Source organism: Hibiscus syriacus, unplaced genomic scaffold (genome assembly GCF_006381635.1).
Source record: "Hibiscus syriacus cultivar Baekdansim isolate YM2019G1 unplaced genomic scaffold, ASM638163v2 tig00111402_pilon, whole genome shotgun sequence".
Taxonomy (NCBI): Eukaryota; Viridiplantae; Streptophyta; class Magnoliopsida; order Malvales; family Malvaceae; genus Hibiscus; species Hibiscus syriacus.
Window position 1 is genome coordinate 356,624 of NW_024063082.1, and position 127,443 is coordinate 484,066.

Consider the following 127,443-nt stretch of genomic DNA (forward strand, 5'->3'; position numbering starts at 1 on the left):
ATTTTAAAAAAATATGGTACGTCGGACATCATCTTATCTGATCTGCGTTGTATCATAAATGTGTCGGGTTTAAGAGTCGGTTACGGTCAATGAAGGATTAGCACTTTTAAATCGTCATTTCAGTATCAATTAATTTGTCGGTTGTCTTAGTAACGAAAATTTAAAATTAAAATTAAAATTTAAAAGCATTCGATTCGAATTGTTTACCTTTGATCAGTTGAAATTTATCTACAAAATTAAAAATGTTATAGAAAGTAAATAAATAAATAAATATTAAATAAATCAAAAGAAATGAAAATTAAAATTTAAAAAAGGGAAAAACAAGAAGGGAAAAACAAGAAAATTATCAAAAAATTATAAAATAAATAAACAATTAAAAGCAAATCAAATGAAAGATACAATAAAAATACAAATACAAATAAAAATAATAAAGAAAATATTAAATAAACCTCAATAAATAAATAAAATAAGATAAAAAAATAATAAGAGGTAAATAATAATAATAAAAATAAAAATATACATAAGAAATGATAAAAAATATATACGAAATTGGATATAAAAATAAATGAAAACGTTAAAAAAGGACCAATTTGAAAAAAAATGAAATTAGAGAATAAAATTAAAAGGAAAATCAGGAATAAATTCGAATTAAGGGGCAAAATGAATTCTTACAAAGTAGGAGAGACAAAAGGTATTTTACCCTTTTTATCTCAGAAACGCGCGAACCCTAAGCACGGGTCGAGGCGATGGGTAATATAAAACTCCAAAAAAATTCACAAACCCTCATTTCCTCCCTTCTTAAAAAATAAACCCATCTCTCATCCTCTCAATTCTCTCAAACCTGGGCGATATCCGGCCACCACTCCGGTGACCCACCTCGCCGCCGCCATCGGCGACGGCCAAAAAAAAGCAAAATCTTACCAAACGCTCGTCTCCACTCCCCGATCCCGATTCTAGCCTCAAAACCACGAAATAGTTCCTAGATCGGAGTAGATTTGCAAAACTCTACTCGGCTCTTTACCTTCACCGACGAAACTCTTCGCCTTCTCGTCATGTTCCTCCCGGTTCCGGCGTGTTCTGGTTATTTACTGTGTTGCTCTCTTTGCATGTGGGTTTTGAAATGCTTTTCTTTTCGATATTGGTTGGTTTCGTAGTTTGCCGTGTTGTTTTGGCTTATTGTTGGTTGTGTGTGGTTCTGTGATGTTGACTCCGGTTGTTGTTTTGTAATGGCTCGATGGTGCTTCGGTTTACTGGTTTTTGCGTTAATTTTTTCTCGATGATCCCCCTCCTTGGCAGTGGCTTGGTGGGGTATTTATACCCCCCACCGGTGGTCCACGGTTTCGATTATTGTGGTAACTGACTCGTCGTTGGTTGGGGATTTCGGGATGGGTCAGTCCCGATCTCCTCGGCCAGAAATCTCGGTAACCGGTGCGTGGTCTCTTGACTGCATTTTGTAACCCCCAGACTGATGCGTGTAACTAGATCCGATCCGGGTAACCAGATCCGATCCGAGGTGTCACATTTGGGCCACCGGAGCGACCCACTGTAAAAATAGCGGAAAATTTAAAAAAAAATTAGCAGTACATGTAAACTAATAAAATCAATTGTCGTTATTTAAAAATAAAACAGATTTCCAGACTCGTATATAAATCAAAATACAATTACATGCCCCCTAATCACATGTACCATACTCTGCAACAACGCCGGAAGAACTCCCTTACTGAAGTCGATAGATGCACTGGTACAATTCTTTTAACCTGAAAAAAGAGAGTAATAGAGTGAGCTTCGAAAAGCTCAGTAATACAGAACTACCAGATGATGCTGAAGAACGTGCAGATACAGATAAACATACTTATCTTTATTATTTTTGAACATTTACAGATTTTTATACTGAGCAGAGATCCTACTGATATTTCAAATGGTAACGGACAATGAGCTTTCAGTTTAGACAAATATTTCGGATGACTAAGTTCAGGAGATCATAATATGTTATCTAGTGTGTTCCCGTAAAATCAGTAAAAAGATACAGATCTTTTAAAACATATATATATATATATATACCCCCATCCCATCACATCAGAATGTGTAGGTTCCCCATAACCATACACACAACCCAACACATCATATAAGGCCCTGAGCACAAAGCCGAGGAACCTACGGAACTTCTTCCTTCAACAATACTCCCCAATTAAAACATTTTTCCGTCATTAAACGGAGATATCAGAAATCAAAACAGAATTCAGAACAGATATCAGAACAGAATCCAGACCAGAAATCAGATCAGAATTCAGGTCATGTATCATAACAGAATTCAAGTCGGAAATTAGATAAAATAATTATATGATTATGAAACACACCAGAGTTTACAAAAATTATTTAGAGGTACTGGATAATCTTAGCAAGTAGAGAAACACGGATTTTCAGTATACCGATAGAATGTCGGAATTTAGAATCACTAGAGGAATAGTTCAATAACTAATGGAATCATTAGTTATTCAGAATATAACTTGAGCTGATAAGGAAGAAACGAAGATTCAAAACATTTACGATTTGTGTTGATCTATCGGAATATCGAACAACTCCCAGAACTGATACTTATCGACTGGTCAATTCATTACCCTTCCAGGGTATTTACTCTTTAATACCAAAAATTCTTGTCCAGAGATCATCTTCGGAATCATCATTGAATATATCTTTCAATGTCTTTATTTCATTTCTACGCTTCCACACTATCATGTAATGCTGACGTACTTGATTATTTTAATCATAAACCATCATAATTGTACACTATATAAACTCATCAGAATTTTCAGACTTATCCAAATTACTTACTAAATCCTCAGTCATTGAGGTTACCTAGTTCATTTAGCAGTCATGTTCATTCCAGTTACTTCGGGATTTTCCAGAGTATTTCAAATGTTCCTGAATTTTAGACACATGTTGTACTTCCGTTCCATTCAATTTGGTCTTTGTGGTTGATTTGTCGAACAACCGTCCAATTCTTAGTACTGAATGCGATCCAGAGTTGAGCTAAGCTGAATACTTCCAAAATTTATCATCGAGTCAAACTTGAGAAGACGAACATGCATTCCAATAATATCTATGTCATTCAGGTATTGACATAGCTTTAGGGTTGATCTACTCACTTAAATTGTGTTCCATTACTTTTAAAGGTAGTCCAACACCCATGCTTATTTGGATTCCTTAATTAATCCAAGACATTTACTTGGTATAGGCCATAAGGGTATTTTGATAATTTTGGTGTTCAGTTTTATTCCATTCATATCAAAGCTCGAAAATATCCATTCATTCCTGAGTTTGGTGATATTCTTGGTTCATTTCCATTATAGAGATATTTTGGTCATTTTACAGATTCAGTGTATTTTAATCATTTTCTTCCGTCCGATCTTACTATTAAATTCAATCTTATCATTTATTTCAGTCCTTTCGAACAATTCTGACAGCAAAATACCCCGATAAATTATTCTTCAGGTATTTACTCATTACTCGGATATTTTCGGGTTAAGTGCCTTCTCAGATTTTACAAACGAAATATCATGAATTTTTCTTTACAAAGACAGGATCTTAAAAATTGAATTCGTACTTAATCGAGATAAGTACAAATCCTCAAAGTACTTTCTCATTCAGGGTCAACTCAGACTATTTTACCTCTCAAGGGTATTTTTATAATTTCTTAACAAGATCATTTCGATATTAACTCTTAACGAAAATAATATAATATAGAGATCCTATGATTAATTGCTTCCTCGAACATTCTTTGATCTTGAAATGATTCCATAAAAGACTTCTAGTATCTAGCATAAATCCTCTTGGGGTTAAAAATCGGTTATCCATAATTTCCAAGTAAAACTAATATTTCTTATGCACATCAATAGTTTTATCAGATCAATAATTCTTTTCAGATTTATTAATCCACTTCCGGAGACAATTCTTGTCATTTTCCAACATAAAGGTAATTTTGTAATTTTATCTAATCGAAATATTCTCATAATTTATCATCTAAGTACCTTTAATGAGATAAATTATAATCTACATATCCATAGTTGATTCTTTTATCACTTAATTCCAGAACTTGTAATTTAATTCCAACTGTCCTCCAATTTCTTATAGTCATCTGAGCCATATTCAGTTACGACCGTATTCGTATCGAGTGTAGATCTTCATTAATTACACATATAAGACCAAACATTTACATTCATGCATTTACCAATACCAACATGTTCTATAAAGCATAAAGAGGTAGTAAAGTATTACCTCAATTTCTGTGCCATACTGATCGACCATATAATTTCCATTCGAATGTCCTCGATCTTTAATTCAACTTCCAATATTTTTCTCACGATCCATGCCATCAAAATTACTAACTCGTATCTAAATAATTTCCATCGCCATAAAAATAACTTATCTAAACTAAAAATTGATGATGCTACTAGAATATTTAATTACTAAAATCAGGGCTAAAACAAACTAATCTAAACTATCAAAGCTTGGTTGAAATGATACTAAAACTAGGTGGAAAAAAATTAGAATCTTACCGAAAATACATGACTGAAGCCATGATTAGCCCTTTCTTCATATTAACATTTTCAAACCCACATACTCCCTGAACCCATTTACATTTATTTATTATTTTTTTCCATTACCAGCTCTCAAACCTTATTTAAGATAGCCAAATGATAAACACTAAACCAACTAGGACAAGGAGAAAGCCGTGGAGATTCCTAGCTGCGAGACCAACACATGCATGGTCGATAAATGGCGATGGCTTCCCTCCTTGCCTCCCTTCTTTCATGCTTAATAAACCTTATCATTGTGCTCACATGCACACAAAAACTAAGAGCGTTTCATCTTCTCCAAATCACTTCCCAACACTTTGCATTAATTTCAGTTCAAAACAGCAGCACAAAGTATTGGCGGAATCAATTGTTTTCGACACCATTCCTAAACTGAGCTCCATCTTTTTCAAAACTTGGCTTATGGTGGAATTTCAAAGACGACCTGCAGAACATGAGAAGCATCGTTACGCGACCTCTGCTGTGTTCCTTGATGCCGAGGAGCTATCTGACGATTAAGAGTTGTAAGATCATTGCGATCCCAAAAAGACATCAAGCAAAGTGTCAAAGATGCACTCTTTAGGGTCACACCGAAACCTCACAACATCATTATGGTTGCTAGTCCCAGAACACACGTAACTCGAATTATCCATGAACCCTTGGGTATACCTGACCTCTATTTTGGTCACACCCGGAACCCTTTGAAACTCCAATTCAACGCCCCATAAACACCCAGCACCGAACTGAGCAACTGCTGGTCAAGAGCAAAGATGTCGTCATCTGGACCTTTAGCGATGATAGACCTTATAACTTATGGGTTGAGCTTGGTGTTAACTCTGAAGTCGAAGCTTTAAAGGATGTTCATGGGGGCCAGTGGAGTGATACAGAGCGTTTGGTTTGAGGGAAAGGAAGAGAAAGAGGAGGAAAATAGGGGACAATGATAATGCAACTTTTCTAAAACTCTTGTTGGAGTTTGAAAATGAAAGCTGGAAGCAATAGTTTCCACGCAATACCATTATCATTCATTTAATCCACTCACCTAATAATTCGTCCATTTTACCTACTCCAATAATTGTTTTAAAACCAATCCTTACACTGTTACTCTAAAACAAATCTTTCAGGTATAGTTTACCAATTTTTTTTCATATAATAATAATAATAATAATTTCGTATCAAACAAAATCTGGATAAATCATGTGAATTCTAGAATAAACTAAAACCAAAGAAGACAAAATTATACATAAAGTCCTCAATTTTTTCAAAATTCTTTGTTAACCCAACATTTTAATCAAACTACTTATGTAAATATCATACGAAATTTTAACTCCTAAATTGGGATGCGACAGCAGTTGGTGGCGTTCAGGTTTCTGGAACATTTGATCCCGATTTGATCTCGATCGTTGGATTGGGTCAGATCCAACGGTCCAGATCTAGCTGCGGTATGACATAAAATTTTAGGGTTTTATTTCTCTAACTGCTTTTGATCTTGGCCGTTCATTCGTACCCTGATCCAAGGGTCTTCGTTCGTGCGACGCCATATCCTAATGTGGAAACCCTAGACTCCTGTTGGGTTGGTTCATGCCCAATTTATGGTCTGTTTGGGACTATTGGACTGTATTTTTAGATCTGAAAAAAATAAAATTAATAAAATAAAAAGGAATAATAATAATTATAATAATAATAATAATAATAATAATAAATAATATATATATGCAAATATTTTCAAAAACCATATATAAATGTTTTCAAAACTATATAATATATATGTTTTCAAAACTTATATATTATATATATTTAAAAAAAATTCAAAACTATATAATATATGTTTTAAAATATTTTTAAAACTATATAATATATGTTTTCAAAAAACTATATATAATATAAATGTTTTCAAAATGATTTTAAAAACTATATATTATATATATTTTCTAAAATGTTTTAAAAACTATATATATATATATATATAATATGGACGAAATGAGTGTCTACAATTAACCGTTGTTATTTTTACTTAAATAAGCTCTGTTCTTTCATACATTCATAGAAGCCCTTGATATTAATTACTTGATCTTTTCATTTTATTTTGAAACGTGTTACAAATTTACCAAGTGTATCGAATTCGAATTTTAAAACTAAATGGAAAGATACATTTATTGTTATTTACTTGTTCATAAACAGAATTCACTGCAAGCTCGAGAAAGATAACAAATCATTCGAAGCGATGATCTTATTTTTCAGAGAAGAAATGGTTAATGGCAGGCATGATTTCAGGTGGTCGGGTTCGGAGGAATTTGCGAAGTCCATGTTCTGCATATTTCTCTCCTTCCTCGTAGTTTTCCAGCACTGCCTTGCTGCGGTCGGATTTGTTGATCCTGCACAAAATCATTAAAATCCTGTTTATGTATGAAAATTGATAATCATATATCCGTATTTTCGAATACTCAAAATGTCAGATATTTAATATTTTCAGATGCTAAAACATCGGTTCGTGTCCCGGCCCATTACATTAGGGCAATTATACCTGAAAAAACAGAGATTTGAATTACCTAACAGCAGGGTTTAAGAAAACATTCCTGGTAAGCTGGAAGATGCACATGCTTGTTACGAATGTCATTGCCCCTATCAGAGGATACACCTCTGGTTTCATCCAACGACCCATTAGAATTTTCTTTTTTGTAAAGGCACAATCTGCAGATGAGTATTGTTTGGAGTTGAATGGCAGTGCAATTCGAGTATTTATAGTGCTGAAACATGGCAGGCCAGGAAAGATTCAGACTGGTCTTGTCGGCTGCCAGGATAGACCTGTATCTACTTTCCGGTGGGCTACGTACGTTTAATATTTTGACATTTAAGCTTCAAATTTTTGGACTGGAAACCAGGTGCTTTCTTTCGGCCTCTGGTTTTCTTTTCTTGGAATATTTCTTATCATTTTGCCTTATGGGATTAAACTAATTTGGGTCTGTTTGATTTTTAATGATTCGGTTGAATATTCTCATTCATTTAGAACCCATCCAAATCTACACATCAACATCAATATAATTAACTTCAAATTATTAAACTATTAATATATAGTATTTTATTTTTACTATTTTAAATATAAAAAAGTTTAATAGACAATTTGATCCTTAAAATATGACCCGATTAAAAATTCTTTTTGTTTTCCTTTCTTAAAGAAGGGGTTTAACTAATTTTCCCTTCAAAAACATGTTAAGAATTCACGATTTGTTTTTATGTTGAAATTCTTTTTTAATGGAACATATATGTACATGTTTTGTTATTTTTTAGAAAAAGGAGAAATGACAATCATTAAAATAAAAAATAAAAATAAAAATTCATGAATGTAAACACGGTTAAATGCATATTAATCTATGAATTTAAACATATTTAAATATATTTTAATTTTACTTGAAGAGTTGCGAACAATGTTAAGCATGTAACTAATTTTTATTTTATAAAATCAAACGCATAGTTAATTTGCTTTCTTTTTCAGATTTGGAGCCTATCTGAACAAAACAAAACAAAAATACTAACATACAGTATTTTTGTGGAAGGACTAAAGAAGAGTATTTTGACTTGATTCACTAATTCATCTCCTGCAACAACACGAACTCCTAGATTGGGCCCATTATCAATCGGTTTTTATTTACAAATAGTATAAATTTAGCCGAACTTTTTTTTAATGAAATTTGCTAAACTATGAGAGATAAGAAGAAGAAAACAATATATTTAATTTAATTATTTTATATTTTACTTATATAATCAATCAATTTTAAAGTGATCGTCTATTTATCTAATTTTTGTTTATATAAATCAAACCGACCAAATAATATTATTATTCTATTAGATTCTAGTTTTAAAGTGGTCATCTACTTATTTTATTTTTGTTTTTATAAATCAAACCAATCAAATAACATTACTATTCTTTTCAAAGAGAATGAAACATACAATCCAATTCAAACACAATATATATATATAACACAATCACTACCCAAAAAAAAGATAGAGGGAAAAGAAACTATGATAAATATCATCCATTATCAGTGACTACAGAACACCCAGTTCCAAGCCAACTTAGAGACCTTCTACAGCCTTGTAGTGGTAACATCAATGGAGGAGTAACCAAACCTTCCCTCTCGAGGAACTCAATAGCATCCCTAGCACAGAAGAGAAAAGCACCCCGCACAGGAGTGCTGAATGATGAATCTGCCATCTGTGGGGCCGAAGCAGCACCCTGTGACTAAGGAAAACACCAATCAAAAGCCACACTCATCTCCAAGAGAATAAATCAAATGTATAAGCATGTTGATATGCAAATTTCAACAGTTTTAGACATAAATACCCGTGCTTTAGAATTCTGCATATGGAAATGAATGCACTCAATAAAGTGGCAAGTAACTTCATCAAAATCTGTCACCAACCTAGAATTGCAAGCAAAACAAAGAAATGAATATCATCATTCACCAATGCTTGTGTATTAATAGTTGTCAGTATTACAAATCCAAGCTAGTCAGTTGATTTATGGTTCTTAAGCAAGACAATCGATTAGAATGCCAAATGGCAGAAGTGAAGTTCAAAAACATTAACACAGCAAAATAAGCTCCTTGGTGCCCTAATAAATGGTACACTAAGTTGCACATGGATATCTCAGAGTGAAGGCTCATTTGGCACCCAATTTCTTGTAAGAACTGTTAAAAATCAAAGTCAAAAATTACTTAGTGGTCTAAGGTGGCTGTATGATTTTGTTAAAAAATGGCAAGGGAAATTTACCAAATTTAATCCATGTACTTTAAGGTATTTACAAAATTAGTCCTTAAGCTTCAACTATAAATACCCTAACCCAAATTTTCTCCTTTTTATCAAGAGAGAATTGTCATTGTTTTCTTCTTGTTAGATCAAAAGAAATTGTAATTCCTATTTTCTTATAGTGAAATTCTTCTACATTTGCCCGTGGTTTTTATCCTAAATTATTTAGGGGTTTTCCACGTAAAATTTGTGTCTTCTTTATCTTTATTTTTATTTTCTCAAATTATCAATTGCGATTTTACTTTATCTGATAGCCGTATTCCGCAACAATTAGTATCTATTCAAGATATTGAAATAGGATGAGCTATCCGTAATAAAAACTATAGCAACGAAATTTGATATTAAAAAGTTAAATGAGAAAAAAATTTCATTGTAGAAATTGAAGATTAAGGTCATCTTGAGAAAAGACGATTGTCTAGCAACTATTAGTGAAAAGCCGGTAGATTTCACAGATGACAACAAATGGAGCGAAATGGATAAAAATGCTATTACAAACTTTCATCTAGCATTAGCATATAAAGTATTGTCAAGCATCGAGAAGAAGAAGACAGCTAAAGAGATATGAGATTATCTCACCAAACTGTACGAGGCCACATTATTGCATAATAAAAATTTCCTTAAGAGAAAATTGTACACTCTCTGTATGCCATAATCTACTTCAATGACGGAGCACTTAAACACATTGAACATTTTATTCTATCTAAGTATAGTTACAGAAAAAGATTTACAGATATATGACTCATTGATTCGAGAGTAACATATCACATGACCTCAAGAAAAGAATGATTTCATCATTATGAACCTGTCTCATGAAGATTTTTGTATAGTTGCAATAATCATACCTTAGAGATCGTTGGCGTGTGAACCATCAAATTGAAGATATATGATGGAACAATTAAAGTTATTTGAGATGTGTGTTGTGAGTACTATAAAATTATACGCAAATAATGTGCAAGTATACACAATCGCTCAAGTAATAAAGTGATGAGTGAGTATCGTCTCCTAAGGAATTGGATGAAATTACAAAAGTCTAACCAAAGCAAAACACTATTCTATCTAAGTATAATTAGTGTTAATATATACAATGTCACGGTAATAGAAATGTGTATATTGGTGGATATGGATTGATGGTGTAACAAATGGAAATGCAGTGACATGAACAGATTTTTATTATTGAAAATGATATAATGTCAAGGCAATGAAAAATGGTAAAAACAGTAAATAAATAACAAATAAATGATAAGTAGATAATCCTCACATGACAAGCTTCCACTAGAATGAATGGTAGGGATTGAGTTAAGGATACTAAATTTATCTCTCAGACAGATTTAATCTATCTAAACTTCACTTGCTCGACAGGGTTTACCAAAAGTGTTCCCACTATCTCTAGTCAAAGGAACCTAACAGAATAAAATGTCGTGACATCTACTCTCACTCTACAATAGCTCATTGTTTATGAGGATCTTGTCTTGTGTTTCTCTCGAATACTACAAGTATGTTTAGCTTAGGTTTCTCTCGAACACCTAACATTCATCTAAGAAATGGACACTCTCTTCTTACAAGCCTAGATGATGAAATATTCATAAGCAAAGCAAGCAAATATAAAAAATAAACATAAATTCACCATTAAAATAAAGTTTAAACAACCATTAAAACAACTCACATCAAATAAGATTAGTTCATAGTGGGGTTCGAAATATCCATAGAACAAGCTATGAAAATATTTGTTCCAACAACCCAAAAAATAAATAGAAAAATAGTAGCAAAAGGGTGAAAAGAAGCCTTCGACGCACGCCACCAAAGGTCTCCTCAGCAACCACAAAACGTCTTAGCTCGCTAGCTCCTCTCAGACGCCTAGCTCGCCACTCCTTGGAGCTTTATCAATAGAGGAACATCACTCAAAAAAGAAAAAATGGAAAAATAAAATAAAATTCTTCTCTGCTCTACAGTATACTGTGTGTCTCTCACTTGTGAGGTGTAATATATAATAAAAATATCTAGGGGTAATAATAATGATGTTGGGTGCAAAATATCTCTAATACCCCTAGAATCACACTTTGTGCTTGAACCTTATCCTCTAGGTGGCAGTGGTCCCCAAGCAGACGATTACAGCCATCATCTCACATGCATAGCCAACTGTCCTCGTACAAAAATATCTTTTTGTTGTTTTTTGTGCCAGTGTAATGTCACAACATTCCTTTCCAAAGAATCCTTTTATTTGCTATTTCCTGCACACCACAAACAACTACACATTTATCTCATACAACACTCTTAAGATATAAGAATAACACTACCACCACAAATGCAACTACATGATCCTAAAATGAGCATTTAAACAAACAATAACTTAAGTGAAAAAACCTTAAAAGTAATCTTTTTAGGAAGTTAACACACACCCAAACTTAAACTATTACTTGTCCTCAAGTAATGGATAACAATTACATAAGCATAATGTCATAGCAATTTTCAACAATAGAATAATAGGACAAAATTGAATTTCAACCCTCAAAAAAATAAGCTTCAACATGCTAGACATATCAAGAGTTCAAGTACTTTTCCCTAGGTCAAGATTTTTTGTGGTAATGTGTGCGTGATTGTATCCAATCTATACTTAGCAAATTTAGACAATTTGTAATCAAGTCCTCTAGTTTTTGCCAAGGCATTTATTCATTCATTAAGCATATTTTTACTCCATTTTTTCTCTTCTTTTATTTACCAAATGCTACTACGAAGGGAGTCAGATCATCACACCTACTCTTGCATACACTAAGTGTAAGGGAGCATACTTTCCACCCCCGAGCTAGTAAAGTAGAGTTATCTCGTAACTATTTTCATTCATTCATTCGTATGCGCGTGTCTACCATTTATTAAGGAGAGTTTCAGGCAATGCCACGGCAAAAAGGAGTGTCCCTCTACAGCTATGCCTAAGCATTTATTCACAATCTCATATATAAGGGAGTTGTTTTTAATTTATCTTTTAAGCACAATACTATGTTTCAATGCCAAAACTAACTAGAGTTCCTTCATATTTTTTTTTTAAATTTCTAAGTATAGAGAACATACAAATCGTGTAAAAATAATTCATAAAGCATCAAACCCTAGAGTTAGTTATATGATTCTCAATAGTCATTTATACTCGATTTATATCCTAACAAGTTCATCATCATCGGATATCCTCAAAACATTCTATATAACTATTCTACTATTTATTGATGTCATGGTATAATACTACGCTAATGCTATCATGCATACGCTTTATCGAGAACATTACGTCTCCTAAACTTAAGGGAAACATTGTCCTCAATGCCTAAAGAGAACAAAAATAAATAAAAATTATATGCTATATAAAGTAAATGCAAATAAATGCTAGCGAGGTACCTCATGGTTTACTAGAAGCTCATCGTCTAGTGCGCTTACGTAGTGGTACTGGACTCTGAAGAATTGGAGTAATAACGCGTAATATAATGCGTCCAATCGGGTTTTGGTGTGTCGGCCACTACGTGGTGCAGGAGAAAGATCGGGCGCAGGAACATGATTGGGTGTTTTCTTAGCAGGTGATTTAAGGGTCTCGAAACATTGTAGGTCAAGAGTCAGTTCAACGATTAGAACATCGTTTCTACCACATCTCTCTGCTTAACATAGCCAAAGAAATTACAAATATCACCATGTAAAGCATATAAGTGCGTCTGAGTCACAACTTCTTCGAGAGCAAGCAACCTTACCTCGTCAGACTGCTCATGAGCAAGATCCTTAGATTTTCAATAACAATGGTAATCTAGCCCTAGTAATGCCCGAAAATCCAGGTAAAATCTCATCAAAAGCATTCTCATTTACTTTTTTCTTACAACACAAAGCAGTGATTAAATTAGAGAACACTAAAACACTTGTCTTTTTTCTTAAACACTCACGAACAATGATTCGCCCAACATCAATAGGACGGGCTAGCATGATCGAGTGTAAAAACATTAAACAAGAAAGTGATATCGTCGTATTATGTGATGTAGGCATGAGCTTGTGTTTGAGGAAATGGTTTCATAACTTGGCGCGCGGTTGTAGACGCTCACGGTTGACCGAATATCGACTGGCTTGGCGATCATTTCATGTGGTGTTTGCGAAGCATAAGTCCTCCAAGATTTCGTCATAAGTAGTGCTATCGTCATTATTTTTCGAACTTGGCATGTTGGTCCTCCATATCCTACAAATAAAAATATCTATTAATCGCGGATGGTGTAAAATGAATGTGCTAGCCTCGGACAAAAATGGAGTGTTGGTTCGGCTCGGCTCAGAGATGTTGGCGTTAAACTCTTTAACCAGTGAATCATTCACCAAACCTGAATGCCTTGCAAACTTCTTCCATTTGTGCAGAGTAACAATGTCCATCACATCCGGGCTAAACCCACCGTCGACTTAATCAGTAAAATCTTTCTCATTTCTTCATCTTCTTCTTTCATTTTCCCCATAGCCGAAAATTCTTCAAGCTCTCGAAGTTTCTTCCTTTTTTATTTTTATTGCTTCACAGATATTGGAAAAAATGGTGCACACTAGACCAACCGCAGTCGAAGCTTTCACTTTGTAATAGTTCGAGCATGATGAAGCCAAGGCACGGTTTCAAAATTTCAAGAACAAAAAACTCTTCTTTGAGTTGGTTTTATTTTTACCGATGAAGTCGACGGTAGCTTTGGCCCAGACGTGATGGACATTGTTACTCCGCACAAATGCAAGATGTTTGCAAGGTATTCGGATCCGGTGAATGCTTCACTGGTTAAAGAGTTTTACGCCAAAATCTCCAAGCCGAACCAACACTCCATTTTTGTCCGAGGCAAAAACATCTGTTTTATACCATCCACGATTAATAGATATTTTCATTTGCAAGATGTCGATGATCAACATGCCAAGTTCGAAAAATGATGACGATAGCACCACTTATGACGAGATCTTGATAAACTTATGCTTCGCAAACACCGCATGGAATGGTCGTTAAGTCAATCGAAATTCGGTCAACCGTGAGCGTCTATAACCGCACGCCAAGTTATGGAACCATTTCCTCAAACACAAGCTCAAGCCTACATCACACAATACGACGATATCGTTTTCTCGTTTAATGTTTTTACACTCGATCATGGTAGCCCATCCTTTTGATGTTGGTCGAATCATTGTTCATAAGTGTTTAGGTAAAAAGGCAAGTACTTTAGTGTTCCTTAATTTAATCATTGCTTTGTGTCATAAGAAAAAGGCAAATGAAAATGCTTTTGATGAGATTTTACTTAGAATTTCGGGCATCACTAGGGCTAGATTACCACTATTATTGGGAATTGAAAATCCAAAATATAAGGACTCTACTAATAAGCAATCTGCAAGTATTGAACAATCAAATGACAATGCAAGGTTTCTTGCTCTCGAGGAAGTTATGATGCAGACCTAGACGCACTTTCATGGTAACATTCGTAATTTCTTTGGTTATGTGAAGCAGAAAGATGTGGTAGAAACAATGTTCCAAGAGATCATTCCCCACGTTCAATATAATTTCTCAGGCTTTCTAGATGAAATTTTGTCGACATTCAATGCCGATGCATCTCTCAAGTCAGAGCAAGATGACGCTGATCCTCTAATTACTGAACCGACTCCTAATCTGCAACATTCTGAGACTCCCGAATCACCTACTACACCTGTTGAAGAAACACTCAATCCCGTTCCTGTGTCCGATCCATCTCTTGCACCACATAGTGGTCGACGCACCTAAACCTCGGCTGGTTACATCAATATAACGCATTACTACTCTAGTTTTTCAGAGTCTAGCCCAGCACCGCTGCGTAAGCGCATCAGACGAGGAACTGCCAGTAGCTCCAAGACAACACCACCACACAAACCATGAGGTACCTCACTTGCATTTATTTACATTTATTTTGCATTTCATTGCATGGCACATAGTTTTTATTTATTTTTGTTTTCTTTAAGCATTGAAGACGATGTTTCCCTTAAGTTTAGGGGAGGCACTGTTCTTGGTAAAGCATATGAATGATAATATTAACGTAATATTATACCATGACATAAGTAAATAGTGGAACAGTTAAATAGAATGTTTTGAGGATACCCGATGATGATGAACTTATTAGGCTAGAAATTAAATGTAAATGACTATTGAGAATGATAGAACTCACTCTAGAACTTGATGTTTTGTAACTTATTTTTACATTATTTGTATATTCTCTATACTTAGGAAATTTAGAAAATTTTTATGAAGGAACTCTAGTTAATTTTGGCATTGAAATATAGTATTATGCTTAAATGAAAAATAAAAAACAACTCCCTTATACTTGAGACTGTGAATAAATGTTTAAGCATAGCTGTAAAGGAACACTCCTCTTTGTCGTTCCATTGCCTAGAACTTTCTTTAATAAATGGCAACCATGTGTATATAAGTAAATGAAAATAGTCACGAGATAACTCTACTTAACTAGATCGGGATTGTAAGATATTCTTTCTTTCACCTAAAGTGTGAGAGAATAGGTGTGATTAACTAAATCCCTTCGTAACATTATTTGGAAAAAAAAGTTCAGTAAAAAAAGAAGTGAAAATATGCTTAATAAATAAGTAAATGTCTTGATAAAAACTAAGGGACTTGAGTAAAAATTGTCTAAATTTGCTAAGTATAGATTGGATACAATCACGCACACACACTACCACAAATAATCTTTACCTAGGAAAAAATTCTTGGATTCTTAATATGTCTAGCATGTTAAAGCCTATTTTCTTAGGGTTAAAATTTAATTTTATCCTACTGCCCTATTGTTGAAAATTGTCATGACATTTTGCTTATGTAATTACTATCTATTGCTTGAGGACAAACAATAACTTAAGTTTGAGAGGTGTTAATTTCCTAAAAAGGCTACTTTTAAGGGTTTTTTTTACTTAAGTTATTTTTTGTTTAAAAATTCATTTTAGGATTATGTAGTTATATATAGTTGCATTTGTGGTGATATTATTATTTTATCTCTTAAGGGTGTTGTATGAGAAAGGTGTAATTGTTTGTGGTATGCAGAGAATAGCAAGCAAAATGATTCTTTAAGAAGTAATGTTGTGGCATCACAGGTTGCTGAAGCAGATTGAAATGACTTAACATTTTTAGCGTAGAAAACAACAAAAAGATACAATTGTACGAAGATAATTGGCTCTACACGTGAAATGATGGTTGTAATCGCCTGCTAAAGAACCACTTCCACCTGGAAGATAAGGTTCACACACAAGGTGTGATTCTAGGGGTATTTTGCACCCAACAATCACCCAATAACCTCATCATTATTCCTAGCTATTTTTATTATATATGGCACCTCATAAGGGAGAAGAAAAAATGCATTATCATACGGACAGTGCAGAGAAAAATTCAAGCTTTATTTTATTTTTCTCTTTTTTTTCCTTGAGTGTTCCTCCATTGATAAAGTTCCAAGGAGTGGCGAGCTAGGCGTCCTAAAGGAGCTAACGAGCTAAGGTGTTTCGTAATGGCTTAGGAAACCTCTGATGGCGCGCGTTGAAGGCTTCTTCTCACTTCCCTTTGCTGCTATTTTTCTATATAGTTTTGGGTTATTGAAACGAATATTTTCATGGCTTGTTCTATGATGTTTCGAACCTCACCATGAACTAACCTTATTTGGTGGTGATTGTTTTAATGGTTGTTTAAACTTTATTATAATGGTAGATTTATATTTATCTTGGGTATTTTCTTGATTTGCTTATGAATACTTCACCATCTAAGCTTGTAAGAGGTATGTGAGTGTCCATTTCTTAGATAAAGGTTAAGTGTTCGAGAGAAACCTAAGCTAAATATACTTGTAGTATTCAAGAGGAACACAAGACAAGATCCTTATAAGTAATGGACTATAATGTTTTCATTAGGTTTTGAACCAGCCTAGGAATACTATATCCTAATCCCTTAATACTCGAGAAAGACTATGATAGGATTTTAACGACTAAAAAGGGTATTTTTATCAATAGTGTAGGCTGCCACAACGTATAGTGAAAGCAAATGTCATGTCATCATATTCTGTTAAGTTACTTTGACTAGAGATAACAGAAACACTTTCGATAAACCCTGTCGAGCAAGTAAAGTTAGATAGTTTAAATCTGCATGAGAGATGCATCCTTAAATCAATCCCTATCATTCATTCCAATGGAAGCTTGTCATGTGAAGATTATCGACTTATCATTTATTTGCTATTTATTTATTATTTTTACTATTTTTCATTGCCTTGACATTTCATCATTTTTCAATATTAAACATCTGCTCTTGCCACTATATTTCCATTTCCTACACCATTAGACTATCAATCCATATCTACCAGCATACAAATTTTCCATTACCGTGACATTTTATATATCAACACTAACTATACATAGATAAAATAGTGTTTTGCTTTGGTTAAACTTTTGTAATTTCACTTAATTCTTGTAGAGACGATACTCACTCATCACTTTATTACTTGAGCGATTGTGTATACTTGCACATTATTTACGTATAATTTTATAGTGCTTACAACACGCGAACAGAAGCCAATTGGTAATAAATAGGTCTTCAAAATCAAGTGAAATAGTAACGATGAAGTGGAGAGATATCGTGCAAAACTGGTGCTCAAATTATATGCTAAAAAAGAATGTATTGATTTCAATGAAATATTTTCTCTTGTGGCTTAACTAACAACATTTCGAGTAGTCTTCACAATATGTGCTACATTAAACATACATCTAGAACATCTAGATGTTAAAACATATTTTCTTCATGGAAATCTTTAAAAAGAGATTTATATGCTCTAGCCTAAAGGTTTTGAAGAATAAGAAAAGAAGAATTTAGTTTACAGGTTGAATAAATCTCTACACGATCTAAAGCATACATCAATGTGTTGATATAAGAGATTTAATTACTTTATTACGTGTCTTAGATACAATATACTTAATGTAGAACCCTATGCTTAATTCAAGAGGTTTAATAATAACAATTTTGTTATATTATTGTTGTATGTGGATGACATGTTGATTGCATGACCCACCAAAGGTAATATTAAAGAATTTAAGGCACAACTGAATAAAGAATTTAAAATGAAAGACTTGTAATAAACAAATAAAATTATAAGAATGCAAATTTACCAAAACAGAAGTAATATTAAGATTTGACTTTCACAAAAAAAAAGAGGAAAGAAATGTCTCGAGTGTCGTATACATTGACAGTGAGAAGTTTAATGTTCGTTATATGCACAAAACCAAACATTGCACAAGCAGTGAGAGTGATTAATCAATATATAGCGAATTTAGGCAAAGAGCATTGGAACACTACAAAGAGGTACAAAATAGAAAGAATAGTGTAAAGATATAATTATTACAATCAAATCTTTAAGTGAAAAATTATTGAAAATCAAAGTTAAAATTAACTAGTGGTCTAAGGTGACTGCATAATTTTGTTGAAAATGACAAGGGAAAATTAACAAATTTAGTCCATATACTTTATGATATTTACAAAATTAATCCTTAAAGTTCAACTATAAATACCCTAACTCATTTAGTTTTAAAACTATCCCAAATCATTTTAGTTTTCTCTAAACACTAGAAAATTTAGAAAATTTTCTTGAAAGTTATTTTCTCATTTTTATTAAGAGAGAATTGTTATTGTTTTTTCCTTGTTAGATCGAAAGAAATTATAATTCCTATTCTCATAATAAAATTCTTCTACTTTTACACGTAGTTTTTACCCTATATTATTTAAGAATTTTCCACATAAAATTTGTGTATTTTTTATCTTTATTTTTATTTTTTCAAATTATCAGTTACGATTTTATTTTATCTGATAGTCGTATTCCACAACAAGGACACCAAATCAAAGTAGGCAAAGGAATAAAACACAAGCCCTGAAGCAATAAAATGTCTGCATAAAACTACAATTTTATACAAATTTCAACTCTTGATTGGTTCATTGGAGTTGAAATAAAGGTAACTTGAAAAGCATATGAAGGATTCTATATGAACAATGTCACATTACATGGATCAGATGCCATTGACATTCTTAATAAGATCATATTCAAGCAAGAGCATATGTTATCAACAAATTATTGAATGTGATAACAATAAATAGGAGATTCCAACTGTACAAATCTATTGGAAATCAGAATTTTTATTCATGGAACCATACCTTACAGAGAAGGCACTTAATTGCTTCTTGCCTTGATAACTTTGCAAGTGTCCATTAACTCGAACATAAGTCCCATCTCTTATGCACAAAGGAATTAAAAATGTAACAAAACATAATAATGTCGGAGCATATAATGGCATTCCAAACCAGAAACAAAAAATAATTAATTGAGTTAAATGAAGGAGAGAACTTACTCTAGAGCATCCATTTCTCGTGTCAATCTTTTCAGTTACCCTGGTTCGAACAAAAAATCGTTTACATAACAGTTTCACATTTCAAACCAAAATTGCTTCTCAAACTTCAATGCTGTTGTTTAATGCAGTGATGAAACAAAAAAACACCAATGTTACCAGTACTATAAACGAAAATTAATAAAATAACAATCGGGAGATATTCATAACTCAAATGAAATCTTCCGCATTACCATCTTATACATTCGATTCGCCCAGTTCCGTCATCCAGTTGGAAACGAATATCGGAGGACCTTGTGGTTTTGTTAAACGCCATACCAACCGCCGTAACCTGAACCAGCAAAGCACCCAAAAATAAACTATAGGTATCAATATTTTAACACTACGAGTCTTTTCATGCGAATCAAACAAATAAAAAAGGGAAGCACTGAAAGGATTTGAGAAAAGGTACATTGGCAACATGAACACCGTCAATTATGAAATTGGATTTCTCATCGCCAGAGTGAGATGCTTCACTTATCATCTTCACCGTCGCTGGTACCAACCCCTGTGTATCACGGCTCGGCTAAACACCAAACAGAAAGAAGAAGAAGAAAATAGATGAGATTAGATCGATCAACTACAAACAAATATTCAAAATTTCAAAACTCCTCTACAATATTTATTTTATTTCCCTGGGGGCCGCGAAACAGTAATGCCAAGATTTTCGCGGTTCCCAAAAAGAACATAGAAAAGGATGAATATATAGAGATGAAAAAGAGATGACTTACTCTTGCAGGAGACGGAGTTGAGCTGGCAAACTGAGAGGGCGTGAATCCATCGAGCTGGCTACTAGAGAACATGTTTGGAAGTTGGAACCCTAAATGCAGAGTATAAAGAGAGAGGAAGAGACGAAAATGAAATTGAAGTTAATTCAAGGGTCAGTAAGAAGCGGCAGTAAATAGAGTGAGAGGGCTAAAGAGCTTGATTTGCCACTTTAAAACTTTCCCGCCAATTAGTTAAGATTTTCCTGCCTGATATTTCATTTTATGAAAGAAAAGAATTCAAATAAGTGGGCCTTAGATAAATACGAGGCCGTTTTACGATGTATAACTATTGTTACCGTTGATAGCGTAGTAAAGAAGGCTGCTTTCTCGGCCCAATATGCGATTCCATGTTTGGATTTTGTAAAATTCCGAGCTCAATAAGATTGTGGCAATATTTGTAATTATTTAGAATTTGAGTCCAAAAGAGTAAATTCAGGAGTATCAACTAGCAATTATCCACGTGTACTCATAGTGTGTTGTGATATAAGATTAATTTTTTTTGGAGAAACATTAAAATGAGATAAAAAAAAATTCAAAATTTATAGGACTCATAAAACAATTTTGATTTATGTTCTTAAAATTTATGTTTTGCATATTGAGTTAGGTCGAAATTGTGACAATAATATATTATATTGATGAAATTATTTTTGTAATAGTTGAAATAATAATTGTTTGTGAATTGAGTTTAGATTAATATCAATTGAAGACTTAGTATAAATACATTTTTAATATAACATAAAAATTATTATAAAAAATAACTTAAAATTATGAATATAATACAAATTTAATCAAACTTTAAAGGAGACACTTTTTTAAGTCTAAATATATACTGTAAAGGCGTAAAATAAAAAACAATAAAAAAACATGTATAATACGAACTAAAAAATATATAGTCAAAAAGAATTATATATATGTAATAGAATTCATCGAGTGACATCGGTATTTAAAATGAGTTTTTTTAGGTTCTAAATTCAAACAATTACATTTAAAATGTGTATAAGTTGCCAATGATAAAAAAAATTATGAAAATATACTATATTCTAATTATTCTAATTAATGTGTGTGTGCGCGCGTGTAAAACCAGGAAATTAATGACATGGAATGAGTACATTGAATCCGAAATAGTTGAATTTTGAAATGAATTATTGATAAACAGGAAAATAAGAAGGGAATATTGATTGGATGACAGGTTCCACTAATAATATAAAAGAAAGTGGGCAATGATATGATAGTGCTCACCTTTTGTGTTTAAGGCAGCCAACAATAGATTCCGTGCCTCCATCTCTCATTACAGTACCCGCACTCACTTTCCCGTCTCCACCATTTATCAGAATCAAGAATCCCATCTACGACAGACAGCCAAAAGGGATTGCATTTCACAGACAAAACGGTCCTCTTTTTTACAAGGGAAGCTATGGTAACATGTGATATCTACACTTTGTTTTATGCTTCCATATAAAATACAATTTGGTTAAAAATAGAAGAGTGTTTTATGATTCAATTTTTTATACAAATCAAAAATAAAATAATAAATTAGAACCGGGTTGGAGGATTAGAGCTCCATCACTTATATAGTGTCTTTGTCACTCATCGTGTTCGTATGCTGCACTTTCAATTCAATTCATTAAGAATCGTTGTCGATCGCTATCACAATATAAACATATAATGTATATTAGGAAGACCTAGTTTAGTTTTGATTAATGTATATCAAAAGTCATTTACACTATATTTAACTAATTATTTTGGTTATTGCTTTTTTAAAAATTATAAAATGGTCATTAGTTTCTTCGGATGATTATAAAATTTTCATTAAATCTATTAAATTTCATTAAAAATATTATAAGATGATCATTAAATTTGTCCAACTCTTATAATTATAAAATGATAATTTAATGAATTTACTGTATATTAAAAAATTCAATGATTAAAACAATAATTTTAATATAATTTAATAATCTCTTTCATTCCGCCGTTTTAATGGCGAGTTTAACATTTTGATCGAGACATGTTTCATGATTTGATGATTTGTGCTACCTTGGTAGTGTGTAAGTACTTTTTTTTTCTTTTTAGATCAACTTGATTATAGTTTATTTTAAATTCTTCTTTTTAAAAAGTAGTTTTAACTTAATTATAATAATATATAAGTATTAATAGATAGATTTTTAAATATATTTTATTAAAACAAAAATAACGAAACAATTCATCAAATCAAATTTAGGCCTCGAATGATTTTTAATGACATAATCTATAGAAAAAGTGATATTATCATTCAATTTATATATAACTAATAAAATGAATTATTGGGTCACATCGGATCAGAACTAAAGACATTAATTCTTTTAGAATTGATCCAATTCAATGATTCATAGATTAGGGCCGAGTGTTCGATCAAGTTGAGTAAAAAAATATTGAGTTATTCGAGTTGATAAGTCCTATTATATAATTCAAATTTGATTTGAATTTTTTTTAGCAAGTCGAGTTGAAGTGTTCGAGTTTATGTTTAAATTTGATTGTAAATATTTATAATATTATAATACTATTTGATTCAAAATTAAATAATTATGTATAACTATATGCAATACATATATATTTATTCATATTTTTCATATGCGATACATGTATCATGCAGAGTCGAGGGATTTGTCTCAAATTTAAAAATCATCTATTAATAACTAAAGAATCTAAATTATTCAAATTATTATTTTATAACTTGACTCAAATCTAAATTTTTTAAAACCAAAATAAATTAAAAGATTTAATTTTTCGTGTATAGATGACTTTTATTTATCCTCTTGTCCGCTCTTTGTGAGTACTAAATATGAGTGCGAATATGTGTGCAAGTATACACAATCGAATAAGTAATAAAGTGATAAGTAGAGTATCGTCTCCACAGGGAATTGGGAAAATCAAATAGATTTGTCAAGGTACTTTACTTTGTCACCTAAGTAAAGTTAATGATGGTACGTACAAAAGATAATGTTGTGGCAAAATGAAATGACTGATGTGGAAATGAGATAATGGCAGTATGGTAGAAAATGGATATGTCGTGGCAAATTGAATTGTGAAACATGCAAGCAGATGAAAATGTCAAGGCAAAATAAAATGTAAGTACTGATTTAATTTATATAGGACTTTAGCTTTCTCACACGACAAGCTGCTATGGGAATGAGAGGTAGGAGTCACTAAGAAAGTCTAAATCTATTTCTCTGAATGATATTTCCTCTATGATTACCCTACCCGACAGAGTCTACTGAAGTGCCCTATGCTATTTCTAGTAAGGGACTCAACAACTTAAAGATGCATTGGCAAGTTCGATTGGCGTAAACCCTGCAGTGATCCTATTGGTTCAAATAACAAGATATGTCTCGGCAATACCTTTTTACGGCAACATTAACATCTAACCTATTGGTTATGCTCTACTCCTTTTAGTCGAATGAAATCCTATCCTTATCTCTAAGGTGGATTAGGCCTAGTTACTACCTAAAACCCGTTGTTTATGTAGTTCCTCCCTAGCTTCTCTCGAAGACTAAAGATATTTTGCCTAGGCATTCTCTCGAACTCTAACCATCTTCTAAAGAAAGGCTACTCTCGTAGCTCCTACAACCTTAAAGCATTAAGTTTCATAAACAAAACAGATTAAAGTATATAAAAACAACCATTCATTGAAATAAAATTTAAACATCCATGTGAACTCCCACCAAATAGGATTAGTTCATGGTGGGGTTCGAAATAAACAAGCCCAAAGTAAGTTTCATTCGTTCCTTACAACCCAATAACAAAATACGAAAGCAAAGAACTAAGGGGAGGAGAGAAAGCCTTTGACGTGCACTGCCCAATGCTTCTATCGGCCACCAAGAACTGCTCCTAGCAGACTAGATCCTCTCGAACGCTCAGACCGCCACTCCCTCAGACTTGTCAATGAGAAATGCCACGGCAAGTAAGATTGACGGAAAAAGATGAGACATTTTTCTAATTTTTTAGGATCAAATCAGTGTGGAAGTAAAAGTTCTTAACATTGTGGCTTCATCCTCTATTTATAGGGGAAAATTAAACCTTGAACTAAGAGTTGACTTTCCCAAACTATGGTTAACTTGCTTGGGAGTCGTGCAAGACAGACGATGATACAACCTGGGTAGCTGGTATGAGTGACCGACATAATCCCTTTGCAGGTACCCAAGGATAGACAAGATCTACAGGGTCAGGCGGCGTGGTCAGCAGGATCGATGGTTGCAATGCCGGTCCCTCCAGGCGAATCTTCGAGGAGGATTTCTCGGGCAGAGCTCTTGGCTAGTCGAATACAGTTGGCTTCAAAAATATCTTCTCGCACTTTAAGCACTTTTGAAATGCCTAATGAACGTGGCAAATTCATTTTGCTCAGCAATCTCCTTATGTCACGGCATTTTCTTTCCTTTTTTCCTTGCTCTCACTACCTGCACATCATCAAACAAGTACCTTTCCCATAAAGCAGCACCCCAGTAAAAATAAAATGCCACGGTAAACTGAAATCCAACACATGCAACTAAATGCTTCTAAATGCATCTATATGGTCCTAAATGAGCCCTTAAACATTCAATAACCTAAGTTAAAAGGCCCCCAAAATATGGTCTTTTACGGAGTTATCACCCCCCCCAAACATAAGCCATTGCTTGTCCTCAAGTAATGGATAATAATAAGCAAAACAGAAATACCATGACAAGTTCAGAAGCAGAATAGTCTTATGGGATAAAATTTAAGCCCTCAGCACATATGGCTTAAACATGCTAGACTAGGTCGAGAAATCTAGTACTGTCCCCTAAGGCAAGATTCTTTGTGTGGGTGTGTGCATGTTTGTATTCAATCCATGCTTAACAAATTTTAAAAAAATTTATAAGCAAGCTTTCTTAATTTACCATGATATTCACAAAATTTACTCCCATCTTGCTTTTTTTTCTTTAATTCTGCTACAAGGGGAGTCAACCTATCACTCTACCATCCCACACTCTAGGTGAAAGGGAGCATACCTTCCACCCCCGAGTTAGTCAGGTAAAGTCATCCCGTGACTACTTTCATTCACTCATATGCCATGGCATAGCGGAGTGTCCCTCTACAGATATACCGAGGCATTTATTCATAACTTCATCCATTTCATTCATCAATTTTTTTAGTGGGTTTTTCATCATTCAAAATTTTATGCCACAAATTTAGAATTCTCTTATAAAAAATTTCTAAGTTTCTCAAGCATGGAAAACATACAATCGTGTATTCAAGGGTTTCAAAGAAGCAAGTCCTAGAGTTAGTTCTATCATCCTCAACCAGTCATGTACATTATATCCTAGCCATCAAGAATTCATCATCATTGGGCATTCTTAACTAATTCCAGAAAACTATTTAGGCAATTACTAATGTTATGGCATATGTATTTTACTACTACTATCATGCAGTGATGCGAGAACCCTACTTCCCCCAAACTTGAGAGAAACATTGTCTTCAATGCTTACTAAGACTAAGGAAAATGAAGCTACATTCTATGAATGCAATGCAAATGCAAGGTACCTTGACTTAAGTGGGTGGTGGTGTAGCTGTTGCGCGGCGAGTGCGCTTTCTCAACTTGGTGGGGCTGAAATGCTCTGAGTCAGATGCAGGTACGACTAAAGGAGTGCTAGATCCTTCTGGAACGGCTGAGAGCGGGGGCTCCGGATGCTGAGATGCCTTCCTAAGGCGATGTCGGCTCCTACGCAAAGGAGCTTGACGTGGCATCTCGTATTGTGACTCCTCGGTTGACTCATTGGGCTGTGGTACTTCAGGGTGCTCTTCTTCCATCGGTGCAGCAGGTTGCGGTACATCAGGGTGTTCTGCCGCCAAAGGTTCAACAAGTTGTGATGGCTCCGGGATATTAGCGAGTTGGAGGTTGGCTTCTTGATCTGCATCGGGTGCTACAACATGGACGAGGTCATGGTCATCAGTCTCTTCAGCGTCAGCAGGCTCTTCAGGCTCAACAGGCTGGGGACTCTCTGCACCATGCGATTGAGGGGCATCAGTATGGGCAGAATGAGGTGCTTTTGCAGATGCCTCGACATCCTCATTTGGTGGCACGAGTATGTCCGAGAAGACATGAATGGTAAAGTTCATGTGCGGGAGGAATTCCATCAAGGAACTGGTAAGAAATTCATCTCGGTATTTGGGATAGGCGAAATATATCATCAGTTTGTAAGATAGCTGCCCGACATGATCTTGAGTGCGTTGGACTGCCTGCTCCAGGGCATCTAAATTTGCATTGGCATGTGGAGATGGTGAAACGCGAGAGGTGGATGCCTCTTTTCCTTCCCCTTTGCTTCCTTCAATCCCAATAACAAAGGGATTTTTGCTTTGGTGATCCCAACAATACCTAGTAAAATCTCATCAAACATTTCTTCGGGGACCTTCTTTTTACGGCATAATGTGGTGATGAGATTTGGAAATACCAAGGCACTTGCAGGGCGCTTCAGGCATAAATGAGTCTGTTCCACTATAATCTTCCCTACATCAATGGCTCGCCCAAAGATGATAGAATGAAGCAGAATCATTCGCTGGCAAGAGACGATTGTGTTGTGGGAAGTGGGTAAGAGTTTGTGCTTCATGAAATGATTCCACAACTTCACTTGGGGAAGGAGCCTCTCTCGGTCCACGGTCTTGCGGCTCATTTGCTACCCATTCCATTGTATGTCTGGAATACAGAGATCTTCCAGTATACCTTGGTAAGTTTTGTTGTCAGCATCTTGAGCAAAACAAACATGTTGGTCTTCAGCAACCTGCAGTTTAAAATAACAATTAATTGCAGAATGAGTAAAACAAATAGAAATGCAGCGAACCGTCACGGCATGTTGGTTCAGCTCGGATATGTTGGAGTAAAACTCCTTCACTAGAGTGGCGTTGACAGCTACGGGATGCTTGACAAATTTCTTCCACTTATGCGTGGTGACAACGTTGAGAACCTCACTCCCTAAGGCCACATATTCCTCCTCAGAGAAGATAAATCCCAACTCGAAAAAGACTCGGCGGTTTTTGAGCGTTTAGAACTATTCGTAGGCAGAATCATCCACAAACCGTGGTCGCGAAGGTGGCGCAGGGGGACGGGAACGGACCATGATGAGAACGCACAAAGGAACTAAGAAGGAAAACTTGGGTTCCAGCTATGGAGGTTCGATCAACAAGAAGAGAGGAATAAGATGAAAGAAAGTTAAAAGAAAAAGATAAAGTAAAAGTAAAATGAAGATACAAACAAAATGAGGATTTTGTGGGGAAATGTTAAATAAAATTGTGGGGCCTAGGCAGGTAAGAAACAAAATGAAAGTAAAAAGAAAACTAATCCCAAGTCAAAAATCAAAAAGTTAAAAATTTTCCTCCTTTCACTGTTTGCATTTGCCGCCTAAAGTTTTCCCAACTTCCTCTATACGCCTCACGTGCATTGTGCGTGGGAAGGCCCTTGCAAAAAATAAAATTAAAAAAAATTAATTAAAAATCATAAAGACTAAAATAATAGCAATATAAAAATTATTTATGCACATGATTAAATTTAAAATGTCATGGCATCCTTAAGATGTCGGACCGGTGTCGACGTCATGCAAGAGCAGTGCCGACTTGTCACACGCATGTGGGATTCCTTGGTAAGCCTTCAGGCGCTGGCCATTGACCTTAAAAATGGATCCATCGTCCATGTTCTTGATATCAACATCGTCATATGGATAAATATGGTGAACTTCAAAAGGTCCCGACCAACATGACTTTAGTTTGCCAGGGAAAAGTTTGAGCCTTGAGTTAAACAACAATACTTTCTGGTCTTCATGAAAATGCCATGGCAAAAGATTTTTGTCATGCCACTTCTTGGTTCGTTCCTTGTAGAGCTTGGCATTTTCATATGCTTGTGCTCGAAACTCCTCTATTTCATTCAAGTCAAGCAATCGTTTATCTCCAGCAAGTTGTGCGTCAAAATTTAATTTCTTGATTGCCCAGTATGCCTTGTGTTCTAACTCAACTGGGAGGTGGCAGACTTTTCCATATACCATCTTAAAAGGCGACATTCCCAGAGGCGTTTTGAATGACGTCCTATAAGCAAATAATGCTTCATCGAGTTTGGGGGACCAGTCTTTCCTTCGAGGGTTCACCACCTTCTCAAGGATTTGCTTGACTTCTCGATTGGACACTTTAGCTTGCCCATTCGTCTGCGGGTGATATGCCGTGGCAATATTATGTCTCACTCCATATTTCTGCAATGCCTTGGCAATTAATCTATTATCGAAGTGGGTGACCTCATCGCTAATGATGGCTATTGGTACTCCAAATCGCGTGAATATGTTCTTGTGAAGGAACTTGAGCACCGTCTTCGAGTCATTCCTCAGCGTAGCAATTGCTTCAACCCACTTTGAGACGTAATCCACCACAAGTAAAATATATAAATCCCAAAAAAAAGACGGGAATGGTCCTATAAAATCAATGCCCCAAACATCGAAAAGTTCTATCTCTAGAATATTTTATAGCGGCATTTCATGTCGTCTGGAAAGGTTTCCAGTGCGCTAGCATCTGTCGCACGCTTTACAAAATTCATGGGCATCTTTAAATAACAATGGCCAATAGAAGCCCAATTGGATGACCTTTACAGCAGTCCTCGAACCTCCAAAATGACCTCCACAGGTTGTTGTGTGGCAATGGTATAAGATATTGCGTTGCTCCTCTTCGGGGACACACGATCTAATCATTTGATTGACACATTGCTTGAACAAGTACGGATCGTCACAAAAATAAAACTTGGCATCATGCAGAAACCTCTTTTTGCCCTGGCTGTTTAGTTCATAAGGAAAAACACCACTAACAAGAAATTTAACGAGGTCAGCATACCACGAAATTGCCGTGGCATACAAAATTTTCTCGTCAGGGAATTCTTCTTTAATATCAAAAATGTCATGGCATTCTGAAATGTTCTCTAGCCTAGATAAGTGGTCTGCAACCTGATTTTCAGTACCTTTCCTATCAACTACCTCTAAGTCGAATTCTTGCAATTGTAATATCCATCTAATCAGTCTAGGCTTGGAATCTTTCTTGATCACTAAATATTTTATCACTGAATGATCAGTATGAACTATAACTTTAGTGCCTATCAAGTATGGCCTAAACTTGTCAAATGCAAATACCACGCCAAGTAATTCTTTCTTTGTGGTCGTGTAATTTAACTGTGCATCATTTAAGGTACGACTAGCATAATAAATTACATGAAAAAATTTACCTTTACGTTGTCCAAGCACAGCTCCCATGGCAAAATCACTTGTGTCGCACATTAATTCGAACAGTACCGTCCAATCTGGGGGAACTACGATTATTGCAGAGATAAGTCTTTGCTTCAACTCTTTGAATACGCCATGGCATTTTTGATCGAATACAAATGGTTGGTTCTTTTGCAGCATGGTGTACAAGGGATTGGATATTATGGAGAAGTCCTTGATGAATCTTCGATAAAATCCAGCATGTCCAAGGAAACTCCGAATGCCCTTGACAGAGTTTGGTGGGGGGAACTTCTCGATCACCTCGATCTTGGCCTTGTCCACTTCAATGCCCTTTTCTGAAATTTTATGTCCTAGAACAATGCATTCGATCACCATGAAATGACATTTTTCCCAGTTTAGTATGAGATCGGCTTCGTTGCACCGCTTCAGTACTTTTGCCAAATTGTCGAGGCATTTTTTAAAGTTGTCACCAGAAATAGAAAAATCATCCATGAAAATTTCAAGATAATCCTCAAGCATGTCGGAGAATATGGCTTGCATGCAGCGCTGAAAAGTTGTCGGGGCATTACAGAGTCCAAAAGACATTCTACGGAAAGCATAAGTGCCATAGGGACACGTGAACGTGGTCTTCTCTTGGTCCTCTGGTACGATGGCAATATGATTATACCCCGAGTAACCATCCAAGAAACAATAAAATGTCTTGCCTGTAAGTCGATCCAGCATTTGATCGATGAAAGGCAAAGGGAAGCGATCTTTCTTGGTGGCCTTGTTAAGCTTGCGGTAGTCCATGCAAATTCGCCATCCGGTGACCGTGCGAGTAGGTATCAATTCGTTGTCTTCACTTGTCACCACGGTCATGCCTCCCTTATTGGGCACACAATAAACGAGACTTACCCATGAACTATCCGAAATGGGGTAAATTACTCCAGCATCAAGCCATTTGAGAATCTCCTTCATCACAACTTGCTTCATGATTGGGTTCAATCTTCGTTGTGGCTCTATGGATTTGCCATGACATTCTTCCAGCAGGATTTTGTGCATGTAGATTGTTGGACTTATTCCCTTGAGATCTGCCATCGTCCATCCTAACGCTTTCTTATACTGTGACAAAACACTTAACAAACTCGATTCTTGGTTAGGAGTAAGGGTAGAGGAAATAATCACAGACAAAGTTTCATCACTACCCATATAAGCATATTTAAGATGTTGTGGCAAATTCTTAAGTTCTAGGGTAGAAGTATGTTGTAATGAGGGCTTGGGAGGAACAAACTCTTCAAAGTTAAAAGGTTCAAAATGCGTACCTGGGCTAGCTTTAAGGAAGCTAGCTTGCTGTTCCTCGGAGGAGAAATTATTAGGCTCTCCTACCTTTAAGTCTTCCAGTAGCCCTTTATCAGATCCTAACTGAATGAAATTGTTATGGCAAAATTGATCTGCTTCTTTTGTTATTACTGTATCCACTTCTAAAATGCTCTGGCATTCCTCAGAGTCATCCATGTACTTAAGTGATCGGAAGACATTCACAGTGACTTGTTGATCGGCCACTCGTATGGTCAGCACGCCCCTCTCGCAGTCGATGAGAATACGACTGGTATCTAGGAAGGGTCTCCCCAAGATGATGGGTACTGTGGCATCAACCTCGTAGTCCAGAATCAGAAAATCGATAGGAAAAACGAACTTGTCAACCCGTACGATGACATCTTCAATTCGCCTCTCTGGTCGAACGTGCGAACGATCAACTAATTACAAGATGACCGAGGTGGTTCTCCTATTTCCTATCCCAAGCTTGACGAATGTTAACTTAGGCATCAAGTTCACACTTGAGCCAAGGTCACATAATGCCTTCCCAACAAATTTGTCTCCTATTGAACATGGGATGATGAAGCTACCCGGATCATGTCTCTTTGGTGGCAGCTTACTTAAGGAAGAACAAAACTCTTTTGCTGTGGCAATTGTTTTATACTGCTCAACCTTTCTTTTCTTGGTAACAATCTCCTTGAGAAATTTGGCATAAGTGGGTATTTGTTCCATAGCTTCTAGAAAAGGGACATTGATTTGTAGTTGACTCAAAATGTCAACGAACTTCTTAAATTGGATATTTTCATTATGCTTCTTCAGTCATTGCGGAAAAGGAGATGGGGGTCTGGCTTCCTGTACTGACGGGGTGCGAACAGAAGTTGCCTTGGCATTTTTATTTTCCCCCTCAGTTTCTTTACTTGACAACTCCTCAGCCGTTTCCTCTTCCACTGGTGCTTCTTCTTGCACTTCGTGATTAGCTTGATCGGTCACAGGGGATGAATCATCCTCTGGTTTCCCCTCAAACTTGTTTTCAACATTAATTTGTGCACCGCTTCGGAGAGTCAACATACTGCAGTTCTCTTTGCCATGAGGTTTAGCGACTTCAGTGTCACTCGGTAACTGTCCTGGTTTGCGTTCTTGTCTACGGCAATCAGACCAACTTGACTCTCCAATGCCCTTAACGACGAACTATGGCTTTGAAGCAGGGCTCCTTGATTTTTTATGAAGGTTGTATGGTCTTGCAACATTGTCTTTGTTGTTGTAATAAACTCTTGCATTGTGGATTCCAAAGAACGGGTGTTTGATGAATATGGTACTCCCTTGTTAGAATTATGCCATGGCATATTCGATTGATAACTCTGTGAGTCATTGTAATTCTGCTGCCGACTGGTTGATGGGTATTGTTGGATCCTTGATTTCCCCATGAAAAGTTTGGATGTTGACGCCATCCAGGATTATATGTGTTTGAATAAGGTTTGTTGTTACCTCGATTGAAGTTGCCTACAAAGTTTATGGATTCTTGATTGGTCGGGCAGTCACTCTCATTATGAATGTCGTGGCGTAATAAACATGCTGAATGAGCTATCTTGACTTCTCTCACCTTACTTGGCCTTTGTAAATTTTTTAGCATGTTGGTGATAGCAGCAAGTTGGGCGGACAGGATATCTTTAGATTCTAGCTCGAAAGCTCCATGAGATTTTCGCCCAACTCCAAGCTTGTGGATGGAAACTGATAATCATTAGTGGCAATCTTATCCAGGATGTCAAATACCTCTGCTGGTGATTTTTCAAGTAACGTCGCATTTGCCAAGGCATCTAACATCATCCTCGTGGGTGCGTTTACTCCATTATAGAACATCACCACCTGGGTCCAATCTTGAAAACCATGATTCGAGCACTTGCGAAGCAATGCCTTATATCGTTCCCAGCATTTATACATCGACTCGTCATTAGCTTGACGGTGTTCATATTTGGAGGATTATACCGCAGCAAAAAATTCTTGCACAAATCAGTCCACGACTCTATTGAACCCGTTGGAACGCCACTCAACCACGCCCTTGCTCGGTCACGTAGGGAATAAGAAAACAACTTTAATTTCACAACATCTTCATGCACCCCTTGTTTGCGGAAAGAATCACATACCTCCAAGAAGTTTCGAATATGTTGTATGGCATCTTCATTTGGCATGCCCCCAAACTATCCTATAGAGTTTAACATATTAAACATGACGGGTTTAAGCTCGAAATGGGCTGCCTGAATATCTGGAGCCACAATTCCAGGATTTAAATCTTCTAAGATCGGGTTTAAGTGATCACGAGGTCTGGCTGCATTCCCAGCATTTAAATTTGCCCCGGTATTCTGATCTTCCTCATGACCAATGCCTTGATTTCCGAGTTGATACATGTTTATATGTTGAGTACGTCTTCTTTGTCTAAAAAGCCTCTCGATTTCAGGGTCAATTGGTTCTAATGGCTCATCAGGGTTGCTTCTGGTCATGTACCTAGAAAAAAATGAAGAAAAATTAAAGAAAATAACAAGTAAAACTAACTAAAAAGAAAGTATGAACAAGTAAAATAAAAATGCTATGACAAATCAAATTAACTTCCAGTTGCCAAATCTCCTGCAACGGTGCCAAAACCTTGTACGCTCTTTGTGAGTACTAAATATGGGTGTGGATATGTGTGCAAGTATACACAATCAAACAAGTAATAAAGTGATAAATAGGGTATCGTCTTCACATGGAATTGGGGAAATCAAATAGGTTTGTCAAGGCACTTTACTTTGTCACCTATGTAAAGTTAGTGATGGTACGTACAAATGATAATGTTGTGGCAAAATGAAATGACTGATGTGGAAATGGGATAATGGCAGTATGGTAGAAAATGGATATGTTGTGGCAAATTGAATTGTGAAACATGCAAGCAGATGAAAATGTCAAGGAAAATAAAATGTAAATACTGATTTAATTTATATAGTTATATAAGACTTTAGCTTTCTCACACGACAAGCTGCTATGGGAATGAGAGGTAGGAGTCACAAAGAAAGTCTAAATCTATTTCTCTTAATGGTATTTCCTCTATGCTTACCCTGCCCGACAGAGTCTACTGAAGTTCCCTATGCTATCTCTAGTAAGGGACTCAACAAATTAAAGATGCCTTGGCAAGTCCGATTGGCGTAAACCCCTGCAGTGATCCTATTGGTTCAGATAACAGGATATGTCTCGGCAATACCTTTTTGCGGCAGTATTAACATCTAACCTATTGGTTATGCTCTACTCCTTTTAGTCGAATGAAATCATATCCTTATCTCTAAGGTGGATTATGCCTAGTTACTACCTAGAACCCATTGTTTATATAGTTCTTCCCTAGTTTCTCTCGAAGACTAAAGATATTTTGCCTAGGCATTCTCTCGAACTCTAAGCATCTTCTAAAAAAAGGCTACTCTCGTAGCTCCTACAACCTTAAAGCATTAAGTTTTATAAACAGAACAGATTAAAGCATATAAAAACAACCATTCATTGAAATAAAATTTAAACATCCAAGCGAACTCCCACCAAATAGGATAAGTTCATGGTGGGGTTCGAAATAAACAAACACAAAGCAAGTTTCATTCGTTCCTTACAACCCAATAATAAAATATGAAAGCAAAAAACTAAGGGGAGGAGAGAAAGCCTTTGACGTGCATTGCCCAATGCTTCCCTCGGCCACCAAGAACTACTCCCAGCGGACTGGCTCCTCTCGGACGCTCAAACTGCCACTCCCTCAGACTTGTCGAGGAGAAATGCCACGGCAAGTGAGATTGACGGAGAAAGATGAGACCTTCTCTTTCTAACTTTTTAGGCTCAAATCAGTGTGGAACTAAAAGTTCTTAACATTGTGGCTTTATCCTCTATTTATAGGGGAAAATTAACCCTTGAACTAAGAACCAGTGTGGAACTAAAAGTTCTTAACATTGTGGCTTCATCCTCTATTTATAGGGGAAAATTAACCCTTGAACTAAGAGTTGACTTTCCCAAACCATGGTTAACTTGCTTGGGAGTCGGGCAAGACATTTATGATACATCCTGGGTAGCTGGTATGAGTGACCGACATAATCCCTTTGCAGGTGCCCAAGGACAGACAAGATCTGCAAGGTCAGGCGGCGTGGTCAACATGATCGGCGGTTGCAATGCCAGTCCCTCTAGGCGGATCTTCGAGGAGGATTCTCGGGCAGAGCTCTCGGCTAGTCGGATACAGCTAGCTTCAAAAATATCTTATCGCACTTTAAGCACTTTCGAAATGTCGGATGAACGTGGCAAATTCATTTTGCTCATCAATCTCCTTATGTCACGGCATTTTCTTTCCTCTTTTCCTTGCTCTCAATTCCTGCACATCATCCGACAAGTACCTTTCCCATAAAGCAACACCGCAGTAAAAATAAAATGTCACGGCAAACCGAAATCCACCACATGCAACTAAATGTTTCTAATCAATAACCTAAGTTAAAAGGTCCAAAATATGGTCTTTTACGGAGTTATCACCTCTCATAGACAATACAAAGGGATGGAGGCCCCAGCGAATCTCCTAGCAACGTCCTTGGATTAGGGGTCCAGTCTCCAAACTTTGAGTTGTGTCCTTATTCAATGGAATGCTCATTGATCATTTTTAACATTAGCTCCTTTTTGTTAGTGGCATTGGGCACGTGGAAGCGATAAGAATCACCAAATATGCTCCGACCACTTACAGCGTGTACTAGCTAGCTAAGCCAGTTCCACTGTTATTCATTACTCTCCCAATGCCAATTGTTGCGGGAAGTTAAAACCTAGGCATGCAACAGTACTGCTATGTTCACTGCACTGAAACGGATGTCAAATCTTTTCCAAGTAATCAATGCCTCTCTTTTATTTTAGGGTTCATGGTAGGATGATTTATTGTATTTTATTATTGTTGTTAATGTGGTGTTTGTATTTTTTTAATCATATAATGTGTTTATATATTTTGATTTTATGATCTATTTTATCTCCTAAAACTAACGACGTTAAATAATGACGTGATAGGAACACATATTACTCTCGTACGTTGTCATGTAATATATATACTTTTTAATGATATCAACAACTAATCTTCACATGCAACAGACATTTTACGATAATTATCAATAATTTCATGATTGAAACCTAAGTATTCAATGCTTTGCGTTATGGGATTTGCGATCGTTTTGCAAACACATCAATTACTCTGGAGAGTTTGTTTAAATAAACAATTCGTTGACCTAATGGCATATAACCTACATAACACTTAAACGAGAGTAAGCAAGACTCCGATAATTACATGACTTTAATTATTTCAAAAGTTGACTCGAACAAAAATCTTTCATTTTGAAAGATAAAATGTGTTCACAAGGCTCAAACATCAAATTTTATAAATGAATAATCATTTTTTTTTATTATTCGAATCAATGGTCGATCTTATCCATATGGGAAAAGAAGTCTAAAAAGCATTGGTCGTAATATATTTGGAGGTTGTATGTTTATACATTTTCAGAAACTATTCCTCTCTGCATATATTCTCCATCTCTCCCTTATTGCATTACAATTTTCTTTTTGTTGGTTTATTTTTTTCTATCAAAAGTTTCTTTCATTCAGTGGCTCAAATGGGTGGAAGGGTCTTCTAAAGAATATGTCAACAAGTTGGTGGACCCATTGGAACAAATATTGTGGACCATTTCTGGTGACAAAAAGTGTTTTGAACCGAGCATTAGTGGAGGTTTGTGAGTGGGGGAATATGTGCTCAACAGATTGGATTGAACATCACATTGCCTGTATATATATGGTCCGCCGGCCAATCTCAAATCAGATTCACCTCATCATGACCACGTACGTACAAGCATGTGCATACAAATTCAATTTGATATTTCCCAAGTTACACCAACACTAAAATTGGTTAAAAATGGGTGCTCCAATTTGGTAATAAAACTACTGTAAAATTAAAAATACTAGTAATAATTGATAAAAATATATCGTATTAATTAAAATATATTTATTACATCATGCTAAAAATCGTGATATGTGTTATCACTTTTGACATTTGGGAAATATATATATATATATTGATTTTATTATCATTCACTCGAAAATAAAATATAAAAATTATTTTTTTAATAATCTAGAGTGAATATAACATAATATTTGTTTAAAATATTTTCTAATTTGTTAACAATGTATACATATTGTAGATGCAACTATTCGAATTCAGATTATCTAAAAAAATAATATTATCTTTTATTACTAAAATCACTTAATAAATTTGTATAAAGAATATATTTAAACAACAGTAATAATTTATAGTTAATCCAAACTTCAAACATTACGGAGAATGAGGAACGTGCTTTCATCTATCTAGATGCTACTATATGTTTTAATCCTTCCCTCGCTTGATTAAGTATTTTTGTCTTGTTAAAGAAAAAATGAAGACTCAATCACTATTAGTCAAGTTTTATAGAAGTAAAACAACGATACTAAGAGAATTCATTATCATATATAAAATTTGATTTGATTCAATTTTAAATATAATTATATAAAGTTTTTTAATTTTTTAATTTATGTTTTCTCTTAGTAATTTTGTGTCGTGTTATTCTTTTCTTCTGATTTTTGTTTAGCCGACGGAGGTATCAATCTTAACGTTGGTTGTCGATCACCGGTGATTATTAGTTTTTTTTTCATATTATGCCCTTTATTTTTTTTCAATTTTAAATAAGAATATCTATCGTTGTGACATGTTTTTTCTATACTCTTGTGATGCACATTTTCTCTGCTTTTGTGACACAATCCTAATGACCTTTGGTATGTTTTTCGTATACCTTTGCGATCATTTTGGTGCTCGCACAAAAGACATTTGTTTTGTGATTGGTTTGTCGGTGATCACGTATAGTTAGATCTCCTATTTGGTAAAAAGTTGTTTGTCGATAAAATCAGAATTGTGTAATGAAGTATGTCAGATAGTTTGGTTCACTTATCGCTCCTTTATTATTTTGTAAAGCGTCTCGTTCGACAAATACAATGAGTTTTTATAAAGGCTACTAGATTATTTTGATGTTGGTCGTCATTCTCAAGAGAATGTTTCGTTTTTTTTTATATTTGAGTTTAATATTTTTATTTTTCTATAAATTTTTTAATGACTAATATCTTTATTTTTCTTTCTATACTTGAATGCGTTGTAATTTCGATTCATTTCTTTATTTTTATTAATGAAATTCAGTTTTGATAGTTCAAAAAATATAATTTTATTTTTTATAATTATTGAATATCGAATATATTATCCAGACAAATAATAATAATATTTCACTGTATAATAACTTAACCAGTCCACTACCCTTGAAAAAGGTTCTCCCTATTCCCCGCGCTGATTCCGTTTTCCATGATTACACTTCATTGCTTCCTTTGAATTCCTATACCTATTATTCCACTTGATCGTCCACATGACACATATATAAAATTTTGTTATTTTATATTTCAAAAGCGATATAAAGTAGGTAAAATGCAATTTTTTATTCTGATAAAATACTTCACAACGATTTTAGTGGTTTACAACCTCTATAATAAAATTTTTTATTCTGATAAAATACTTCACAACGATTTTATATTTCGGGTTCTAACATTATGAATATCGAGAATATAAACGTTTAATGTAAAATAATTGAGAATTATCTTTAGATATATATTATCTTATACTTATCATATATTAATATAAACAAATTAATTAAAAACGAGAAGCTAAAAATGAACGATATAAAAAATATAAATTAATTCCACAAAAATACCAATCTAATTATAATAATGGCAGTGGTGATAGTATAGTTAGTCATTGAAATTTTTGAGTTATTTTTCTAATTTTAATCCCTGTATGATGTTTAAATTTGTAGTTTACTATGTTTTCCTTTTTATGCTTTTAATCTACGTTTCTATAATGCCGTTAATTAATTTAAATAGTTTATAGTATTAATTTATTGAATTTGATTCGATTGTTATGTTATTATATATGCTATATAGAAATATGTAAATTTGAATATACTTAAATGTTTAATATTTTTTATTTATGAATAAGAAAAAAATGTCGTATTAAGACTGAAAAAGACTAAAAATAAAGACCGGCGAGACTAGCGTGTGAAGTGAATTGAAAGGAGCAGCGCGTGGGCGGATCAAAGCGGCCATGAAGAAACAGGCTAGGCGGGTCCCATGGTAGCTACACTTTTTGGCACTACAAATGGATGGCAGCCATCAACGGCTTCTTCCTCCTCCGCCATTTCACGTATATATAAACACATCAACGCTGGAACAGAACTCCATTCATTTACGTTAATAACACCAAACCCATAACCCAGAAAAAAGGTAAACGTTTCTGTTTCTTACTCTACCGTCATTTTCTTCCAAAACTTCCTTTATTAGTGCTGCTTCTTAGCATTGGTTACCTGCCCCTCCTTCTTCGTTCTCCGAGTATACGAGTACTTAAGCGTCTCGCGTGGTCCCTTTTAATATTGGTTTTTGTTGTATACATGCTCTAACAGCTGCAAGTTCCTTCTCTGGATAATCACCACACGTCTACTGTTGGAAGATGCCGGGCGGTAACGGCATAAGCCTCGAGGAGATCAAAAACGAATCCGTCGATCTGGTATTTTTTTTCATCCTTTTGCATCGATCGTATTAATTTTTATACATGCAAGTTTATATTGTATTTTAAGTATCGGCTTGTGTTTGTGTGTTTTTCTGCACAAGTGTTTTATTTGCTGTTAAATCACAAAAATGGCGCGATTGTATATGAATATAAGTTTAGCGCGTTCTCTGTTCTGTAATTGAATGGAACGAGTGTGTCCCGTTTCACTAAAACAGTGAAGGTTTTCGTTTTTTTGGGGGGAGGGTTACTGATGAAACTCACCAAGCGTGATTGAAACGATTTTTTTTTATGAATATAAACACCAAACAAAGAGGAAAATCATTTTCTGATGCTTTTTCTTATATATGATTCCAATGATTCATGATTAGATGGTGAAGTAGTTATGTTTTTTACTTTTGCCCAAGCATTTTCGTGTATTCCAAATAAATTAAGAGACGATTTGCTGCTAATTGAGCTTAATAGTATTTCCATTTTGTTTTTAATTAATATGATATCTGTTTCTAGCAAGATCTACTACCAAATTTCTCCTTACCTGCTTACTTGAGCTTAATACTTTGGATTGAGCTAACATCTTGGAATGAGTGTAGGAGTCACTATTTTTCGCCATAATTCTTGCGTTAGTTTTTTAACGTTAATTATTACTATTGTCAAGCAAACGGAAGTTTCCTATAGTTATAGCCTTGTAGGACTTCAAAGAAAATGTTGTTATTAGGATTTTGTAAATAGAAAATAATTATAAAAAAATTGTTTCTCCCCCTCCCCCATTTTACTGCTGATATATGAGTTTCGTTCACGTTTTGATAATTGATGGATGAGAGGATCATGTGAAATAAATAGTCGATAAGGCTCGCGAGGTCAGTGACAAACATCGCTGACAAAAATGGGTTTTTGTTTTGATGGTGAAGAAAAGGAGAATCATAATATGGCTTTATTGCAAACCACTAAACTCTCTGTTTAAAGAATTCGACTTTATTAATTCGAATCGATTTGCGTCGCACGCTTAAATTTGGTAGGTGAATCTCTAGCAAATATTTTCTACATACACAAAGACTTAGACTTAAGACCTTACTCAAGCGATATTAAACTGTTTACCACTTGAACTAATCCTGTTAATTTTAATAATTATTTATGTACTTCATTCTATTTCTTTTATAAATATAATATATTTTAAAAATAATTTTATTGATAAAAACTACAGTCTTAAAAAGGTTGTTATATTTTGAAGTAACTGTCTGGTTCTATACAAAAGCATTCTCACTCATAAAAAAGCTACTAATTATTTAAAAGCTTTGAAGGAATATTACATTTTTATATTGTTATTTAGAATCATTTTTTTCACCCATATAGCGAATATATGATAATTTAATATAAATTGCTTTGATGGAATAATTTATTAAAAAATAATAGTTAGAAACTCGAGCTTTGCAATGTAAAACAAATTCCTCATATTTGCTTTAGGCCTATGGATGTTTGGGCCTTTGAAGTTGAAGAATTTAGGTTGTACGTTTAAATTTTTTTCCTTAGGTTTGGACACACTATGTCTATATATATGTCATCATGGGTCACATTCTTAGATATCATCATATAACGGGAAGGGACAGGAATTAGGGACGACATTTGACTTTTAAGAAATAGCCTGTTTTGTTTGTTTTTGAAATGTGCTGATTGGGTTTACATCATTTCCTGCTATGGCGGTGTTTCTACTTCCCAGGGAGCTCTTGAATTGAAACCAACCAAACCATTACATAGATACAGTTAAATGAGATTTTATTTGCCCCCATTTACATTCTTTTGTTTGTTTTGACTTTGAGGCTGTTATCAGGTGATGGGTTCTATTATAGAATTTTAGCTTCTACTCTTAGTTTTCGTACCCGCAAAATTTTCATCAGAATTTCGGTTTTTTTATTGGTTGTCACTTGCCTGGCCACATATGTTCTTTGTTATGCGACATTTGATTTCTACTTAAATGCATACACACACAAAACAACCATTCTCCTTGGGTGCACTTTTGATTGAAGAACTGATATTTAAGTACTTAAGTTGGCTAAGGAAGTGATAATTGTTTATAGGAACGGATTCCTGTTGAGGAAGTTTTCGAGCAACTGAAATGTACAAGAGCAGGCTTGACGACCGAGGAAGGCAACCAACGCCTTCAAGTTTTTGGCCCAAACAAACTAGAAGAGAAAAAGGTCCATACATTATCATAACCCCTTACAAGTTTCTAAATTTCAAGATTGTATTCAGTTGTATAATCTGGTATATAATATGGTGCCAACAGGAGAGCAAATTTCTCAAGTTCTTGGGTTTTATGTGGAATCCATTGTCATGGGTCATGGAAGCTGCTGCTATAATGGCTATTGCCTTGGCAAATGGTGATGGAAGGCCTCCGGACTGGCAGGACTTCGTTGGTATCATTGTCTTATTGGTGATCAACTCCACCATCAGTTTTATTGAAGAAAATAATGCTGGTAACGCTGCAGCTGCTCTCATGGCTAATCTTGCTCCCAAAACTAAGGTGAGAATCAACATTCAGCCACTCAATGGTTCGTTGAGAATCATATGTCTGTTTTATTTTAATCATGATTTCAGCTTGTTATTCTTGTATCATATTGTAGGTTCTTAGAGATGGTCGATGGAGTGAGCAAGAAGCATCAATTTTGGTTCCTGGGGATATTATCACTATTAAACTTGGAGACATAGTTCCAGCTGATGCTCGCCTTCTTGAGGGTGATCCTTTGAAGATTGATCAATCTGCTCTCACTGGGGAGTCTCTTCCCGTCACGAAGAATCCATCAGATGAAGTGTTCTCTGGATCAACCTGTAAACAGGGTGAAATAGAAGCAGTTGTTATTGCAACTGGTGTTCACACCTTCTTTGGTAAAGCTGCCCACCTAGTGGACAGCACCAATCAAGTTGGTCATTTCCAGCAAGTGCTTACCGCCATTGGTAATTTCTGCATTTGCTCTATTGCTGTTGGAATAGTCATTGAGATAATAGTCATGTACCCAATACAGCACCGCAAGTATAGGGATGGAATTGACAATTTACTGGTTCTCTTGATTGGTGGAATCCCAATTGCTATGCCAACTGTGTTGTCTGTCACCATGGCTATTGGTTCACATAGGCTTTCTCAGCAAGGAGCTATCACAAAGAGAATGACCGCCATTGAGGAAATGGCAGGCATGGATGTTCTCTGCAGTGATAAGACTGGGACTCTGACTCTAAACAAACTTACAGTTGATAGAACACTAATTGAAGTGTTTACAAAGGGAGTCGAAAAAGAGCATGTTCTCCTCTATGCAGCAAGGGCTTCAAGGACCGAAAATCAGGATGCTATTGATGCTGCAATTGTAGGAATGCTTGCTGATCCAAAGGAGGTATTATTTTTTTCAAGTCTCTTTTTCTGTTGTTACCATTAGGTCCTTGAATTCTCTGTCATTTTTATACTGATTGGCCAGGCGCGAGCTGGTATCCGTGAGATTCATTTCCTACCGTTCAACCCTGTAGACAAAAGAACCGCTCTGACCTACATTGATTCTGATGGTAACTGGCATCGTGCTAGCAAAGGTGCTCCAGAACAGGTACTAATATTTTTCTCCCATTTTGGAATATCAATTTTTGTAGTTTTAGGTAGATAACCTCACTTATTTGCATTCATTGTTTTTGGAAATAGATCTTAAATCTCTGTAATTGCAAAGAAGATGTCAGGAGAAAGGTTCATTCAGTCATTGATAAATTTGCTGAACGTGGCCTTCGATCTTTAGCTGTTGCAAGGCAGGTCAGGAAAACAAACTTTTGCATGATTCATGTTGATTAGATAAGTTAATTGGTGTGGTCATATATTTAGTTTTCACTTCTACAGCAAGTACCTGAAAAAACAAAGGACGCTCCTGGGGCACCATGGCAGCTTATTGGTTTGTTGCCACTTTTTGATCCTCCGAGACATGATAGTGCTGAAACCATCAGAAGAGCTCTAAACCTCGGAGTGAATGTTAAGATGATTACTGGTAAGAGTAGTTTAAATGTTATTTTAATGTTGTACATTGTCTATAATTTAAAGATGTAAATTCTGTATTATTTTTCTATTATAACAGGGGATCAGCTTGCCATTGCCAAAGAAACTGGCAGGAGGCTTGGAATGGGAACCAACATGTACCCTTCATCTTCCTTGCTGGGTCAAGACAAGGATGCTTCCGTTGCTTCTGTCCCTGTAGATGAATTGATCGAGAAGGCTGATGGATTTGCAGGAGTATTCCCTGGTGTGTGTAATTGTGAAATGTCTACCTAAATATGTGATATTCTGGAAAATGGAAATTTTTAAAATATATGTTTTGGTAAGAACTACTGAGAAAGGAGTATTGTGTTATACTCTGCTTTTTGTCATGCACATCGCTTATTGATTTCCTGGAACATGTGATATTCTTAGGTCGTTCTTGATAGTGTCATTATTTTGTTCCCCTACAAAGTTTCCCCCTAACAATTTGTTTTCACGTCAATGACAGAGCATAAATATGAAATTGTTAAAAGGCTACAGGAGAGAAAACATATTTGTGGCATGACAGGAGACGGTGTCAACGATGCTCCTGCTTTAAAGAAGGCAGACATTGGAATTGCTGTCGCTGATGCCACAGATGCTGCTCGAAGTGCTTCAGACATTGTACTTACTGAACCTGGGCTAAGTGTCATTATCAGTGCAGTGCTGACCAGCAGGGCTATTTTCCAAAGGATGAAGAACTATACGGTAAGTCATATCGGAGCTTACTTTTCTTTGCATTTTACAGTCCTTTATTCCACTTGGCAAGTGTTTCTAACTTCATCTCTTGTTCCTTTCGACTTTTGTAGATCTATGCTGTTTCAATTACCATTCGTATTGTGGTAAGTATGTACAGACCTGTTGAGAATTGAACAATTATAATGGTAAATAATTTTACTAATCGGTTAGCTAATTCATCATTTTGGCAGTTTGGCTTCATGTTTATAGCCTTAATATGGAAGTTCGACTTTGCGCCCTTCATGGTTTTAATCATTGCCATTCTAAATGATGGTGAGATGAGATTTATCAGACTCTTACTTCAATGTCATACAAAACCCACCAGGAAACCTACCATTGTCTTTCAACTGATTTATTTCATCACCACACATATCTATAGGTACAATCATGACAATTTCCAAGGACAGAGTAAAACCATCTCCAATGCCAGACAGCTGGAAACTCAAGGAGATATTCTCTACCGGCATTGTGCTTGGAGGTTACTTAGCACTGATGACGGTGTTATTCTTCTGGGCGATGAAAGACACCGATTTCTTCACTGTAAGTAATGCTTTTTCCATCTCTAGTTTATGCCTTACTTTGGGTGAGATTTTCTTGTGATTTTGCTTAGTTTCCTTCCCTATATTTCAGGACAAGTTTAACGTTAGGTCGCTGAGGGATCGTCCTGAAGAAATGATGGCAGCTTTATACCTTCAAGTTAGTATTGTGAGTCAGGCCCTCATTTTTGTCACGCGGTCTCGCAGTTGGTCCTTTGTAGAACGTCCTGGACTTCTATTAGTCGGTGCATTTATGGCTGCTCAGCTGGTAAGAAATTGATGCTTTTAGTTGCGGTGAATTGTACTGCACCACCTTGGAGTTGTTTATATCGTGTCATTAACGTAGTGAAGCTTGACAAGTGACAATATTCACAATCCCGCTTCATGTTAACACATACTGAAGCTTAGCCTCTTGTATTTGGTAGGTGGCCACCCTGATAGCTGTCTATGCAAATTGGGGTTTTGCAAAGATAAAAGGCATGGGTTGGGGTTGGGCTGGTGTGATCTGGCTTTACAGTGTGGTGACTTATATTCCACTCGATCTTATAAAATTTGCGATCCGCTATGTTCTCAGTGGAAAGGCTTGGGACAATCTTTTGGAGAACAAGGTAGGAGTAATCATGAATTTCAATGGATTTATCCATTTCCCCTATACAGTATTTATTTATGTTTCTGATTTGTTTTCACTTATTATGTTGTGTGTTCCCATAAAAGACCGCCTTCACTACGAAAAAAGATTACGGGAAAGAGGAACGAGAAGCACAATGGGCAGCTGCTCAGAGAACTCTGCATGGTCTTCAACCACCCGAGACCTCGAACCTTTTCAGTGAAAGGAGCGGTTACAGGGAACTTTCGGAGATTGCAGAGCAGGCCAAGCGTAGGGCTGAGATTGCCAGGTGATTTGAACTAGCTTTCATGCATATGCACAAAAGAGAAGAACAAAATGCTTGAGAATACATGTTATATGTAGAAAATTTCCTTTTTGTGATTATGATCTTGACACATAACGTTGTAGGCTGAGGGAGCTGAATACACTGAAGGGGCATGTTGAATCAGTCGTGAAGCTGAAGGGGCTCGATATCGATACAATTCAGCAGCATTATACAGTTTAAAGCTGAAGCTGCAAGCAGCAGACTACCAACAAGGAATCACGGCAATCCTCCCTCTCTTTCCAAAGAGAGTATTGATGATGAACAAGGCCTATGGCCAATGTTATGAGAGGCAAAAATAATGGAAAAGAATTTGTAATATGGTTAGTATTCTAAGATGATCTAGGTTATGTATGTACGTTCAACCCGTAGCCTGGCCACTGATGTAAGCACGCCTCATGATACCGATGTTAGTAATCATGAATTAGTTTATGGATGAATGACTTCCTTTTTCCAACAAGTATTTGTAGACGATTTCCTATCGTTGCTACCGAGCAGCTATTGGGAGTGCCATCCATGGAGTTCAGCCTGCCACTGCATTCAATTTGGTTGCAAAACCGAGCAGACAGCAGTTCGTTCTCGGTTATCAACACGTTCATTCAATATGAGACCTGATCCCTTGCCATGTACAACAAGCCCATCAACAGCTCTTTTACCAGCATGCTCATCTATCCTCTTTAGCCATCCCATTAAAAAGAGCTAAACCAAGTTGCCAACAACAACCAATTCTATACAAAATTAAAAGTTTGCACAAAAAGATAAAACCTTGACATGGATGTGTTCATACATAAATCCAACCTTATACATCACTTGGCCTTTCCCACAGAATTGACTGGCAGCAACTCATATTTGAAACCATAAAGGCGTAGTTTTGCAATCTTTCTTCAACCTAACACGATATGTATTGCTGTAGCCTTGAACCTCCACCACCCCAACTCCCAAAAGTAAAAGAAGACGGGAAATTAACAAGGACAGTTTGCCGAACGTAGTCTGTTTTATTCAACTCATAGTTAATTTAGAAAAATAATACCCATTTTATATTTTTCCTTTCAAATGACGCCTCAAACAATTTTATTTAATAAATTTTGGCAAATGTATGTCATATCGGAAGTTCTTTTTAAAAGATGTGATTTATAGGGTAGATTTTTATATATGTGATAGGTTTTTCGAGTAAAATCTCTAGCGTTAAAGTCATCCAAAATCAAAACGAAGAAGTGAAAATTATATTTGATTGTCATATTGATACGAGTCTGATTAACTTTAAAAATTATCTTTGTCAACTGAAAAGTAACAAACCTTGATAATGAAAATCTTAAATCACACAATTTTATGCTTAGATTTTACAAGTATTAAATATAGTCATCTAAACATATATTCATTACATAATTGAAGATGTTATGTTTATGTCATCACTGTTCGATCTAATCGTCACAAAATACATAATTAAATATGTTTATGTTTATGTTTATGTCATCAAGAGTTTGATCCACTCGTGATACGTATAGTGTGTTATTTATTTTTAATAAAATTTGTACAAATTTTATTATACATTTTACTACGTTATTCTCGTTTCTTTTATTTTGATCTTGATGTATGTTATGACTTAAATACACATCTTACAAACTGTACCTTTCTTCTACAGTAAAATTATTTAAATGTTCTTTTAAAAAAATATTTAAATGTCATTTGATTAAATAAATATAAAATAAATATTATTGCCACTATATTACCTCAAATCATGGTATTTATCAATTTTTTTAAAAGAATCTTTCAGTTAGTAAAGCACAAAATTCTTAACCTTAAAATCATGAGATCAAATCTCACAAAGTACATTTCATAATTTAAAGATCTATACTCTCAACTTGAAGACATCTTATTATCTTACCGTAATACATATGAGAATAAGGAATAAGGGTAAGCTTTAAAAGAGCTTTCCTCCCATAGTAGTTAAGTCCCGTACAAAAGAGAAATATAAATCGAAATTACAGTGTTCTTGGAGGTAGATCTATAGACCTGAGAGAGTCATTCTCCTTCATTTTCCCTCAATAAAAACGATGCTATTTTGAAGAACGACCCCATTTCCATTCACAGGAAAGAAAAGGATAAAGCTGCTTCACCTTCAGAACGACCAGCCTCTCTTCTCGACGGATCTGATCGTTCGAGGTACATTTCTTTCTCTCAATCTTTCCAATCTTCTCGATCTATAGATTTACTCCCTACTTCTATCGGCATTTGTTTTTCGTTTGGAGGCATTCTTAATTTTGTTTCCGAAGCTGGAAACGGTAATAGATATATGCTGCGAAGAGAATTTGGCTCCCACGGGTATTTCATAATTCGGAGGACAACCATTTTGTAGCCGCACTTTCGTAGTGATTGTGTATTTTGTTTACTAAATTCGTTATGTTTGGATTTTAATTTGCCAATTCAGCACTAATGTTGGAACTAGAAAGATGAAAACAAACGGATCTTACATTTTTCTTACTCCGTAGGTAGATCAACAGTGATTTTCCATTGATGATTAAGCTGGAATCATCATGATTATTTATTTTGATCGGTGTCAAATGTGGCATTATTATAGATTTGTATGAGTTGTAGATTCTTCCTGTGAATTTGGAACGGCCTATATTGATGGCTCTTCCTGTTTAGTATAAGCTTGCATTTGAAAAATCTACGGGGTTGAGCTTTCATGTGACATTCAAGCAGAAATTTTCTTTGAACTGTGCATTAATTGTTTCTTGTTATTGTTTAGAAGAGTTGAAGAGCAATGTTTTACCCAAGATCTGTATGCAAATCATTTAGTAGTGATGTGTACTTGCCCTTATGTATGCATATGGATGTAATCGAGAGATGGTATCTTTTAGGAAGACGGTCATAGAGCAGATTAATCTTTGTTCTAAATGGTTTTTATTGTCGAACTTTGAACTATTTGTGTAAACTATGTCTATGTTTTACAATTTTGTACTTTGTTTTTTCTTGATGATTTGATTTTTTATTGTTCCTTTTCTTTCCTGAAACTAGCAACAATGGAGAAATCCTGCACTCTTCTCATTCACTTTGACAAAGAATCGCCTGCAATTGCTAATGAGATTAAGGAAGCGCTTGAAGGAAATGATGTTTCTGCAAAGATTGATGCCATGAAGAAAGCAATAATTCTTTTGTTGAATGGCGAAACACTCCCCCAACTTTTTATCACCATTGTCAGATATGTTTTACCTTCCGAGGATCACACTGTCCAAAAACTTTTGCTTTTATACTTGGAGATAATTGAGAAAACTGATGCAAAGGGGAAGGTATTACCTGAAATGATATTGATATGCCAAAATTTGAGGAACAATCTTATACATCCAAATGAATATATATGTGGTGTGACCTTGAGATTTCTCTGCCGCTTGAATGAGACAGAGATTATTGAGCCACTAATCCCTTCAGTTTTGCAAAATATTGAGCATCGACATTCATTTATTCGGAGGAATGCTATATTAGCTGTCATTTCCATATATAAGCTTCCACAAGGTGATCAGCTTTTGGTTGATGCTCCTGAAATAATTGAGAAGACCCTTTCTACAGAGCAGGATCCATCTGCCAAGCGAAATGCATTCCTTATGCTATTTACTTGTGTGCAGGATCGAGCTATTAATTACCTCTTGACACATGTTGATAGGGTTTCTGAATGGGATGAATTGCTTCAGGTGGTTGTGCTGGAGCTTATTCGTAAGGTTTGCAGAACAAATCGCGGGGAGAAATCAAAGTATATTAAAATTATTATATCTTTATTGAATGCTCAATCAACTGCAGTTATTTATGAGTGTGCTGGCACCCTTGTTTCTTTCTGTCATCTGCTCCCACTGCTATTAAGGCTGCTGCCAACACTTACTGTCAGCTTCTTCTTTCCCAAAGTGACAACAATGTGAAGCTTATTGTGTTAGATCGGTTGAACGAGCTCAAATCTTCTCATAGAGAGATTATGGTTGTTTTGATCATGGATGTGCTTAGGGCACTTTCAAGTCCAAATCTTGACATCCAAAGGAAGACGCTCGATATTGTACTTGAGTTGATAACTTCCTGAAATATCAATGAGGTTGTTCTTTTGTTGAAGAAGGAAGTTGTGAAGACTCAAACCGGAGAACTTGAGAAGAATGGAGAATATAGATCAATGCTCATTCAAGCTATTCATTCCTGTGCAATCAAGTTCCCAGAAGTTGCAAGCACGGTTCTGCATCTGCTTATGGATTTCTTGGGAGACAGTAATGTTGCTTCTGCTATTGATGTTGTCATTTTTGTTCGGGAAATAATTGAAACCAACTCTAAACTTAGAGTTTCCATTATAACTAGGCTGTTGGACACATTCTATCAGATCCGAGCTGCACGGGTTTGCTCCTGTGCCCTTTGGATTATTGGAGAGTATTGCCTTTCACTGTCTGAAGTTGAGAGTGCCATAGCAACCATCAAGCAGTGTCTAGGAGACCTACCTTTTTACTCCGTTTCTGAGGAAGGAGAAGCTACTGATGCTTCAAAGAAAATTCCACAAGCAAACTCCATTACCGTCTCCTCCAGGAGGCCTGCTATTCTGGCTGATGGTACTTATGCAACCCAGAGTGCTGCCTCTGAGACTGCTTTCTCCCCTCCAACCATTGTTCAGGGATCATTGGCTTCCGGGAATCTCAGATCTCTTCTCCTTACTGGAGAGTTTTTCCTCGGGGCAGTTGTCACTTGCACACTGACTAAACTTGTTTTGAGATTAGAAAAGGTGCAGCCATCCAAAGTTGAAGTTAACAAAGCGACCACACAGGCATTGCTGATCATGGTTTCTATGCTGCAACTAGGACAGTCTCCTGCTGTTCCACACCCAATTGATAATGATTCATATGAGAGGATTGTTCTCTGCATGAGATTATTGTGCAATACTGGTGACGAGATCGGGAAAATATGGTCGCAGTCTTGTCGTCAGAGTTTCGTTAAAATGCTTTCAGAGAAACAGTTGAGAGAAACTGAGGAATTAAAGCCAAAGGCTCAGGTTTCTAATGCACAACCAGATGACCTTATTGACTTCTACCATTTAAAAAGTCGGAAGGTGAGAAAACCTTCTACGATCGTTATTGTATGTGCATAAATTAACATTTTTGGTTTGTTCCAAGTTGTTCTTGCTCATATCTTAGCTGATGATCATATAAGCCCTTTTTTTTAGTTTTCTGTTTTAACATGTGTTTTTGGTTTGGTTTGATAGAATGTTCTGCTTTATCTCCTTTTCCCCTTTTGGTTATTTAGATTTTTTTGTTTATTTATTCTTAAATTATTTCTTTCTTGGATTTCGTCATGGATTTATATATGTGCTTGTATCTGAAAGTTTCAGTTGCTAACTTCCAGGGAATGAGTCAGCTGGAATTGGAGGATGAGGTTCAAGATGATTTAAAACGTGCCACTGGAGAGTTTGTCAAGGATGCAGATGATGCAAATAAGCTTAATCGCATCCTTCAGCTGACTGGATTTAGTGACCAAGTATATGCTGAAGCATATGTGACTGTCCATCACTATGATATTGTTCTTGATGTCACTGTTATCAATCGAACCAAGGAAACTCTTCAGAATTTGTGCTTGGAGTTGGCAACTATGGGTGACCTGAAACTTGTGGAGCGTCCACAAAATTATACCCTCGCTCCTGAATCTAGCAAGCAAATAAAGGCCAACATCAAGGTGTCTTCAACTGAAACTGGTGTCATTTTTGGGAATATCGTTTATGAGACTTCAAATGTACTCGAAAGAACTGTTGTTGTTCTTAGTGACATTCATATTGATATCATGGACTATATCTCTCCTGCTGTTTGTACCGATACTGCATTCAGATCCATGTGGGCAGAATTTGAGTGGGAAAACAAGGTATCTTTGTAATTAAAAACTTGTGCCTCCCTGCTATCTTTAGATATCTAGCTCAACATTGATGTCTTAGTATCCTTCAAACTTGATGTGATTGGTTTGCTAACGGTTATGTATTAGCTCGATTTTGTAAGTTGCTCACAGTCATTTGCTCTTTGGTTACCCTTCAATTTTATTCCCTGGTTACCGTTAATAGATTTCACTCTTTGAATCTGTATGCTTCTCTTGGGACAGTGCTTACAGTTTTCGCACCTATTGATGTTCCAATTTAATTTTTCATTAATGCTTTTGTGATTCAGGTTGCTGTTAACACTGTGATTCAAGATGAGAAGGAATTCCTTAACCATATTATCAAGTCCATCAAGATGAGGTGTCTTACAGCAAAGTAAGTGAACTTTATTTAGAAATGGTTTATAGATTTAAAAGTAAACCGAGCAGTTTTTGGTTTCTGCATACCTTGCTGTACGTTGCGTGATATGAATACTACAACAGGCTATACCATTTATAAGTGACTATGTAGTGAAACAATTTAAAGAATCGATCTCGATCAAAATTTATAGCATAACAACCTTATATCATATTGGTTTTGTGGCTCAAACAAACCTTTCTTTGGAAGTTTCTGTAGAAAATGCAGTTGTAAATCTCTGATGTGAGCTCCTAGATAATTTGCCTTTTTATTAATGTATTCTTGTCCTTCCATCTTTTCGGGTTGGTTTGCTTTTCAGATCCGCACTAGATGGTGAGTGTGGATTCCTGGCAGCTAACCTGTATGCAAAAAGCATGTTCGGGGAGGACGCCTTGGTAAATTTGAGTGTCGAGAAACAAGCAGACGGAAAGCTTAGTGGGTACATCAGGATAAGGAGCAAGACCCAAGGGATTGCTCTTAGTCTCGGGGATAAAATCACTTTAAAACAAAAGGGAGGCCCTTGATTCGCTAGCGGTACTTCAACCAAAGGCGGTACTCGTTCTTGTTTTGGATTTATCAGTTGCTTCCTCCATCTCCATAGAAATGCAAAGTTCAACCACATCTTAATTTTATTTATTTGTTTAAACTTGCAGGTATTTTAGCTCACATATTAAAAAGATGGCCGCGTTGTATTTGGAGTTGCATATTTAATACCATTTTTAAACATGGTGTTAAATTCATTCAGGCCTTCTGTAACACCCTAATTTAGGGGCTAAAATTAAGAAATTATAAAGTGGTGGATTTAATTTGGTATTTTGAAAGAAGCAGTGGGTTAAATTGCAAAATTATAAAGTTTGTAGATCGTTTTATGAAGTGCAGGAAGTTCAATGGCTAAACTCTTGGTTTAATCATTTTTAATTATGAGATGATATAAACCTCCAATTTTTCGTATGTTTCTGGACATTTTTTCAGTTTTTCTTATCCCGTCAACCCCTCTTTCAACTCTGATCTACTCGTCGTCCGACCTTCGATCGACGAGCCGAAACCACTATCGTGCTCGTTGTCGAGCGAGGAACAAAACCCCTCAAAGCTTTTGTCGTGAATCGTTGTTGTTCGTTGTTAATTTCAGTCGGAAGTATCGTCGGTAATAACTCAATTTCAATTGGTTTTTCGTCGATTCACGACGATCCGAGCATCCGTTTACGACACCTCCCGTACCATTGTGTTCCTTGCATCGTTCCGAGTCTGTCGGTGTCATTCTTGGTTTCCGTCGACGGCGGCGCGTGAGGAGGTGAAGCGGTTAAAGTTTCCGATTTGTTGAAATCGAGCTCTTCGTCGTTTAAAATTGTGAATCGAGCTTTGTAAGTATCTCGAAATCGCTCAAAATAATTTTTAGAAATTTTTCCGGGAATTTAGCACTATTCACACACCCCACGCGCTGTCACTGCTAGTGGGGAAGGAAAAAGTGATCGGTTTGATCGGCTTTGGAACTGTTTTGATCGGTTTGACCGGTCATAACCCGACCCGACCTGTTGACCCGACCCGACCCGTTGACTTGACCCGATCTGTTGACTCGACCCATTGACCGGCGTTGACCACTGTTGACCAAAACTTTGACAGGCTTTGATCGGGCATTAAACGACCTTTGACTTTGACCGAGTATACCTATCCTGACATTTTTCGACATTCCAAATCCGATTCCGCATTCTGTTTTTCGAAATTCGGACCCGAAGGCCTCGAAATTGGCAGTCAAACCTGTTGACTTTGATTTTGACTGAAAATTTTAAATTTTCGAAAAGTTATATTTTATGCTTTCGACGTCCTGAATCCGAATTCGAAGTCCGTTTTACCAAATTCGAATTTGGTAAGCTATTTTTCACTGATTTATCACCCGATTCGATCCGTTTATCGTAATTAAGCTCTGTTTTTTATATAATTTATGTTGATATGTATCTGAGGAATTATTGAAAGTTGAATTGAAGATCAAAGATGTTCGAATGGAATTTTTATAGTCGATCAGTATTGCACGGAAATCGAGGTAATATTTTACTATCTGTTTATGCTTTATGGAACATGTTGATATTGGTAAATGCATGAATAAGATAATGTTGGTCACTTTTATGGAGTTGAATAATTATACACTCGATATAAATGTGGTAGAAATTCGATAACTGAATTCGGATCGAATGATTAATATAAGAGATTGAGGGAATGTTAGAATTAAATTACAAGTTGTGTGATTTGCGATAAAGAAATCAGCCATGGATTTGTAACATATATTTTATATCATCAAAGGTTAAATGTTAAAAGTACTTGGATGAGAAATTATAAGAATACTCCGGTAGGATAAATTACGAAAATACCCTTATATTGTAAGATGACAAAAATTGTCCTTGGAAGTTGGTTAATAACTCTGAAAAGACATATTGATTCGGTAAAATTTCATATGTGCATAAGAAATGCTAGTTTTGCTTAGGAAATACGGACAACCAGTTTTTTTAAACCCAAGAGGGTTTGTGCAATATACTAGAAGTCGATTAAAGAATTATTTCAAGATCAAAGAATGTTCGGAAAAATAATTAATCATAAGATCTCTAAATTATATTATTTGGTTAAGAGTTAATATCGAAATTATCTTGTTAAGAAATTACAAAAATGCCCTTGAGAGGTAAAATAATATGAGTTGACCCTGAATGAGAAAGTACTTTGAAGATTCGTACTTACCTCGATTAAGTATGTATTTAATTGTTAAGATCCTGTCTTGGTACAGAAAAAATTCATGATATTCCATTTGTTAAATCTGAGAAAGCACTTGACCCGAAAATATCCGAGTTATGAGTAAATACTTGAAGAACAATTTATCTGAGGGTGCTCTTTTATCAGAATTGTTCGAATGGTCTGAAATAGATGATAAATTGGAATTAAATAATAAGATCGGATGGAAGGAAAAAATTGAAATATCGTAGATCTGTAAAATGACCAGAATACCCTATAATGGAAATGACTCAAGAATATCAGCAAGCTCAGGAATGATTAAATACTCTCGAGCTCTGTAATGATTGGGATAAAACTGAGCACCAAAATACCCTATTGGCCTAGAACAAGTAAATGTATTGGATTGATTAAGGAATCCAAATAAACATGGATGTTGTACTGCTCTTAAAAGTTATGGAACGCAGCTTAAGTGATCAACCAACGTTAGTGTTATATCATTACCTGAATGATATAAGTACCACTTTAATATTTGTTCATCTTCTCAAATTTGGATCGATGATAATTCTGGAAGTACTTGGCTCAGCTCAACTCTAGAGCGCATACAATACTAATAAGTGGGTATTCGTGAGTCAAATCAACCACGAATACCAGAATGACTTTATTATATGAATAAATTGAAATGAAATGAAGTACAACGTGTATTTGAAATTCAGAAACGTCTGAATTATTTTGGAAAACTTTAAAGTAATCGGGATAGACTTGCTTACTAAACGAACTAAGTAACATCAATGACTGAGGATTAAATAGGTGATTGGATGAGTTTGGAAACACTGTTGAACTTACATGATGAATTGTCCTTATGGGTTATGAACCATGGATCAAGTACGTCCGTATTTCTTAATATTGTTGAAACGTGAAAATGAAATAAAGATCGTTGGAAGATTTATTCAGTGATGATTATGAGGATGATCTATGGATCTGCATTATGGTATTAAAGAGTGAATACACTAGAAGGATAATGAATTGACTTGTTGACATGCATCAGTTTGGGAGTTGTGTAACTCGAGTTGTTTGATAATATGATCGATAGTCATAGATTGTAAATGACTTGAATCTTCGATTTTATATTTTCATCTAAAATCACTTCGGTCATGTTGGAAAACGCAAGTAACGCAGAAGGAAAAGATTCTGAATACCTCATTTGGTTCAATTGGGCTGAAATCCTATGAATTCAAAGTATATTCCTAAATACCCCTGATTGTTTGGGTAATGGAATCACTCGCAGTAAATCTGAATTTAGAATTATTTTGTATAAAGGTTCCTAGACGTTTTCCTGATGCATATAGAAACTTAGTGGAATTCTAAAAGTATCAATCTGAAATGTCTGATTAGATCGGTTAGAAATCGATTCTCTTCAATAAGATCTTATTATTGGAATTCGATCAAATTGCACAAGTTCATGTTATCCATATTGATAACTGCAAAATGCATCTGAAAAATAATTGGATTCTCTAGTGTGTTCCATATATTTTGAAAAATTGTTTTATTGTTTTAACATGTGGTACACTGATGTAACACCCCCAACCCATACCCGACCCGGATATGAGTCAGAGATACTACATTGACTTTAAAACACAACTCTTAATAAATAATAGTAAAATATTTGAACTTATATTAAGAAAATACAATAATATACATACTGTAATATAAGTTTACCAAAATATTCAGAGCATACACAACTTAACCCTTTAATTACATGCCAACTGCTATTTACATAACAAAATGACCTACTGATTAAGTTGCTTCTGATCTGATGGTTGCAGGAGTAATACTGTCAAGCTGCTTCACATGTCTCGTCTAATTCCTCGGATCCTACGTGTGAAACACTCACACGCTAAGTCATCGACTTAGTGAGGCAATAATAATAACAAGGCAATGTAATGTAATGAAAATGTCAGGATCATATGAGATGAGATGCAAACATGTACTTAATCAATGTAGTATACTTCATCAATATCCACACCTGTAAGCGTATGACTGTAACATTCATGAATCTGTATTAATAAGTTTATTGGTCCATGATAGCATATTGAGAACCTAAGGTATCGGAGTAATGTGAGGTTGTGCACTATGCTGTCACCACAGCTCGTATAAATGCACCGAAGTGCCCCGTAGAATTGCACCGTTGTGCCATATAATGATGTCCATAAGGACCACATAGAATTCCTTAAGAATCATATACATATACTATGGATCAAGTATGTGTCTTTCAAGACTTCACACATGTTCCAAAGGATATACATATGTCCTAAAGAACCGCGTAGAATTGCACCATAGTGCCATATAAGGATGTCCATAAGGACCACATAGAATTCCTTAAGAATCATATACATATACTAGGGATCAAGTATGTGTCTTTCAAGACTTCACACATGTTCCAAAGAATATACATATGTCCCAAAGAACCGCGTAAACCCTCTACCCTTGGCATGCCAACTATACCTATAGTTCTCATCTACATAACATGGGCTTTTACATTTCACGTAGTCTATATCGCGTAGACATATAATTCCTTACCTTTTCACATAGCTCATAACTTTTCCCACATATTCATGTTATATAAGGCATTTTATATGAACTCATGTCATGTCTCATAATACCGAATATGCTCATGTACCAAGATATAAAATCTAGACTTATCACAAGTCTAGAATGGAGTATATTTCTATAATCATGCTATGCATATGCACTCACCTATACTTCTTTGCCTTTTCCTCGATCGATCCTACTTGTAGATTGTTCTCGAACTTGTGTAGGCTCAGTATCTACATAAACATAATTTTCAAGATGATCATCAGATGTCTATGTCTTGAAATTAAGCTTTAATAGCTTACTAATTTAAGAAATTAATAGCTTAGTCTTTCTTTCTTTTTTTCTCTTTTTTTTTCTCATGGGGGAATCGGTTCCCCCCCTGGGGGTATCGGTTCCCCTCTAGCATTCTGGAAATTCATATTCGTTGAGGGGGTATCGGTTCCCCCCTGGGGGTATCGATTCCCCTCTAGTATTTTGGAATTTCATATTCGTTGAGGGGGTATCGGTTCCCCTTGAATGGGTACCGATTCCCCTAACCCAGAAATCCTATTTTGAGCCCGGAAATCATCTCATTTCAGCTCAAACATACATATTTCAATCCCTTTAATACTCTTAGCTCTCATACACTTACTTAAACTAATTATTATCCATTCAATACCTCTAAAACTAAGAAAACTACTCATCCATATAGAATTGAAGAATCTAACTCCAATTCCAACTTGTTCTAATTTCAATTCTATTACTTCATACTTCTTAATTAGCTTATTGACAAGTCAAAAATCTTATTCAAACATCAAAAACCCATCCATATCAAAATTTCATCTAAAAACTCATTTTCCAAATCTATCTCTAAAACACTCATCTTGTTGTCTTAATGTCATATAAGCTTTCCTTTAGCTTATATAACATCCCAACTTTCATTTCCAATCTTAAAAATCAAAGAAACTACCAAGGTTCAGATTCTTACCTTTACTTGCAAGCTCCACGTTTGGAGAAGGAAGAGAAGAATATAAGAAAGAAGGAAGAAGAAATGAGAGAATTCTGGAAACCTAATGCCCACGTGGGTTCTAATATAATCCCCAAGGAATATTTAATTATTTCATTTACTCAATTACTCTTTTACCCTCTTAATTCCACTTCTTTATAATTCAATCCTACACCAAATAACTCAATTAAATCATTACAATCTTCCATCATTTTACTTAAATCACCAAATGTTGAAACTTTGCAAATTAATCACTAACCCGGCATGGAGGATGTTACAAATCTCTCCCCCTTAAGAAAATTCCTGACTTGCTCCCCTAGCAGACGATGCAACTGATTCTGATCTAGTTTGTGATCGAAATCCCGAGTCTCTTCCCCTTTTTGTTGGTACTGAGCTAGAAGAAGTAGTCGTCCTCTTTGATGTCTGAACTCTTGAGTCCCCAAATCGTTCATTCTGAGCCCTTTCAAGAGCTTTTGCACGATTGATCACCTCCTGGAACGAGGACAGGTTTAATACTATCAACATTTCTTTAAGTCTAGGGCGCAAGCCCTCAACGAACCATTCGCAAGCATCTTTTTCAGTAGGCACAAGCTCAGCTACAAACCTGCTCAGCTTATTAAACTCACATTCGTACTCATATACAGAGCGGCTTATCTGCTTCAAATTCATAAACTCCTGCTTCATTTGTCGGAAAAACTGGTCTCCAATATACTTGTTTTTAAATTCTTCTAAAAACAAAGACCAAGTCAACTGATCGGTTGACATCCTCATGGTGACGTTCGTCCACCATATCCTCGCCTGACCCCTCAATAAAGACACAACTCCATCTAATTTCTCCACTTCGGAACAGTGGAGACCATCTAACATGATTTTCAAATCATTCAACCAAAGATCCGCTGACACTGGACCTTCCTCAGCTTCTCCCTTAAATTCGGGAGCTCCTAAACTTCTCAACTCTTTTGCTACATTAATTCTTTGAGTTAGTGGAGCAGGAGGTTGAAGACGCGTCAGAATAGCGTCTAACGTTCTGAAGAACGTATCTTGATCTTGCACAGGCACTCCTTGAGATGCCTGTTCTTCACCCTGCCTGGCCAGGGCAGGTGAATTACTGCTTTCAGTATGCCTATCTTCTCCCGCTTCACTTCGGGAGCTATTATGTCCGGACATCTAATAAGAATAAACACATTGTTCTATTAGCAAAACAGCATACTCATACTATACCAGATCAGAAGTTCTCGCTATTTGTTGGCATGTATTCCATTTAAAGACTCTATAGACTCTGGTTTATGCCTAGAATCGGCTAAACCATAGCTCTGATACCATTAAATGTAACACCCCCAACCCATACCCGACCCGGATATGAGTCAGAGATACTACATTGACTTTAAAACACAACTCTTAATAAATAATAGTAAAATATTTGAACTTATATTAAGAAAATACAATAATATACATACTGTAATATAAGTTTACCAAAATATTCAGAGCATACACAACTTAACCCTTTAATTACACGCCAACTGCTATTTACATAACAAAATGACATACTGATTAAGTTGCTTATGATCTGATGGTTGCAGGAGTAATACTGTCAAGCTGTTTCACCTGTCTCGTCTAATTCCTCGGATCCTACGTGTGAAATACTCACACGCTAAGTCATCGACTTAGTGAGGCAATAATAATAACAAGGCAATGTAATGTAATGAAAATGTCAGGATCATATGAGATGAGATGCAAACATGTACTTAATCAATGTAGTATACTTCATCAATATCCATACCTGTAAGCGTATGACTGTAACATTCATGAATCTGTATTAATAAGTTTATTGGCCCATGATAGCATATTGAGAACCTAAGGTATCGGAGTAATGTGAGGTTGTGCACTATGTTGTCACCACAACTCGTATAAATGCACCGAAGTGCCCCGTAGAATTACACCGTAGTGCCATATAATGATGTCCATAAGGACCACATAGAATTCCTTAAGAATCATATACATATACTATGGATCAAGTATGTGTCTTTCAAGACTTCACACATGTTCCAAAGGATATACATATGTCCTAAAGAACCGCGTAGAATTGCACCATAGTGCCATATAAGGATGTCCATAAGGACCACATAGAATTCCTTAAGAATCATATACATATACTAGGGATCAAGTATGTGTCTTTCAAGACTTCACACATGTTCCAAAGAATATACATATGTCCCAAAGAACCGCGTAGACCCTCTACCCTTGGCATGCCAACTATACCTATAGTTCTCATCTACATAACATGGGCTTTTACATTTCACGTAGTTTATATCGCGTAGACATGTAATTCCTTACCTTTTCACATAGCTCATAACTTTTCCCACAAATTCATGTTATATAAGGCATTTTATATGAACTCATGTCATGTCTCATAATACCGAATATGCTCATGTACCAAGATATAAAATCTAGACTTATCACAAGTCTAGAATGGAGTATATTTCTATAATCATGCTAGCCTACACAAGTTCGGGAACAATCTACAAGTAGGATCGATCGAGGAAAAGGCAAAGAAGTATAGGTGAGTGCATATGCATAGCATGATTATAGAAATATACTCCATTCTAGACTTGTGATAAGTCTAGATTTTATATCTTGGTACATGAGCATATTCGGTATTATGAGACATGACATGAGTTCATATAAAATGCCTTATATAACATGAATATGTGGGAAAAGTTATGAGCTATGTGAAAAGGTAAGGAATTACATGTCTACGCGATATAGACTACGTGAAATGTAAAAGCCCATGTTATGTAGATGAGAACTATAGGTATAGTTGGCATGCCAAGGGTAGAGGGTCTACGCGGTTCTTTAGGACATATGTATATTCTTTGGAACATGTGTGAAGTATTGAAAGACACATACTTGATCCCTAGTATATGTATATGATTCTTAAGGAATTCTATGTGGTCCTTATGGACATCCTTATATGGCACTACGGTGCAATTCTACGCGGTTCTTTAGGACATATGTATATCCTTTGGAACATGTGTGAAGTCTTGAAAGACACATACTTGATCCATAGTATATGTATATGATTCTTAAGGAATTCTATGTGGTCCTTATGGACATCATTATATGGCACTACGGTGCAATTCTACGGGGCACTTCGGTGCATTTATACGAGCTGTGGTGACAGCATAGTGCACAACCTCACATTACTCCGATACCTTAGGTTCTCAATATGCTATCATGGGCCAATAAACTTATTAATACAGATTCATGAATGTTACAGTCATACGCTTACAGGTATGGATATTGATGAAGTATACTACATTGATTAAGTACATGTTTGCATCTCATCTCATATGATCCTGACATTTTCATTACATTACATTGCCTTGTTATTATTATTGCCTCACTAAGTCGATGACTTAGCGTGTGAGTGTTTCACACGTAGGATCCGAGGAATTAGACGAGACAGGTGAAGCAGCTTGACAGTATTACTCCTGCAACCATCAGATCAGAAGCAACTTAATCAGTAGGTCATTTTGTTATGTAAATAGCAGTTGGCATGTAATTAAAGGGTTAAGTTGTGTATGCTCTGAATATTTTGGTAAACTTATATTACAGTATGTATATTATTGTATTTTCTTAATATAAGTTCAAATATTTTACTATTATTTATTAAGAGTTGTGTTTTAAAGTCAATGTAGTATCTCTGACTCATATCCGGGTCGGGTATGGGTTGGGGGTGTTACATTTAATGGTATCAGAGCTATGGTTTAGCCGATTCTAGGCATAAACCAGAGTCTATAGAGTCTTTAAATGGAATACATGCCAACAAATAGCGAGAACTTCTGATCTGGTATAGTATGAGTATGCTGTTTTGCTAATAGAACAATGTGTTTATTCTTATTAGATGTCCAGACATAATAGCTCCCGAAGTGAAGCGGGAGAAGATAGGCATGCTGAAAGCAGTAATTCACCTGCCCTGGCCAGGCAGGGTGAAGAACATGCATCTCAAGGAGTGCCTGTGCAAGATCAAGATACATTTTTCAGAACGTTAGACGCTATTCTGACGCGTCTTCAACCTCCTGCTCCACTAACTCAAAGAATTAATGTAGCAAAAGAGTTGAGAAGTTTAGGAGCTCCCGAATTTAAGGGAGAAGCTGAGGAAGGTCCAGTGTCAGCGGATCTTTGGTTGAATGATTTGAAAATCATGTTAGATGGTCTCCACTGTTCCGAAGTGGAGAAATTAGATGGAGTTGTGTCTTTATTGAGGGGTCAGGCGAGGATATGGTGGACGAACGTCACCATGAGGATGTCAACCGATCAGTTGACTTGGTCATTGTTTTTAAAATAATTTAAAAACAAGTATATTGGAGACCAATTTATCCGACAAATGAAGCAGGAGTTTATGAATTTGAAGCAGATGAGCCGCTCTGTATATGAGTACGAATGTGAGTTTAATAAGCTGAGCAGGTTTGCAGCTGAGCTTGTGCCTACTGAAAAAGATGCTTGCGAATGGTTCGTGGAGGGCTTGCGCCCTAGACTTAAAGAAATGTTGATAGTATTAAACCTGTCCTTGTTCCAGGAGGTGATCAATCGTGCAAAAGCTCTTGAAAGGGCTAAGAATGAACGATTTGGGGACTCAAGAGTTCAGACATCAAAGAGGACGACTACTTCTTCTAGTTCAGTACCAATAAAAAGGGGAAGAGACTCGAGATTTCGATCACAAACTAGATCAGAATCAGTTGCATCGTTTGCTAGGGGAGCAAGTCAGGCAAGACCTAGACAGACGCAGTCAGTGGAATCTGGTGCTGGAAGATCTACTCCGGGTCAAGGGAGACTGTGTCAGCATTGTGGGAAAAACCATTATGGAGCTTGTCGTATGGCTGCTGGGACTTGTTTTCGATGCGGAGATGCCGGACATTTTGTCCGGGATTGTCCATTGATTGTTGGTGAGCCGGCACCATCTGGAAGAGCTGGTTCTTTCTCCCAAAGAAGACGAGAAAGAGGCAGAGGAAGAAACCCGTCTGAATTCTCTGCTCAACCTGAAGTTCGATCCACTGCTCGAGTATACAACCTAAAGACAAGTGAAGACTGTGATGACCCTGATATTATAGCAGGTACTTTTCAGTTGTATGATAAATTAGTATTGGTGCTGATTGATCCGGGTTCTAATTATTCTTATATTACAAGTAAGTTAGTAAAGGAGTTGGGGATTCCCTTAGAAGCTACGAGTAATGAGATTATAGTAACAACTCCGTTAGGCCATAGTGCCCGGGTGAATAAAGTCTGTAAGGGGTGTCCCATAAAGGTTCAGGGAATTGAATTCCCTGCTAATCTGATGGAATTACCCTTTGACGAGTTTGAAGTGATTCTGGGAATGGATTGGTTGTTCCGTTATTATGGAGATGTTAGTTGCAGATTGAAAAAGGTAACTCTGAAAAGTCCAGAAGGAACAGAGATAAGTGTGAGCAGTGAAAAGTTTAATCCTTTAGCAAATGTAATATCAGTGATGTCTGCCAAGAAATTATTGCTACAAGGATGTCAGGGTTTTCTTGCAAATGTGATTGATTCAAGAGCTCAAGAGAAAAGGTTAGAGGAGATTTCAATAGTTCGAGAATTCCCTGAAGTTTTCCCGACTGAGTTACCAGGATTACCTCCGGATAGAGAGGTAGAATTCCAAATTGAAATAATGCCGGGAACAGCTCCGATTGCAATGGCACCTTATCGGATGGCTCCGAAGGAATTGCAAGAGTTAAAGAATCAATTGCAAGATTTGTTAGAAAAAGGATTTATTCGACCAAGTGTGTCACCTTGGGGAGCTCCGGTGTTATTTGTTAAAAAGAAGGATGGATCAATGCGTCTCTATATTGATTATCGACAGCTTAATAAGGTGACCATCAAGAACAAGTATCCCCTTCCGCGCATTGATGACTTGTTTGACCAACTAAAAGGAGCTTCGGTATTTTCGAAGATCGATCTACGTTCGGGTTATCATCAATTAAAGATCCAGGAGAAAGATATTCCGAAAACAGCTTTCAGAACGAGATACGGTCATTATGAATTCATCGTAATGCCATTCGGAGTAACGAATGCACCTGCTGCTTTCATGGATCTTATGAACAGGATTTTTCAGCCCTATCTGGACCAGTTTGTTGTTGTCTTTATTGATGACATACTGGTTTACTCGAAGTCCATTGAAGAGCACATCACACATTTGAGGCTAGTTTTGCAAATTCTCAGGGATAAAAATCTCTATGCGAAATTGTCTAAATGTGAATTTTGGCTAGACGAAGTAATTTTCTTAGGGCATGTGATCTCGGCAGTTGGGATTAGAGTAGACCCTCAGAAAGTTAAAGCTATAATGGATTGGGAAGTTCCTAAGAATGTGTCTGAAGTTCGGAGTTTTCTGGGACTTGCCGGTTACTATCGAAGATTCGTTAAGAATTTTTCGATGATTGTGCTGCCTCTAACAAAGCTAATGAGAAAGAACGTACCATTTGTTTGGACTTCTGAATGTCAAGAAAGCTTCGAAGCTTTAAAGAGAATTCTGACGGAAACTCCGATATTGGTTCAACCGGAATCTGGCAAGAATTTTGTAGTATACAGTGACGCATCCCATAACGGGTTGGGGTGTGTATTAATGCAAGAAGGAAAAGTGGTAGCGTACGCATCGAGACAGTTGAAACCACATGAAAGGAATTACCCCACTCATGATTTAGAAACGGCTGCTGTAGTATTCGCTCTCAGGATTTGGCGTCATTATCTTTATGGGGAGCGTTGTTACTTGTATACGGATCATAAGAGCCTGAAGTACCATGATAACTCAAAAAGAATTGAATTTGAGACAACGTAGATGGGTAGAGTTCTTAAAGGATTATGATGTGATAATTGACTATCATCCCGGAAAGGCTAATGTGGTAGCAGATGCTCTGAGCAGAAAGACGTTTGCAGCTTTGCGAGCTATGGATGCAAGATTATCTTTAACGGGAGACGGTGGTCTTTGTGCAGAATTAACCCTTAAACCAGCATGGTTGGAACGAATAGGAGAATTGCAAAGTAAAGATGAAATGTGTTTGAAAAGAATTGAACAAGTAAAGAACAAAGAGATTGAAGACTTTGAGATTAAGTCAGATGGAAATCTATATTGTAAAGGAAGAATTGTAATACCCGACAATGACGACTTGAAGAAAGAAATATTAACAGAGGCTCATTGCAGTCCGTTAACAATGCACCCGGGTGGAACCAAGATGTATATGGATTTGAAGGATCGATTTTGGTGGTCAGGGATGAAGCGAAGCATCACCGAATTTGTGTCTAAGTGTTTGATATGTCAACAAGTCAAAGCCGAGCATCAAGTTCCATCAGGATTATTGCAACCGCTTTTCATTCCTCAATGGAAATGGGAAAATGTTACGATGGATTTTGTTTCGGGGTTACCCTTGACCCCGAACAAAAGAGAATCAATCTGGGTAATTGTTGATCGATTAACTAAGTCAGCGCATTTCCTTCCGGTGAGAACGAATTTCTCTATGGAAAAGTATGCAGAACTGTATATTAGAGAAGTTATTAGATTGCATGGAGTACCTGTTTCCATAGTCTCTGATCGAGACCTTGGATTCACTTCTAGATTCTGGAAATCTTTGCATGGAGCGTTGGGAACTCGTCTAAACTTTAGTACGGCTTTTCATCCTCAGACTGATGGGCAATCAGAGAGAACTATTCAGATATTGGAAGATATGTTGAGAGCATGCGTAATGGAATTTAAAGGATCATGGGAAAAATATCTACCGCTGGCAGAGTTCGCTTACAACAATAGTTATCAATCTAGTATAAAGATGGCCCCATATGAAGCATTATATGGAAGAAAATGTTGTACTCCATTAAATTGGTATGAACTCAAAGACCGAAGTGTTCTTGGTCCGGATTTAATTCAAGATGTAGAATAGAAAGTTCGAGAAATTCAGCATAACCTCAAAGTGGCCTCGGATCGACAAAAGTCCTATTCTGATCTTAAAAGGAAAGAAATTGAATTTCAAGTTGGAGATAAAGTGTTTTTAAAAGTGTCCCCATGGAAGAAGGTGTTGAGATTTGGTCGAAAAGGAAAATTGAGTCCTCGGTTTATTGGACCATATGAGATTGTAAAGAGAGTAGGACCGGTAGCATATCAGCTAGCTTTACCACCTGAGATGGAAGAGATACATGATGTCTTTCACGTTTCAATGCTTCGAAGATATCGATCGGATCCCTCCCATATTGTAAATCCAGAAGAGATCGAGGTATAACCGGATATGACTTATGAGGAAGAACCGATTCAAATTTTAGCACATGAAGTTAAGCAATTGAGGAACAAGACTATTCCTTTGGTCAAAGTGTTGTGGAGAAATCACAAAGCAGAAGAAGCAACGTGGGAGCGTGAAGAGGATATGCGACATCAATACCCTCATTTGTTCGTGCAATGAAAAATTCGAGGACGACTTTTCTTAAGGGGGAGAGATTTGTAACATCCTCCATGCCGGGTTAGTGATTAATTTGCAAAGTTTCAACATTTGGTGATTTAAGTAAAATGATGGAAGAGTGTAATGATTTAATTGAGTTATTTGGTGTAGGATTGAATTATAAAGAAGGGGAATTAAGAGGGTAAAAGAGTAATTGAGTAAATGAAATAATTAAATATTCCTTGGGGATTATATTAGAACCCACGTGGGCATTAGGTTTCCAGAATTCTCTCATTTCTTCTTCCTTATTTCTTATCTTCTTCTCTTCCTTCTCCAAACGTGGAGCTTGCAAGTAAAGGTAAGAATCTGAACCTTGGTGTAAGCGTATGACTGTAACATTCATGAATCTGTATTAATAAGTTTATTGGCCCATGATAGCATATTGAGAACCTAAGGTATCGGAGTAATGTGAGGTTGTGCACTATGCTGTCACCACGGCTCGTATAAATGCACCGAAGTGCCCCGTAGAATTGTACCGTAGTGCCATATAATGATGTCCATAAGGACCACATAGAATTCCTTAAGAATCATATACATATACTATGGATCAAGTATGTGTCTTTCAAGACTTCACACATGTTCCAAAGGATATACATATGTCCTAAAGAACCGCGTAGAATTGCACCGTAGTGCCATATAAGGATGTCCATAAGGACCACATAGAATTCCTTAAGAATCATATACATATACTAGGGATCAAGTATGTGTCTTTCAAGACTTCACACATGTTCCAAAGAATATACATATGTCCCAAAGAACCACGTAGACCCTCTACCCTTGGCATGCCAACTATACCTATAGTTCTCATCTACATAACATGGGCTTTTACATTTCACGTAGTCTATATCGCGTAGACATGTAATTCCTTACCTTTTCACATAGCTCATAACTTTTCCCACATATTCATGTTATATAAGGCATTTTATATGAACTCATGTCATTTCTCATAATACCGAATATGCTCATGTACCAAGATATAAAATCTAGACTTATCACAAGTCTAGAATGGAGTATATTTCTATAATCATGCTATGCATATGCACTCACCTATACTTCTTTGCCTTTTCCTCGATCGATCCTACTTGTAGATTGTTCCCGAACTTGTGTAGGCTCGGTATCTACATAAACATAATTTTCAAGATGATCATCAGATGTCTATGTCTTGAAATTAAGCTTTAATAGCTTACTAATTTAAGAAATTAATAGCTTAGTCTTTCTTTCTTTTCTTCTTTTTTTTTTCTCATGGGGAATCGGTTCCCCCCCTGGGGGTATCGGTTCCCCTCTAGCATTCTGGAAATTCATATTCGTTGAGGGGGTATCGGTTCCCCCCTGGGGGTATCGATTCCCCTCTAGTATTCTGGAATTTCATATTCGTTGAGGGGGTATCGGTTCCCCTTGAATGGGTACCGATTCCCCTAACCCAGAAATCCTATTTTGAGCCCGGAAATCATCTCATTTCAGCTCAAACATACATATTTCAATCCCTTTAATACTCTTAGCTCTCATACACTTACTTAAACTAATTATTATCCATTCAATACCTCTAAAACTAAGAAAACTACTCATCCATATAGAATTGAAGAATCTAACTCCAATTCCAACTTGTTCTAATTTCAATTCTATTACTTCATACTTCTTAATTAGCTTATTGACAAGTCAAAAATCTTATTCAAACATCAAAAACCCATCCATATCAAAATTTCATCGAAAAACTCATTTTCCAAATCTATCTCTAAAACACTCATCTTGTTGTCTTAATGTCATATAAGCTTTCCTTTAGCTTATATAACATCCCAACTTTCATTTCCAATCTTAAAAATCAAAGAAACTACCAAGGTTCAGATTCTTACCTTTACTTGCAAGCTCCACGTTTGGAGAAGGAAGAGAAGAAGATAAGAAAGAAGGAAGAAGAAATGAGAGAATTCTGGAAACCTAATGCCCACGTGGGTTCTAATATAATCCCCAAGGAATATTTAATTATTTCATTTACTCAATTACTCTTTTACCCTCTTAATTCCCCTTCTTTATAATTCAATCCTACACCAAATAACTCAATTAAATCATTACACTCTTCCATCATTTTACTTAAATCACCAAATGTTGAAACTTTGCAAATTAATCACTAACTCGGCATGGAGGATGTTACAACTAAAATCTATGGTTACTGTTTTATGGATGCACCGACTTAACGGTGATGGCTTATGGATTTGTATCATTGTATAAATTGTATCTTGGAGATACAGATTTGTAAAGTACAGCTCTAATCAAGCTGGAAAATTTTTATGGACCTAATGTGACTCTTAGGTAGGCTCTGCGGCCCTGAGATCATTCTCGGGTAGGCCCTGCGGCCCTAAGATGTGTTATTAGGTAGGTCCCACGACCCCGAAATCTATCTTGGGTAGGCTCTCAGGCCCTAAGATGTTCCCTTAGGTTAACTCTTTGTAAGATGGTTTTAAAATACGAGTTTAAAAAGCTCCATTACAGTATGGTTTATGGAATTTTACTAAACTATCATTTAATTAGTGTACCTATTATGGTTTTATCGTACTGATGGAACACACTAGGCATCCTATTCGACCTCATGAAAACGTGATAGTGTGAAAGGTTTCTTATGAACTGAGATTCATGACTTCTACTCGATGAACTTCTAAGGGAACCCCAGATTATTCCGTCCTCTGGTATACGTATGATTCAATAAGGAAATTATGGTTTCCCATTTATCTGCATGTCATATAGCATCATCTGGTAGTTCTGTATTACTGAGCTTTCCGAAGCTCACTCTATTACTCAACATTGCAAGTTAAAAGAATTGTACCAGTGCAGCTATTGACATTAGTAAGGGAGTACTTCCGGCGTTGTTGCAGAGTATAGTACATGTGATTAGGGGGAATGTAATTGTATTTTGATTTATATACGAGTCTGGAAATTTGTTTTATTTCTGCATACTGATAAATCATTTTATAAGTTACATATTTTAATAAAAGTTTTAAATTTTCCGTCATTTTTACAGTGGGTCGCTCCAGTGGCCCTAATGTGACACCCGGATCGGATCGAGCTATCCGCATCGGTATGAGGGGTTACACCTTCCATTCATTACCATTGCTTAATAAATAATCATCTCTTCTCATTTGGTGTATGGGTTCCGCTATAATAATCGGTTTGCTGTTTGTCTTTTTTTTTCTTCATCTGTGTTATCTTCTCGGTGGCAAAACCAAAAATCTCGACACTATATATTGCCTCTTGCCAAGGAATATTATAATTTTATATCTAATCGTTATGAATCTTTGATTTTTACTTAAAAATATATTGCAAATAAATAAAAACATAAAATACACCAATGGTCCCTAAATTATTGTTTTAATTATTGAAGTTTCAAAATTTACATAATGGTCATTAAATTTATTAACATGTTATAAAATGATTTTATGATGTTCTATTAATAATCAAATTTGATAAATTTAATGATCATTTTGTAATAATTTGATAAAACTTAATTATCATTTTATAACAATTTAATGATTATTTTAAACATTTTGATAATCATCTTATAATAGTTTGATAAATTTAATGATTGTTTAATAACTTTTGAAAGTCTAGTGATCAAAACAATCATTTGATAATCTTTTCAGGATCTATAGTGTATTTTACCCATAAAAATTACACACTGTATTTACCCCTAATTTTTATGATCAATATAATATTTTAACAACTAGACCATAATATTACAATTTTTAATATTATGGATCAATAATGAAATTGAAAATTTTAAACCATAGCTCCTGATGTTGAAAGCCCAATTATGGTAGAGGAAGAAAGAGGAAGGGGGTGATCAAAGGATGAAGGAGATGCTGAAATAAATATGAAGAATGAACTTAATGTATATGAATAAGAATTCCAAAAACAGCCAACACTTTATTCCCAATACAGAGGAAGGTAAATTGTCAATAACATGTACACACCCATCCTAATATCATAACATGTACGCTATACCTAAAATGGAAGTATAGTCCCTCAAATCTCTTTCTGAGATAACCCAACCAGACTGTTTTTTGTACATCTCATCGAAAGCTTCATTGAAAGTCTTCAGCCTTTTCTTTACGAGATCACGAGCAGTGGCACGGCCACCTGAGAACAGAATTAACCCTTCACGGCTTAAATGACCAGGGAGCTTACCCCGGCTTTCTCTTAAGAAGACAGCGGCATAATAATCCTTGTACTGTTCAAGTTCTTTCAACCAAGCATCTCCCATGAGCTCTCCAATTTTTGTTCCCTTTAAGTGTTTGTATAGATGCCAGTGGCAGTTCATGGCAAAAACACAGGACAGCGTAGCATCGCCATACACCTTCACCCATGTTTCCAAATTATTTACGCTTCCATCTTTGGTGAATGACAAGAACTTGGGTCAGGATTGGCCTATACTCGGCGCTGAGGAGTTTATTGCAGTATTCAGTTATGAAACACACCAATTTTGGAATGCTCCCATCCCGAGGAGGAGGGATCTGCCTCTGTAATTCCACCTGAACAAAGATTTCCCAGAAAATTTCGGCTGCACCTTCAATAACACTCTTGATGAGATCTCTTGTCAGGTTTTGGATCTCAATACATGCTGCTCCCCCAAAGAGTCTGTTGAAATCCAATCTCAATTTGTTCAAAGATGCAAATGTATCCAATAACTCGAGAAGCTTCAAAGGTTCTTTCTTGCTTTCCGTACTAGTCTTCCCAAACTGAAGAAAAGCAAGAATACCAGCTTGTGCGGTTATTTTTGCAAAACATCCCATCCAAACATCCAGGCAAATTCTCTCGAAAACATCATTACAAAGTCTGAACTCTGCCTCGAATAAATGCTTTGCTGGAACTCCAAATGTTTTCTGTCCTATATACCCTTCTATGCTCTGCACGTCACTGAACTCCGATACTGGATCTCAAGATGATCCAAATCAAGTGCCTTCAAGCTAGCTCTGACGTTTGAACTGCGAACTTCAACGTAGATTGTAATGCACGTCTCGAGCCTATTGTTAGCAATCAGCCTACCAAGAATTGCTTGGAACTTCTGAATAACAGTCACCGGTAAGGGCGACGGTGCAGTGCATGCCTGTTCGCCTAGTGATGATGATGACATCAAAAGTGGCACACTATGATCCATCAATAGTCTTCTAAACTCATTTTCCAGTTCATCCCATGCAGCATCTAAAAGCCCCCCATCAAGATGTATTATTTCGCCATCATTTTGAAACTCCATCAGGACTCGAGAGAGGCAGGTTGTACCGGCGAGCTGAGCTGGAAGGAGAGAGTTGGAACGGAATCTGAATTGGTGAGTTTTGGATTCAAATAAGGTAGACAACACTTTTAAATTTGTCCTTTTTTAACTTCAGTTTGTGCATTGAAGAAAGCGCAGTCGATCGTTGGCCAAGAGAACCGTTAGATTCATTTAAATAAGGCTCGGTTTATTTATGCGCGTTTATTATGTTAAAAATGAATATAGTTAATATTTTTCTGTTTATTTAATAAATAAATAAATATGAGTAGGAATGTATTCGGTTCATTTATATTCACGAAAAAACTCGTTTAACGATTTGTTTATTTTATGTTCATGAACTAGCTCATTAATGACTCGTTTAAATTTTTATATTTTAAATATTGATAAATATAGGAATTAGATTAAACAAATGGTAAAGTTTAGAGTTCATTAACGTTTAAATTTTTATATTTTAAATATTGATAAAAATAGGAATTAAATTAAACACATGGTAAAATTTAGAGTTTAAATTATAAACTTTAAGAATTTTAAGCACTAATGGCATAATTTTGTTATTTTTTAGTTTGCAAATGAATATATACACAAACATTACTAATGCTAAACGAAGATATAAATAAACGCTAAATGAACATATTCGTGAACGTTAAAGAAAATGTTCTTGAACGCTAAATGAACAAACATGAACACATTAAAAATAAATAAAACGAACAATATATTAAAAATTTAAATGAACATGAACCGAACATGAGAACCTTTAAAAATCAACAAACGAATACGAACATAATTTTATTTATTTAAACTCGATTCATTTACACCATTGATCATACAAGTTTTACATTTTTAAAATAAAACATTTACTTTTAATTATTCAATCAATTTACATCATATTATTAATATATAAATATTAAATTGATGAAATAATTTTATACACACGTCTAATATTCTTGGTACTATGATCATTTTATTGTCAATTAAGACTTTATCGGTCAAAAATAAAATGTAAAATATATTCAGTTTTCAAGTTATTTTTCTTAAAGTGAATATAATATAATATTTGTTCAAAAACTTTCAATCATTTAACATTAAATGTTCGTGCATCTTTGTATATATGGTGCTTGAACCCAAGATCCTAAGAAATAATGACAATTCTTTTACTATTGAGGTCACTTAATTCGTACTAGATCGTTTAAATTTTAAAAAATAATTAAATTAATCTATTCTTAATTTGTCTTGTGAGATAAGATATTAAATCATTTAATTAATATTAAAAAGTTTGAATTTTGATATGGAAAATAAAATAATCTAAATTAAAAGATCATCTCATAATAAGGTTTTGTAATATTCAATCTATATTAATCTATAAGAAAAATTATATATATATATATATATATATATATATATATATATATATATATATATATATATATATATATATATATATATATGGAAAACCCAACTTCTTTTATTACTTTATATATATATATATATGTATGGAAAACCCAACTTCTTTTATTACTTTCAAATTTGAATATTTAGTTATTTTAATAACACGATACTTTGAGGTCGTGACGTATATCATTCTCTCATAACATCACATCATCAAAAGGACTAAAAAATTCAGTTAAGAGACTAACGTGGAAGAAACAAAGTAAAGAGACCATATTGGAAAAAATGAAAATTTCAAGGGTAAAATGTTTCTTTATGTCGTGTACACCGGCAAGGATCCAGTTTCAAGTGCTATTTCCTGGTGGGCTGAGCATATTCTGCACGGAGAGGATGGATCCAATTTTGTTTTGGACTGGATCTGAAGTTATCAAATGGACCCTCAAGAATCTGGAGCTATTATAAAATGGTTCTTAGAGAGGAAGGGCAGTAGTCATTGAATAGAATTCACGAAACAAACTTCATAAGAAACAAAAATCCGAAGCAGCTGATTCCGCCACTACTACTGATTTGCGCAACTTCACAAGGTTCAGCTTCAGATCTCTCTCTCTGAATATTATTAGAAATTGCAATTTATTTTTTCCAGCTGATTATTCTTTTGCGGTTTATTTTATTTTCCCTCCTCAGTCAGGATATAGTTTCCTTGTTTCCTCCCTTTAAAAAAAAACCCTATGGGATTACCCTACGGTTAGTTTGTTCGGTGTTCAAATCAAACTTGAATAATAATGTGAGATTTGTTTCATAGGTTTCTTTTGAACTCCCCCCAAATAAAAAAGCAATGTCTCGCGTGTACGTGGGTAACCTAGACCCACGAGTCTCGGAGCGGGATCTTGAAGACGAGTTTCGTGTATTTGGAGCTATTCGGGGGTATTTTTTTTTCTCCTCCGTTGTTAACATGTGTCTCTGTATTTTAAGCATGATTCTGTATTTTAACCTAGACCCTTCATTTGTTTTTCCAGTGTATGGGTTGCCCGGAGGCCACCGGGATATGCTTTCATCGACTTTGATGATCACAGAGACGCTGAGGATGCCATTCGTGGATTAGATGGTATTTTCCAACAATGTTTTCTTGTTTTTTATTTATTTATTATGCCACTTGTTGCATACTAAATGTTTTGTCTAGTTAGCTTTGATTCCTCTCTCTTTGTAAACCAAAGATGCAATACTAGAGAATGTCCTGGTCAGGTTAGGAGCTAGCTCATTTGTTAATGGGCTGTTCTTTCCTTGTTAAGATTTATGATGAAAATCATGGTTTTGTTATACGTATAGCCTTTGGGGTTTCTACTTCTTCAACCAGATATACCTTTATGAACTTGCTTTCTCCATGTCCACAGCTGCATGTCTATTTGTTGGGGAAGTTCGGTTATGCTGTTAGGTCAGAACTTCCAATATTGCCCACATTTGCTAATAACATGGATCATATTTACAACGGGTGCCTCTCTCCTTTTGATTTTATTATCCTATATGATTTGTATTTCTATTGTTTTTGACTGAAAAGTGTAAAGCTTTTTGGGCAAGAATGTAGTGTTTATCACTTTCATCCATCTAGAAGCAAGTACCTATTTTCTTTTTCTTTATGGAATCTTTATTGAGCATGTGTTTGTCATTTGAGACTTGCAACCTATTTTGGAACAGGCAAGAATAGCTGGAGAGTTGAGCTTTCTCATAATTCTAGAGGCAGAGGTGGTGGCCGTGGAGGTGGTGGTGGCCGTGAAGGTGGTGGTGGAGGTGGCCGTGGACGCTCTGGCGGTTCTGATTTGAAGTGCTATGAGTGTGGTGAGCCTGGTCATTTTGCTCGAGAATGTCGCTCGCGTGGCAGTTCAGGAAGACGTCGCAGCCGCAGCCCTAGGTATCGTAGGAGTCCAAGCTATGGGCGCAGGTAAGGCCTCCTGAGCTAACATTGGTAATCTTTGTGATTGATTGAAGTTTGTAATCTGTATGTGATTGGATGACACTTAGCAACCTGATGTAGAAGTTACAGTCCTCATGGACAATCCCCAAGACGCCGTAGTCTCTCCCCTCGTGGACGTAACATCAGCAAGTCTCCCCAATACCATAGCCGTGAGGAATTGCCGTATGCTAATGGGTGAAGATCCTTGAACTTGATATTAGTTGCTTAAAAAGCCTTCTTTTTCTCCAATTAAGATTTTGTCATCCTTCCTCTGTCCTATACATTTATTTGATCATTCTCACAGCTACACTTATTATACTTTTGTGTTTATACCATTTTGTTTTATGATATATGAATTAAATATTTCTACTGAATTTGGTGCAGAAATGGTGTAAGAGAGCGCCATCGGAGCAGGAGCTAAGTGCCAAGGGGATGCAGCTTTTATGTGAGGAGACTTGGATTTTGTGTGTTTAGTTTGTTTGGACTTCAGTGCTACCGTTTTTAATTGGGCAATGCCCTCTGCCTCTTGGATTTGGATAAGTTCGTTTCCGTTTTTCTATATTCTATGTTGGTTTTCTTTACTTTGTCTACGCTTTATGGTCCTTTCTGCACATTAAAGAAGAGGTTTAAGATGACGTCTATAAATTTTGTTGGTAAATGATTTCAGGAACTCTGCTAAAATTTCATGCTTTTCTTTTTCCCTTTGTGTTGAGGTGTTTTCTGGGTCTGCCTCAGTGCTTTTCTGCTTCTACAGTGCTGGCCGGCTATGGGATCTTCAATACTAGATGATTGTGGGTCCCATTTGGCATCATCTCTAGTCTCTACTTGGCTATTTGCTACTGTTTGAACGAAACTATCTCTCCGGTTGTGATGCAACCTCACTCAAACTCGAGTGGCGTCTCTTTACTTTTATCCTAAAGGGGATTTGAGGGTCTGCTTCATATTGCTTCTCTGGCAGGTACTCATGTTTGTCCTACAGAAGTTGGTATTTTAGGGTCCTTGAAACATCTAATTCCTTTGCAAAGAAGAGGCAACAAAAAGATTTAGAAGTATACTTTCTGCGTTTTCAATGTGTTTTTGATCATTCAATTGACAAGGTTTTTGAAAGCTGGGATGCTGAGCTTGCCAATCTTCATAGTTTCTAGCTGTCTGCATCTGCATCTAGATGACGAAAAGAGTCTGTTTTTGAGACATCCATTCTTTTTAAACTTAAATCGGGGATTTTTGGAATGGATTGTTTTTAAGGTGCAGAACTTGATTAACTCCGACGATTATCGTCACGGGTTAATCACAATTATTTATAGAATTGGCTGCAAAAACGGAAGTATAGTTGAAATGAATTGCCACTTCGCTTTGGTCTGGAACCGAGTATGAGCTTGTCTAGTAGTTGACTATGGTCATTGACATTAGGTACTTAATCTCTCATTGGTTTCTTGAGTCTGTTTGCTACATGTGAGATGATTATGATGCTCCAATGTTTCATCATTGGATTTATTAAACACTATGAATAAAAAGTTTTTAAGGGGCACCGTTAGATTGGCTATTCTTTTAACTCTTTTTTGTGTGAAAAAGTCCTACAGATGATCATTTAATTATGTTAGAATAATCTTTTTGGTCATTAAATTTTGTAGGGTTATAAATTGTTTTTAATCTTTTTTAATAAAACGGTCATTAGATTTTATCAAACTATTATAAAAAGATCATTAAATTTTATTAAATTGTTTTAAAACATTTTGGATAGAGTATACAAATGGTCCTATGATTGTACTATACTATTTTGTTGAGTCATTGTTATTAAAATATACAAAATGGTCTCTTGATTATAAAGAGTTATTTGTTGAGTTTTTCGATTATTAAAATTTATAAAATGATCATCTGATTATTCATTATGTCTTAAACTCATCATTTTTGTTAAAAAAATTAATGATTGTCTGAGATGGTATTAATATGTTGATTGAGATGTGATCTTATAATATTAAGCAACTATTATATTTCTGTCAGCATATTGATGTTCATTTCAAATTGTAGTTAATTTTTTAATAAAAAAAGACGAGTTTGGAATACAATGAATAATTTTATTATCATTTTGTATTTTTTAATAGTTGAGAATTCAACAAAGCAGTATCTTATAATTAAAGGGATCATTTGTGTATTTCATCTAAATAGTTTTTTAAATTTATAAAAAAAAATCACTTTTTTTTAGGCATAGTTTAATGATCATTTATAATTTATTAAAAAGAGGTTGACAAGTTAAATGTTGATAATAAATATATCAAAATAAATTATCATAACCATACTTAAATTACAATTGTTAAAAGTTAAAACTCTATCAAAATCGGATTTTTGTACTGTTGTTGACGAAGAACTCCATTTGTAAGTATTCTGTCTGCAAATCTAGACATCCTTTCTGCGAACTTTACACCTCAAATTACTTCTTTAAATTAATAAAATATTTAGTTCTTAATAAGTATACATTTTATCTTAATTTTAAATAAACTTGAACTTTTATGTTTATAAAGTTGAAGAATTTGTATTTAAATTAAAAAAATTAAAAAATCCTTAATATGCTCTTTTCCAATATATATTTTTTCTTCATGTTTCTCACTTGAAAACACTAGTATGTTTTTATCAAATCCGTTTGATGTTTTTATTAATAAGTGGCAATTTTATTCTTCGATGGTTTCACTAATTCAATACAATTTGTTGTTATTTAACTGTGGTGAATATCAACAAGTAGTAGTTGTTTTGGGGGGTAACAGATGAGCTGCTGCCTGCTAGGAGTAATTGGTTAAATCATACCTATTACAACATAATCTTAGGTTATATGTAGAGAACGAAAAAAGAAATTTAATAAAAAGGATTGAACATTTTAGAGAAATTAATTGAATTGTGGGTGAGAGAGAGAAAGCATTTAGAAGTAACTGAACTTTCTATTCTTCCAATAATAGAAAGAAGAAAATAAATAAATAAATAATGGTGTGGGGAAGCCAAATTAATGGTGTGGTTCAGAAATATTCAATGAAAATAAAGGCTGCTTAGCTTCTTGTCCGTCGTATACCTTTCTTTTCCTTCCTTCTTCTCAACAGATTAATTACACATTACTTCCTCAAATTTCATTAATTTATATTTTGCACCAAACCTTTATAATTGATCGGGACTCTTAGTTGTGCTGACAATCTAAGTAAAAACAAAGTTTTTTTTAATAGTCTGATATTATTATAATATAGTATCTATTTAGATATTTTTTTAATTACTAATATTTGATAATATAGACAAATCCTATAAATACACCCGTTCGAATTGGATCATAAAAAAATATTTCTTTTAATTGTATAAAAATATTTAAATTATATCCGTCTGTCAACTCTCTTTTTGTGTAACCCCCTAGACCCAGTCTATGCGTTTCGACTAAGTCTAGCGGATCAAATCCATGATTTTTAAAGACATTTTCCGAAACCCTTATTCGATCAATATAAAATCACATTATAAATACATTTATAAAAGGATATAATAAATTACGATAAAACCTAACTCATGAATATAAAACTAAATAGTTAAAAATTTAATTTTTAAAATATGTCGTAGAATTTGGATCACTATAAACCAATTATCAATAGCAGAATAATATTCATTTCTGAAACAAATACTTCAAATAAAGGCTCATGTTACCAAAATAAAGTCAACTTGAAATATAAAAGCATTACAAATAGATGTACTTCAAGATATATGTTGATTCTCCAAGTACTCGATCTGGGGTATCTAACCAATAGTATCTGAAAGGGGAAAAATATTTTCGAAAAGTGAGCTAGACTCAGTGTGTCCCAATAGTACAATAAAATCATAGTAGGTACAATAACCGAGTAATAGTTCAGTAAATCATCATAAAATCATAATGAAGTTTAACTTTTGAAACTCGTAGTTTAAATCTCTTCTCCTGTACACCAACAGCAGTTCCCTAGAATTGCATCCGTAGGACTACCTTAAACACACAACAAAAAGGAAGTCTGCCTAAGGATAAGCTTTTGGGCCTGAATCCTTAGGTACATAGGGCTTACTCTAAGCTCACAGCAAAGAGGGCCAACCTAAGAGAGCATCTTGGGGCTCGTGAGCCTACCCAAGAGTCCATTAAGTCCGTAAGGTTTACCAGCTTGATCAGAGCTATACCTCCGTAATTCAATCCAACCCAAAATCAGTATTTCAAAAATACTATTTATGCAGTAAGCATAATTTCCATAAATCAGTAAACATCGTTATCATATATTAATAAAAACCAGTAGTCATGTATCAGTCATTTTCCATAAACCATCAATAAACAATAAATCAAAGCTTTCAATGTACCATATTTCAAAACAGATAAAACAATTAAACAGTACTTAGGGAACACACCTCGATAATAAGATCAAATTGTAGATCTACTGAGTACTGACCTCGCGACGCTCTGCTATAGTTTTCGAACCTAATTCATAATAACACTATATTACTAGAGGGTAACATAATCAATTTTTGAAATTATAAGATTTACGGGTCATACGGGTAAATACTGGCACACGCGGTTTAACTGATCTAGAGGAGCTGGGTCGAGCTGTCGAGCGATCAAGATAGTCTCTTGTACATTCAAATAATAATAATTTATCAGTATCAAGTCTTACTTAATCATTCAAATCTAAAACTCTTAAGTACATATGCACTTTTTTGGGTTTGACTATCAATTTGGATACTTTAGCGTCTGAATTTGACTAAACAGATTGCAGAATCGGAATTAGGACGTCGAAAAACATAAAGTATGACTTTTCAAAAATTCGAAATTTTGGTCAAAGTCAAAGTCAACGGGTTTGACTGATGATTTGGAGACATTTGATTTTGAATTTGGCGAAACGGACTTCAGAAACGGATTCGACACGTCGAAAAATATCATAATAGGTATACTCGAACAAAATCAAATGTCGTTTAATGACCGTTTAAAACCGGTCAAAGAGATTCAATAGTCCACCGTTTAAAAATTAATTACAAAAATAACACCATTTTTAAAAATAAATACAAAAATAACACACTTTTAAAAATAATTACGAAAACAACACCATAACTGAAATTAATTACGTATTTATCACTCTTTTAAAACTATTTATCAGCAATCTAAACCAACACCAACTATAATATGTTTTCAATCTAAACACTGAAATATTATCCAAATTAAACGATCTGACTTTACCTACGGCGGATGAACGAAACAAGACAGTTGTTGGAATGGCCAGAATCGACAAAACTTAAAACGACGATCGGGGTTTTAAGTGTCGATTTCCCTTATATATTCAGTCTATCTGTGACAGATTTCGGAACTGGGTTAGTCGGGTTGTACCGATGGTTGCTGTTGAGACTGAAGGACACGACGGTGCACCACACCACCGATCGAAGGAGGCAGGCCGAATGTTCAAGAGTGAGTTTACTGAAAAATTCAGTTTTGGGTTCTGCACGGGAGGGTATTTTTGTAGAATTTATGTGTTAACTCCTAATATAATATAAACCCACCATTATTTATTTCCAATAAAAAAAACTAAACATGGCATAGTGGGTATGCCTCTATCTCCACTTCATTTTATTTTATTCTTAGTGCTATTATAATATTTATAATACTTATTATTTTATTTATAGTTCTTATTATTTTATCTATAGTGCTATTTGATATATATATATTTTTTCTAGTAGAAAATTATGGGACAGAGTGTGACACTGTCCATCTCAATTCCTATGAGGATTGATCTTGTACTTGACGATGACAATCTAACACAGTTATGGTAGGAACCTTTCTGGGTTTAATTCAACAGAGGGAGGAGTGGGGGTTTTAATATTATGTAGCGTGTTAATCATTGGTTGGTCCAGATGTTTTTATATTTTTAAAAGTTCTAATATAAAAAATAAATGTTCAATTTATACTTTAAATTAATTTTATGCGTTTAAAATATTTTTTAATCAAATTAAATTTTAAGTTAATTTTGAGCGTTTAAAATATTTTTTACTCAAATTAGATATTTAATATTTTTTACGTTATTCTTTTACGTATTTATGTTAAAAAATATTATTTTAAATAAAAGATACCCGGTGTTGGATTGTAGCTGACCTTTACGCCGACTGTCCTTTCGCAGCGACATCTATGGCTTGAATGTAGGAGGCCCATACTAAAGCTCCCAAACTTCAACAACTTTAGCAAGCGGCGTTGAGATAAAAATTAGGGTCAGGGATTAGGACTTAAGAGTTTTTTTTATATTTATGTGATTTAAATCTTGATATTTCTTTTAAAATATTATATTTTTATACTCAATAAAAAATTTCTGAAACTAAAAATTAAAAATAATTCTACAATGTTAGAGAATTATTATAATTTATATACAAAAGATTATTTATTATAGCAAATGAAATAAAATAATATTTTAAAAAGTTATTTTTCGATATAGCATGCATTTATTATAACTAATGTCCTCTGTTACATTCTTTCATTTTAAAAAATGTTTTCATAACTATTCAGAGAAAAAAAATTATACGCAAGTAATTTCTGTAAATAAAAACATAGTGTGTATATATATATATATATATTATTTTTTAAATTAAATTTTAAGATTTAATTTAATGTTTACAATTTTATTTAATTACATATTTAGATTTAATTAAGTATTTAAATTTAATTTGTTAACTTTTTGTATTCCAAAAAGGCTTCATAATTTGGAAAAATACTTAGGTGGTGTTTGTTTTTGCAGAGGTAAAAAAATCTGCAGTCTGCGGACCATATCTGCAGACATCTACAGCAGAAGAGGTGCAGAAGAGGTGGACCAAAAGTCAACAGTCTGCAAGAAGAAGATTGTTTGTTTTTTAACGTCTACAGACTGCTAAAATGAACTGAAATATAAATAAACTGATTTTTTAAACTTAAAAGAGTTTTGCAATACTGAGATTTAAATAATTTTAGTTTTATAATACTGAAATTTAAATAATCCATACAACTACAATAATAAATTATTTAAAATAAATCAATCCATATTTTAAAATAAATCAATCCATACTAATAAATTATTTAAAATAAATCAATCCATACAACTACAATAATAAATCAATCCGTATTTTAAAATAAATCAATCCATACAAATAAATGATTTAAAATAAATCAATCTATACTAACAAATTATTTAAAATAAATCAATCCATACTAATAAATTATTTAAAATAAATCAATACATACAACTAAAATAATAAATCAATCTTTATTTTAAAATAAATCAATCCATACTAATAAATTATTTAAAATAAATCAATCCATATTTTAAAATAAATCAATCCATACTAATAAATTATTTAAAATAAATCAATCCATACAACTACAATAATAAATGAATCCATATTTTAAAATAAATCAATCCATACTAATAAATTATTTAAAATAAATCAATCCATACTAATAAATTATTTAAAATAAATCAATCCATATTTTAAAATAAATCAATCCATATAACTACAATAATAAATCAATCCATATTTTAAAATAAATCAATCCATACTAATAAATTATTTAAAATAAATCAATCCATATTTTAAAATAAATAAATCCATACTAATAAATTATTTAAAATAAATCAATCCATATTTTAAAATAAATCAATTCATACTAATAAATTATTTAAAATAAATTATTTTAAAATAAATCAATCCATATTTTATAATAAATTATTTTAAAATAAATTATTTTGTAATAAATTATTTTAAAATAAATTATTTTAAAATAAATAACCTTATTAAATTATTTAAAATTATTTTAATAAATAATTATATTTTATAATTATTCTTGAAGAGGTTTGAAGACTTTTGAAGACATAAAACCAAGTCTGCACCAAGAAGAGCTCGCGCAGACGTTTAAAGAGTTTCTGTCTTCTAAAAAACAAACAGTCTGCGAAGCCTAATGTCTGCGCGTGGTCTGCGCGACGCAGACATAAGTGGTTTGAAGAGTTTGTACAGTAAAAACAAACACCACCTTAGTAGTTATAATAAATACTCCCTCCCTAACCTTAAACCTATCACTTGTTAACTTTTTTAATCAATATTTTTAATTTTGATTCATTATTATCTGATATTAAATACTGATAAAAATATGAAAAATATATTTTAAAAATCTTAAATCAAGTAGTTTTTAAATATATATTCTATAAAATTTAATTGTTTAAAATATTTAAAATAATCATGATTAAAGTTGAAAAAAATTGTCTTTTAGAAAGTCAATAATAGATTCATTTAATGGGACAAAGGGAATAATTTATTTGATCCATAAAATTAAATTAAAGTGTCAATTTAAACCTAAAAGTTAATTAAATATTTAATTGGAGTAAGAAAATATTTAAATATAAGTTGTTTAAACTCGGGTTCTTTAGAAAGAATAACATTTTCTTACTACTAAGTCCATTCAATAAATTATATTAAATTAAATATTTTTTTATTAGTCATATATGATTAGAAATCAGTATCTATTTAAAATATTCTTAACCTTTTTACAATAAACATTTAAATATTCTTACAAATATCGGGCTCGAAAAAACCTTGAAGGATAACTACCTCTTTAACTATTACGATCGATTGATTCCTGCATTAAATGGTTAAACAAAAGTCGAGTACCAAAATGTATCACTGTCTACCTCCGTTTTGGCTCATATCACTGTCGTCTCGCCTCTTCACCTTCCATGGCTGAACAAATCTTCAAGGATCAGGATGTTAACTTTGCCGGTCGCCCCATATCCCCTTTAGACGACTGCGTCATCTTTGGAAACGACAGCTTCATCGCTGCTCCTTACGGCCATTTCTGGAGGTTCATGAAGAAACTTAGCATGAGCGAATTGCTTGGAACTCGGCAGATTCAAAGATCTCGCACCGTTCGAAATCAAGAAATCGTGAGGTTTTTACGTCGGATGATTCAAAGTGCTTCGAAAAATGAGGTCGTTGATATGGGACCAGAGCTCATGAAAGTTACGAATAATATTATCTGCATGTAGTGTGTTATTCATCCGATTTTATCTGATTTAATACTAAAATAATATTATGTTATTATATGTTAGAAGATGATTTTCAAAAATCGTCAGATCTGTTAGCCAAAACTTACGAATAAACCTTTTCGTTTCGAGGAATCCTCATGACTCTTCGAACGTAAGAAAAAATGAGCCTCCAAGCCCTCCACAATGTCATCCATTGGACATGGAGAAGAATTTCGATAAGTACACATAATATATCATAACAAAATTTAAGATGTCACTACTAAATCTATTTAATTTGCTAGTCTACAAATAGTTATAATTATTTTATGTCTGACATTACAAGTTATGATCACTATAAATACCCTTCAATCAAGACTGATAAGGAGAATGAACTTCCAACAATCTTTCTATAGACTTATTTCTCCGTCTTATGATCAACTTTATCTTACTGAGAAAAATCGATCAACGACCATATTCTAATTAATTATAATTCTCTGTTCAAATTAGGAATGATGAACTATCAATGACCGACGATATAAACTTATTCTCATTAATATATATATTAAAAAAATAATCAAACAACTAAAAAAACGTAAACAAACATCATTTTCAATATAAAAGAAAAATAAAAATAATATCAATTCTGAAGAAAAAAAAACATATATGCAACAATGACGATAACTTAACCGATTTTACCATAATTTATTGTGACGTATCCTATATGGTTATTTATGTTTATGAATATGAGAGAATTAGTTTGAATTTACGACGTGCAGGGTGGTGGCGAGTATAAGCAGTTGGGAAGACGATAACGAGGCAAAGAAAATCCAAGAGCTTGTGAAGATGTCAGTTGAGATGGCCGGAAGATGATTCTTGCTAACACATTTGGACCATTGAAGAAGCTTGGGTTCTGGTTATATTCAAACAAGTGTGAGGAGGTGGCTGCAAGGTACGATAGTCTGATGGAAAAGATATTGAGGGAGCATGAAGATAAAGCCCACGAACTCAATGGAAATGATGATTTGGTGGATGTTCTTTTGAGGGTTTATCATGATCACACGGCTGAGTTAAGGATCACTAGAGAACAAATGAAATCCTTCCTTGCGGTAAGATAAAATAATTTAAATAATGCCAATAATACTTGAATGACATAAAACTTTGGTTCCAGGAACTGTTATTCGCAGGAGCAAATATGTCAGCCGAAACCACGGAATGAGCAATAGCAGAGCTGATCAATCATCCTAGGGTAAACAAGATTGCCGGAGATGAAATCGACTCTGTTATCGGAACGAAAACCAGACTAGTTGAAGAGACAGATATCCCAAACCTTCCTTATATTCAGGCCATTGTAAAGGAAACCCTGAGGTTATATCCCAACGCTCCCTTCGCACCTCGGCTGTGCCTTAAACACAGCAAAATCGACAGCTTCGATATCCTTAACAACACACCTGTGGCCGTTAATCTTTATTCCATCATGAGGGATCAGACGATATGGGAAAACCCAGATGAGTATTGTCCTGAGAGATTCCTAATTGGCTCCCAAAGTAGTAGTGAAACACAACAATGTTTTGATTTTGTTCCGTTAGGAGGTGGAAGAAGAGCGTGCCCTGGTAAGAATCTGGCTTTCGTGTTGATGAACATCGTGATTGCATCTGTTGTTCAGTGTTTGGATTTGAAGTTCATTGGTGAAGAAGATGGAGTTGATATGCGAGAAACCATTGGCATTTCTATAGTAATGGCTTCTCCGCTCCGATGCCGTCCGGTGGTTCATTTTGATCCATTTCATAGTTAACTATTATTGTCAGAGCTGGATGGAGGAGACAGACGCTATTAAACCTTTTAAATTATAATATATTTTAAATTTATATTTTATATGAATAATTTATTTTTACTGCTAAAGTTTTATAAGTGTGTACTTCCTCGTATATTATGTGTATAAGACTTATACATGTTAGCGAATTCTGCCATTGAATAAAAAAGTTAAAGATTTTTATATAGATTAATTATTTAAATCTAATATCTTAAATTTAATTTAAAATTCAAAATAAAATAAATTAAACTAAATTCATCCAAATTTTAATTAGACTGATGTGGATTCATACCTTTTTTCAAGTTGCATAAATCAATGGAAGCATGATTACAATATGTTTCATAGTCAAGAAAACCTCACCACTAATTATAATCACCATTGAAACATTGTATAATATTCCAAATTTGTTGATAAATGATTGGACTGACCGTACGTGTTTTTCTCTCGAGGATATCGACAAAGATTTTCACTAATTCTTAATTGATTTGAAGGTACTTTTTCTTTATAAAATTATAATTTATCAATTAAGGGCAAAATTGATGGGATAATAGTTTGAAAATAAAGAATGATTTGTACGAATTTTTGTGGAATGAATAATGTATAAAGACTATTTTTCCTAGATTGCACGTAGTATGAACATCAATCTTAATAAAATAATAATCTAGAAGAAGTGTTTTTCAGGTATCTTTTAAAGACGTCAATTGATCCAGTCGTCTTTCTTTTACATAGTTCATTTCATTTTAATCGAAAAAATAATCTTACTACATCTCATATGAACAATTATTTTTTCCGCACTACATTGGCTAAAGAATTTTGCTATCGATTAATATTCAATACACCATATTATTAATAATACTATTTATAAATTTAATCTGATTCGATCAGATTTTTAGATTTGTAAGTGAAAACGTATAGAATTATGAATATTAGAGGCAAATCCCAAGAGTAGTGGGACGTTGGAGAATGAATAAAGACAAGTGGTTGGGACAACTGTCTTACAACTATTGCACTTCCCTACCTTCCTAACTCCCAATAACGAATCGTGCCTGCCTCACCTCAACTCGACACAGTGTCAGCCAAGAAATAAAAATAGGCGGAAACAGCAAACAAGATCTCCCCTTGCTCAAATATCTTCCACCTCAAAGTTTATGTTTTTCACGTCCTTTCGATTGACGCATCCTTTCTTCCAAAGTTCACAACTTGTGAATTCCTTTCTTCTTTTTGTTACTTAAGTCAACATTTTTTCTCCTTCTTCAGTTGGAAAAAGAACCCTTTTTTTTAACTGAAAGTAAGGGAGATTGAGACTTTTCAGATGATTCTTTGTTGCTTTAGAGATGCACCCATTTCTATGCCTACGCTTGTTTTCACTTTAATTCTAACTGTGTGACAATTTCAAGGGTGGAGTCCAAAATGGAGAAGCTAGTGAGGTAATGTTCACAGCATGCTGTTTTCTTTGCATTTCACATTTTCATTTTCACTTGAAATTTCCAGTGATGTTGCCTTGCTGAGTTCTCAGGTTCAACAACAATGGCAGCACAGATATGGAGGAGCCACTGCCAGTTTACAAAGCAACACTCCCTTTGTTGAAAACTGAAGGAGGTCATAGTGATAGAAATAGTAGTGGTGGTACTAATAATAATAATTGTAGAATTCCCAAATTTGGGAAGTTCAAGGTTTTTCCAGAGGATTATAAGGCAAGGAGGGAGGGAATTCTGGATCCCGGTAGCGAAAACTACTTGAAATGGAACAGGATTTTTCTCTTCTGGTGCTTGGTAGCTCTATTCGTTGATCCATTGTTTTTCTACTTGCCTTCAGTCATCAACAATGACCATACATCTTGTATGGATGCTGATCAGAATCTAGGAATTGTGGTGACATGTTTTCGAACGCTCGCCGATGCCTTCTACGCGTTGCATATAATCATCAAGTTCCGAACCGCTTACGTGTCGCCTAACTCCAGAGTATTCGGGAGGGGTGAACTCGTTACCGACCCTCGTATGATTGCCAGCAGGTATTTGAAATCGGATTTCTTCATAGATCTACTGGCTGCCCTCCCTCTTCCTCAGGTACCCGATGAAGGACTTTGAAGTCATGGATTGATGTAAATGTAGCATTCAACAGCTGAAATTTGATAACTTCATGATGTTTATTACTTTTACGTTGGTTTGGCAGATTGTGATATGGTTCATTATACCAGCAACTAGGAGTTCCCATGCTGACTATACTAATAATACACTGGTGCTGATTGTTCTAGTGCAATACGTTCCCCGGTTTTATTTAATCTTCCCTTTAAGCTCTCAGATTATCAAAAGCACCGGAGTCGTCACCAAGACCGCCTGGGCCGGAGCTGCATATAATCTATTGCTTTACATGTTAGCCAGCCATGTATGTAATAGTTTCCAGCTAGCCCTGTATGCATGTAATCTTGCCTATCCTTTTAAAGGGTAGACAGAAAGATGATTTGTCTTCTCTTATTGTAGGTTTTAGGGGCACTGTGGTACTTGCTGTCCGTCGAACAACACGTAATATGCTTGAAATCTGAATGCAGAAAAGAGACTAGCCCTCTGCAATGCAATCTTCAATACTTAGATTGTGGCACGTTGCATGACGGTGGTCGCCAGAAATGGGAAAATGCTACCGTTGTGTTTACGAAGTGTCATCCCAGTAATGACATCAGCTTCGACTATGGGATTTTCGAAATTGCTTTGACTAAGCAAGTTCTCTCTTCAGACTTCCCTCAGAAGTATTTCTATTGTCTTTGGTGGGGATTGCAGAATTTGAGGTATATATGCCTTATGAACATTGTGAAATGACTTGGTTATTGAAAATTTATATGAGTAACTCTTGCTTTCTGAATTTCCAGCTCCTATGGACAGGCATTAGATGCAAGTACATTTGTGTGGGAAACCTTGTTTGCCATACTGATTTCCATCATGGGTCTAGTTCTATTTGCGCATTTAATCGGAAATATGCAGGTACCATCGATGCCTTTTATACAATCAGTACTGCTTTCGGCATTGGATCAATATGTTTAATGTCGGGATTCAATTATCATACATATTCTTCCGCCGATGTTTGTTTCTTACTTTCTTTAGTGTGTTAAGCTTGTGCTTTTCCGTTTATCATGGTGCTCGAATTTGTTTCAACCCACAACAGAAATAGTATAACTCTGTATGACCTCCTGCATAAGCCTTGATTATGTACTCATTTCCATCTAATATGTTGTCATGGACTCAGACATACCTACAATCAATCACTGTGAGACTTGAGGAATGGAGGCTCAAGCGACGAGACACTGAAGAATGGATGAGGCATCGCCAACTCCCTGAAGATCTGCGAGAACGTGTTCAGCGTTTCGTTCATTATAAATGGCTTGCAACTCGAGGTGTGGATGAAGAATCAATAGTACGGGCATTACCTCCTGATCTGCGTCGAGATATCCAACGCCATCTATGTTTGGACCTTGTCCGGCGTGTAAGTTCTGCTTGCTACTTTCATGTACTCAATGGCATGCAATAAAAATAGTTGAAAAGAGATTGGTTTGTATTATCACAATTTCAGGTCCCCATTTTCTCACAAATGGATGATCAGCTGCTGGATGCCATATGTGAGCGCTTAGTATCCTCCTTAAATACTCAAGGAACCTACATAGTTCGGGAAGGCGACCCTGTCACGGAGATGCTCTTTATTATCCGAGGAAAGCTAGAGAGTTGTACGACAAACGGAGGCCGGACCGGATTCTTCAATTCGATCACTCTTAGACCAGGTGATTTTTGTGGTGAGGAGCTACTTTCTTGGGCTCTCCTTCCTAAATCTTCCTCGAACTTGCCTTCGTCTACGAGAACGGTAAGAGCATTAGTCGAGGTAGAGGCCTTTGTATTGAGAGCAGAAGATCTCAAATTCGTCGCCAATCAGTTCCGACGTCTCCATAGCAAGAAGCTGCAACACACGTTTAGGTACCATTCTTATCAATGGAGGACATGGGGTGCATGCTTTATTCAAGCGGCTTGGCGTCGATATATGAAGAGAATGATGGCCAGAAACCTTAGCATGATGGAGTATGATGAAACACAAGAGGAAGAAAACGGTCTCGTCGCGTCTTCGACATCTAACCGCGCAAGACAGAATTTAGGTGTGAAGATACTAGCATCGAAGTTTGCGGCTAATACACGGCGAGGGGCTCAGAAGATGAAGGGTGTTGACATGCCTAAGTTGCAGAAGCCCCAGGAACCAGACTTCTCAGAAGAGCCAGGTTATGAGTAAAATTTACCAAGGAAACTCCATATTGCATATTATGAGTAAAAATCTCCGGGTGTGCAGCGGAAGTGGCCGCTCTAACTTGCAAGTTAAATGTTACAATATTATTATATTTTCATCAACAAATTCAAACATGGAAAGTCCATGCATTATTTATTGTTCAAATTTAAAACTTAAATTTACTCAAATTCAATTAAAATTTTGATTTTCATATCGTGATGATCTATATTAAAATATATTTGAATAATTAAATTTTAAAAAATCACCGAATCGAAATAATTTAAAAAAGTAATCCAATTTAAAATCAATAAGATGATAATTAAGGGTGAATAAAACTCGTATCAACTCGACAAAATCAATTTTTTCAACTCCACGCTAAAAAGTTTGACTCGTAATTTCATAAATTCAACTTGACTCGAAACTTTTTTAAATAAAAATTGAATTATAAAATATGACTCTATCAACTCAAAATTTTTAGTGATTAATGGATTCATTTTAGTCTTTCAATTTTGCATGACATATGTATATCAAATATAAAAAAAATATGAATAAATAAATATATATATATATATATCATAAATAATTATAAAAATTTATTTAAATTTGAATCAGCTAATATCAAAATATTATAAATATTCGTAATTAAAAATTTTAAATCTACTGGATCGAATATTTTCCTTAGGTACAGCTGTACAAGAAGAAAGTCAATTTGCGGTTGCTTTCTACATTACTGATAATAACGCCCAACCCCACCCCCAAAACCGAAAAAGTTCCTTTCTCCGGTGAAACAGACAATCCTGGCCTCTCCACCCTCCAATTTTCAACCCGTAATAAAATCCTCCTATTTAGCTAAGCCTCTTCCACGTATTAACTTTTTATTGGCTGTGTCTAGATCTCCCTTGCCCCACATTGCACCGTCATCGAGCAACTTGATCAAAGCATCAATCATAAGTCTTAACAGAAACCAGTACCAAGACCTTTCAGACACAAAGGCAAAGAGAGAATACATTATAATATAAAGTTACGAAAATATACGATTAAAAATATTAATATTTTTAATATTTTTTATAGAATGATATTTAAAATATTATTTTTATTAAAAATATTAATTTTTTCACATAAAATAAATATTTTTATATTAATATTTTGATAAAAAAAAATAATATTTTAAATAAAATCTGATATTAATATTTTTGATAAAAAAATAATATTTTAAGTAACTCTATATTAAAAATATTAAAAATATATTAACATTTTTATTTTTTATTTTCCTAGTCTTATATTATACTTATATTAACATCCCCAAATTTTCATTTACTTGTCGGAATGGCGTCCAAGTTGTGCGACTCGTGCAAATCAGCAACTGCCACTCTCTTCTGCCGGCCTGACTCGGCCTTTCTCTGCTCCAACTGTGATTCCAAAATCCACACCGCCAACGAGTTAGCCTCGCGTATGCTCGGGTTTTGATCTGTGAAGTGTGCGAACAAGCTCCAGCTCACGTCACCTGCAAGGCCGACTCAGCCGCTCTCTGCTTCACTTGCGACCGAGACATCCACTCGGCTAACCCTCTCGCTCGCCGACACGAGCGCGTTCCGTTGGCTCCTTTCTATGGTTCAGTCAAGCCCAACACGGAGTTTAACTTCCTCGAAGACCGTTACTTCTCCGACGTCGATGGTGACGCTGACAACAGCAGCAGCAGGGAAGAAGAGGAGGCTGCCTTGTGGCTACTTCCCAATCCTAACAACCACAAGGGTCTCGAAAGCCCTGACCTGAACACGGGGCAGTACGTGTTTTCCAAGATGGATCCGTATCTGGACCTGGATTACGGGCATTTAGATCCGAAAAAGGAAAATGGGGACCATGACCAGGAGCAGAACAGCTCTGCAACCGACGGAATTGTCCCGGTCCAAAACAAAACAGTACAAGCTCCGATGGTTAACGACAACTGCTTCGACTTGGACGTCACTACACCCAAAGCTTTCCCTTACGGCTACAACTACAAGTCTACAACTACAACCCTCACTGCCTTAGCCAGAGTGTAAGCATTAATCCAAAGCAGCTACTAGTACTATGTCCTATAACTAAAGTTTCAAATTTTAAATATGTTATTGTGCTTTTTTTTTCAAGTATCATCATCATTGTTGGATGTCGGGGTTGTGCCAGATGGTAGTACGATGACGGACATATCAGTCCCTTGCGGGAAAGGGTCGACGGAATCAACCCATCAGAAGGCGGTGCAACTTTCACTGCTCACTAAAATAATATTTTTTGTTCAGTGTGCAATATGCAAGTAAGATATTAAGGGGTTGTTTGTTTACTGTTGAATGGAATATTTCAGCATTCAACTTGTTTGATTCTCACCTCTGAATGAAGATTGTGTTGAATGATTCAGTAAAACACTGTTAAATGATTCAGCATTAAGTACATTCTGAATTATTCAGAATCATTATCAAACAGAATGTCACATTCAGAGTTAATTCATATAGAGCCTTTGAATCATTCAGGCCATTGAATAATTTTAAACGATTAATCATTCTGATTTAATCAAACAACCCCTAAGACTGTAAGACGAAGATATTGTGACTTGTAAGCCAAATAACTGGAATCTGATCCATTGGTTCCGTAATGTGTAATTTTTATACTATTAACGATTACAGGTTAAATTTCTGTTTTATACCTTTAAATAAAAAAGTTTAAGATTTAGTCATTAAACATTAATTTGACATAATAATCTTCTAATTTTTGAATAATATCAGTTGTTAGTCTAAATAACTAATGTTGCTAACTATTTTGGCTAAAATGATTATTTGTGCTACTTAATAACATTATAAAAATGGATGACTAAATTATGCCAAATTAAAGTATAATGGTTAAATCATAAATTAAGCATAGTAAAAATGACCAATATACTAAATTGACCAAGTATTTATACATATATATTTATTTTCTTAAAAAAAATCTACTTTTTAATTTCATCATTCTATGTTACAAGAAAAATCAGTCGTTCTACTTTAATATATCGTATTTTTATTATCTTATTTGATGACTATTAAGAAATTAGTCATATTAGATGGTCTTTCAATAATTTTAATAGTTATTGATAACACACATCTTACAAATATAATTACTGGAATTCAGGATTTTAAAGGATAACAACATTCCATTTAACATAAATTATCATTCAATATAGTTTCCTTTAAATTTATTATAAACTGTTGTTTATTGTATTTAAAGTAGATGCCTATTTAACTCGTTAACTGGTTTCAGTAATAAAATAAAATGTTATTATTCTTAAAGATTTCAAGTCCGAACAATTACGTTTGCAAGGTGTGTATGGATTATCAATTAATTAAAAAAATTAAACGAATACTACCTTGTAATTCACTAGATTATTAACAAAATTAAATAGTGATTAATAATTATTACATAAAAAACATCTACGTAATAGTTAAGATTGTATTTAAATCTCTTACTTTCCCTCCATTAAAGTTAACATATATGAGACAATAATAAAGATCAATTTTAACTAATTTATTATAGTAAGTATACAATTTTATAATAAATTAATGATAATATATTTTAATAAAAACATTAAATAAAATTTAATGATATCATTTGATTTATTATTTTTATATAAAATTATACTATCAAAGTGTGTTAAATATATATTTCTATAACAAATATATTACATACCAACACTCACTTTCATAAGTAAATTATTGTAAATAGAATTAGAGGTAAAGAAATAAAAACCAAATAATCGAGTCGGGTCCGATCAATTGCAGAAACCCAACCGCCACATTGATCAATTGGTTCAGAGGCTTCTAATGTTCATAGCGACGTGTACAGAAATTCCAAAACCCTGGCTTCAGGGCTTATCAGAAAGATTCTCCCTCAAAATTTTCCGGTCTCTGCAATTGAAATGGCCAAGGAAGCACAATCTTTACGCCCATGGTTTCTGGATTTGGTGCCCTTAGTGGTGGTTCTCTTGATAGCTGCTCATGTCTTCGCTTTGGCAAGTCTCCCCTCTTCAGATTTAGCCCTTTTTATTATTATTTTATGCGGAGTTGATATTTGATTCATTGTTTTGCTTCTTATAGGTTTACTGGATCTTCAGATTAGCTACTGACAAGCAGCCCCAAAGAAGAAAGACACACTAAGGTACATCATGTTGGAAATTTGAGAAATGTTAGGCTCGTGCAAATCTTTATTTTTTATTTTTTAATTCTTGATCGGTTACTGGTTTCATTATATTTAATGAACTGCGGTTAGTGGCAAGTCTGCTGCAACGTTATAACCATTGATCCAACTATTCAATTTATTTGGATGAGAAATCCCTTTCTGCTTCCGAGGGGGAAGTCAGGTGTTGGACAGATTGATCATGGAATGTTTGACCCAATAATATAGAAAATCTAGAAATACTATCTGTATGCTTTTCGGTCTGACGAATTACGTATTGGACAAGTTTTCAATTTCTCGATTTGGAGGTTTGATCTGATTTCCCAGAGCTATGAGGGTTGCATTATGATAGACTATAGAGTAGTCTGTGGTTCCCAAGTCACTTTAATTTGATATTTGCGACCTTGTAGTGGACAAGTTTTCGATTTTTGATTTGAAGGTTTGATCTGATTTTCCAGAGCTAGGAGGGTTGATTTGTGGTGTATTAAGAGTAATCAGCGGGTTCCAAAGTCCCTTTAGTATTATATTTTTGATCTTGTATTGGACAAGTTTTCAATTTTCGATTCGGAGGTCGAGGTGTATTATTCAGTAGTATGTGGGTACAAAAGTCTTTACAACATGATATTGGTGATCTTGTATTGTCTCTAATGCCTTTGCCTGAAAATACCTAGGAGGTTTTAGGTTAATCACGAGTATGATGCCTGTCTTGATTCATCAAATAATGGTGTTTCTCCATAAATTTGTTGGCTAATATTTTATTATGGCCTAATTAAGTAGCATATAGAAATGGTAGCCAAAAATGTATGTAATCTCACGATGGTTATCATTCTTCTCCTAGATTACCATTGAGTATGAGCTTTAGTGTTCACTATGATTGTTGGGAAAACTTTATATCTGCCAAAGTTGATGTTAATAGTTTTACATTGATCTGATTTCAAGACAAAATGTGGCAACATAAACGAGTTAGAAAGAACTTTTTTTTCCTCTTTTCCTTATAAATGATTGATTTGCGAGGATGAGGGGACTTGCGTAATGGGTGAAGATTTTGTAGAAAATGTGAGAAACTGCTTGTAAAGAGGACTAAGCATACACATTGAAGCACCATTTAAAGAGGGATAAGAATATAAAAAGAGTGAACTTTTTATCATATAGACCTGTATTAATTTGTCAATAAGTTTCGGTATTGCCTTGTTTTATTCGTCTACGAGGTTGTTATTGTGGGAAAATCATAGTCTCTTCCGTTGTTTCCGTTGTTCTTCTCAAGGAAAACAAACTAAATGTTATCCTTTTTCTTTTACAGGAGGTTCCTAATGCTGGGTTGATTCTATGTACATGAAGTTATTGTGAATCCATCATTTGCCATGTAACTTCATGTTTCATTGAACCTTGGATTTGTTTCATATTCCATGTTTGCACATTGTTCTTCTAAATGTCTTGACTTATACCTTTATGCTTAGCCTCTTGTGTTGGTTGATGGGTTTCATGTTCCTCCTCCTATTAGCCAGCCAAGCCAAGGGACATTTGTTGGATATGCATCTTACCATTCATGTTTTGCACTATTAGATATGTAGGGTAAGCATTCGGTTGGTTCTATAAGCTTGAGATGAAATAACTGAATCAATTTTTTTTCGGTTTCGTTCGGTCGTTCTTTGGTTTTGATTTTTTTAAGGTCTATTTATTTATTTACAGAAAAAAGTTACATCTGAAATTGAATTTAATAATTAAACAATTGTTTTTGCTTAATTAAACAAAACAATTCATTGTAGTCTTGTATAATAATAATTTTGAATTGGGTTTAGGCCTAGTTTAGGTTTTAAATGGTTTGAGTTTGGGGACGGAACGTCACCAAAGGATAATAATTTCCAAGTTATTGCAGCAGTACCTTTCCCTTTCCCTTTCCCTTTCTTTTGTTTCATTAATGTAAGATAAATTTAAAATTTAAAAATAAATAAAATATTTATCATCATTTAATGTTATCTATGAAAAAAAGTTTTTCACTATAAATGGTAATTATAATATATATATATATATATATATATATTTTAATTCATTGTCACGCATAGATCATAATTGAAGTTATATTGGACTATGTTGCATTAATTTTGTACTTTCTAATTATTATTTTATAAAATAGGGACTAAAAACTTATAATTACCAATTATGTGATTGTACCTAATATTCATTTACAACATATGATGTATATTGATATTAATAATTAAAGTTCTACTTAAGTTTGTTATCATAGATAAATCAAACATTAATTTGGTTGAACAATTTTATATTATTTATATTTTAAATTAGAATTGATTTTATTTTAGTAATCTTTTTATCATTTCAAAATCTATACAATTTTCAAATAAGAAACTAAAAATAAACTTCTAAAGATTGAACTCGCATCTTTTAAAAAAAATGATACATATATTATTTTTATTGTATTTATTGTTAAATAAATTGTATACTTTTAAAAAATATTATTCTCAATTATATTATGAGTATGGCAAATTATAATAAATTTAATGAGAATCTTAACTCGTGTATCCTTTGATTAGTTAAAGAACCAAGGGAAGGATCTTGTGGCTCTACTCAATTTGGTAGAATTAGTTGTCATTAGCTAATTATGAAACTAATTGAAAAGCCATATGCCTTAATTTCACAACTTAATTGGGTTGCCAATCAATTATGAGGATCTACCAACTTTCTTAATGCTAGAGGAATTATGATATTCGTTATAGGATTATTTTAAAAATACTCTTCGGGGGTCATAATTGAAAATTATATTATGCCTAAATCCCTTATATAAAAAAATTTGATATAAACTTGTTAAATATATGTAGATTATAATAAAAATTAATTAATTTTATATACAATTTTGTGTTAAAGTTTTAATTTTACGTAAAATCACCATACTACTGACTGCCGGTATATTATTATCTCATCAGCAGCAGTAAAGTAAAATCATAGCATGTCTAAAGGACCCAGAACCTTCGGATATTTTAGCCATTCATTTCCCAAATGTCGATCTGAAATTGCCGTTGGAGGAGGCCACCGTGATTACCGTCCCCAAGTTCATGATCGCACCGACCATCTTGAAACCCCATCTTTTAATGGATATTTACTGTCCTTACCTTGTCTTCTGATTACGTTAATGATGTCGTAAGACATAGTTTTAAATGATTCGGACAAAGAGTCGGTGTGGTTATAAGTCGATGATCACACCATCTTAAAAATCCATCTTTTAACGAGTTGAAGTTTTAAGGTTTAGAGTTATACAATAGAAAAAAAAATTATTCAAATGTCTGATAATGTTTCAAATTAAACGTGAAAATAAAAATATAGAAAACATTGTTATTTCTGATAATGATTTCCTCGCGAACCAAAATTCTAATTGATTTCGAGAAGGAAAATGAATTTATTCGTTGATCATCATCTCTAGAAAACATTGCCTACTCAACATTCAACAAGCCTAACTTTACGGCTAAAACAGTAAATAAAACCCAAATAAAGGCAACCATCACCATTAACGACCAAGAAGCAAGCATAGGAAGCAATGATATACAACACAGAACAAGCCATAAGCATCTCAATTTTATTTAATTTCACCTCATTTATTTAACCTTCAACTGTTCTGAGTTAAGTCAAACACCAAAGACAACTAATTTGATAGAACACTGGAGGGAGGGAATAAATTAGACATAGAAAGTACCAGATTTTCCCACAAACCAAACACATCAACAAAGAGGGTTCTGAATTTCAAGAAACAACGCGGCCGATAACTTGGTACTTAGCTTCGAATTTCTTGACCCAATCGTCGAGGACGCCCATCTCCTTCTCGGAGAGGCCATCGAGATTGGCGCAGACGTCTTCTTCGTTCTTGCTCATCTTCGCGAGAGCTCTGCTGGCGTCTTTTCATGCGAAAATGGCGTATGCGCCGCCGGGACCGTAGAAGGATTTGCCGGAGGTCACATCGTAGATGTAGCCGTTGATTGCAACGTAGATGGGCTTAGATGGGTCGGAGCCGTTGAATTGGAGAAGTTGCTGGGGTGTAAGATCCATTGAAAGTTGTGCTGAAACCAGAGACACCGCTGGTTTTTGCCTTGGTTTGGTAATGAGTAAACTCAAGTTGGGTCATGCTGTGACACGTGTCTTACTTTTGGTGAAGCTAGATTAGATTCTTCAACGGTGATTAATCATGAACTTGGACCTAAGAAAATTCCTTTTAGAGAAATATTTAAGAGTAAAGTACACTACACTAGTCAATGAACTATTCTTATACCTTCATTTTCATCATCTAATTTTTAAAAATTATAAATTGCTCTTTTATTAAATTGTTATAAAATAATAAATAATTTTTCTGCTACAAACCTGTATGTTGCACTCGATCTATTTGGTCTTCACTCTAAACATTGATGGGTTCGTGTTGGGTTTTGAAGCTGGTGACAACCTTCGTCAAATTTAGCTAGTTACGAGCAGAGATTTTAATTACGAACATAATGGATATTATTACGATCATTACAAATATCACAATCATGCAATAATAATTTCGGATGATGCCGTTACCGATTTATCGCTATATAATGACCATTATTCCAATAACGGGCCACTATTTAAATCCCTTACGAGGAATTCCTCATTTCGGTTTTAGATGGGATTCATGAGGAGAGAAAAGCAAGGAGCGCAAAGGTATCTGCGCCTAAAGATCCAGTGGTATAAAAGAATGAACTGAGTTATAAAAGAATCATAACAAAAATCAGAATAAAATGCATCTTCCAATCAACTGTAAAAATATGAACTTAGTTAAAAAAATGTGCATTGAAGCTTACATCTGAAAGCACACGTATATCTTCACCTACGACAATGTTTCATTGAAGACAATAGAACTATAGAGCATATAATCCCCATTTTTACACACTAATCGATCTTGACAGACGAGTAGATAAGTCTGGTGAACCAAAAGCATGCATAAAATCCAATGGTGCCCGTAAGCACAAAAAACGCATATGAAGCGATCAGCATGTACCCAAAGTATAGGAGCCCCGAAACCAGCTTAGTGATCTCTAGCTTTGTGAAGAAGTAGAATGTAGCATAGAGGAAGAGGTACAAAGCCGAAGAGCCAGATGTGAGGTATGACCTCCACCACCACAGATAATCTTCACTGCATAACTGGAAGTAGCAAAGCACGATGGTTATTTCAGCACAAGTGATAAGGAGGATAATGAATACCAAGAAGAGGAAGCCGAAGATGTAGTAGAACTGGTTCAGCCAGATTGAGGTCAGAATGAAGAACAGCTCAATGAAAACAGCTCCGAATGGAAGTATTCCTCCGATGAGAATAGAGAATGTTGGGTTCATATACCAAGCCTGCTCGGGGATTTGCCTAGGGATTTTGTTTGTCTTCACGGGATCCTCGATTGCTGGCTTCTTGAACCCGACATAACCACCCACAAAAACAAGTGGAACTGAAATTCCAAACCATAGGAGGACTAGAGCAAACATTGTTCCAAATGGTACAGCCCCAGAAGACTTCTGGCCCCATATGAGAGCATTTAAGACAAAGAAGATGGCAAATAAAATGCCTGGGAACATGCATGCAGTCCTGAAAGTTATTTTCTTCCACTCTGCTCCTTTAAACATTTTGTACAGACGGGCCGAGGCATAGCCAGCAAAAATGCCCATGAAGACCCAAAGTAATAGCATAGCTGTCATAAGACCACCTCGGTTCGAAGGGGAAAGGAATCCAAAAACAGCAAAGATCATGGTAACGAGTACCATGCCCAAAAATTGAACACCAGTGCCAACATAGACACACAGTAGATCAGAATTAGTTGGAGGCCTGAAAACATCTCCATGGACAAGCTTCCATCCTGTCTCCTCCTGGGCTTCTTCCTGAGTCTCAAGTTCGTTATACCGAGAAATATCACGGTAAAGTGTCCTCAGCATGATCATTGCTACCATACCCGAAAGGAAGAGAACAATCATCAAAGAATTGACGATTGAGAACCAGTGTATTTGGTCATCATTCATTAAAAGATATGCATCCCATCTAGATGCCCACTTCACATCACTTTCCTGAAAGCCACAAAGGAAAATTTAAGAATATTAGCCCCTCATAGGTGACTGATGCCAGCCTTACTTCAAGGAAAGGAGATACAATGGAGATTTTTTCTCTCTCCAAGTAATACTTCATCAGCAAAATCTACTTAAAGGCAAAGGAATATAACCTTTACCGGTTCAGCTCATGGTTAACACAGAAAAAATTGAACATTGCAACTGTCAACACTAAAAACTAAAAACTATTCAAAGTTGAAGAGCTTACCTGGTATTCAACGTCATAGGTGAATATTATCTCATTGTTTGCTTCAACTTCTTGAGGAGTGTTAGAATTAACAACTGTACGCTTATTATGCGGATCGCATGTTGTTAAACGAGTTCTTTCATTCCATGTCCCCTCATATTCATGTCTAATACTGCATTGTTTTAGAACATAAAGAAAATGCATCAAAACTTGATACTAGAATCTCAGCCACAGAAACCTATAATTAAAAATATTAGAATATGCTGGAATTCAAATGAACTAACCTGTATGGTTTAACCTCAAATCCCACAATTCTAGCAGAGTCAGTTTGCAGATCCCTATGATACTTGACAGTAAAAGCTAAATGGTTGTGAATGAAATATTTTTCTTCCTTGCTCTGTATATAATAATAAAACATAAGCATATGGAAACATAGTAGCCAACGCATCCACAAACTTAGGAACCTTTGCTTTTAATAGATAGAATGTTTACCCCAGTGTATTGGCCTTTGAGCCCAACATGGTAGCCGAGCTGATAAACAACAGAAGAATCCTGATCTGATCTTCTAATAGGAACAACAAGGGGGAGGTTATCCAGTATCCTGTCAAGTGAATCACAAATGAATTAGAAACAGAACCTAGGAACTAGTTATTCAAATATTGAAAGATGATTTCCAAGTCAGAATAAACAAAAAGCATACATATTGACTCGATATTCATCACCAATATTTTCCTTAAACTGCTTTGCAGTTTTGGCATCAAGTATAATGCGGCAAAGAAAAGTACACATTTGTGGCTCTCGCATTTTAAACTGCATTAAAATCCATGGGTTAATGGCCACAAAAGAAACAAGCAGCCCCATACCATCAGAAATACTAATAACTGACCACATAAGGAGAGTTCTCAATTCGGTCACCACGAAGCACTTCCCCAAGATTCTCTGCGCTATCAACTATTCTTTCGGGTGGACAGAAAGGAAGTGAATAGTAAGAGTAAGGAAGTTGAGTCTTTATAGAAGTCAATTTGTTCACCTTCACCTTCAAAGGATCTCCCTGCAAATCCCAACAAATGAATCAATTCTAAAGAAGGCCAAAATGATTCCTCCAAGAACAATCCCAAAAACATCAAGGCATGCAGTGAGAAATTAAAGTGATTTAATTGAAGTCATTGTCAATTAGGCAACCACGATAAGCACTATGTAACCAATCACCATAAAGATCAAGTATGCTTTGGTGCTTCCATAAAAACATTACGTAACCTAAATCACTTTCCAGGGTACAATTCCTAAATTGTAAGCAATAATGCTTCAAGGTAGCATTGAAGAACATGATCAACATGAAGAACAATTACAGATGCCTTAGATAAAAGCCAAAAATGTAATAAAACTACAGATTAGCAAAAATCAGTAAACGCTTAACGTTTTCAAATAAAATAATAGAACAGAAAACGAAATCATCAAGTGAAAAATGAAGTTAACTTTTTCTAATGAAAAAAACCCAGCTGAATGCCTGAATCTGATAAGTTATTTACATTTCCAACAAAGAAAATAATCATTAATTTCCCTTCTTGTAAGTATCTTATATGAATTCTATTATTCAATTAAATTAAAACAGATAAAGCATAGAAATGAAAGAAACGGAGGGAAAACACAAAGAGAAATCGGAGGTCTACCTTCCGGAAGTCCTCGGGGGCGACACCGGGGAGGTAGAAGCAGTGAGAGCCGTGGATCAGAAAGAGGAAGAGAAGCAGCCATACGATGGTGTTGGTCAATTTGTTGATAGATCTGGATCGAGACTCCATTTTGACGGTGGAGGAAGTGGAACTCTCTCTATGAGAAGGGAGAGGGTGAAATGAGATCTGGAAAAATAAAAGAGCTTATATTATTTTCTATTTATTAATTAACTTTTATGCCACTTGGGGTTTGAATTTTTCTTAGGATAAAATGTACTAGTAGTCACTTAACTTTAGCCTGTATATCTATTTGATCACTAAACTTTAAAAGATTCTAATTTTATAACTAAACCTTAAAATACTCCAATTTTAACACTAAACTTCCTATATTAATTTTTTTTATCATCCGACCATTAAATTGTTAACATCCAGATGATATGATAGTATGGTATTGATGTGTGCTAATGTGAAAATCAATAGATAATTTTTTATTTCACCATGAAAACTTGAGTATTTTACTTATTTTTAGTTGCCACCACACCAACAACCACCATCCTCTGATATTTTTTAAGATCATCCTAAACACTTAAACTTGGTTCATCGTCCTCGGGGTTCATCATTTTTTTTTGGAGTTTAATGTTTTTATTTGAAATAAAAATGGTGAGAAACATTCTTTGAAGAAGATGAACAATATCTTTATTAGTTTCATTGGACAACCATGGAAGGAGATCAAAGTTTTAGAATGTTGACCTTTAGATGAATTTTCATAGAGTTTGAATGAGTTTCATGTAGAACAAATTCAAGAAGAAGAAAAATGAATGAAATGTGAATACTTTGTATCGACTGTGAATGACGACTGATAACTCACAATGACAATCGGAATAGTTGACGAGTTTTTGTAGAAAAACAAGAAATTATCATATCATCACACTATGAAGGATTTAACAACCTAGAGTAAAAAAAAAAAATCAATGTTTAAAATACAATGCTAAAATTTAATTATTTTAAAGTTTAAGACCAAATGGATACACGAATTACAATTCAGTTACTAATGTGATAGTTTACCCTCCGCTGTGTAGTATGGTATCTGTGACGAGTCTATTTGTAAATAGGCTATCGATCACAATCACTGGTTATGGTCATGGCCTGATCGAATTTTAGGCCATTATTATCATTTTTGTTTTATTTTCTCATGGATTTTATTTCTAGCCTCATTGGCCTTCGGATCTTTCCCGAGCCCAAAATTAACGACTTTTTCATGTGTCTCTAAAATTTGATGAGAAATAGTAAATTAATTGATTGAATATCGATAGTTAAACTTAAAAATTTTAAATAATAAAAGAATTATTTTAAGTCGAGTCACTTCAGTTTTCATAATAAAATGGATTCGATTTTACTAGTTTAATTGACATATAAAAACTGAACAGATAGAACACATACCCTAACTTGGACTCAAATAATATGCACTTGATTTCAACCCCACGCTAATAGCTTTGGTACCCAAGATACGAAGTCCTAGCAGCATCGAGGACTTCCCAAAGGCAACACGAAACAAAACTTTTGGTGCAAGCAGCCACTTATATTCCATAGATTGCGATCAAAACAATCAACCAGATGCGCATGAGCTTTGTCCGGAAGGAATTATAAGGTTAACCTGGTCGTTATCTATCCGTCCAATATCTGATGGACGTAAGCTGATTTGGTTCCCGTTCCATATTTGCCTGGATGGCTATTCTTAACTGATTACTTACTATGGAGAGGTTGATGGAAGATGTCGTTTGTGCCGAGAGCAAGAAACAAGGAGACGCTTGTTCTCTGAATGGCATATATGTAACAAAAGGTATACGGTAAGAGATTCTTAGAACCTGTGTAATACAAAAATCACCCCTCTTGGGCAATGGCTAAATTGTAAGGGAAGCCCCTACTATCCATTATCCTAAAGTCGGCATGAACTGCATACGTTTATACGGTGCGGAGAGAGCGTAGTAGCAGGCATTCCTTAGTCACTGTTAAAGCGTACCTGCTAGGCATGATCGTAGTCTTAACAGCAACTTGCTGCTTAGGGACGTCATGTTGCTGATTTAATGAGTAATGAAAAACCAACAGTAACAAAGTTAATGAATAATCTTATTGCTAGAACTGTAAATAAAGGTTATATAAATGTATACATATAACATAGGCATCTACACGCATGAACAAAGTAACACATATATGTAACATAGGCATCTACACGCATGAACAAAGTAACACATATACAGGCATTGTAATTGATGTTCCTCTTCTGTTAATCCTCGCTAGGCTTCTTTACATGTACAGACATATACGGGGATGTTATGCAGGATTACAGCACAGCACAAACAACACTGGGATGCCACCATTTTCATTTTCATTTCCAAAGAAGATCAAAGCTCGTTACTTCAGTCGTAGAAACCATTTTCGTTTTGCTCAGCAAGATGATTGCAAATTGCAAGATCCCGAAACATAAAGTGTACAACTACAAAGAAATCAAAGTTATTCAGGCAAATTATTAGCACAAGATTAAAGTTGGAAATGTAAATGATACATTTCCTACCTGATGCATGAGAGATCCTTCTCTTCTGTCAGTAAGTTTAGGGAGACTGTCCAACCTAAAAAGCGATGTAGAACCTGTAAACACTGTAAAAAAGCAAAACTTACTTTCATGATTAGCAACAGCAAATTGGTGGTTATTCCTACATAAACCCTAGCTACAATCTTTTACTGCACACACATGATTTGGAAACAAGGCAGATTTGCTGCGAACGACAATGTTCTGACTAGTATTATTATCAAGTCTAGAACAACAACTGTCGCAGCTTGGATTAAAAAGAATTTGTTTGAAACAAAAGGCACCTACATGCATAGTCTATTACGGATATTCTGAAGACCATGATAATAAAATCGCAAAACAATAACACCTTGAAAAATTGAAAACAAAAGAAAAGTCACAGACAGAGAAAGAAATTCACTAAATGTTGAAAATAACAAAATAAAAGATAATTTATAATACCATAAACTGCTTCAACATTTCTCTTTAATTGCACAACTTAAAGGACTAATCTCTGTCTTGATTTATAGGGTCAATTACTTGATTACAAAGGAACTTAAGTTTCTGCCATGTATTCACATTTTTTTCTCCCAATTTTTTATTCACTAAGCAGGTCACACTGCAAACTTTTCTGATCATATCAAATGAAATTTGGGTCACATACTCTTAAAAATTATTTTGTTTCATGGAAGCAAACATCTCCAAGCAGCTCTTGGCCCAGAAATTCAGTACTTGGGGCTATTAACAATTTCTCCTATAAATGTACTAAGCCATATGGTGAAGAAGTTCGCTGCTTAAGAACAACACTCAAAACTCGCAACAAGAACAACAGAAAACATGTAAATACTGACAAATTAAGTTACCTATTAAGGAATGAGAGAGATTCTGAAACTCGAAACACTCCTGGTAGTCACATGTACGTCCATGTTGAACAAACTCATGCTGCATCCAAATAAATTGATCATAGATTCATGTCATTGATCTCTGACAATAATAAAACTTAATGCTAGAGTTTGCATTTTAACAGTAAAGGTTATAGGCAGTGGCGGATGCACTGCATCCCATTATTTTGGAAAAGTGATTAAATTTAGTTTAATGTGAAGGAAAAAAGAAAAAAATTATAATTTTTGCATACCCATTATTTTTAAGAAAAGAAAATTAAAATTTTGGACCCCATTCTTAAATTTCTGAATCTGCCACCGATTATAGGAGACAATCTATCGTAAGTGCAATGCCTCAAGATTTATACAAGCAATCACACCCTCAAATCTGAATAATATCATGATTGATAAGTGTAACGTCTGAAATTTCCCAAAAGATGAGGTTTATTCATTTCCATCTTTCTTTTCTTTGTATCAATCAACAAAACTATAATTTGATGTATGCAGAGCAAAAGAAGTTACATGCATTATTAAGAATTAAATACATGCTGTTTAGCGTAATAATCAGATAAGCTGCCTGAAATTAAGGATCCCACAATTAGACCATATATCCAATACACATATATTATAAATAAGACTTTAGCAGCATATATAGGAGCACTTTCACTCAAAAACCATCGACAGTTCGATAGAAAGCCGTGAAGTAAAAGAAGAAACAATCAGAGAATTACGACCTTCAGATGTTTGGTAGTGCATACATTCATAGTTGGGGGAAAGGATCAACTGACAATTTATACTTTACCTAATAGATTGCTAAAGATAATGAATTAGAGATAGACATGGGGTGATGCTTTTCTGATGAAATATAAACCCTGCAAAAAGCAAAAAACTAACCGCATATAGTTTATACAAGTAATATACATGCTATGTTATCATCTTTACTTAGAAACTATAAGCATAAACATCTATGGCTGAAAGCTAAATGTCTCCATTTCCCAAAAGAAAACCTCACAGTTTGAAAGAAGTTGAATGCATGTAACGCTTTCCCTTGGTACAATCAAGACACAACAAGAGCTAAGGTAGTATTAAATAGATGCAAGTAAGATACCAAACTGATTAATAGTTTTACCTATGAACAAACTAACCTCGAGCCAGCATTACAGAACTCAAAAATCAGTGTCTCCCTGCAATAGGAACATAGAAGGCAAACGGTTTTAAAAACAAGCAACATGTTATTGTTATAAGGATAGAGTTATAAATTGAACTCACGAATAGAAAGCTCCATTTGCACCTGAGATTAATACAACAAGCAACCTGGTACTGCTTGATTCAGGTGAAACAAACTCCGAGCAAGAAAAGTTTCTAGCTGAATAATGAATAATATTGCATGCGTGGGAATAAAATAAAGTAAAAGATGAAGAAGGTAGTAGTAGCAATAAGCAAATTTCCAGGGAAACAATTAGGGTTTTTAATTAGGGAGGACCATACTAGCTACTAATAGGCAATGGATAACGAGAATGGTCCCATGCTAATTCATAGTTTTGCCGCTAAATCTGCACAGTAATCTGGTGTATCTCTACAGTGAATAAACATCAAAAGCCACGCTTTGAATCCATTAATTGTATTTACAAGTTAAAAAAACATAAATTAATCATATTGATAGAGAGTTAAATAGGTACAGAAAATAACCAAAAGATGCAGTCAAATCATCAGCAGACACGCCATCTTCACCGGTGCCGGCAGTCAAATTGGACTCCTCCGAGACAAATCATTGGTAAAGATAGAAGCGAAAGTAGGATGACGAGGGAGACAACAAATAAGAGCAAATGGAACAAATTCAGGCCGAGAAGTGACCAAAAGGTCAAATTCCGGCACTGGAAGCTGACAGAAAGAGAAGTGAGCACACAAAAGTAATAGTATAGACTTATACAAGTTCCTCTGTGTGCTCACTCTCTTCTGTCAATTTCTATGCCCCAAAGAATGAGAATTTGAGAACACAAAGATGAAGAACAAAAGAGTAAAGAATGAGAGGTCAAGCGTTTGCCATACAAGGAAACAAACCAACCATACAGTAAAAATCTTACCAGAAGAAAAGAGTCAGATCTGAAAACACACAAACACCCATTTACAGAAAAAATATACCAAAAGTAAGACCTTAAAATCCACGATCCATGCCGTTTTCAGTAAAAAATGGTTAAAAAGGTTAAGTTCTAGGGTTTTATTCCTTACAAGGTAAAAAAACAAAACAAAACCAAACCTGGTAAGAATCATAAGCGAGGGAAAATGGAAGCACCCAAACAACGAGAAAGAAAAAGAAAAACTCTAATCCCTTCTTCTGTTCATCGTTATCAACTAGTAAAGTTCAATGTCTTGCTGTCCATCATGCAGCACGTACAGGTGTCGGTGACACGTATCCGGGGTGCTTAAACGCTAATCTTTTTCTTTCACAGAACAACAAATACAACATTAGTGTTGATGTACTGACACATCAACGCCAAAAACTCAAAATCAAAACACGGTATGAAAAGAAAAATTCCAACGACAAAGAGAAGAAAAAAACATAAAAGAGCAAGAACAAGTGAGAGCAGTGGAGGAGATACAAGAAGCAAGACCAGTGCGTATAAATAGAACAGCAGAGAAAAAATAACCACTTGTGTGTTGGAAATTTATTGGCCGGTTGACCGTGCGATGCATTTCTTTTGAGTTGGATTGAAAATCAATAGTGACCGTCTGATGGAAGGGGACCACGATACTTTCGTCCGTTACTGGTCTTTGTGGTGGGGTTGATTAGACTGCGTCATTCGGGGAGACAAGTTGAGCGTTTGGGGTTTATCAGTTACTCTCCTCCACCGCCTGTTTTGGGCTGAGGTTAGTACAAACCGCCATTATGGACCAATCAGATCTTTTGCTTTACAAGGGTATAAATGTCTTATCGTCAAATGTATGACGTGACAATCTCTGATTCGCTCCTCCTTTTGAGCGGCTCTAGGTAAGTTGGCGTTAATTAGGGTTTCAATAAATATAGATTTTAACCACTTTGGTTGACACGGGCGCGGCCAATTTCTATGAATTAGATCAGTATTCCAAGGAGCCGAGGATTTGGATGCACTCGTCTCTTCATCTCTTCAGATATTTAAAATATGTTTGTTTATAATTTCGACTAATCTATTGTCACTTAGAAAGTAGGGCCAAGTAATTTTTAAGGGTTTAAGAGTGAAAAAATAACTAAAACAATATGTGTATAAGATATAAGATTTAATGCAGTTTAACTTTATTTATCTTTATAATAAATAAAGGGTAAAAACCAGTAAAGGATTCAGATTCTTAACAAATGACATTGCAGGGAAATATTGTGTTGAAAAAAATTGAGTATTTGTTAACGTTTGATTGAGAAGTGAATATCAACCATGTTTTTTAAGAGAAAAATATTAATATAGACGTACTAGCGAAAATGAGTCGTGGTAAACTTATAAGTGAATGGATCTTTAACGAGCGACGATGCTGATGGATATCATCGAGTTATTATAACTTATTTATGTATGTCTTTATACCAAAAACATATACAAATATATAATATCTCATGTATCTAGAAACATTATACATATATCAAAACTTGGTGTATTTCAAAATACTCTTCCAACATTCTTACAAAATTTATCTCTACATCTCAAAATCTCTCAATAATTGAAAATACTACAAAATGATTATATATCTCTAGATTAATATTCTTACATAATTTTAAATATTAAGATATATTTTCTATTTTTTTAAATAATAAATCTTACATAATTATTCATCTGTTTCTCAAGTTTCGTGAATTCTCATACAAGTTTCTCAAAATTCACTTTTAATATTGAAGTGTCCTTATCATTGAAAAGGACTAAATTATAGGATTGATTAAGTTCTTGGGCCAAGTTAGTAATTAAGGTATAGCTGATTATGTAAATTTCTAATGAAAGAAGGGTACCACACCTACAATGTGTGGATACCTAAAGTCTTTTGTTAAAATTACATTTTTACCCCTCCCTTTTGAGGATTTGTTAAACGAGTCCTTGATTGATGCATTGACCATTAATTTGTTTAGTTGTTGCTTCATTTACTTCCTTGCTATGTAACTTTTAAGAATGACACAATGAAGCCTTCACATGTCTATAATAATCCACAGATGTTATAAAGTTTTCAATTTAACCTTATTTCTACTATAATTTGTGAGTTTTGAATGATATATTTTGACTTTAAATAACCCTTCTTTTCTATTTGAATCATAACCATTTAACAATAAACTTCAAATTAATTTATCATCACATTTATAATTACATTAAATGTTGTGATTTGTGAAACTTTTGTCTAGATTTTAAAATATTATGTATTGATGAGTTGCCGTAAATTTTAAATTGATTTATAAACTTAAAATGCTCTGATTAACTTCTCAGTATATCATCAATATCAAGTTAATTTTTTATATCTTAAACTCATAGTTGTCTTAACTCGACGTTGTTATTATTCTCAAAATCTATTTTATACTCATTTTTTTTACAAATAAAATATATTTCTAAAAAATCAAGTTAAGGCAAATCGAATATAAGTAATTTTTTCTTCACTACTAATAACTTAATAAAATCATAACATTGATAATCTTTGTATATAAGCAAGAATGCTGAAGAATATACCCGTGGATCACTTTTCCAACCTGGAGATCCTTTAAGTGTGCACAGGCAGAAAGAACACTAACAAGAGTCGCAGAATTCGGTTCAAACATATTTACATAAATTAACTCCTGAAACAAATCCATTGGCACACATAAAAACTCTTTCAGACATTTTGTCAAACAACTTACGAGCAACAAATGCTCAACTCTAACTTGTCCCTTATGTAATCCAGGACAAACCAAAACCAAGGACCCGGACCCCTGAGAGGCAGCGCAAAATCCCTTTGATTTCGCGATAATCTCAATCTGGTGCAAAACCTTCAAATCAACAAAATTATAGACGAATATCTTTTGTTCCAAAATGATTACGATTCGATTTCTCCGGAGTCGAACTGATCTCACTTCAGAACGGAACGAAAGCTCCCTGATGCATCGATTCTGGTGGTCATCCCAGATCATAACTCTAGTCGGCGCACCGCCTACGAGAGCCAAAATTTTATACCGAAAAAACTTCTCCACGACTCCAATATTGCTAGCTATAACGAACGGAAACCAGACCAAGCAAGAATGTAGAAGAACCTCATAACGATACATCAGAGGAAGTACTAGGTGTAGATGACTTAACATAACAACGATACCAGAATATCCGAACACCGCAACGATGATAGCGGAAGGCATAGTAGTGAGCGAGACTCTGATCTCGTTCAGTAAACGATGACAGAATGAAGAATGGAAGCAACAGAGGAAGAAAAAATGACGTCAGGACATTTGGCGAATGATACCATGTGAGAATGCTGCCATGTTGAATATACCAGAGAAACCTTTAAGAACTTATGCACTTTCTTTATTCAATCAGCAAATATGATTACAAAAGCTAATCACAAGCCTCACGTTCTTCCAGCTTATATAACAGCTTTACAAAGCTTTAAAAACCGCTTAACAATATTCTGTTATAATCAATTAGCTTCTAGACTTATTAATTCTAGAACCATCTCAACTATATCATGCATGAGCATGCATGGAAGCACGTCTGGGACTGCTGCATACATATGAGTGCAGTAACTCTCAACATAAAAGTAAAACTCGAATCTATCAAATGATCTTAATAATAAGGGTGAAGATTATTTTTTCTAGAGATTATAGGTTTGAGTAATTGCATCTACAAAAGGTTTGTGTTGTCAATATATTAAAAAAAATTAAATAAATATTGTTTTGTAATTATTTTATACTGTTAAAAAAATCTTGCTCCATATGTGGATAATCACTCATGCTCTTGCTTTATAATAATAACCTTTAAATAAGTATCGCGCGCTATTTCCGCGTCATATTTTTTTTGGGTAATAAACAAATAGGCCACTTAACAATGGTTGGAACTTCTTAGAGCAGCCTTATCAGAATCCAGTAATTTATGAATTTCTTGGGGAGGTTGCTTGAAGGATAGAAGGCCAACTTCCATCTTGCGTCCGAGCTGTGCCAAAGCGTCTGCCAACCTGTTAGACTCCCTGGGCACATGAGTAAAGGCAAGTCGTCATTGTCGATTAGTGTAGTTACGGATTCTTCTGAGGATGGTGCTTTCTCTTGACAGAGTTGGGGAGTTAAGTTGACGAACAGCTTCAAGGTTGACAAGCTCCACAACCAACTGACGGATGCCATATTTCCAAGCGAACTCAAGGCTGTCAAGCACCGCCCAAAGCTCCGCATGACAAGCAGTGCATCGACCAATATTTCTAGTGTAACCTGCTATCCAATCTCCACTACTGTCCCGAATAACACCACCTCCAGCAGCTTCCATATTATCAATACACATGGCTAAATATGAAGAGAGAGGGAATCCCTGATTAATTCTAGAGGGGGAAGATTCCTCAGAGAGAGAGTCGTTCCATAGGATCTGCATTGACGATGAAGATATAGACTGCATAATGATACGGTGAATCTTCGTTGGACAATTAATTTCAGCAAGAGAGTCAGCAAGGAAGTCCCAACCAACTCGATCATAGGCTTTTTCTAAATCTACTTTGATAGCCATCCAGTGGGTTCATCCTTTTTCCCGTCTCATCAAGTGGATCGCCTCTTGAGCAGCTATAATGTTATAAGAGATATTTCGACCTACAATAAAACTCGCTTGATTTTGAGCAATAAGCTTAGGAAATATTACCCGAAACCTGTTAGCAATGACTTTCATAATCAATTTATAAAGGACATAACATAAACTAATAGGCCTAAAATCAGCAAAAGTTTCAGGTTTGTCAACCTTAAGAATGAGAACCACAAGGGTCTTGTTTAGCTCAGGCTCAACAGAGTTATCGTTAAAAATACTTGTCGTAACCGATTTTCGTCCGGGCACGAAATATTAATTTTGGCGGGGAAATTGATGTGAATAAATAATTTTGAAAATAATTTGTGAGTCGCCATCGGCCTTTTGGATCAGGTAGGTCGAATACCTAAAAATTATCTTTTAAAAGAGTTTTTAAGAAAACCATATTTAAAAGATGAACTGATCTGCATTTTATAACCAAAAATTCGTTCTTTTTAATAAAAAAAAGGATTCGTGGTCGGTTACGTTTAAGGAAGGATTAGCACCCCTACAACGCCCAAAATTGGTACTTTTTAATTATAAATTGTCTCTATTATTGAAATTTAAAAATACAAAAATATATTTAATTTATAATCCTATTATTTCAAAATTATATAAAAAATATTTATTTATTTAAAAATATCCGAAAAGAACTTCTAGGTGCCTTAAGACAACTCTTTTCTTTGATATTGATAAATATTAATTTCAAATAATATTGTTTACTTTTTAATTAAAATATCAGAATAGGACACACAGTTGTATTAAGACTGTCCTTTTTCTTCGATATTAAAAATAATTTTTTTTTAAAAAAAATACTATTTATTATATATTTATAAAAATATTTAACAATAAAATAAAAAATACTACTAAAACAATATATTTAAAAACAATAAAATAAATGAAGACATATAAAATAAATAACTAAATTATAACTAAAATAAAACTAAATCTAATTCCTAATTAATTGAAATTATAGGGATTAAATATTTTATTTTCTAATTTAATAATTTAATGACCAAAATAAAATTATCTAAAATTCGAATTTTATAATAAATTAAATTAAAAATATGAACTAGGGATTAAAAAATTATTTATTAAAATTAAGGGATTAAATTTGTCATTTATCCTAAATATATTATTTTAATAAAAAAGACTAAAATGAACAAAATTAAAATTCAAAGACTGAATTAAAATTATTATAAATTCAGTTTAGTGACCAAAATATAAAATTTACAAGTTGGGAGGACTACGGATGGGATTTAACTATTTTGTAATTACACGCATAGTCCTTCCCGAAACGACGTCGTTCGGGAAGGACTATAAATGGTCCAAACCGGCTGGCCCGAAGGGCCAGCCATTTCATTTCTTCTTTTTTTTTTCTTTAAGCAGAAAGAGAGAGAGAGAGAGAGAGAATTCTCTCTGGCTTCTCTCTAGATTCCCTCACCGGAGGGAATCCGGCAGCCGTCTGCCGCCGCGAGTGTCCCCGCCGGCCACCGTATCCGGTGGCCGGAAAATTTATTTTTATATTATTGGATAGATCGGACCGTCCTAAGGACGGTTCCGATGTTCTTTTTCCTTAAATGGCTCCCAATCGGAGCAGATCTATAAATATACCTTCGGTATTTTCGGTTCTCCGGCGATGTTCAGTGTTTTCGGCGACGGTCAAGGCTTCCTTGGTAAGCTTCTCTCTTCTCTTTTTCCTTCTGTTTTTTGTTTTTGCTCTGTTGGGATCGTTGGTAGTTTTATATCTCTCTCTATTTTCCTTCTTTTTTTTTCTTTTTGGTTCTGTCTCTGTCCCTGGTTTTTTTTTTGTCTCTCCTCTCTTCTTTTGCAGATGGGTGGTGGCTTTTATAGCCACCACCGGTGTTCGTCTCAGACCGGTCCGAAGAGGGGGCCTCGGTGAGTCACCGGACTACCAGTGGTGACTCACCCCGTAGCCTTGCATGGACGGCTGGCGTTGATCTTCTGGAAGCATCATTCGGGACGTGGCAGCGGCGGAGGCGGTGAGGGCTTCTGGAAGCAGCAGCGGCGGCGCTGGGACGTGTCCCTAGGGTATAGATACCCTAGGGTTTCCTCTGGCAAATGGTGGACCGTTGGATCAAACCAGATCCAACGGTTGAGATTGAAGATGGCGGCTGGCTAGATTAGGGTTAGGAAACCCTAACTGGAAACCCAAATATTTAGGGTTTCTGGTTGGTTTTGGACCGGCTCTGGTTGGTTTGTAACTGGGCCGGTCCAATTGTAATTGGGCCTGTAATTATATTTTTATTATTTATTTATTTTTAATAATATTTATATGTATTTAATATATTTAATAATAATAGTAATAATAATAATAATAATAATAATAATAATAATAATAATAATAATAATAATAATAATAATAATAATAATAATAATAATAATAATAATAATATGGATAAAAAATTAATATCTTCAGCTGCCCCTCTTTGCTCATTCTTGTGTTAACAAGAATAGGGCAAAGATGAAAAGATAATAAAATTTTTTATCCATTTGACTTTACTTTGATCATAATGGAGATATTGAATAAATTCTTCTCTCTCTCCAAATAAGTTCTTCTTATTATGAACTTTCTGCTGGGGATAATGATAACCTCCTTTCTGTGATAGAGTCATTCAAAAGGTTGAATAAGCTCTTGATGAGTTCTTCTCATTATGAACTTTCTCTAGAAAGGCTGATGTTAATCTATCTCCTTCTGTGATAGAATTATGCCAAAAGTTGAACAAGTTCTTCTTATTATGAACTTCTTCTTTCTTCTTCAGATGAGTTCTTCTCATTATGAACTTCTCCGGAAAAGATAATCCATCAATTGATGGATTCAGGTAAAAGGTTGAACAAATTCTTCTCATTATGAACTTCTTCTTCCTTCTTCAGATGAGTTCTTCTCATTATGAACTTTTTCTGGAAAAGCTGATCCATTAAATGATGGATTCATATAAAAGGTTGAACAAATTCTTCTCATTATGAACTTCTTCTTCCTTCTTCAGATGAGTTCTTCTCATTATGAACTTGCTCTGGAAAAAATGATCCATCAAGTGATGAATTCAGGTAAAAGGTTGAACAAATTCTTCTCATTATGAACTTCTTCTTCCTTCTTCAGATGAGTTCTTCTCATTATGAACTTTCTCTGGAAAAGATGATCCATCAAGTGATGAATTCAGGTAAAAGGTTGAACAAATTCTTCTCATTATGAACTTCTTCTTCCTTCTTCAGATGAGTTCTTCTCATTATGAACTTTTTCTGGAAAAGCTGATCCATTAAATGATGGATTTGAATCTTTGCTAAAATTTTTGAAATTCCTGTTAGAAATTCAACAAAAATGAATGAAAATGCATCTATTTTTGCAAATGCCTAAATATGATGCATGAATATTAAGTTGTTTGATTTTAGACGGGTGAATTGAGTATTTCTTCAATTGTAAAAACCCAATATATCTGTCTTCTTCAAATCAAAGAATCTATCATCTTTGACAAATGTAGATGTAGATATAATGTCACAAAACCTCTTGAGAATAAAACTCAATAATATAGGCTCTTGAAAAGCTTGCATTCTGGCAACATGTTGATTCTGATAACAACTTATCTGATTATGAAGTGACCTTTCAAGATGATTTCACAGATATCGATAGTTCTTCTAATACCGAGAAATCTTGAATTCTGAGGAGAATAAACTGTTTATACTTGACAAAAATGAGATTCTCATGGGCTGAAACTTCAATAGCCCTGAAGAAATGTGGTCCAGATTCATCAATTGCAGAATTGGCAAATTTTATATGTGCTTCTCAAATGACTGGCTGCACTTCTTCTGGTAAAAAATAGGAAATCATTATGCAATGATCCTAATTACAAGCAAAGGCGAAACTTGGGCTATGTTTTTTTTGAAAAGGAAGCAGAGGAAGCTTGAAAAGGAGCTTCTTAATGAAGATAATCATGTAGTTCATCTTTCAATTCCAACGATTGGTTCTGGGGTTCCTACTGAATCAGATCAGATAACTCAAAGAACACTTCCAGAAGATGCTATGAACACATTCATCTTTTAAACTCAATGATTGTTTTGTCAAATCAGATCAAATAACTCAAAGAACACTTCCAGAAGATGCTATGAACACATTCATCTTCCAAATTCAATGATTGGTTTTGTCAAACCAGATCAGATAACTCAAAGAACACTTCCAGAAGATGCTATTGGCACATTCATCTTCCAAATTCAATGATTGGTTTTGTCAAACCAGATCAGATAACTCAAAGAACACTTCCAGAAGATGCTATTGGCACATTCATCTTCCAAATTCAATGATTGGTTTTGTCAAACCAGATCAGATAACTCAAAGAACACTTCCAGAAGATGCTTGATTCTGTCCAATTAGATCAGATAACTCAAAGAACACTTCCAGAAGATGCTATTGGTAAATTCATTTGTTCTATTTAATGTTTGGACTGGGATATCACAGTACTTATTCGATGTAAAGCCATAATTTGTAGATTTGAAGCATTTCCATGCTATTACACTGAAAAGGGCTATATAATTCTGCCAATTAAAAACAAAGTTTCTCTTATTATGCTTCATCCATGTGCTGATGCTTTTCCATTGACAAAGAAATGATGGCTTTCTTGGAATCCTAGAACAAAGTTGAACTGTTTATAAACATGTACATGAAGTGCCAAATTAACAGAAAGGATCTGTAAGGCTTTTGAAGCTTATGACAATGAGCCACCTTCGAGTGTCCAGAAGTATGTTCTTGATGAGTGCTGAAAATGGAATCTAGTATGGGTTGGAAGGAATAAAGTTACTCCACTTGAACCTGATGAGGTGGAAATGCTTCTAGGTTTCCTTAAAAACCATATACAAGGATCTGTATAGAAACATGTTTCCTAGTGATATCAATGTCTTGTTTTTTGCTGGAATCAGTACTGCAAAGATCATCTTCTACTGTTTTAGTATATCTTTGAAAACAGATGTGCAAGAACTGAATGGTGATCGGTTGGAGCAATTGATGAGTAGATTTGGCGGATTCGACCTTGTTGTCGGTAGCACCACTTGTAATAATCTTGATGTTCATGGCTTTAAGCTAGTGATGATTTGCCTACTTTGTATTCCATGTATTTAAAAGTATTAACATAAAGTGATATTCAGAAATCTTTAAATTATTTCAAAATTATGTTAATTCAATAGAAAAGAATAAATTGAATTTAAATAAATTGAACTTGAAATAGATAGAATTGTATTCAAAGTTATGGCAAGCATAAGAATGATAAAAATTCAAATGTCTCAACAAATTATAAGCATAAGTATTTCTAAATTAATCCAGTTGACACAATTTAGAGTAATGATGGAAACTTTTGTATGGAAGATCTCAAACGTTGTCAAAATGCTTGTGGATGTGAAGTTTCTTCCAAACTGTCAAAATCTTAAGAGAGTTCAATTGCCAGATGCCTAATATCAACTTGCATTTGAGCCGCCTTTTCAGGTTTTCAACTCAAATCCTTCCTTTGGTTACAAGATGCCCTTTGCGGGTTTTCACCTTGACCCCCCTTTTTTTTTCTTCTTTTTTTTTTCTCTCTTCAAGCATAATATTTCTTGACAGAATCCGAGTTTATTGGATTTTTCAGAATTTTTCCATCCATTTCTGCCAAGATCAACGCTCCTCCGGAAAAGGCCTTTTTCACAACGTATGGCCCTTCCCAATTAGGCATCCATTTCCCACGGAAATCTTTATGTATAGGCAAGATCTTTTTTAGTACTAGATCACCCTCTTGGAATTCTCTTGGATGTACTTTCTTATCATGAGACTTCATCATCCGTTTTTGATACATCTGTCCATGGCAAATAGCTTTCAATCTTTTCTCTTCAATAAGGTTCAATTGATCAAATCTAGCTTGGATCCATTCAGATTCATCCAATTTTATTTCTCTCAATATTCGGAGCGATGGAATCTCAACTTCAATTGGTAAGACTGCTTCCATCCCGTAGACTAAAGAAAAAGGCGTTGCCCCAGTAGATGTTCGAACAGTAGTTCGGTATGCATATAGAGCAAAAGGTAACTTCTCGTGCCAATCTTTGTAAGTTTCAGTAGTCTTTGTAATGATTCTCTTGATGTTCTTATTTGCTGCTTCAACTGCCCCATTCATCTTTGGACGATATGCCACTGAATTTGCATGTTTGATCTTGAACTGTGCACAAAGTTCGGTCATCATTTTGTTGTTCAGGTTCAAAGCATTGTCTGTAATGATCCTCTCTGGTAGGCCATATCGACAAACTATCTCTTTCTTTATGAATTTGCAGACTGTGGACCTCTTAATATTAATGTATGAAGCAGCTTCAACCCATTTGGTAAAATAATCAATTGCCACAAGAATGAAACAATGTCCATTCGATGCTTTTGGTGTGATTGCTCCAATGACATCTATTCCCCACATAGAAAATGGCCAGGGTGCTGTCATTACATGTAAAGGTGATGGGGGTACATGAATCTTGTCTGCATATATCTGGCATTTATGACATTTTCTTGCGTAATCAATGCAATCTGTGTACATAGTAGCCCAATAGTATCCATATCTCATTATTTTTCTGGCCATGGAAAGACCATTTGCATGTGTTCCACATATTCCACTGTGTACTTCTTCAATGACATTTCGAGCTTCACTGGTATTTAAACATCTCAACAGCATTTGATCACTGCTTCTTCTATACATAATCTCTCCATCAAGAAAATATCCAGCAGCCATTCTTCTCAAGGTTCTTTTATCAATTTCTGTTGCATTTGGTGGATAACTTTGATTTTTGATATATTGCAGGATATCATGATACCATGGTTTACCATCTACCTCTTCTTCCACACTATAACAATGTGCAGGAATTTCATATACTTGCATTTTGATTGGCATCATATCAACCTTCTTAGTTGCTTGAAACATAGCAGCTAATGTAGCCAAAGCATCTGCCATTTGATTTTCTTCTCGAGGGAGATAATTGAATGTAACTTTCTCAAATTCTTTCACTGATTCGAGGGTAAAATTTCGGTATTCCAACAATTTGGGATCTTTTGTTTCCCATTCTCCTCGCAATTGATACACCACTAACGATGAATCTCCATATATCTTGAGAAATTTGATTTTTCTTTCTATACCTGCTTTCAACCCCATGACACAAGCTTCATATTCCGCCATGTTATTGGTGCAAAAGAACTCTAGTCTACTTGTAAAGGGATAATAAATATTTTCTGGAGAAATTAACACTGCCCCAATTCCTCGTCCCAAAGCATTAGATGCTCCGTCAAAGTAAAGCTTCCAACATGCAAATTCATCATTTGTTTTGACTTCTTCATTCATGGATATGCATAACAAATCTTCATCAGGAAAATTGAAGTTCAAAGGCTGATAATCATTTGATACACGACTGGCCAGGAAATCAGCTATGACACTTCCTTTTATCGCTTTTTGATTGACATATATAATATCAAATTCAGATAATAACATCTGCCATCTAGCCATTCTGCCTGTCAAAGCTGGTGATTCCATTAAGAATTTCAAAGGATCAAGTTTTGATATTAACCAAGTAGTATGGTATAACATATATTGTCTGAGTCTTCGAGTAGTCCACACCAAAGCACAACATAATTTTTGTATTGGTGGATATCGAACTTCACAATCGGTAAATTTCTTGCTCAGATAATAATAAATAGCTTTTTCTTTCCTTCCTGATTCATCATGCTGTCCTAGTACACATCCCATCGAATTTTCGAAGACCGTCAAGTAGAGAATTAATGGTCTATCAGGTATTGGTGATACTAAAATTGGGGCATTGGATAAATATTTCTTAATAATATCCAAAGTTTCTTGACATTCTTCATTCCAGACTTCAGGATTGTTCTTTCGAAGTAATTTGAACACTGGATCACATTTATCAGTTAATTGAGAAATGAACCGAGATATATAATTTAATCTTCCCAAAAAGCCTCGAACTTCTTTTTTTTGTATTGGGTGGTGGAAGATCTTGAATTGCTTTGACTTTATCTGGATCAATCTCAATTCCTTTTTTGCTGACCACAAATCCCAAAAGTTTCCCAGAAGTTACTCCAAAAGTGCATTTAGCGGGGTTGAGCTTTAATTGATACTTCCTCAATCTCTGGAAAAGCTTCCTCAAATTTTGAATATGTTCTTTTTCAGTTCGGGATTTAGCAATCATGTCATCTACGTATACTTCAATCTCTTTGTGCATCATGTCATGAAACAAAGTTACCATGGCTCTTTGATATATTGCCCCTGCATTTTTCAATCCAAATGGCATCACTTTATAACAGAATGTGCCCCACATGGTTATAAATGTTGTTTTTTCCATGTCTTCAGGATTCATTTTTATCTGATTATATCCTGAAAAGCCATCCATAAATGAAAACCATGCATGCCCTGCAGTATTGTCCACCAATGTGTCTATGTGGGGTAAGGGAAAACTATCTTTCGGACTAGCTTTGTTGAGATCTCTGTAATCCACGCACATTCGAACTTTTCCATTTTTCTTAGGTACGGGAACAATGTTGGCTACCCATTCTGGGTATTTAGATGCCTGTAGGAAACCTTCATTGATTTGTTTCATCACTTCTTCTTTGATTTGCAACAACATTTCTGGCCTCATTCTTCTGAGCTTTTGTTGGACTGGTTTATATTCTGGATTGATTGGAAGCTTATGTATCACTATATCTGTGCTCAAACCAGGCATATCTTGATAAGTCCAGGCAAATATATCTTTGAACTCTTGAAGGAGATTTATCAATTCTTGTTTTATCGGGATTGTCAGAGTAGTGCCAATTTTCACCTCTTTTCTGTCTTCATCTGTTCCCAAATTCACAGTCTCAACCCTTTCCTTGTGGGGTAGAATTTATTTGTCTTCTTTTTCTACCAATCTTAATAGTTCAGTAGGAATATCACATTCCAGTTCATCTTCACAACCATTGATGATTTCTTCCAGACATATAGGCTGCTCTAAATTTATCACTGGATTAAATTTAGGAATACACATGCTATTAACACGGTGACACCTGCAAATTTAAGTCGGACATATTTCCGAAAGAATATAGTAAATTTATGAAATGTAAAAATGTAATAAAATGTAAAGAATGATTGCCATCTGAAAATTTTAAAGAAAATTTATTATATTTAACATAATTTCTTTTACAAGATAACAAAAAGTTTTTCATATTTTTGAGTTAAACATAAAGATTAGTTCTGAATATTACTCTGCATTAATATTAAAAACTATAGGAAGATCTTCAGCGGTCCAATTGGTGAGTGTTTCTCCAGGAAAACATGGGCGAATCCTATCCAAGTACTTGCCAGTCTTGTTGTCATTCATGATCATGTTGACAAATAATCCATTCATAGCTTCTTCAACTATGTCTTGATCTTTCGTCATCTTTTCTTCTTTAAAGGCTTCAACAAGCTGCTGTTCCACATTAATTGTTCCCCCTGATCTGAATATGGTTTTCAACTGTGGGAAAGACATGTGTTTCCAAAGGATTTCTCCTCCTTTCAATTTTTCCTTTCTGTCTTCACATTTTCTTTTCATCTCTTTGTTCTTTTGCTGAAGATTGGGCTTAAACCCTAGCCCAAAACGGTCTTTTTTCATCTTTATACTGATAGGAACTGAAATTCCTTGAAGATTCTTTCCTAGACCTCTCCCAGCTTTAGCTCCGATGCCTAAAGTTTGTTGTACCGTCATCTTGGTGCAATCAGACAATCTGGGATATGGAATTTTGCTTCCTTCTGCAATATAGGTTGCATTTACAAATTCAAGAGCTCGAAAAGAGCATTCAAGAGCCTCATCATTGGTGTCGATATATGGAACATCGCTTGTTACTGACGCAATGATTTCTTCTCTTCAGCACTAACGCATATTAGTTGTCCATCAACAACAAATTTCAATTTTTGATGTAATGAAGAAGGAACGGCTCCTGCTGAATGAATCCATGGCCTCCCTAATAGACAATTATATGTGGGGTGGATGTCCATCACCACAAAGTCAATATTATACACGACTGGGCCGATTAACAAAGGTATTTCCATTTTCCCAAGCACTTCTTTTTGAGTACCATCAAATGCTCGTACCACATTCTGATAACTCTTCATGTGTGATTGATCCAGAGGCATTCTTTGAAGTGTAACTAGGGGCATCAAGTTGAGAGCGGATCCATTGTCAATCAATACTCCTGGCAACACATGACCATGACAATGTGTCGTGATGTTCAAAGCTTTTACTGACCCCATTCCGCCTTCTGGTATTTCATCATCTGTGAACGTTATGTAATTGTCAGCGGCTATATGTCCCACAATTCTGTCAAGTTTATTGAGGGATATATCTTCGGGGATAAATGTTTGATTGAGGATTTTTATCAAAGCATTCCTATGCGCTTCTGAATTCATCAAAGATCAAGAATAGAAATTCTTGCCTGTTGTTTGTGTAGTTGTTCAACCACACTATACTCACTATGTTTCAAGAATTTCAAAAATTCTTGAGCTTGCTTTTCTGTCACAGGTTCATTGAATGCTGGAAGGGATTCATCTTCAAATACCTTCTGAGGTATTGCCATGGCTTTTCCTTTTGCTTTCACTTGTTTGAAGCATTGGATGTTTCGGGAGAGTAACATCTCCCACTTCTTGTAAAGAAACCGACCTCGCTCACTGCTTCAGACGTCGATGTGGTACTCAAACTCTGTATTTTCTCTTCTGTTTTATCTAGAGAAACAGATCCTCCTACCACTGAAACATTGGTAGTATAATTCCAAGGTACCCTGCGGGTATCTTTGTATGGAAATGGTAGAGGAGTGGTGATAACTACTTTTGGCCTTATTGGTGTAGGAATCGCCGTAGATGATTTCACATTAATGATCACAGGATCATTTATTCTTTGATTTGGTTTAGAATCTCTGATGAAAAACATCATCTTCTTTTTTTCCGGGTTCTTCTTCAAAGAATTCTATTTCTCTGTTGTTCATCAATTTTTGCACCAAGTTTCTAAACTCAGGACATAGTTGAATTTTGCCCTTTCTCCTGATGATATTCACAATAATTCTTGCCTTCATTCTGCTTTGGCCTGAATTGTTGTGGAATTATACCGGCTAAAGAAAATTGTTGGAATATCCAAACAACGGAGATTTAATTTCAGAAATGTCAGTCTTTGCTTTCTTCTGTTCTCTTCCTGAATTGCATTCACGTTTTATCTCCATGATTTGGCAATGGATGACTTGATGCGGATGGTGTATTGAATTCTAACTTCCCAGTGTTGATCAAATTTTGAACCACCCTTTTGAATGCTAGACAGTTTTCAATAGAATGTCCTGTAATTCCTTCATGGTAAACACAGTGTGCCTTTGTATATACCAAGGAGGGAATGGTGGGTTGCATGGGAACCAAAGGATAGGGCCTTATAACATCTGCTTTTAACAGCGAATCATAGATCTCTGCATATGGTACTGTAAAGGTGTAAAAGATAACCTTTCATTTTCCTTTCGATCCTCTGGACTCTATTCGATTAGTGTTTGTTTCCTCTTCTTAACCCTTGGCTGGGTTATTGTAACACTTTTCGATGAATCCTTGCTGTAAGAATTTGCATTGTTGACTTTATTTTCCTTTTTCCGGTATGTAGGTCTTTTGGAACTAGACCCATCATTTGATTCAATCTTGCCACTTTTCAAAACATTTTCAATTAATTCTCCAGAAATGACCAAATCTGCAAATTTCTGGTTGCATTCCCCATTAGATGGTTTAGATAAGGAGCCTTCAATGTATGGACAAACATTACTGTGGCCTTTTTTCTGACAAAGGTGGTTGACTTGAGCCGCAGTGTCACGCCATCTCTGGGCATACTGTCTGAATGTTTCATTATTCTTTTTCTCCAAGTTTTGGAGAGTCCATCTATCAGGGACCATGTCTGTCACATGGCGGTACTTCTCTAAAAATGCTTTAGCCAAATCTTTCCAGGATCTAATGTTGGCTTTGGTCAATTGAGTATACCATTTTAAAGCCGGTCCTGTCAAACTATCCTGGAAGCAGTGAAACAATTTCTCGTCCTTCACATATCCTGCCATTCTTCGATAAAACATAGTAATTGGGATGAAGGGCATGTAGTACCGTCATATTTATCAAATTCGGGAGCTTTGAACTTGATGGGGGATTAGGTCTGGAACCAAACTTAACTCACTAGCATCAAACCCATAGAATGATTCAGTTATTTCCACTGATTTCATTCGTTCTTCTAAGTTCTTGATCTGTCTGGTCAGTTCTTCATTTACTTGTTTCTCATTCAGCTCATTCAAATCTGGGATCAAATGCTCAGTATTAAGATCACCTATTTTCACATCTGATATAAGCAGATTTTTGCTTGAAGATGCGGGATCCACTTGTTGATCTTCATGTGGTTTAGCTTCTTGTAATGCAGATGTACAAGCATTGATTTGTATAGGGGTAGTACCAGAGTGATAAATTGGTTCTGGTGAAAAACCTAGAGGTATATGGGTTCTTGGTCGAAAGATAAGATTTTCATGCATTTTTCCACTGATAGCCTGCCTTTAAACATGTCCTCTATCTTCTTCATCATACTGTCTTGTGAATTTGCAATACTGGCTTCAATTTTTTCCAACTTCATTCTCATTTCTTCTTGTTCTTTATGATGTTGTTCCTCAATACGCTGTATTTTATCCTCCATAATTCTCTTAGTAGCTTGTCTAGTACCGTAGTGATGTAGTATTTCTCTTTTGGCCAGAGTAACTGCGATTGAAAATCTTTTAATATTATTTTTTCAAATTTTAATTAATGAACTTTAACTTAAATAAAATAATTCATAGCGAAAATTATGAAATGAATGATGAATGTATGCAAAATGCATGTATGTAAAAAACATTGATCCCAAAAAGTTAACTGTCATAGAACAACTTTCATCGGCATACAAAAGTTTCTTTATAATATTTCATAACTACAGATAAGGCATAGCTTTCCTATTAAGCTCTATAATTTCTTTCATTAACCATGACACCTTCTTTCCGCACTTAGAAACTGGATCAATTTGATGCTCAATTATTTCGGCTTCAACAGCTAGTTCCCCAACATATCTGGCAACCTCGCTCATTTGTACCATGGCCTCGAACACCATATTGCTTCTTTCTTCACTTCTTTCGACATAGAACTCAGTTGACTTTTGCCATTGTTCAGTTGTTCCTTCAAGAGTTTGCTCTAACTCAGTGATTCTGACTTGACAATTGTGCAGAATATTTTCAAGATCTCTAATGCGTCTTCGTAGTGAAGCATTTTCCTCATTACTTTCTTTGAGATCATTAGGTCCTAGACGATCCTTTTCTTGAAAAATGATTCCTCAAGTTGCAAAATGTAAGCATTAAACTCTGAGTTTTTGTTTCTAGACTGATCCAGCCTCTTCAAGTTTTGTTCGTGCTTCTTGCGTTCTTTGATTAAGCTTCTGGATTTGAACATCTTGTTCTGCATCTTTGATCCAATTGCTAGCCACCTCCTGCTCTACCTCAAGTCTGGTGTTGAAATTTTTTCTTTCTAGCTCCCATTTTTCTTTTTCAACATTGGATTCTTCCATCTTTTGGCCTCTGACTTCAAGTTCAGCAATCAAATGGTTCATTTCAGATTCAAATCCCTTGAACATGATATTTTTCTCGCCTTCAAATTTATCAAAGATGTCATTCTTCATCTCTTCTAAATCTTTGGCTCGATCCTTTTCTCTTTGCATTTCATTCATGATCTCGCTGTGTTCAGCCTTGTGTTTTATAATTCGCTCTCTTCTGTCAACCTCGAAATCTTCCATTTTTTGCTTTCCTTTTTCCAGGCTTTTGAGTAGACGGCTATTCTTTCCTTTCAGATCTTCAACTCGTTTTCTCAATGTTTAATTCTGGTCATTTGTACCGTCGATTGGCCGGGTCCTGATGCTTTTCGGGATTTATAACTCCTGGTAATTTTTCTGTAAGGCTCTGTACTCATCTTCACCTTTTTCTTTATCTTTTCTCAACATTGCACATTGTGATGAATGAAAGTCAATGTCAACCCCCAACATAGCTTTATCTTGTCTCATTTGCTCTAACTCTTTCGACCAGCCATCTCTTTCTGCTTCAAACTCAGCTCTCAAGATTTCAATCTCAGATGGAACCACCTTAATGTGACCCTCCATAGAAATATCCTCATTTTGATCTGGTAGAGGAATATTTTCGTTTTTTCTGACATATCTCCATTCTTCATAATCAGGAGTTAGCATTTCTTTTGCTGCTTTAGCTCGGATACAAAAAAGTTGTTTTCCAAGCTGTAACGGCTTCCATGATATTTCTTTTATAATTTTTGCTGTGGAATGCGAACTCAGATGACTGTAGTCCAGCAGTGACAGGTACAAATTGACGACCTTCATACTGTCTTATAACCAGAAGTGGTGCATA

General features: G+C 35.0%; 5 protein-coding genes, 1 long non-coding RNA gene and 6 pseudogenes across 9 annotated transcripts; 7 read left to right on the forward strand and 5 right to left on the reverse strand.

Moving 5' to 3' along the window:
• Nucleotides 1-6,756: 6,756 nt before the first annotated feature.
• LOC120161810 lies at nt 6,757-7,290 on the reverse strand. The gene is made up of 2 exons (XM_039172021.1): nt 7,121-7,290; nt 6,757-6,946 (listed from the first exon to the last, which is right to left on the reverse strand). The coding sequence occupies exons 1-2, from the start codon at nt 7,231-7,233 to the stop codon at nt 6,802-6,804; spliced, it is 258 nt and encodes an 85-aa protein (XP_039027952.1). The 5' UTR covers nt 7,234-7,290; the 3' UTR covers nt 6,757-6,801.
• A 1,311-nt stretch (nt 7,291-8,601) lies between these two features.
• On the reverse strand, nt 8,602-20,640 carry LOC120162176 (annotated as a pseudogene).
• An 18,702-nt stretch (nt 20,641-39,342) lies between these two features.
• Nucleotides 39,343-46,140, forward strand: LOC120162123 (plasma membrane ATPase 4-like). Of its 2 annotated transcripts, none has more exons than XM_039172304.1 (16): nt 39,343-39,438; nt 39,615-39,718; nt 41,791-41,910; nt 42,000-42,236; nt 42,337-43,098; nt 43,180-43,302; nt 43,395-43,499; nt 43,584-43,728; nt 43,816-43,980; nt 44,224-44,462; nt 44,564-44,596; nt 44,684-44,765; nt 44,872-45,032; nt 45,123-45,296; nt 45,454-45,636; nt 45,743-45,928. In XM_039172304.1, exons 2-16 carry the CDS (start codon nt 39,662-39,664, stop codon nt 45,926-45,928), a joined length of 2,772 nt encoding a protein of 923 aa, XP_039028235.1. In that variant the 5' UTR covers nt 39,343-39,438; nt 39,615-39,661. The 2 variants fall into 2 exon arrangements, with proteins under 2 accessions (XP_039028235.1, XP_039028234.1); XM_039172303.1 differs by lacking the exon at nt 39,343-39,438 and adding an exon at nt 46,044-46,140 and having other exon boundaries at nt 39,662-39,718; nt 45,743-45,924.
• A 1,841-nt stretch (nt 46,141-47,981) lies between these two features.
• LOC120161768 lies at nt 47,982-52,897 on the forward strand (annotated as a pseudogene).
• Nucleotides 52,898-70,783: 17,886 nt separating this feature from the next.
• Nucleotides 70,784-72,257, reverse strand: LOC120162177 (annotated as a pseudogene).
• Nucleotides 72,258-74,155: 1,898 nt separating this feature from the next.
• On the forward strand, nt 74,156-76,309 carry LOC120161639 (serine/arginine-rich splicing factor RSZ22-like). Of its 3 annotated transcripts, none has more exons than XM_039171854.1 (6): nt 74,156-74,245; nt 74,464-74,585; nt 74,678-74,766; nt 75,354-75,597; nt 75,691-75,804; nt 75,994-76,309. In XM_039171854.1, exons 2-6 carry the CDS (start codon nt 74,497-74,499, stop codon nt 76,028-76,030), a joined length of 573 nt encoding a protein of 190 aa, XP_039027785.1. In that variant the 5' UTR covers nt 74,156-74,245; nt 74,464-74,496; the 3' UTR covers nt 76,031-76,309. The 3 variants fall into 3 exon arrangements, with proteins under 3 accessions (XP_039027785.1, XP_039027787.1, XP_039027786.1); XM_039171856.1 differs by having other exon boundaries at nt 75,700-75,804; XM_039171855.1 differs by having other exon boundaries at nt 74,164-74,245; nt 74,442-74,585.
• A 4,658-nt stretch (nt 76,310-80,967) lies between these two features.
• On the forward strand, nt 80,968-86,403 carry LOC120162178 (annotated as a pseudogene).
• Nucleotides 86,404-87,673: 1,270 nt separating this feature from the next.
• On the forward strand, nt 87,674-90,722 carry LOC120162052 (probable cyclic nucleotide-gated ion channel 14). Its single transcript, XM_039172236.1, has 8 exons — nt 87,674-87,717; nt 87,748-87,848; nt 87,938-88,487; nt 88,594-88,806; nt 88,902-89,203; nt 89,285-89,396; nt 89,659-89,895; nt 89,983-90,722. Exons 2-8 carry the CDS (start codon nt 87,832-87,834, stop codon nt 90,682-90,684), a joined length of 2,133 nt encoding a protein of 710 aa, XP_039028167.1. The 5' UTR covers nt 87,674-87,717; nt 87,748-87,831; the 3' UTR covers nt 90,685-90,722.
• A 941-nt stretch (nt 90,723-91,663) lies between these two features.
• Nucleotides 91,664-92,946, forward strand: LOC120162054 (annotated as a pseudogene).
• A 1,828-nt stretch (nt 92,947-94,774) lies between these two features.
• LOC120162056 lies at nt 94,775-96,409 on the forward strand. Its single transcript, XR_005519526.1, has 2 exons — nt 94,775-94,839; nt 96,158-96,409. It is a non-coding gene; the product is annotated as an uncharacterized LOC120162056 (long non-coding RNA).
• A 1,921-nt stretch (nt 96,410-98,330) lies between these two features.
• Nucleotides 98,331-98,956, reverse strand: LOC120162055 (annotated as a pseudogene).
• Nucleotides 98,957-99,595: 639 nt separating this feature from the next.
• On the reverse strand, nt 99,596-103,018 carry LOC120162053 (transmembrane 9 superfamily member 8-like). Its single transcript, XM_039172237.1, has 7 exons — nt 102,820-103,018; nt 102,036-102,200; nt 101,850-101,959; nt 101,642-101,750; nt 101,434-101,546; nt 101,171-101,321; nt 99,596-100,923 (listed from the first exon to the last, which is right to left on the reverse strand). Exons 1-7 carry the CDS (start codon nt 102,946-102,948, stop codon nt 99,766-99,768), a joined length of 1,935 nt encoding a protein of 644 aa, XP_039028168.1. The 5' UTR covers nt 102,949-103,018; the 3' UTR covers nt 99,596-99,765.
• Between the last annotated feature and the right edge of the window lie 24,425 nt (nt 103,019-127,443).

Excerpts from the sequence above, each read along its gene's own strand:
- LOC120162123 (XM_039172303.1), top strand. The coding sequence starts at position 39,662 with ATGCCGGGCGGTAACGGCATAAGCCTCGAGGAGATCAAAAACGAATCC. Across the intron at positions 43,303-43,394 it reads GCAAAGGTGCTCCAGAACAG|ATCTTAAATCTCTGTAATTG; the intron begins GTACTAATATTT and ends TTTTGGAAATAG. Across the intron at positions 45,637-45,742 it reads ACAATCTTTTGGAGAACAAG|ACCGCCTTCACTACGAAAAA; the intron begins GTAGGAGTAATC and ends TTCCCATAAAAG.
- LOC120162052 (XM_039172236.1), top strand. Across the intron at positions 89,204-89,284 it reads TGGGGATTGCAGAATTTGAG|CTCCTATGGACAGGCATTAG; the intron begins GTATATATGCCT and ends CTGAATTTCCAG. Across the intron at positions 89,397-89,658 it reads ATTTAATCGGAAATATGCAG|ACATACCTACAATCAATCAC; the intron begins GTACCATCGATG and ends TCATGGACTCAG.
- LOC120162053 (XM_039172237.1), bottom strand. The coding sequence starts at position 102,948 with ATGGAGTCTCGATCCAGATCTATCAACAAATTGACCAACACCATCGTA. Across the intron at positions 101,960-102,035 it reads TTGAGAACTCTCCTTATGTG|TTTAAAATGCGAGAGCCACA; the intron begins GTCAGTTATTAG and ends ATTTTAATGCAG. Across the intron at positions 101,322-101,433 it reads TTTGAGGTTAAACCATACAG|TATTAGACATGAATATGAGG; the intron begins GTTAGTTCATTT and ends AAAACAATGCAG.
- LOC120161639 (XM_039171854.1), top strand. The coding sequence starts at position 74,497 with ATGTCTCGCGTGTACGTGGGTAACCTAGACCCACGAGTCTCGGAGCGG. Across the intron at positions 74,586-74,677 it reads GTATTTGGAGCTATTCGGGG|TGTATGGGTTGCCCGGAGGC; the intron begins GTATTTTTTTTT and ends TTGTTTTTCCAG. Across the intron at positions 75,598-75,690 it reads AGTCCAAGCTATGGGCGCAG|AAGTTACAGTCCTCATGGAC; the intron begins GTAAGGCCTCCT and ends AACCTGATGTAG.
- LOC120161810 (XM_039172021.1), bottom strand. The coding sequence starts at position 7,233 with ATGGGTCGTTGGATGAAACCAGAGGTGTATCCTCTGATAGGGGCAATG. Across the intron at positions 6,947-7,120 it reads TTCTTAAACCCTGCTGTTAG|GATCAACAAATCCGACCGCA; the intron begins GTAATTCAAATC and ends GATTTTGTGCAG.